This window comes from Mauremys mutica, chromosome 10 (genome assembly GCF_020497125.1).
Source record: "Mauremys mutica isolate MM-2020 ecotype Southern chromosome 10, ASM2049712v1, whole genome shotgun sequence".
NCBI classification, from domain to species: Eukaryota; Metazoa; Chordata; order Testudines; family Geoemydidae; genus Mauremys; species Mauremys mutica.
The window spans coordinates 41,679,715-41,823,893 of record NC_059081.1 but is presented as its reverse complement, the minus strand read 5'-3'; the positions used below and the strand labels follow the sequence as shown (position 1 = coordinate 41,823,893).

General features: G+C 41.7%; 1 protein-coding gene and 1 long non-coding RNA gene across 4 annotated transcripts; both read left to right on the top strand.

Annotated features, from left to right (window-relative positions):
* Positions 1-8,326: 8,326 nt before the first annotated feature.
* LOC123343361 lies at positions 8,327-11,633 on the top strand. Of its 2 annotated transcripts, XR_006572216.1 has the most exons (4): positions 8,327-9,105; positions 9,186-9,297; positions 9,513-9,560; positions 11,110-11,633. It is a non-coding gene; the product is annotated as an uncharacterized LOC123343361 (long non-coding RNA). The 2 variants fall into 2 exon arrangements; XR_006572215.1 differs by lacking the exon at positions 9,186-9,297.
* A 34,986-nt stretch (positions 11,634-46,619) lies between these two features.
* On the top strand, positions 46,620-129,815 carry LNPK (lunapark, ER junction formation factor). 2 transcript variants are annotated; one of them, XM_044978279.1, is made up of 13 exons: positions 46,620-46,771; positions 53,680-53,770; positions 57,572-57,613; positions 59,266-59,453; positions 64,588-64,646; positions 75,151-75,191; positions 87,634-87,717; positions 87,799-87,850; positions 96,188-96,412; positions 111,556-111,661; positions 112,436-112,506; positions 114,509-114,679; positions 128,829-129,815. In XM_044978279.1, the coding sequence occupies exons 1-13, from the start codon at positions 46,680-46,682 to the stop codon at positions 129,026-129,028; spliced, it is 1,422 nt and encodes a 473-aa protein (XP_044834214.1). In that variant the 5' UTR covers positions 46,620-46,679; the 3' UTR covers positions 129,029-129,815. The 2 variants fall into 2 exon arrangements, with proteins under 2 accessions (XP_044834214.1, XP_044834213.1); XM_044978278.1 differs by having other exon boundaries at positions 57,569-57,613.
* Positions 129,816-144,179: the final 14,364 nt, after the last annotated feature.

Below are 144,179 nucleotides of genomic sequence, written 5' to 3'. Positions count from 1 at the left end.
GCACGCTGCCCATTCCATTGTATGAGCCTGCATCTCCTTTGCAAAAAAAAGATGTTCTGCCAGACGTTCTGAGGGTACGTCTACACTACGGGATTATTCCGATTTTACATAAACCGGTTTAGTAAAACAGATTGTATAAAATCGAGTGCATGAGGCCACACTAAGCACATTAATTCGGTGGTGTGCGTCCACGGTCCGAGGCTAGCATCGATTTCTGGAGCGTTGCACTGTGGGTAGCTATTCCGTAGCTATCCCATAGTTCCCGCAATCTCTCCCGCCCCTTGGAATTCTGGGTTGAGGTCCCAGTGCTTGATGGGGCAAAAATCATTGTCGCGGGTGGTTCTGGGTAAATGTCGTCAGTCACTCCTTCCTCTGGGAAAGCAACGGCAGACAATCATTTTGCGCCCTTTTTCCCTGGATTGCCCTGGCAGACGCCATAGCATGGCAACCATGGAGCCTGTTTTGCCGTTTGTCACTGTCACCGTATGTGCGCTGGATGCCGCTGAGAGAGGCGATTCAGCAGCGCTACATAGCAGCATTCATTTGCCTTTGCAAGATAGCAGAGATGGTTACCAGTCATATTGCACCATCTGCCATTGTAAATTGGTGATGAGATGATGGTTATCAGTCACTCTGTACTGTCTGCTGCTATCATGGGTGCCCCTGGCTGAGATCAGCCGGGGGCGCAAAAGACAAAAATGGGAATGATTCTCTGAGTCAATCCCTCCTTTATGGTATCTAAAAATAGAATCAGTCCTGCCTAGAATATGGGGCAAGTGTACTAGAGAACCAGTGTATCAGAGAACCAGACAGCACAGCTGCTCTGTGTCAGATCCTGCAGAAATGATGAGCTGCATGCCATTCATTCATGCCTGCAACAACTCCACCTGTTGATTCCCTCCTCCCCCAGCCTTCCTGGGCTACCGTTGCAGTGTCCCCCCATTTGTGTGATGAAGTAATAAAGAATGCAGGAATAAGAAAAAGTGACTTGTTAGTGAGATAAAATGAAGGGAAGGCAGCCTCCAGCTGCTATGATAGTCCAGACAGGACATTAAGCAGTGGCGGGGAGAGGATCCCAACATCCCACTGCTATGATAGTCTAGGCAGTACAGAAACAGGATACTGCAATTGAATGCCGCAGCATCGTGTCTACCAGCAGCATTCAGTAGACATAGGGTGACATTTAAAAGAGTCAAGAGACAATTTTTGTCCCTTTTACTTCTGGGGGTGGGTTGGGGGGGGGGATAAATTGACGACCTATGCCCTGAACCACCGCGGACAATGTGTTTGTCCCTACAGGCATTTGGAGCTCAGCCAAGAATGCAAATGCTTTTCGGAGACTGCAGGAACTGTGGGATAGCTTGAGTCATCAGTCCCCCCTCCCTCCCTCCATGAGCGTCCATTTGATTCTTTGGCTTTCTGTTACGCTTGTCACGCAGCAGCGTGCTGAGTCCCTGCTATGGCGTCTGTCTGGAGATTTTTTTAAAATGTTTTGGAATTTCGTCTTCTGTAACTGAGCTCTGATAGAACAGATTTGTCTGTCCATATAGCGATCACATCCGTACGGTCCATGCTGGAGCTCTTTTTGGATTTCGGACTGTATCGTCACCCGTGCTGATCGGAGCTCCACGCTGGGCAAACAGGAAATGATATTCAAAAGTTCGCGGGGCTTTTCTTGTCTACCTGGCCACTGCATCCAAGTTCAGATTGCTGTCCAGAGCGGTCAGTGGTGCACTGTGGGATACCGCCCGGAGGCCAATACCGTCGATTTGCGGCCACACTAACCCTAATCCGATATGGTAATACCGGTATCAGTGCTACTCCTCTCGTTGGGGAGGAGTACAGAAACCGGTTTAAAGAGCCCTTTATATCGATATAAAGGGCCTCTTAGTGTGGACGGGTGTGGCGTTAAATCGGTTTAACGCTCCTAAAACCGGTTTAAACGCGTAGTGTAGACCAGGCCTCAACTTATCCAATTAATCATTCAAAATAAGTTAGAAATCTTCTCAAAATCAACACAACTGAATCAATATTTGGACAATTCATGGAAAAATAAATATTTTCTCAGTGGGATGTACCATTTTCAAGTGTTGTGGGATCTTATCACACATTTTTCAATGTAGTGGGTATTTTTCAGCTGAGTATTGATAGTTGCCGTCTTGCTGAAAAGTGAAATCATCTGTGACACTGGCAGGCCTATACAAGAGAATGTAAAACAGTCCTTAGCCACCTTTAATACAGACTTAATAGTCACAAGAAAATACATTATTTAAACCAAATTTAATATAAATGTGATATTATATTTGGTTTAAATAATAAGTCTTTTCTTTGGACATTTAAACCAAAATTAAAGCAGGTTGGAAAGTAATTTACAGTTTCTTCCACTGGGTTCTCACACTGCTGCTGTATATTTATAACTGCTCCCCTGCCTGTCTCTTTTGTGTATTATAAACTTCTCTCATTTACTATTTGGGTGATACTGAGTACCTCAGGTGAGAGGTTCTTGGAATTACCCACACAGTAAATGAAAGAACTTTATAATACCCCAAAGAGTCTTGGCAGGGGAGCCATTATAATTATATAAAGCACCGGTGTGTTTCTTGATGATGCTGTAAAATATGGTTAGCTTTGCAAAGACTGTATGCTTTGGGCCCCCAACTGGCATATAGTGGAAGCCATATTCTGGTTCTGTAAACCAGAATGTGCCAGGGAGGAATGCTTATCCAGAGATTTAAAAAATATATGTATACTAGAATATTGCATAAATTTGCAACAGAGCAGTGTATACACTACAGTGCATGAGATGATATGGCTTTTAGCAAAATAAAGTGTTGAGATGTTCTATCAATAAGGCAATCTGGTTGGTGGTAAATTCATAGTTGCTTTGTGATGTCATAAATGACATTACTTTTCAACAAGATGGCTGCTGTTACTGCTGATGCTGTTTGCAGCATTAAATTAGACATTAACTGTAATTAAAAATGTAAAAATAATACTTGTTCATTGGTGAAAAGGGTTTTGTGAACTGAAGGGGCAAATGTTGCACTCATTGAATGTCCAGCTCCCATTCGGACTGCAGGCTTTTGGATGTAGCAAAATGGTTCAGTTTATATAACCTGTAGCAGTCCTGACTCATAACTTCCTTGCCTTTATGAGATGATGGCTCAGTATTATTATTTTAATTAATATATTTTTAGATGTTTCTTGGTGTACCTAGCTATATAGAATCCCTTTTAGTAATGAAATTCTTTTGTATTACTCTTGATATTTTAAGCAAACAGCCATATACAGTGGTATTTTGCCCTCAATTTGACAGTGTCATTGGTGATCTACCTAAACTTTTATTGGTTTGTCATTCACCAGAGAGGGCCTTCTTAAGCTATCACTGTACAAACCACCGTATCCAACCATTTTTCATGAAGATGTGCTGATAACGCTTAGTCATTATTTGACATTGTAACAGGACAATTCTACAGACTTGCACTGGCATCATTATGCCATTGTCCTGACAATAGATAACTTTGTATCCATAGACTTTTGTCATTAAAAGTGTAAAATTGGGTCCGAATAACCTTCTTTTTCTGACTAAGAAAATTTCAGCAGAGTTTGCATTTAGCAGACAATTCTTTGCCATGTTTCAGCTTTGCACAGAAGGTAGATACATGGGGAAACACTGGAGTTTCAATTATTAGAATATATTCACTTTGCTGCACTTGTACAGCAGTTCTCAACCTTTAGCATATCAGGAAACCCTGGGGATAGGGTGAACAGATAGCAAGGGTGAAAAATTTGGAGGGGGGGGGGGATTGTGGGGTAATAGGCACCTATATAAGAAAAAGCTATGTAGACTTGCAGACTCACCCCTGTGGGGCCTCCTGCTGGTCCCTTCTGGGAATTAGCTCTTTTTCCAGCCAGGAGTGCCCTCTGCAGGCCAGTGATCCACCTGTCCTCTTGGCCTCCATGTCCCTCCCTGGACCCCAGTGCCCTTTTAACTGGGGTGCTGCCCACCAATCTGGGTATCCCCTCCCTGGGGAATCCCCAACCTACTATCCCCACTTTGCCTTAGTTTTGGCTACTGCCCAGTCTCCATCTAGCTCCCGTTCACTGGAGCAGACTGCAGTATCAGCCACTCATCATAGGCAAAGGGGTTTGGACCTGCTGCCTTTGCCTACCCGTTGGGCTGCCCCCTGCAGCCCCCAGTACCTCTTGGCCTTATGGTAGGCTGCAGCCTGGGGTTTTCCAATGCCCCCTGCAGCCCCCAGCTCCTCTGCCTTTCCCCAGCCCTGCTCCACTCAGGTACCCTGTGTCTAGTTCCCTACAGCCAGGCCCTTCTCCCTCTACAGGAAAAGGGAGAATCCTTGGGCTTCTGGCTAACAGCCTCTTATAGGGACCAGCTGGGCCTGATTGGGGCTTGGCTACAGCTGAGCCTACTTTCTCCCAATCAGCCCAGGCTTTCCTTCCCAGCCTTAGCCCTCTCTGAGGGCTGTTCCAAGCCCCAAAGGGCAGGAGCAGGGGACCACCCTGCTATAGGCTGCAAATATTGGGCTGTCCCCATAAAATCAGGACATCTGGTCACCCTACCTGGGGACCCTCTACCATTTAGCAATGGCAGTGTTGTTGAGACCTCTTGATGTCAGTTCATGACCCCCAAATTGGGACCTTATTCACCAGCACTGATGATAAAAGTCTACAGGGCCCAATCATATGGGCTTCTGAGCATCTCAGCTTTCATTGACCTCACTCCTTTCCTCAATGGGAGTGGAAGGTGCTTATCACTTTGCAATAGACTAGCTCACAAGTTTGGGCCTATAGGATGGTGGAATGGTTGAGCAGAACAAAAAAAACCCACAATTGCAGTCAGCAAGGTCTTCTCCTTGCTGCCCCCAGTGTTCAGATTACTGAAGGTTGTCAGATTCATCATGGGGGCAGGAGAGGATCCTTGTGGGCAGGAGCACTGCCAGCCCTCACAGGGCCCTGCAGCAACCCATGGTCAACCTCAAGGTGATCAGGGAATCATGGAAGCAGTGGGTCTGCTGACAGGCTACAGCATCCTGCTTCCTGGTTCCCTTACCCTCCCTCAAAATGATCCTCACAGCCCAGAGGGTGAGGTGGAAGTCCTTCCAGGGCTGGCGAGTGAGCTGCACCTTGCCCTTGGAGCTACAAGCCTCTACCAGGAAATGGTGCAGCTCATCCTGCAGCACATGCTGGGCCAGGTTCATAGATTCTCGGTTGTCCCCCAGCTGCGCCCTTGGAACGGCCTTGTGACCTAAAGAGACTGGCAAACTTGGGGCAGACCCCCGGCATGGCACCAGTTCTTCAAGTGCTGCACAGCCTACCTCAGTCCCCAGTATGAGGAGCAGCAGAGGAGCGGGGGCTGGGAGCGGGAAATACAAACGCTGCCTCCTGGGGGCTGTCAGGAGAGAAGGGAAACAAGACAATCCCGGAGGTGGCAGTGACATGGGAAGCAGGGGGAGAAGCGAAGAGGTGGGGGTGGGAGTAGTGGCAGGGGGGACAGGATCAGGACAGGGGGCAGGATGGGGACCAGGGATGGGAGCAGGACCGGGATCAGGGGCCCCCAACAACTAGGCCAGTGGTATAACACCACTTGACCGGGCATGGGGGCAAAGGGGGCGCATGTGGGAAGGAGGCCATCTACAATGCCAGGCCTGGGTGCGACGCTGGGCGTGACACCCACAACCATGGCAGCAGGCAGGGGATTGCTTAGGTCCAGGCCCCCAGATTGTAAAGAGGGCAGCTGCACCACCTCAGAGAGGGACACACCCAAAGGCTTGGGGCCTAGCTGTTTGGCACTGGCCATTGTCATAATGGATCTGGCAGCCTCTAACAGAGTGCCTTCTATGGCCAGGCAGGTGGGTGAGGCTGGGGTGCCCCAAAAGTGAAAGTGCAGATCGCAGCCTGGGGAAAGGGGGAGAGAGGAAGAGAGGGTGGTGCGACAAAGCCATCACCCAGACTGTTGTCCCCCAGAAAGACAGGGGTCAGACCCAGGGCCTCGATCTCCTAGAAGATGGAGTGCAGGTCTCCACCCACACCACAGGTCCTCCCAGTCAGCAACTGGGGCAATTTCTAGCGTGGTGCCAATGGAGGGCATGAAAGACAGAAGGGGGGTGGTGGAGGGAGCTCCCTCCAAGGCCTCCTTAGGAAAGGACTCTGGGAGGAGGTGACACCTTCCTCCATCTGCTGCCAAATGTCTCCTTGGTTGGTTCCCCCACTGGCCTTTTTGGGAGGGGAGGGACGGCAGCGGAGGGCTTGGCAGCAGCAGCCCCCTCATGGTGTTACAGGGGCCTCCTCCCGCTCCACACCAAGGTGGAGGTGCTGAGTTCACACTTTCCACTTGCTGTGCTTCCCCTGAAAAAGCACTCAGCCCTCCAAGGTGGTAGTGACAGTGGAGGGCTAGCCTATGTGGGTAGGTCCAAGGGGCGAGGGTGATGGCATCGGGGAGGCAGGGGTGGAGTGACAGAGGGAAGGCTGCCCCCACCTCATGGAGCACATGCAGGGTGGGTCAGAAGGGTGGAGAGCCCCATGCGCCGACCGAGTGCTCGGAGATCCATCCAGTGCCTGTTGTCATAGTCCAGGAGGTCTCAGATTCTGTTGGTTTCTGCCAGGACCAGCCTCTGGCGCACCGAGGGGGACTCCACCACCTGCACACCCGTGTAGCAGGAGGCTCCGCAAGGAGGTCTGCCCTCTTGGTGGACATAATGGACCTGGTTGCCGAGAACAGCTTCCAGGTCTGGAGGAGGTTGTGGTAGAAGACCGGCAGCTCAGGGAGGTCTCGCGGAAGACCCCTTGGGTGGAGAAAAAAGAGCTGCCAGTCATATCAGAGCCCTCAGAGGTGGCAGAGAAAGGCGTGCACCAACGTGCTCCACACTGGACTATCTGCACCATAAAGGAGTCTCTGTAGGGCCTGGAGGCAGAAGACATGGACCTGGCTGCAGAGGCAGACCAGGCCCTGTCCCCTCCAGGGAAAGACTCAGGACCCCTGCAGAGACCCAGTGCAGTCCTGGTCAGAAGAACTCCAGAGCTATCCTCTAGAGCCAGGTCAGGATCCCCTGGGCCGGGCTCAAGGTATTGAGCCAGTGCCAGAGCATGGACAGGACCAGTTGGTTCAGTACCAGTGCCCTAGTGCCCAGGAGGAGTCCTGTCCATCTCCGCAGCCTCTCACCCACCCTGGCCTCCAAATCCTGCCAGTTCTGCGGCAGAGAAGGATGCGTGATGGAAAGGTAAACACCAAGATAGAGCAGTGGACCCATGCTCCACCGAATGGCTTGAAGCACGGGTGAGAGGGAGCTTGTCTGCCACCCTGCCTCAACCATCAGGCCAGAGCTCTTGACCCAGTTGACCCGAGTGGAGGAGGCCGCTGACTAGATCACCTGGCAGGCCTCCACCCGCACCAGGTCGCCCAGGTCCTGGACCATGAGGAGCACGTCGTCGGCGTAAGCTGACAGGACCAGCTGCATCTCTGGCTCATGGAACACCAACCCCTTCAACCTCCGATGGAGGAGACAGAGGAAGGGCTCGATCGCCAGAGTATATAGCTGGCCTGACAGCAGACACTCCTGATGAATCCCCTGCCCGAAGCTGACCGCCTCTGTCAGGGTCCAGTTGAGCCTGACCAAACACTCCGCGGAGGTGTACAGCACCTAGAGAAAACCCATAAATTGGGGCCTGAAGCCAAATGCCCACAGAGTGCCAGGAGATACCCTTGGTCCTTCCTGTTGAATGCCTTCTCCTGATCCAGGGACAGGAGAGCGAACAACAGACTATCCCTATACCTGAGCTCCAGGAGGTCCCGGACCAAAAACAAGTTATCAAAGATGGTGTGGCCCGGGATGGTGTAGGTCTGGTCAGGCTGGACCATGTCTCAGGGGTCTCTGGTGTCCCTCCATGCCAGGCCAGGGGGTTCTGATAAAACACCCTGAGCAACAGAAGCTGGGCCAGTACTCTGCTCACTGCAACTCCAATTAGTTGCCCCGCTGCACACATGACTGTGGGAACTGCTTTCAACTGATAGATTGGGGTGGGCGGGAGAGAGTTAAAAGGCTAATTAATTCACTAGCCCAGATGGTACAAAAGACACAGGAAGGAAGAATGAAGTAGAGGAACAAAGTGAGTGAGTGTGGGTGGGTAGTGGAGTGAGAGCCAAAACCATGAGGGACCATGTGATGGGTGTATTCCCCACACTGGCTCCTGAGATGGTAAATTAGGCCAGGTGAGCCTAATTGACCAATTAAGCAGCCAGTAGGAGAGAGATATAGGCTACAAGAAGGCCACTAATTAGAGTCAGGCACAGCTGGGCAGGAATAGGAAGGACCTGTAAAAAGCCCAGGAGCTGCAGCAGCAAGGAGGGCTGTAGTTATTCTCTGAAAGGAGGGAGTTGAGAGGCTGGGATCTAGTGATCTAGGTAGAAGCCCAGGGAAACAGCAGCAAGGACTAAGACCGTACAGGCCTGGGCTGCACATTATAGGGTCCCTAGGCTGGAACACAGTGTAGAGGATGGGGTGGGTTCCACTATGGCTAGTGGCACAGGGTATTGGAGATATCAGCTAGACAGTTGATCAGGAAGGACTGTGATTTCCCTGGAAGGGAATGAACTTAGTGACCTGGCTGGAAGGCCAAGCCAGAAACTGCAAGGTGCCACTCTGAGAAGGGGAGAGAAAGAGGGTGTAGACAGAAGATGGGTAGAGAAACCACTGAGGAGGCTGAAGCACTTGGCAGAGCTGACTGTCAGGATAGCTAGGAGGAGGTGCTGTGGGTGGTGAGGGAACCCATCACAAATCTCTCCTTCCTTGCCTCAGGAGCTGAGGGCTTTGTATTACTGTTGGAATGAGGCTATGTAGTCTATAAGAGTAATGGAAAAGAACACCTATACCCCATTCAAGGACTTGAGTGGTGCTTGTGCAAGCCTTCTAGACTCATATTGACTTAACTGGGCTTTGGATGAGGCCCTATAGAGAGAAGTGAAAAGTGCATCACTATTCACTTCTGCTAATACAGCACTGGTTGTGCTCTCAGAGGGTGCCGTGCATTTCATTCACTTGCTCAAGAGAATGTTCCCTATTCAAGGAGGTGGTGGGAGGTGAACAAAAGGTGAGAGTTAAATAAAATTAACCATATGCACACTCTCAACAATAGACTTGATTGTCCTGAATAAAGTTCTTGTTTTCTAGGCACTTAAGGAAAACAATTTGTTTTAGGAAAAATTCAAATTCTTAAAACCTCTTGGAAATGTGTCTTGAGAAACTTTGAACAATATTTTCTTTTTCTCCAGGGATGATTCAGGTGAATAACATATTTTTGTCTCCTGATTTTTTTTTTGTTACTAGGAATCTTTTTCTGAAAATAGGATTTTGGGGGCTAGATCCACAGTGGGATTTAGGCAGCTGTTGTAGGGTGGACTTGCTCCTACCTACTTTATATCCTCATGCAGGGCTTGGAAATGGTCTGGTAAAACACCTCATGCACTTTATAGTATTCTTGTTCCACTACCTTTACAGACTATAGCACCTCATCCCAACAGTAGCATGGAGCCCTTCTGAAAAGGGGTAAGTTTTACCTCAAGAGAGAAGCATTCTGACTCTACAGCACCTGCTTTTCACATGTTAAGGAATAAAGACCACATTTGTGGTCACATAATGGGGAAAGATATGGTATACATGGGATGTGTCCAATTAGATGGACTGAAATAATTTTCCAGTACAATTGGCTTTTTGTCTCCGGGGGGGGGGAACACAGGCATTTTATTGAAGGAAGCAGGCACTGGTCTTTTATCCTTTACAGTCTGGTATTTACAAGTGAAGCTGTTGGCTGTCTAATTGCAATTTACAAAAACAACATACAATCTCATTTAATCTCTCTGAGTAGTTGCCATATTTAGTTTCCTAAGGGATAGTCTGTTTACCTGAACTGAATTCTAACTCAGGGTGGAAAAAACAAACAAACCCGTGACCTGTATTCAAAAATATTCCAAACACAGTGTAAACTAACTACTGTTCACTTGTGTGAATATTTAGCCCATGGTAAATGTGTATAAAAGGTGAACCAAGTCAGGGCCAGCGTCAGTGACATTTGAAATCAGCAATTATTTTATATCTAGAATGGCCTCGCTGTTACTTTAAGCTTTAGGGACAAATTCTAACCTCCCTTCCATCCTTTACAGTCCCACTGAAGTGGTGGCATGTAAGTGAAAGGGCTGTGAGTTGGGATAGAGATTTTGGTCCTTTGTTTTTAACCACATAGAGGTAAAATGTTCAATGTGACACGTTGCACTGTCAAGGCAGCAAAATTTACAGTGCAATTTGCATTGTAAGTTATTGTTGCCCTAAGCAGCAGTAACTCTCTCTCTGTAGCTTTAACAGACCTGGGAGATGGTAGGGCAGCGAACCAATAGCAAAGCAGGACCAGGCATTATAATGATCGTGCTGCCTGGTAGCATATATGATTGTGGATGGGCTGAGAGTCACAGGACGGGGTTATTATATTTAGTAGTATTTCATGCTTTTGCAAGGTGGCTATTTTTGGATGCATATCCTTAATCTTCAAAACCACTGGTTCTTGGCTACTTCTCAATACTCTGCTATTTCTAAGCCCACCATCTTAAAAAAACTCTTTAAAATATCTAAATTAATCTTGTACCTCCTAATGACAGCAAGATGCTGCTTGGCCAAATTCAGGGAAAGGGAGATTTCCCCATGCCATATGATGGGTTACATGAATTCAAGATTCACTTGCTATTTTGGAAAAGCTTATGGATGACTAAAAATAGGCTCTAGTGAGTATACATGTTTTGGCTCCCCTGTTTACAATATAAACAAGGCAACCCTACAAAAACAACTGGCACCAGACAAAGATAGCCGCTTTTTAAAATTATATTTCAGGTTCATTCTTCTACTGAAAGAGCATGGTGTGGGCTCTGTGTATTTGGCAACTGCAGCCACAGAATCCACCCAGTACCCTTTCCTCCCACAGAACTGTGCTCAAGAATCTATAGTCTTGATGTTTAAAATATTGTGTTTCTGGTCCTCAGGACTGTAAAGATGACTTTGAAAACAAGAAGTGAATACCAGTTACAAACAGTGCATTGTTGTTTTCCAGAATCTGCAGACAGACTGGACAACAGCTGTAAGAGAAGTGAAACAGAATGAGAGGATCTATCTCAATGTGGTGTTGGCTACCTAATGACAATTTAAATATCAACACTATTGACTATTTCACTGCTGCTCATTTTAACAGTTTTATCCCACAACCCCAATCTGCCTCTGAAGATGCCAAAAGCAGCCAAAACTTCCAGCTGCCCCAAAGACAATTTCCACGGTGCAGTTGTGTAATTAATCAATCTTTTACATATTGAAAACTAAAATATGGGGTCCCTGTAAAATAAATCACATTGTAGATAAACATGACTAACATTGTAGCTACTGTACAAAGTATACTATTCATTCAGTTAATTAAAAGTCTGTTTTTAATTTAAATGAAGCTGCTACAGAGTCCAGGGATGGTGTGACTTTTTTCCCTGGTGGGACAGCTCTATATCTCACTGGAACGATGTGAGGATCTCATTCTCTAAATTGCCTTGAGCCATCCTAAGGTGCACATGTGAGGGAAACAGGTACATTAAACCAAGGGCCCAGTTCTCAAATCTGTTACATAAGTTTTTACAATGGAAATAAATAGATTTCTATTGGTGTCATGGTGCATCAGAATGGAGAATCAAGCCTTGAATATTTCTAGCTTTACCAGAGTTAAGTTATTATTAGTACTGATAACACTTTGAAGCAGTTCATTTGATCAATTTTGGGAAATATTTTCTTCAAAGCGTGTGTGTATAATATATAAAAATAAATTTACACCAGATGATCTTCTCTTAGCTCAGCTTGTACAACCAATGGTTGCCTCACTGGTGAGTGTGGAAAGCAGATGTGCATTTTTTAAAGTATTTTGCCCAGTAGGATTCATTAAGTTCTTGGTGTGCTTCCTGTCTGTCTTTCTATATAACTTTTTCACGCTTCTTAAGTGACTTCACTGCCAATTGAAAACTCCTGGATCATAATAGGGCTGTGGTTTTTTTTGTTTGTTTTTTGCCTTTCTGGATGTTTCCTCATTTTCCTGTAATCCTCATTTGATAATTTACTCATTGTTAGCCACTTAACAATAGCCAATGCACATTTGTTGCAGGCTATGGAAGCTCTTTCACTGACTGAGATCTGGTGATGGAGGGCTATGTATGCTTCAGTACATAGACACAATGGGATGGGAGAGATGCTAGAATTCTCTCTCCATTTCCTGTGGGTTTATTTGATCATTAACATCACTTTAATTCAATTTTATACGAGTCTCCTTTTATTTACTCTTTACGTAAGTCAGCATTACAACAAAGCTCCCTGTATTATTGTTTTTTAACACAGTAGCATCCTTTCAGAGTTATGTCAGCATTTTGTCAGCATTCCCTTTCATAATACTCGTACATCAGCCTAGATTCATGTGCTGTTGATCTTCTAATTTTCAGTCAACATTAATCCCCGTAGGTCCTTTTCAGCAGAAGTTTTTGGCCCAATAGCTGTGTTTAACTCACTTTCTGTTATAAAAAAAAAATTGGAACATTGAACAATTCCCTTTCAGGGTTTCTTTTAACAATGCAAAGTACTACTGAAGGCTTGGTTGGTATTTGGAGGTGAGGGAGGAAGGACAATTTAAATCTCACTTCCATCTCCCAGCTGTCTCTTTTCATGCTCCCCATTATCTCTTCTCCCCCTATCTATTTCATTTTCCCCATTTAACATAAAGGATGTACTGAACCTTAGTTTTGTTTTTCAGTTATGACATCCCACATATGTGTTTTTTAGAAGTTGGTTCACAAGTGTGAAGTCATCAAGGAAGCTCATGCCATGTATCAGCTCCTGGCTTTGGGCCCCTGCGTATCTACATGCCAAAAGCAATCAGTGGATGAAATTTGGGATTCAAATGACTACAGCTATTATCTAATTAAACTAAAATGTACGTTGGTTTCAAATACAATACATAGTACGCATCTATGTAGTCAGCAACATAGATTTTTACTATTTGATAATGCTTGGGAGGAAAATACTTTTTCCTCCTTCCATTCCCCTATTGTTAGTGTTTAAGGCAATGTTCTATACTGAAGGGCAGTAGAAAAGCACAGTGAGGGGAATCTTCACACAATATTTCCCTTGGTTTTTTTTCTCTTACAGAATATTTGGTTGAATAAAAGCATAAACAATTGTATTTGGAAATTATTCTGTATCACTTTTCCAGGAAGTGCAGAAGATCCAGTGCAACTTCATGCATTAGGCATTCACTCTGTTGACCATACTATGAATTCTACTTTATTGGCAAAGGATTCTTAATGACACAATGATTTTGACATACCCATTTCCTTTTGATTAATCCCCATAACACAGTGGTACATCCATACAGAACTGACAGTTGTTTTTATGAATAACACATAAAATAACACTTTGAGTCTCACAAGGAATGTACAAGAAGAACATGACAAAACAATGTCCTTTTTGCAAACAGGGGCCATGTTGTAAACTTTGTTTTACCAGAAATACATTATTAAATATGTCTACGAAGCCTGGCTTTGATCCTGTTCCTCTCATCCTTGGAATTGTTAGATCCTGTTCCTGTATCCATTGTACAGGACAGTTTAGTACATACTATTTATGTCAACCCACAAATTTTAAAATTAGGGTTCTTGTGATTTGATCATACTATAAGCCCTTTCCAATGTAAACCCAAGAAACTTGACAGTTTAAAGCTAAAATAAAATTAACGTAAGTTGTTGTTAAAGCTAAAACTGTTGATATTAAATCCTGAAAAGGACTTTATATCAAAATGTGTAAAAAGAGATCAAGAGTAGAACATAGCTCTTGGGAAGACAACAACAGATGGGAGATCTCTCAAAGAACGTGAAAAGATTAGAGAAGGCAGAATGTGGTCAGGTTCCAGAACAGCAAAGATTTATGGAACGATCTATTCAGAACTAGTTCCAGCCCTCTCTAAAGGCACCAGGATGAAATTGGCCTGCTGCAACTCCATTGCACTGGGTATGAATATCATCCTGGAGACATTCTTGGAAGGAACCTGTTGGTGGTTCACTCTTCCCAGCACAAAGGCAATGTTTGAAAAGAGAGAAGGCAGTTCATAGTTGTAGAAATGGGTGAAGAATTAATAATGTGTATCTTATTCCAGTAATACTACTTTTTCTGTTTATGAAATGTCTACCAACAGATTATATTTTTTTTCATTTTCTGTTTACATTCAAGTATTTTTGGCTAATAATAGCTAAGAATAATTTTGTCGTTTGCTTGTTTGCGACTATTTAATTGTCAGATTCTACATTCCAAATCTCTGATTCTATTTGAACACTTAAATAAAAGTGACCTGACTTTCAGAGGCGCTCAGCATCTGAAGCTCCATATCAGTGGTCATGATAATGAAAATAAGGCCATGTATATGCTTAAATTTAGTTCCCATGCTTTAATTTTTATTTTTTTTATTTTATTTTTTTTTGCCATAGGCCACATAGTATGTTTCTGTTCCCTGACTGAGTGTACCTGTTAGAATCATGCTTCTTGTACTATTACTGAAATTTATAAATTTTTTGAAATTCATAATCTTAAGTATTTGCACATGGAACTTGATTCTGAAATGTAGAGTAGGTCTACACTTTGAGCTGTGGGTGTAATTGTCAGCATAAAGAGACATACCAGCACTAGCTGTGGTTGAGCTAATGCTCTAAAAATAAAGCATAGTCAGAGTGCTGGGAGGGGCTAGCTGCCCAAGTAGGTACCTAGCATCTCAGATGGTATGTATTGTTATATTAACTTAGATATAATAAATGGGCCAAAGATGTTAACCCAGTCACTGTCCAACATTAAACAGTGTTAGACAAGGTCTGGGATAAGCACTGGAATAAACTGCCTAGGAAGGTTGTGGAATCTTCGTCATTGGAGATTTTTAAGAGCAGGTTAGACAAACACCTGTCAGGGATGAGAGTCCTGCCATGAGTGTGGGAGACTTCTGTAGATGACATCTCAAGATCTTTTCCAGTCCTATGATTAGGCATATGGAGACTTCAGCTTGCTTAGTACTAAGGCAAACATGCTCTTAAAAATCTTTTAAACTTTTTATTACAGAAAAAAATTAAAAATAGTGAAAGCATCTGAAACATAAGTATTAAGTAAGGCATTTTTAAAACATTTTTGTTTCCCTTTCTTTTTACCTGGACTTTTTTTTTAGAAAGAACTTCCTCCCCGCTTATTTGATAGTCCTTTCAATGGTCTCAAATGTAATAACTATCCTTTTGGGTAAAAGAGAAGAATTTAGTTGGGACGAGCTGAAGCTGCTGCCAACATCTGATCCTGTTTCATCCCACATAGCATATGGAATTCAGCTGGAGCTGGTAGAGGTGACGATGTCCTCAGGATCCCTCTCTCTGGCCTGGTCTGGTCAGAATCAGGATGACAAAGGCTCGGGATCCCAAAAGATGGTGAGAGAGCAGCCATGATGGTGAAGCTCAATTCAGTAGCCTCTCTGTCTTTTCTTCTCTTCATCTGTTCTTTCTGTATTTCCCCCACTCCCCTCCAAAGTCTCTTTCTTTAAGGACCCAAAAGGGGAGTGATGGGTAGAATAGCCCATCCCCTCATTACTTTGTCCACCAGTTAGGCCTAATATCCTACACACCTATTTTGGTTCATTAGTTTGGGGACCTACATAATCTGTTTTTTAAAAAGCATAATCTCAGCCGTCCTTAATTATATCAGTAGGCCATTTTTGTTTGGACTAATCCAGCCCCTCTGTCTTACACCTGTTTATAACATTCTTTATTGAAAAATAAATTGACCTATTTTTCATGGTAATTTCCTAAGAAGGCAAAAGTTAGACTAATTGCCACAACAGTACTGGGGGTGGGTAGCCCCTCCTGTTAGTTAGCATGGTAATGTTACCATGGCTACACTGTATTTTTAGTGCACTAGCTAGATCAGAGCTAGCCTTGATATGTCTCCTTGAACTGGGAATTATATCTCCAGCTGGAAGTGTAGCCATAGCCTTAGGCTTTCTGCAGATATTCTGCAATGTTTACTTAAAAATTCCCATTTTTATACTAGGATAGTCAAGAATGCAAACAGAAGAGGACCTGTGAATGCCATCAAAGAGAATTCATTTAAACATTAGATTACTTGAAGAATTCCCACAACATACACACCAGATACTTGCCCACCTGTAATATTTTGCTTCTCCCTTTGGAGACAGAGGGCTTGGTGTGTGTGTAAGGGATCGAGCCTTGAGCTGAGAGAGACAGCCGGATCATGTCTGTGGAAACTGGAAGCACCATAGAGCTGGATCTTCCAGATTGGGGTTTGGGAGATGGGAGCAGGAAGCAGTGTACCTTTACATGCAGAAATCAAGGCTAAGAAGGAAGGGGGAGGAAAGCAGATGCTGCCCGTGGTCTGCTATTGTCTTTTGGAATGAGATGGATCTCTTCTAACAAATTTCCCAATCCCATCAAATCATCATTGCTTTCCACTGTTGTATAGGAAGACTCTTTTTCAATGTGAGCCTGATTTTGTATTGAATTAAATTCAGAACAAGAGTATTTGATGCAACTAATAAGAAAATCATCATTCTGTTTTTGGTTTCTAAGTTTAGGATCTATAATGTGATAAAATACTGCTGCTTTTAATTTACTTGGGGGGTACTTTCTAAAAAACAATGTGAAAGGACAACTCAGAAAGCAGTTCTTTGACAAGTCATTACAATGTATTAACAGCTCTGGTGAGCATATGAAAAGGCTGTATTGTACTGTCACACAAACCAGAACCACTAATGGACCTAGTGGCTGATCTTGCTGGAGTCATGACACTAGTGAAGACAATAACACTGAAAATGATTAATGAACGATGAAAATTCATTCACTTCTCCTGCAGGGAAAATCTTGATTTGTACAAGATTACTACTACTATTCTGTTTCAAATGAATTATAAATTCATTATAGGTGTAGATTGCCCGATAGTTAATGTTGCCCAACACTTCCCATTATAAGACTCTGTTTTCAGGGGGTTGTGATATTGCCAAACTGAAACCATTAAGGGTGAAATGTCCTATGTCAGGGATCTGTCTCAAGCTGATTTTTTGAAAGTTTCAGCTTTAAAGAAAGTCATTTCCAATAATGAGGTTAGTGAAATATATTTTGCCTGTGTTAAAAATAATCTTACAACAGTTTTGCTGAGCAGCTCTTGTGCCTACATGTTCTGGAGCAACAGCTTGAAATTTGGAAGGGCAGTCACCCTAGGGTCAGACATATGATTCTTGCCATTCCTGTGAAAATCCATCCATACTTGACCAAGTTATAAATTTCTGAACAATCTCAGTTCCCACTTGTTAGAGTTTGGCAGCTAAATTCATGGAAGAATCCATCTGCACTGAGCATGCTCCATCACCTCACAACTCCTGTGTGCTCAGTGGACTCTGCATATGCCATCCCCATATAGTGACAGCATGCTTCAGACCATTCCAGGGCTGTCAGGATTTTCCATGCAGTATATTGTTTCTCCCAGCAGCTGGGGACCACTGTAGCTCCAGCCACTGGAACTGAGAACAGGGATACTGTCTTTCCTGTGCTTTCAATGTTTCTCCTGTTGGTGACCAGCAGGCTGTGAGGAGGAGAAAGAGGGAACAGACTTCTTGTTCTTGTGTCTTTCCATCACAATCATAGTTTTTCCAGTGTTGGTGTATGGTTCCTCCAGGAGTCGGCAGACCGACAGATATTCTATGATTTGTGTTTCACTGCAGTCACATCTATTTGGGTCATTGGAATAGCCCCATATCCACATATTGACTTTTGACCTGCCAACTCTTGTTTGGAGGTGATGTAAATATCTTCAACTCTACCAATCTTTCTCTGCACCTGCGGAAAGGCATTTGGCAGTATCAATGTGCATTTTGGTGTCCTCATTGCGTATTTTGAGCCATGTGCACCACATTTCCAGTCGTGCAGACATCAGAGATTTTTTTTAAGTGGTTCTGTTGCAGTTAGGAAGCTTTTTTGCGATTTCAGGCAGCTAACTGCTGCAGTGTGGCCTTGTAACTGACATCTTGTATCTTTAACCTTTCGTAAACATTCCATTTAGCTTGTGACTGCTCTCCTAATATCCAGAGGAGTTAGTCTGGCAAACACATAAAAGCTGCTCACATTTGTTGGTTTTAGAGATCCTGTGATGTAGTGGCAGCTGTCATTCAGCACAGGGTCCAGCTTCTTTGCATGAGCTAATCTTTCCCAAACCAGACATGCATATTTGGCCTCCGAAAAGCAAAGTGCAAGTGTGGTGGTCTTTTAGTATAGCTGAGTTGGTTCCCTGTTTTGAATTTGCAAGCTTCCTGAGTATATTGTTCTGTATGCAAATTTTGCGTTTTGTCTTCTCCACGTGTGCCTTGAAGGAGAGAGTGTGGTCTAGCATCCTGTTACCTCAAGGGGAATAAGGCAACACTTCAAAGGAAAACTTTAGAAATGGTAGGGGAGAAATAGGAAAGGAAAGCCCCTTTTCTCAGAAGATACAAACTCGACTCCCTCCTGTATCTATCACTAGTGGATTTAGCCTCCCTCCTTGTGTGGTGTAAATAAAATAAAGAGGAGACAAGGTGATTTGGCACAAACAAAGGTAAGTGTATTCAGGGTAAACGTACAGAAAACTGGGAGGAATAGAGGAAAATGCAAATTTAATTAATACAATGAAACAGGGACTGGCTTTGGGAGCTTAAAGCTCAGGCCCATAAACCCTTCCTTGGAAACTGGAAAACAATAAATGATGCCCCAACACAGAAACCTTTTCCTACTGTTCAGGTGCACTGGATACCACGTTCAGGTGTGATGCCCAGGACCTTCCACTCTCCAGCTGATTTAGAGCCTTTGAGGAGGAGCACTGGGGAGTCCAGACGACTGTTGGATTTCGTCGCTGGCAAGGAGGCCCTCTGGGATGATGGACACCAGGAATGCAGGATGGCAGGAATGATGGTGACAGGCCTCCTTTTCCTCAATCTCACTGCGGGACCCATAGTATTCTTCACTCTTCAGCTCTGGAGCAATGTGAAGACCCGACCGTGTACTGTCGCTGGGGTGGACAGCTCTGCGCAGGCACTGAACAAGTCCTTATATCACTTTTGTGGCGGGAAAAGGTCTGAGGAGATGGAATGTTGAGGGCTGGTTTTGGCAGGAAAAACTGGTTTTGACTGGTTTGAGCCTGTGTCTTAATGGTAAACAAGTCCATTCTCAGAGATGGAGTCCAAGGGTCAATAGTTCATATACTCCATATTGGATCTTATTTTAAAGCCAGTGATTTACTTAACATTACTTCATAAACACCTTATTAAACAACTAATTGAACATATTAAACAGTTTATACTTCTTACACCTAACAATCCAAAGTAGACAGGATTTCAGTACTGGACAAGTGATATCCCATTCCAGGTGATGCTGAGTTGTCTATTGGCCTCACAATTCCAAAGATGGAAGAAACTCAGTTGCGTTTTGGCTGGGTAGGCGCAAAATTGATTCTTGGTGTAAAAGACTGAGAGACCAGGGACCACTGATGTTAATGTAGTTTTCATCTAGAAGAGATCCTTGGCTTGGGCAGCAAAGCATATATTATTAGCATAGATAAAAATTCTTGTGCTGAGATGGGTCTAAGTAATCATTAGCGTAGATGTTGAAGATTATTGGCAACAGTACGTTCCCTTATGGTAGGCTTTTTTTCCATTGCTGTCATTGGCTCTGCTTCCTGCATAGTTCACTTTAAAAATATAAGTTCTCTAGTAGAGATTGCATCAGTCATGTAAGGTGATGATCTTTCATCATGTTGTATATTTTAGTAAGGAGCCTTCAGTGATTCGCTCTGTCATATGCTGCTAATAGGTCAACTAACATGGTGCCTGTTCTCCCACACTTTTCAGAGCCATTTTTGATGTATTGAGTGATGTTCAGCACTTGACCAGTGTATGATTTGCCTTGGCAGAATCCAGTTTGCTCTGGGATTAGGTGCTTTTCATCAAGTGGTGATAGGTGGCTTAGAATGAATTGCTCGTAAGGTTTGTAGAGGTGACATAGTAATGATTATAGGTCTAAAGTTCTTCGGCTCCATTGTGACCTTCTGTGGCGTCAGGAGTGTCGCAACATGTGCTCAGTGCCAGATCTTGGGTACTTTGTAAGTGGTTGAGCATGTGTTAAACAACTTGAGTACTTTGGTTCCAAATGTTTGATTTGTTCAGTATGAATCTAGACTGATAGCTTTGCCATTCTTGAGGGTGTTAATTCCAGAAGTTAATTTAGTCATTGGTATTGTGCCCCCAAATTATATGTCTTAGTTTTCTTGCTGCTTAAGCCTTGTCTTGGGTTGTTTGTTCAGTACCCTGCCATTTTCTAGAAGTTGGTGTGTGGCCTGGTCTGCAGTAATGTAGTGTTGCTCTGCCTTCCTTGGGTCATTGTTAAGCTTCCAGACAGTTATTCATGCTGTCATGCTGCTGTGGGTTATGTCCATTTTCTGAACGAGAATCTGCCTTGACTTCTGTTTTTTCCACCTTTACTGCAGAGACCAATTCTTTGCCAGCTGCAATGGTATACTCAGTGAATAGGTCTGCTTCAAATTTCTGTTTGTATCTTGTGTACTGATCTGATAACTTGGATATTTGCCCTGGCACATAGTTTGTTCTGCAGCCTCATGGAATATGCTTCTTCAAGACAGTGCATGCTACATTGACAAACTCGTCATAATTTTCTGTTGTTGGTTTGTTCTTTCTTAAAATGGCATTAAGGTCATTGGTGAAGTCCTTCCATTCTGCTTTCTTAAAATTAAAACGGTGCTGGAATGGTACTGAGTTCGGTGCTATGGCTGCATTGATCTGGATGGCAATGGGCCAGGGTTGTGAATGTGGAATTGGACCCAAAGTTTGTGACATGAGTCAGCTATGTTGTTGTTGACAAATGCCAGATCAGGATTGTAACCCAGTTTCTATCAGCTTCTGCTAAAAAAAACTGGGAAGGGAGGTCATGAGTTAAACTCAAGTGATGTGCATCTGACCATGAATCAGATCAGTATCTTAAGTGTCATACTAATGCCAGAAGTATGGAAGGGAATTCATTGATTCTTTCTCTCCCTATATAATTATGCACAATCGGATTTAAACAGGCCTTGTATTGTTGCAACCTTCTACTTTAAGAGGCACCCTCTTAATTCCAGCAATGCATCTCCTAATGGTCACCAATTGTTTCACTCATGTCTAAAGTTCACCATCATCTGAGAACTGTATTTGCAGTTTCAAGCTGACTAATTTTTCTGACCAATTCCAAAACCTTCAGCTGTAGATTTTCATTATAAGTTTCCATTTGGTCTGTACACGCTTCTCTTCTGACTGCTACCTTTGTCGTCTTCGTCCACTCCATGCCTTCCTGATATGGCTGAAGCAACTTATCACTTAATGTACATCAAGATCCCTCCTTACTTCAGTACATTTCTGAAGACCCACCTATTCTACAATCGCATGTTTCTGTGTTTGTTTTGTGCTGTACTTTATTGTACCCACAATGCCTTTATATTTGTAAAGTCCCCAGAGTAGGGACTTGGTATTTAGCTCACTTTACTGTACAATGTCACTTACATCAATGGCACAATATAAATAATAATAATTACCTATGATCTTTTTGAATCATCAGGGAGATGGAACAAGCTATGTAATTCTGTTTAATTAATTCCTTTTACATACAATTTTAATGCCTTGGGGAAGCTTCTGTTGGGGTTATTTAATTTAATCCCCTGGGCAATCTGACTATTTGTATAACATGAAGCTTACCCTAGCAGCCCTGGTTTTCAGAATGTTCAACTCTCTTTTTCATTGTCTCCATATCCTTCCTCTGAGCATGCCAACCTGGCCTTGTTGCAGGGCATTTTGTCTTCCACTTCTGAGATTCTCCTCTCAGTTTCTTTTGTTTTCCTGTACTACACTGGCAAATCTGCCAACTGTTGTGGAAATTGTACCACTTTTTGGATCTAGGACCTCTACAGCTGCTGCCAATGCAGGGAGAACTGTGCTTTTGAGGCCTAATCCTGAGAGATGCTGAGCTGCACCTGCAAGTTTCCATGACTTCAGTGGGAATTCCTGGGGTAAAATCATGGCCCTATTTAACTCAGTGGCAAAATTCCCATTGACTTCTGTGGGGCCAGGATTTCTCTCTTGATGTTTAGCACCAGGTTCCACTGCCACAACTAGTTTTTCACACTCTTCTCCTGTAGCGAGTCTCTTTCAGGGCATGTTTGTTTTAGAACCTTGTTTCTTTGGAGTTCATATTCCTTTACCCATATTGCTGCACTAAAACATCTCATGGGTAGGGATTTCAGTCTAACACAGTAAAAGTGGTTTCAGGCAGATGTTCAATTTGTTATAAGAAAAAAACAGGTAATGTCCAAGACCTTGACACTGCAATCCTATCTTATGAATGTCATCTTTGCATTTGTTTCAGCTTCTGTTTCAAGGGAGCAAAAGGTGGACTTGTGTATTCTAATGGGGACATGTCTCATTTGGTACAAAGAAAATAACAGAGAGCTCAGACTCTTTAGAACCAAATAAAAGAGAAGCCAGATTTTAGTTCAGAGGAAATAACCTATCAAGTTATATTTTAACATATAAAGTTCAGAGTTAAGGGGAATGGTAACATGGAATGTAGAATTGTTACTCACAACACTATTATAGCTAGTTTGATGTGTGAAAAAAGGAAGGTATATGGAAAACTATAAAGGTAACTATTTTAAAATCAAATGATTTTCAGTTATTTCTGGAGAATTAAAATACAAATATATATACTTTTTCCTGTTACCCAGATGGACATTTATAAATAGTAGGCTGGATTTAGGCTCACTCATTCATGTTAATATTCATTACAATTTTCTGGTTCCTCTTAATTTCTTAGCATATTGCATATATGTGAAGGTTAGTAAAAACAAAATGCTAAAGGTAACTTAGGAATGGAAAGAGGAACATACTGTTTAACTAAGGACATGTATAATGTAGGTAAAACATAAGATTTAATGTTAGCAGCATACAGAATCTGCACATAAACTTGTCTTCTTCCTTATAGAATTATGAGCACCTTATGTGATCATGAGCATTAACTAGTGAAATACATGTACAAAGCATGAAGCTAAATACTTATACTTCTGGAAGGGCCATAGTTTTCTCATATTAGATGAGAAAGTAAATCTCATACATTTTTATTGTACTCATAGCTGGCTTCCAAAATTAAGGTGAGTTTATTAACTGTAGAGCAAAACTGAACTAGGCATCACTATGGGAGCCTTCAATGAATGAAAAGTTATAAAGAGAAAGATTTTCTTATTATTTACTAAAAAAAAAAAAAAGCATATATGTCTGTGATTTATCCTAGATAATTCACCCTGGAACTCATAGTAAAGCCTTGAACTTGTAAAAGTATTTTTTTCCTTTTCAGGGAAGGAGGGGTTGGGAATAAAGAACCCTTTGGCTTAATTTGAGTTTGGGCATTTCAAAGCAGGTATTTGCAAACTCAGAAAAAAAGATCTTTTCATTAATCCATGATTTTGGAAACAGTCACACTAACCCACAACCACATACAAATACTAAAATCCTAATGGGACTTTTTTTTTTTTTTTTTTTTTTTAAATAAGCCTGTAACAGTTTACATTTGTCTAATGGCCTTAGGTTATGAGCAAACTACTCAATTAGAGAATTTAGGCTGGTTGCCCACATATTTTAGAGCAAATTATCCTTTCACAAACGCAGAACCCTCTATATAAAATGCCTAAACAGTATTTCCTGTCAAAAAAGGGGAAGAAAAAAAGGGCCCTAAATTCCCTAAATTCTCACCTTAAGCCTACTATTTATTTTTATGCTAGTATAGTGATTTCACGGAGCAATATTTGTTTTTGTCTGTCATACCTCATGCTAGAGACTTTTGCTGGCATGTGCTTTAACCTTTAAAACAGCTAAAAATGCTAATGAAATATTCTTTTTAAATAACTTTTTTTTTGAAGTAACTCCCCCCTCCCCTTGCTACTGATTCTTGAAGAGCCGAGTTCTCTTGAAGGCGTGGTATCCTGACAGCTCTTTGATAACAGATCTTCTGCTTGTGAGGGCTCTCTGAATTCAGAGTTATCATTTAACACTTACTATTTCTTTCTCTGCTTCTTTCATTTAAAAGAGGGATTGATGCTTCCAATCTATAAACACCCATTAAAAGTTCCCCACCCTATTATACTAGGCTGCTAGTCTTAATTGTCTGCAGCTGGGTGGATCATTTCATTCGGATTTCAAAGGCAGAGATTTTCAAAATGCAAGCCAGCCTGTTATGAACTCCTCATAACATACTGTCTTCTACAAAATAAGGCATGTAACTATGTCTGTTGTGATGGAGCAAGGTCGGATGGCTACAGGAAAGTACTGAGGAGCAGGTATGTTAGCTCCAGGCTAAGCAAATCCCTAGGACCATGGGAACCAAAATGGCAGTTGCTCCAGGATAATCAAGGCACCTGGGGCCAATTAAGAACTTTCTAGAAGGCACCAGAGAGAGCTACAGTGATTGGAGCACCTGCAGCCAATCAGGACAGGCTAATCAAGGCACCTGGTATAAAAAGGGGAGCTCACTCCAGTCTGGGGAGGAGGAGCCAGAGGAGAGAAGTGTGCATGAGGAGCAAGAGACACAAGGAACTAAGAACTGAGAGGGAGGTACTACTGGAGGATTGAGGAAAACACCATACAATCAAGCAGCATCAGACACCAGGAGGATCCTGTGGTGAGGATAAAGAAGGTGTTTGAAGGAGGCTATGGGGAAGTAGCCCAGGGAGCTGTAGCGGTCAAGCAGCGGTTACAAGTAGCACTATAGAGACTGCTGCAATTCACAGGGCTCTGGGCTGGAACCCGGAGTAGAGGGCGGGCCCGGGTTCCCCCCAAGCCTCGCTACTCCTAATTAGACATAGGAGTAGTTGATCCAAACTATGGGTTTCATCCAAGGGGAAAACCACTGAGGGGAAGAAATCCGCCAATAAGCGCAGGACCTACTAGAGGAGAGGAGGAACTTTGCCACACTGTGTATACTGAAAGAATCCCTATCATGCATCTTGAATAACTAAGGGGGAAATCCAGCTCTGGCCCACTATGGGTGAAACATTCTCTGGGTACAATGGAATCAGTATTGTTTTCCTATGATGGATGGTGGAACATTGTGGAGCCCACTTCTGTGGTGGCATAAACCTCCACCAAAGATTTGGTGGCAGAATGAGGGCATGGCTTGTAGCTGTGAATCTAGATGGATTCACTGGCCATTCCCTTTACTAAGAGGACTGTGATGGGGTGTCCACCCCACTTAGGACTGACAGGTGTTAAGATGGCCAGGTAGGCCAATTAACTCCACAGGCTGCTGCTGGGAAGAGGAAGGAGTGTTTGTAGGCTGCAAAGGCATGCTGGCTTCAGTCACTCCCTGGGAGGAGGGTTTGGAGCTGGTACACTCAGAGAGAGAGAAGGGAAAACAGATTGGTAGGAAGCAGTCCAGGGAAGGAAGAGTGAGGGTTGGGAGAGGAAAGCCCAGAACTGCTGAGCTGAGGGTCCCTGGACTGAAACCTGGAGAGGAGGGTGGGCTCAGGTTCCCCTATCAGCCACCAAAGGTGTGGCATAGACCTGAGGCAGTGAATGGGAAGACTGCCTAGGACTGCTGTCAGAAAGACTTTGATATATTCTGGAAGGGGGAATGCTGAGTGACCTAGCTGGAGGGCTAAGTCACAAAGAAGAGGCTGCAGTTCCTGGAGCGAGAGGGGGCTGCAGACCAGACTCAGAGTGACGGCATACGAACTGCAGAAGGGGGTATCTGCCTCTAGAGCTAATCCCCAGAGTGACCAGGAGGAGGCATGACAGGGACACATCCTGTGTATACTGCTGCAGCAGTGACAGCTGTGTAGTGGCTCTTCTACAACTGTGTGGCTTGGAGGCAGGGATGAGAATCCCGCACCCCCCCGTGAGGCTTTACCACCCCACTCACCAAAGTGTTTTACTCGGTATTGATACAGGATTGAGGCTTTGCCCTTTAGCACAGCTTTTATTATAGAACTCTTGGAACACTCAGAACTCCCGCTGAAATCATAGAGCTGAGTGCTCTTATCTGAAGACAATATTTAGCTCTAAAGGTGAAAGTTTACAAATTTTTTGTCTTTGCCTTGTCTCTTGGCTCCTGTTCTTCATCTCCAAACATTCTTGTCAAGTGCACCTTCTAAGCTGACACCAGCCTTCTTCATGTCTGCCTCCACATCTCGAACTGCTTTTTCTAGGCCTTTCTCATTGTCTTTGTCATGTGACTACTAGTTCTTGTACTCTTTAGCCAACATATCCCACATGTTGCTGTCTCACATGACCCAACCATCTCCACTGATACTCCCTCAGCTATTCCATGATAGAGGGTTACCTGTATCATGGCTTCTATAATTTCATTGTCTTGCCTATCAGCTCTTGTCTTACCCAGTGTCAACTTGAGTATTCTCATTTTGGTAGCTGTTCTTATCTCTCTTCCTCACTAACCAGCATTCTGACTCATACAACACAGCTGCCTAATGATAATCTTATGCACTTTGCTTTTTAGTTCACATGGCATATACTTATTGCAGAGAATTCCTGTCAACTCCCTCTGTTTACACCAAGCACTCTTCATGTTGATCATAATATGCTCATACACATTACCATCATGGCTCAACACTGAAACAAGTTACTGTATTTAAACTGTTGCACAGACTTTATACCATTTCATTTTACTGGCTTTTTTTTGTCCCTCTCACTGAAGCATTGTATGTTTTCCATCTTTTGTTAAGTGATTTGTAAGCCGTTTTCTTTTAATGCAGGTCTCCATTCTTCTAGGTTACTTTCCAGGTTCTGTTTCTCTTCATGGCATAAAATAATGTCATCAGTGAAAAACATGCTTCATGGACCCTCTTCCCTAATCTCCTGAGTCAAGGTATCCATTACAGCTACAAATAGGAAAGAACTTAAGACTGATCGTTGATGTAGACATACTCTGACAGTGAGTGACTCACTGTAGCCACTAGCTGGTTCTCACTACTACTACGGTCCCTCCATGATAGCTTGACCACATATCTCTGGCATGTTGCATGACTGCAGGCACCACCATTATGTTTATCTAGGAACGCTGTCCTAAATCTTCTCCAAATCCACAAACACTAACTGCAATTCCTTGTGGCTTTTCCCTGTACTTCTCCTGCAATGTTCAGGCTGCAAACATTGCATTACTGACCTTCCTGGAATAAACCCAAATTGGTTGTGGCATACTTGATTTTCAGCTCCTCTCAAAGTCTTTTCTCAATAATTCTTTCCAGTTATTTCAACATGTTACTCATTAACTTGATGGGTCAGTAAATACTACATTCTGGCACATCTCCTTTAAGCTTGAAGACAGGGACCAATGTGCTCTTTTGCCACTCATCAGGTATTTTTCCAGTATGAAGAATTAGTCTCATGACCTGTGATGAAGCAAAAAATATTAAAATAAATATAAGATGAGATTATTTTCTATTTAATCTTGTAGGTTTTGATTGAAGTAATGTGTCCTCAGGGGACACTTAAAATAAGAGTGTGGTTGTTTTATGGATCAGTTCAAGAAGGGTGTTCCATGTGCGGGGGATAAAGGGCTTGCTTTTGTTCTAGTTGAAATTAATGGAAGGTCTCACATGATTTCATTTGGTAGAAGGAGCAGGTTGATGAATTCATACCATTACTGGAAAGAGAAGGGCAGACAATCATGATTTTCCCAGATGTGGACCACCAAATACAAGCAATGGAGTATGTTTTTCTTCTATTAATGTGGACTTCTCTAATTAAAAACTGAGGTGATATCTATCAAGTACTCTGCAAAACTAAGCAAAATACCAAAGGAAAATGTATCTATTTTAGGACCCAGGAGCTGTTAAGAAACTCTTGGACACAAACTGAATTAAAAACAAATGCCTGATCTCTGTGTGATAGAATTTGATTAAGGATATTGGCCTTATACTACAGTTTTCAATTTGACAGGCCCTACTAAAGCTAAAATTGAATTTCATATGCAAAGCTTATATGGTTATGCTATAGCATTGTCTTCCCTAGAGACACATGAATTTTGTTTAACTGAAAGATAAACAAGTTAAATGCTGATCTGCCTGTCTAAGACAGTTATATGATAAAGTTACATTGTAAAGATAGTGAATTTTGGGATATATGTTTAGGAGTTTGCAGTTAACTTTAAATCTCATACTCTGGATTTATGCTGGTTTTTGTTCAATGTTCTGTCCTTTTCATATGAAGTTCTGTGTTTCTGGCCAATTTATGTCCAGACTTATCTAATAAACAAGTTTGTAGGAATGCATTTATAGATTGTTAGGAATATATGTGGTGCCTGTAGTTTTCCTAGCGATAACATATTTTTATTGTTTTTGAATGTATAATACAAACATTATTAATAATAGCAAAGAAATAGACATAAATCAAGACAAATTCTGCTAATTCATATAACTGACAAGGAGACACAAGCCAAGATTTTAAAAAATGATTGGTGATTATGGCTGCCTTAATTTTGGGATGCCCAACTTTGGACACTTTAAAGAGGCTTGCTTTTCAAAGGTTCTGTGTTCAGTAATTTCTGAGATTCACAATATTTTAAGGTGTCTCAAGTTGGGCATTCAAAATCATGAGTCACTTTTACAAATCTTGGCCACGGAGAATTTCTGGATTTGGTAAATGAGTAAGCAAACAAGCACAATAAGTAGAAATTCCTATTACAAAATCAGCGTTGTTAGTTTATTTATATAAGTGCTTAGTATTAATTTGTATATCTTCATAATGTATTTATTATTTTATTTATTTTATTATAGAAGTGTCTAGGAGTCCTAGACATAGATCAGGGACCCCATTGTGCTAGATTCTGTACATGCACAGAACAAAAAGACAGTCCTTGCCCCAAAAACTTACAATCTAAGTATAAGCAGGGGTGAAAGTAATGTAAAATTCTTACTGGTATGGGGGCCTGGAGTGGGCCCCTAGAAGGAGCAGGGTCTCAGGAAGAAAGGGCAGGGCTGAGGAGGTTAGCTTCCCACAGCAAGCCCATTTGCGCTGCCTGGCCTGTGCTGCCCAGGGCTCCGGTGGCGATTTAAAAGGGCCTGGGGCAGCAGCCTGGAGCCCTGGGCCCTTTTAAATCATCAGCACCGGGGCAGCAGTCCCTTTTGCTCCTCTCCCTCGGCATCGGCGGCTCTACCGGTAGGGAACCTGCCAGTAGGGAACCTACTGGCAGGCCTGCTGACGGGGAGAGGGGGGGAAGGGGCAGTAATGTTGACATGCTGCTGTGGCAGCGCTTTAAGGAGGGTCCTTAAAGAGCTGCCATGGCAAAGGACCCTTCTCAAAGAGCTGCCATGGCAGCGCTTCAATGTCGCTGAGCACAGGCCGGTACCGTACTGGCCCACTTTCCCTGAGTATAAGACAAGAGTTTACAGACAGATGGGGGAGCACGTGGAAACAATGTTAATATTGTGTATAATATTGATTTATTCTTGAGACCTCACTAGTGCACTCTGGTATTAGATCTTTGCTAAGAAATCAGAGAGACTACCACCTTTTGTGTTGAAACCATTGTGTATGTTGATTAGCACAGTGAGAATTAGTGAGGTTCTGTTGTATGCTAGCTTTTAATTTTCAGAATTAATACACATCTAAAACATATCTACACATGGGATTAACAAAAATGTGTATATTAGAACAAGATTATTCTTCACAAAGATCTGAAGTCGCTGAGAGCTGTGCACATGTATCACAAGACAATTAACAAAAATACATATTTGGTCCTAATGCAAAATACATATTTTGTTCTTAAATGTTGCCACTACCTTCTGTTTATCTACCTATGTTATTACCTTTCCTGGTAATTTACCTTATTCTCAGTGGGACTCAATCTCTCATAAAAATGAGCCAGAGTTGTTCATTTCAATTGCAGTATTCTGGCTTATCTTGCCTAAGGAACTGACAGTTCATCTAAGACTACTCTTTCCCATCCGCCTTATACTCCATCTTTCATTCATTAGCACCTTCTCTTTGGTTTTATCTTTCACTAGCCCACCCTGTTGGTTGACTAATGGTAATTTATAAATCAGGCAGCAAGGGAGCACAAGGGTGCTATATTTATACCATGGAAAAAGAATTAATTGCATATAAAATGTATCCTAACTTCTGGTAATCTAAACCTAACCATCCTAGATTGCAGCATCATATACTGCTAGATCATGTAGGCCCCCCACATATTTTAAAGCATTCAAGGATTAGAAGTCTTAAATCAGGTTAAGTTTCTAAGAGTAACCAAAGTAGTCTTGAACTGACCCTCAGTTCTAATATTTGAACTCTCTTTAGTAGTCAGACCAGGGTTCAGGTGAAAAACTTTGACATGGGAAATTCCTCTTTTGATCTATCCTCTACCCATATTTAATAAAAAAGTTTTGTTTTAAAAAAGGGGAGGAGTGTTGGCTTCAGCAGTCGTCAAATCAGGCTCTGATTCACAGGCACATATTAAATATTTATATATTAAGAGCTCAGTCCTGGAAGCCGCCCACATGTGGAACTCCTGTTGACATCATTGAAAGTACCACATGTGAAGGAACTGCAAGACTGGGCCTTAAATTATCTGCAACTTTAAATAGTAACAGTTGTGATACAGAACAGTCAACAGTTGAAACCAGTTCTAACCATCAGCGTGCCTTTGAGTTTCATAATCCCTAAGAAAGCTTATTTTATGTCAATGTATGTGAGAAGACAAACAGAAGCTATTCATCTAAATATAAATACAAAGCAATCAGTTACTGTTCTTCAGCTTTCAAAATGTAAATTTGCTTTTAAGGGCAGTTCTAATATTTATAATCTTTTACTGAGTGAAGTACATTGATACAATTACATGTGGCTCTTATTACCCAAATTGCTTTATAAGCCTGCAATTTAACATGATCATATGAATTACGAACTGTGATTTTATTTCTTTTATAATCTTTGTAGTTCTTGCCATTACTTTTACATGTCTATGTCTGGTATTATGCAGCTTTGAAACTGTGCCAAAAACATTTATTGTCCTATTTCTGGCATTCTGGTACTGCATGGCTCCATCTGATTTCCAACCAGGACAAAGCTTATTAGCAGATCCAGTTCTCAGTATTTTGCTGAAAACAGTTTTATATGTAAGTTTAGAACGGTGTTTAAAAGTAACCTTTTGTACTCTATGAAACAAGTATGAAATGCCCAGAATGTTAATGTTTCTCTACCTACCTTTCTAGTCTTGAACAGTTTATCAAAAGCTAACAGTAAAATATATTCATCTAATTAGGACTTTTCTTCTCATTGCCTATCTCCTCCAGCTTGACTAGTAAGGCATTAAAATATAGTCAGGGTGAAAAAATTGATATCTGGTGTGACAAAGTTCCTCCTCTACCTTGGTGGGTCCTGCGCTTATTGGCAGATTTGCTCACCTCAGTGATCTTCCCCACAGTCTGGGTCAACTTCTCCTGTGTCTGATCAGGAGTTGGGAGGTTTGGGGGGAACCCGGGCCCACCCTCTACTCCGGGTTCCAGCCTAGGGCTCTGTGGATTGCAGCTGTCTATAGTGCCTCCTGTAACAGCTGCATGACAGCTACACCTCCCTGGGCTACTTCCCCATGGCCTCCTCCAAACACCTTCTTTATCCTCACCACAGGATCTTCCTCCTGGTGTCTGATAATGCTTGTACTCCTTAGTCCTCCAGCAGAACACACTCTCACTCTCAGCTCCTCGTGCCTCTTGCTCCCAACTCCTCACACGCACTTCCTCTCCTCTGGCTCCCCCCTCCCTGACTGGAGTGAGCTCCTTTTTAAACCCAGGTGCCCTGATTAGCCTGCCTTGATTGGCTGCAGGTGTTCTAATCAGCTTGTCTGCCTGAATTGGTTCTAGCAGGTTCCTGATTACTCTAGTGCAGCCCCTGCTCTGGTCGCTCAGGGAACAGAAAACTACTCAGCCAGTGACCAGTATATTTGCCCTCTACCAGACTCCTGTACCCCACTGACCTGGATCTGTCACACTGGTTTCTATACTTGTCTGTGCTCTATACACACACACGTAGCAATCCTGAATGGGAGTTACATGCTCAGTAGCAGGGAGAAATGGCTCTCAAGCATCATATTTACTTGGGTCCAAATCCTGTTGTCTTTAATCAAGTACAAATCCTATGGAAGCCAGCAGGAGTTTTCTCATTTAAGGACAATTTGGCTCTTAGTTTACCAATGAACCCAGTGTACACAGGCCAGGATTGGCTAATAAGGCTAAAGCCTATTTTTAGGCCCTACTGTAGGCCCTCCATTCCATATTGAAGTAACAGCTGAGCGATGGTAGTGGGGCCATTGGAAATGTTTTGTCTCATTAGATATTGCTTGTACAAATTAATCCATCAAGATTGTGAATTCAATTTATGGTGGTTGTGATTGTCTTTGTGGGCTAAGTAAGTGTGGGCCCAAGCAATATTGACCTTTGTACACAGTAGGCCTACACTGGACAATAGAAACCATGTCAAAGAAAGGAGGATGGCGGAAATTGAAGTAGGCCGAAGAAAGACGGCAAAGACAAGATGTAGTGCTGAAAGGTACTTCTTCTCTCCTAATGTTTTTTCCTCCTAAGTCTGGTGGTGAGGAAATCCAGGCAAATGCCAGCCCAAGTGAACCTGCTGCACCTGTGCCTGATAAAAAAGGAGCAGCCTCCTGTGAATTCTCTAGCTGCAGTCTCACCCCACTCCTTTGAAGACTTTCCCAGTGATAGTAATACAAAAATATCCTTCTCCAACAATCCAGGCAAGTGGGACATGACTTCTCAAGATCTCATTGCCTATTGGACTGAGAAGGGCCCACAGAAATGTCAGAAGCTAGATGCTGACTTTTCTTTGTCAAACCGAGAGTATACCAATCCAAATCATTATCTGACCAAATCAATGTTTGAACATGTGAAGCCTAACAAACAGATTGGCAAGCGAGAATGGCTCATCTATTCACCTTCTGAGAAGAAAGTGTACTGTTTTTATTGCCATCTGTTTTCTGATACCAAAAAGTGGGGAATGTTCTGCAAAGGCTGCAATGATTCAATGGAAGAATGCTGCATACATTAACAATCATGCAATGAGTGAGTAGCATACATTGTCAGTTAGCAGCTACCATGCCCAAAAGAAAGTTAGTGGCAGAATTGATACCCAAATGGAAAACCAGGAAGCTTGTGCTTATTGGAAGAACTTTCTCTGAAGCACAGTTGAAACTATATTTTTTCTTGCTGAGTGTGGTCTGCCATTCCGTGGCTTAAATGAGACTGTTGGATCGAAACACAATGGCAATTAGCTTGGCATTCTAGAGCTAATAGCTAAGTTTGACCCAAATGAACATGGAAATTGTGGAAAAGGCCATACATCATATCTATCAAAAACTATTTGTGATGAATTCACTGCACTGCTGGTAAAGAAGATGCTATTAGCCATTGTAGATGAGACAAAATATGTGGGATATTTTTCAGTGTCCATCGACTCTACACTGGATGTATCACGTGTAGATCAGCTGACTGTCGTCTTGCCTTATGTGCTACCCAATGTCCAAGTTGAGCATTTCATGACCTTCATAAACATCACCAGCCACACAGGGGAGAAACTTGCCTCATACCTATTCGATTTCCTCACCAAAAATGGGATTGACATCAGCCTTTGTCATGGTCAAAGCTGTGATAATGCAAGTAATATGAGTGGCAAATATTCAAGGATGCAGACAAAAATAAGAGTGCAATGCTTTGTTGATTACATATCATGTGCTACACACTCACTCAACCTTGTTGGCCAGTCTGCCATTGATTGTTGTGTTGAAGCAGTTTCTTTTTTTGGATTTGTCCAAGAATAGTACAATTTTTTTTCTGCATCAACCAGTCATTGGATGATTCTTATAGCTTCACTACCAAAGGGATGCCCAGTGCCCAAGTCACTCTCAGGGACACGGTGGAGTGCCAATGCTGAAGCTGTGAATGCAGTTGTTCTGGGATACCCCAACATCCTTGAAGTGCTAGAGAGCATCAAGGATTGGTGGGATGAGTCTCATGCTTTTGCAGCAGAGTCGTATGCACTGGTTTAGGGAGAGAGGCAGAGACAGGTGCCTTTCCCAAGTCTGTCAAAACAGCATTAAGTGCCAGACACAGAGGAGGATGTCACCAGTCAAGAGGCCACTAAGTGCCAGACCCAGAGGGGGGCTGTGGCTTGAGGAGAATGGGTTCTGTCACATAGAGTCCAAATGCATCCTGGGAGAGTGCCACACTAGCAGCCTCACGGCACCACATCCAGGTTCAGGAAGAAGTCACCGGACTTATAGATGTGTTGTAACTGTAAAGTCTATTGCACTTTAGAAACTGCTGCATTGAACTTTACCCAAGTCATTTCCTCACAGTGCTTACATCATGAAATGTCCTTAATATCCAAAGAAAAGGTCTTTGTTGTAAATAAATTGTATATATGTTTAAGTGAATTGCAGTGATTATGAATTAAAAGGGTAATGAGTAAGAATAGGAGTATTCTGGAGTTAGGGGCACCCTTGTTCCTTTCCAAGCTGCCCAGGGAGAGATTAAGGTAAACATCCAGGATCCCCTGGGCTCATTCCTACCTATATGATGTGAGTCCTGTTCACACAATACCAGGAGGGAGAGTCAAGATGGGCAGGTACTGGGGTGATGTGAATCCTTTTCTCACTCAGTTCACCTGGGGCAGCTGTATACATAGAGAAATTTCCCTACTATGGTGGGACAAATCCTCTGCTTACACCAGCACAGCAAAATTAAAAGAACTAATGGGAATCAACTTCATTTTATTTTGCCTCAGGCAAATAGACTTTAATGAGACCTAAGCACCTGCTTAAGTGTGGTGGAATAGGGGTACTTTGCTGAATCAGGGTCAAAGTTCTGATGGAAGAATAAACATTATTAGTGATGGAGCTTGTCTAAACATAGAAGTTACTCTGGAATAAGATAGGGTGTGGATTTAAAGTGGAATAGTTATTCTGGAATAATTCCACTTGTAAACAAGCCCATACGGTAGGAAGCAAAAAGAATATAGCTGATTTTTAGATATCATGTGGAACTCCAGCACAAACAGTAAGAAAAATCATGAAAAATTCATTTGAAAACTGGGCAAATTTGATTTGGTATTTGACAGTTCAATGTTCCATTTACATTTTTTTCTATCATTTTTCAGCCTGTGTGTGTGTGTGTCACCGCGCACTGCCTCCACCCCGAGCTCTGGCTCTGATTGGCCATGAACTGAGGCCAATGGAAGCTGCAGGGGTGGTGCCTGCAGGCAGCAGCACATGGAGACCCCCTGAGCCCGCTCCCCTGCCTAGGAGACGCTGCCGGAGGGGTGTGTGTGCCGGTCGCTTTGGGAGACGCACTGCCTGAGGTAAGCGCTGCCACATTGCCCCCCTCCAATTCCCCTGCCCCAGCCCAGAGCCTGCATCCGAACTTCCTCCCAGAGCCCTCACCCACTCCTGCACCCCAATCTCCTGCCCCAGCCCAGAGCTGGCAACCGAACTTCCTCCCAGAGCCCTCACCCACTCCTGCACCCCAATCTCCTGCCCCAGCCCAGAGCTGGCAACTGAACTTCCTGCCAGAGCCCACACCTGATCTCCCTCCCAGAGCCTGCACCCCTCACCCCTCCTCGCACACCTCTGCCCCAGCCCAGAGCCCGCACCCAGCATCCAAACTTCCTCCCAGAGCCCGCTCCCCATCCTCCTCCTGCACCCCAATTCCCTGCCCCAATCAACGTACTCACTTTCTTTTCATTTACTTCCCATTACCTATAATATAGGAGGAGGATGAAGAATAAAAGAAAAGAGAGAATGTTCTTTTTTTTTTTTTGGCTGGGTCCCGGGGGTGTGTGTGTCCAAAGATGAAGCTGCGCACAGGGTCGCGCTAACTCTAAATCTGCCACTGAGTTTGCCTTGTTTCAGAGTGTGAGGTCTTAGCTCCCCAGTTCCCCCTGAGCAAGGGAGCTCTGCCGGTAGAGCCCTGCACCAGGCTATTTTTTTTAATCCCACCCCACAATACCCATTCCCACTCACTCCCACATTGTTTCTTGCATTTTTATCCCGCTCCCAACTGCAAAAACCTTAAATTCTGCAAATACCACAAGAGAGACAGATTTCCCCATATTAAAAACAAACCCCAAACCAAAAAAGGTCAGTTAAATTATACAGAAACAGAATTCAGATGTTGTTTTATCACTAAAAGCATAAAACAAATCTTGCTTAAACTATGTAAAAATACTTAACTCCTATTATAATTAAAATCAAATCTCTTTCTATCCCTTGCTTAAATTTAAGTATTAAAAGTTTTAAAGTGTTTTCCCACAAATTACCGCAGTCCATTTATTTTGCCCACCCAATCCCACTTGCAATAAAATACATTTTACCAGGTACTGCTATATGAGAGTGGGTCCTCTGGGACCCACAGGATCCCAGTCCCACTGCATGGCTCTGTCTGCTGGTCCCACTCCAGCCTCCCAGCCTTTCTGAAAAGACCTCCCTCTAGATTGCTTCTTAGCCCCAGCCCCAGTCCCTAAGCTCAAGCTCCTTCTTTCCTTGGGGCAGGGACTCAATTGTTGCTGTGGCATGACTGTTGCCAAACATCCTAAACCGATAAATGTGTTTATTTTATGATTGATTTTCCTTTTAAACAGCTATATTTTTATTATGGTTTTGCAGCTTGTTCACTATAATGAAGTCAAACAATTTTATACTGTAAGTGGTTATATTTCATCTTTCAATAGATTGGAAGTCTTGTTTTGGATTCTACTACATAAGATACCCTTTCTAAAAATAACATAATGCTGCTTTCCTTTGGAAGAGGGATAAATAAACTTTATAGATGGGTAAGGTTGAAAGGAACCCTTGGATCATCTAGACCAAGCCCCTGTTTTAGGTCCAGTAAAAACAGTGAGAAGCTTTCAAAGTAGGGAATATGTGGGGAGAAAATGAATGTGTGGTGGAGTTGCCATCTTTTGCTGCTTGTGGAGAACCTTGGATCTGGGTTAGATTTAACTACTCACCTAGAGGTGTCAGATTATACAACAATTATAGATTCCAGCTGAAATCTCTGTTAAAACTCCAAGTGGCTGCAGTGGGAGCAGGACTGGGTCTCCTGGAGATGTCCAGTCCCACAGCTAATGTCCTTCTATGACAAGACCAGAATTACTAGTTATCATTTAAGTGGCAACAGTGTGCTCATGCTGTATAAGACCCTGAAGGAAACATGGTCCCTCCCAGATGAGCATATAATTTAAATTTAACATAATTGGCTTGACTCAGATTTGATTTAAGCTGGCTTCTGTTGACAGTGGAATGTCTGCCCAGATGAGGCTGTAGCAGCACAAGGTACACACAACACCAGGTCCTTTGCTTTGCAGACACGGTTCCAATGTCATTCCAAAAGTAAAATACTAATTGAGGTAGAGGGGTATGAACAGTGCCCCTGAAAATTTTGGGGAGCTTTCACCACTGGGCTCCTATGCATTATCAGCAAGTGAAAACTGCCCTCCCCCTTGTGGAAGCCCTGGTGATGAGTGGCAGCATGACACCTGTTGGCACAATGGAGAATAAAATCCAGTACTCCAGTTGTGGTCCAAGAAATGCAGTATACAGTAGCATGTAAGTATCAAATTGCTCTTTCATTGATTAATGTTTCATCAGATTGCCCATGTTCTGTTCTACATCAAAACTTATTCTGCTTCTGAATGAGTTAAACCTACATGGCCTTCCCTACCTGGAAAAAGAAAAGCCTAAAAGGCTCTACTTTTAAGAGATTGCTCAATTTTTTTTGGCAGCCTAATTAAACCATTAAGTAAACATCCCAGTTAGCAATGCTAAACTTCTCTTAACCAAATGGCATTTTTTCTAAGGACGTACAGGACCATATATTTATTTAGACAACAAATTATGCTGTTTAATACATACATTGCTGATGCATATATGCTTTAGGAATGTAGGGAAATGCTCCTTGTTGTAGCAGGGGAAGAACACAGTTCAACTCTTAAGTTACTGGGGAAAAATTCTTCCAAAGAAGTTGTCCTAAAGGTTACAGATAATTTTAAGTTTATTTCAAAACGTTTCTTTGTTGTAAAAAGCTTCTTTTACAACATAAATTGTTGTTTGTACAGTACTCTGAACATGGAGAGAGTTATAAGTGTGAAGTGTTATTTATAGGGCCCTACCAAATTCAGGGTCCATTTTGGTCAATTTCACAGTCATAGAATTTTAAAAATCTTAAATTTCATGATTTTAACTATTTAAATCTGAAATTTCATGGTGTTGTAATTGTAGGGGTCCTGAACGAAAAAGGAGTTGGGGGGTGTCAAGGCTAATTTCCCACTCTGGCATGTTGAGTGCAGAAAGTGGGGGTCCACAAGGATTCTAAAAATTAATACTGGCCACTCCAGGCTTGTATTAAACTCCCAAGGTTACAGCTCTTCTCTGATCTTGGATTGGTAGATGCTGCCACCACCCAAGTGCAGAATCCCTTTGAGAGCCCAGGAAGGCGCACTTGGAAATTCCTTCCTGTGGGGTACCCTCAAGCCTTATCACCCCCCTCCGGGGAAGAGCTGAGACAGAAAACAAAAGGAAATCAGCTGTTGCCACCAGCTAATTAAACTACATGTGCACAACCTCTTAAGATACAAAAATCCAATTCTGTTATTAAAAAACGTACATTTTATTAATAAAAAAAGAAAGAAAATACATCAACTACAAGGATTAAACACCAAGAATAGCTTTCCTGAGGTCCAGTTTAAAGATTATAAGCAAAACAAAAGCACCCCAGAGGATGCACAGAGGAATCCACAAGCCATAAAGGAAAAAAAAAGAGATAAACCTAATTGTGTCTTCCTCGACATTTCCTGATCTACTTATATATCTGGGGTTTCAAATGGGTAGTTTTTAGGTATGATACTGAGGATTTTTCATACCTGGCCCAAAGCTTCTTACAGCATAGCTCTGCCCTGTCTGCCTCTCCCCGGGGGGAACAACCATAGACAGACAAAAGGGGAGTCTTTGTTCAAATTTAAAAAGTTCTAGCCTTCCCATTGACTCTTTTGGCCAGGTGCCCACTCACTTCCTTTTACCTATGCAGTGAGACTTTTTAACCCTTTACAGGTAGAACAATTAGAGAACAGCTACTAAGAGGGATTTTATAGCTGCTGGCTGGGTGTCCATAAAAGGGAACTACCCCTTCCCTTCATTTATCACGGTGGTGGTCGTAAGGTTATTGTGTGTGTGGCGGGTTTGCGGTACTGCTACCTTTACTTCTGTGCTGCTGGTGGCTCTGCTTTCAGAGCTGGGCAGCTGGAGAGCAGCTGCTGGCCGGCAGCCCAGCTCTGAAGACAGAGCTACCATAAGTAGCAGTGCAGAAGTAAGGATGGCATGGTATGGTATTGCCACCCTTACTTCTATGTTGCTGCTGGTGGGACGCTACATTCAGAGCCGCTCATGGACTACCAGCCACCACTCTCTGGCCATCCAGCTCTGAAGGCAGTGCAGAAATAAGGGTGGCAATACCGCAGCCATAGGCACCGACTCCGTGGGTGCTCTGGGGCTGGAGCACCCATTAGAAAAAATAGTGGATGCTGAGCACTCACTGGCAGCCCCCCTACCAGAACCTTCTCCTGCCCACCAGTGGGCCCCACAGATCAGTGCCTCCCCCTCCCTCCCAGCACCTACCACCTGCTGTGGATCAGCTGTTTTGTGGCATGGGGGGGGGTGAGGGTGCAGCATGCTCAGGGGAAGGAACTGGGCTGGGAAGGGAAGAAACATGATGGGAATGGGGCCATGGGAGAAGAGGGGAGTGGGGGGGGGGGCCTGGCCAGAGCCAGGGGGAGTGCCCTCCTGGCAGATTAAAAACTCTGTGTTTATGACCGTGGCCCTCCTAAAATAACCTTGTAACCCCCCCGCAACTCCTTTTTGGGCCAGAACCCCCAAATTTGAGAAACACCGGTCTCCCTCATGAAATCTGTATAGGATAGGGTAAAAGCACACAAAAGACCAGATCTCACGGTCCATAACATGTTTTCATGACTGTGAATTTGATAGGGCCCTAATTATTTATGATGCAAATTGAATAACCATGCAAATACACGCTAGCATTAGGCTGGTTACACAGCATTAAGGAAGTACAGATCCAAACAATTCCTCACTGGTAAGAAGCTATATTCAGTGAGGTATTTATTTAGATATACAAAATTTAAATATTCTGTAGGGGGCAGTTTTAAATCAGATTAATTAATATTTTACTCTGGTTGGATTCAGATTATAATTCTGTATTCAGTTGTATTAGCTTCACTAGCAGTATAACACTGTTTTTTCTATTTAAAATGTAATTTCACAGAAAGACAAATCAAGACTGATAGTACACAGCATCCTCTTTGCTCTAGTGTAGAATCAACTAGCAGACATGCACTTAAAAAGTATTGCTTAATTTTGCATGTGACTCAGCTGTCCAGCTACAAGTTAATTAGATGTATAATTGTATGCCTCTGATTAGAACTTCATTGGAGAGAACTGCTTAAAAGTCAATGCCACAATATGGCCCTAGGTCCATAGTTCCCAAACATTTTAGTACTGTGGCTCCCTTCTAGATATTTTAAAACTTGGTGGCTCCCCACAAACAAATACAGTTGTTTTTTTTTTTACTTCCTCAGGACACTAGAGTCAAGAGGGACACTAGAGTTTGGAAGACTGAACAACTTTATTCAATTACATGCACTTTGTTTAATTATCTCATCTGATCTAATCCAGGGTTTTAAAACTATAGTTTGAACATATGGATTGTTTTGGTGTGTTTGGACATAGCCTAAGAGTTTGAGAAGAATGGGCCTGTTTCAAACTGCATAATTGCATTTTTGGTGGAATCGCTGATAGCACCAAATGTAAGCCATTTTCCAAGTTTAAATGATTTCTAAGTTTCCTTTTCAGAAAAATTATTGCTGAAAACCCAGACCCACAGAAATAATGGAAAGCAGCACTTTCATACTTTCCTGAGTTCTTCGTAGTCTCCTTTAACAGAAATTTAGAATTCCTGGATTGTTAGATTTGAAAACTTGGTCTTCAGCAATTCTAAGAGATTTTCTTGAGCTGAGATACTTAGAATTGGAATGGAGCTAATTGTTACCAAGAATGGCTTTAGAAACCAGTCAGTATCTACAGATTCGTATTCAACTCCAGGAAAGTATTAATTAAAATAGGAATACAATCCAGACAAATGAGTTAATATTTGGTCTCTAATAATATTATTACTTTCACTCTTGCCTTTTAAAAAAGTTTGAAAACATCTTGGTAACCCTCTTTCAATGTGGCATCTCCAAAGATAAATCTTCTTGAATCTCTTGATTTTCTCTATCATATCTAGTATATTTTTATTCCAACCTTGAAGCATTACATTCAGTGCATTCAATTTTCCAGATATGTCCACCAGGTAAGCTATCATCATCAAAAAGTTTAATTATATATGTAATCTGCAAGGTCTATTATCAGATGGTGGAAAATTCTGATTTTGTCTCAATTCAAAAACAATTAAAATTTCCCATGTGACACCCACCTGACTTTACTCTGAAACAGAAGCTATGTGGTCAGAGCCCATCTCTTTGCATAGCATACTAAAACAATGTGTGTTCAGTACCTGGAATTTTATAAAATTAACAATTTTAATAACTTTGAGGGCCTTTTGTACTTCAGGTTACAACTTTAATGCTGAAGCTTGGCACTGAATCATGCAGTGTGTCCAAATTGCTGCTTGTGCCACTTTCTTTACTCATACTGCAACCTCCTTAGTCGTCATTGCTGCAGCCCCACAGTGTACAGCCCTGCCACAATCACAGCCCAGTTAAGTTTCATCCAATATGAATTTATTGAGGATCTTGAACATTTCCTCGTTGTTTGGGTTGGGATTTCTTTACAAAATAAAAGTTCTTCAACTGTTGTATCTGTTTGTACAAACCTTATGTAACACAAACACTGAGTCATATTGGCTATGACTGTGGATTTATCAAGCTGCAGTGCAAAATATTGACTCTTCTTCATGTGTTCTATTAACTGGTCCTGAACATTTTACACAAGGTCATCAACACATCGATGGATGGTATTATTTGACATATGAATGGTTTTCAGTGCCATGGCTGCTTGTTTACCCATCATAATTCTACATGTGTATTGCTGTTAGAAGTGGAAGGGTCTCATAAAAAACATTTTGGCTGCAGAATTCCAAAGAACCTGTAAACATACTACCTTCACTTTGTGTGTACATTTATATCGGGGATGTGATATACAAACCCATACTAGGCTAGGCAAAAAGAGGTTAATGGCCTGTTCTGGAGATAAACTTAAATCAGCTCCACCATCACAATCCTTTGCCAGAAATGTCAAGCCAGGAGGGAGTGCACGGCAGCTGCAGGTAGTATCAGGAAGGAATGGGCTGGAGGGCAGAACATACTGCTCTAGAAGAAGCTTAGTCAGCAGATCTGGAGCCTACAGCAAGCTGGTGAGATGAGAGGCCTCCCTGGGGAAGGGAAGGCTTAGTCAATGGAATGTTAGACTACTCTCAAGGAACTGACCAGAGCTCACTGAGGAAAAAGGAAAGCCTAGATACAGCCTAGGCTGTTTTTACTTCTGGGCTTGATCCCATCCCATATCCATCTTGGTCAACAGTTCTTTGTGGACTGTTTCACTAGTTTTGAGTTGAGGCATGTCCTATTCATGGGCCCCAACTGTAGTCAGTTGGTACTCTACTGATGTGACACCCATGTATGAGCAATAAGATTAGCTCTGAACACCCTTTGAGGCTGAAAGAAAGAGTTCCCTAGTGTCAGCAGCGAAGGAAAATGACTGGCAGAAGATCAGACCCAGCATCCCTATTTTAATCTCCAGAGTGAGCTCTTATATTGTGTTGACTAAATAAACATCAGCAAGACAAACAACCAGCTCCTTGCCTAAAAGGCTTGAACTCCTCCAGTTCATTAATGCTATTGCATTTTTGAGCCATCCCCAAACTGAAATGTATACATATATCAAACTGCACCACTGTATAGTTACCATTAACTTAACTGTACAGGTTTCAGATGGAGATCTAAAAACGCTCTACAAATGACCTAGAGTAGTTTTTCTATATATGAAAGCATGACAACTTTAAAGTCCAATATTTCAGCTGATTCCTGGGTTAGAGCTTCAGGAATCCTTAGGAAAGCACTGTCCACTGGTGCCATGAAAGCATCCTCTTATGGCACCTGTTTGGAGCCAAGGTTATTAAATGATTGTATAGCTTCAACTCCTCAATTCTTTCTGCTAAATCATACAGCAGTCTATTTCGGAGACATCTTGTGTTGTCCCTGCGGTCTGTGACTGATATCTGCTAGAGAATTCTTTTTTGACAACTAGATGTAGGGCAATGGGATATACTCAGTGAACCACATATCTGAGAATAGCTGAGAACAAGCACCTCCTTATCCATTGATGTAAGAAATAAGCATTTGAATCACACAACTCTTGATCAGTGGTGGAAGAGATTTCTTAGATTATCTTGTATGTATATCACATCACCACATCAGATAGGAATACAGAAAAAAAGAGATTAATATCAGTACACCAAGTTTCCAAAAACAGAAGGCTGTGGGGATTTTTGGAGGAATGCTTGAAAGTGTTCCCATATCCTTTACATCTACAGAATTGCCACTTACCAGTGTTGTAGCGGCATTAATTTTAAATAAGACCGAGGCGTCAAGTTTATGAAGTATGGATTAAAGTATTAGAAAACCCAGTTTGATAGTGATAGATTCAAGGAGCTCAATGTATTTAGCTTAACAAGAAGGTTAAGGGGTGAATTGATCACAGTTTATAAGTACCTTAACTAGGGAACAAATATTTGATAGTGGGCTCTTCAGTCTAGCAGACAAAGGTATAACAAGATCCAATGGCTGGAAGCTGAAGCTAGACAAATTCAGACTAGAACTAGGGCATGAATATTTAACAGTGAAGGTAACTAACCATTGGAACAATTTAAAAACTGTCATGGAGGATTCTCCATCACTGGAATTTTAAAATCAAGACAGGATGATTTTGTAAAGAGACACAGTCTAATTCAAAGGGAATTATTCTGGGAATTTTTTATGGCCTGTGTTATGCAGGAGGCCAGATCAGGTGATCGCAATAATCCTGCATCCGGCCTTGGAATCCATGGCCCCATCAACCTCAGGTAGAATCGTAGAGTCCTCTAGTCATTTTCTCAGAAAAAAGATAGATTGATTGGAAGGCAGCATAGAGTGGAATAGGATTGCATAGCCAAACTGACTGGCAGATCCATAGTGATTCTACTCCATGCCCCAAGGAAACATCCACCATACTCCAGGATCAAACAGTTCACAAAGAAAGAAGAAGAAGGGTGGAAAGTAGATGTTAAAACATGCTCTGGATTGTTGGGCATAAAATCAAAGCAGACCTATTTTGATGTGCTTCCCACTACCCTGTTAACAAGGTTGCTGTTTTAGATGATGCAGATGGAAACCAGTACAAGTAGGATAATACCCTGGTACTGGAAGGACTTCTTCCTCTGACAAAGTTGGAGGAGTTTCAGAGACTATCATTCTTCCCGAGCATCTTGGCTCTGAAGAGATGCTACCCCTCTGAATTGGAGATTCTTTTCATGAGCCTGAACTAACAACTGAAATAACTGACCCCATTGCCCAATATTTTGGAAGCATTGTAAGTGGCTTGTAAGACAACTAGGTACTACACATCCTATAGCCACCTGCTCCTTTGATGCCATTTTCTGTTCCTCTGGAAAGTGATAAAATTAGAATATCACCAGCTCCCAAAGCTGCAATTGGTATCTAACCATAACTGATTTGTAGTTGGCAGAATGCTTGAGAAATAGTACTCCCTCTCCAAAAGGTCACCCTATTTGTGATCCTCATCTGCCGAGTAAGCACAGCTCATATTACTTTTTCATCCTTTCATTAGCTGCTGCCATTTCCAGTGAACCAGGAGTGGGAAGAGACTGGAATCCCTGCCATAGCAACTGATATAGCAGTGAAAAAGCAAATCCCAGAGTCCAGGTCCCAACCCCAAGAATACTCTGCCTCTAGCCCTGGGACAATTAGGGGCTATTACCAAAATTATCTTAAATGTTTCAGCAGCTGTGAGGGAGAGAGGTGGTTTCTTGGGTAAGTCGGTACTAAAGGACATAGGGATTTCTGGCTCAAAATCAATTACTAGAATTACAACCACAAGAAAATGCCACCTCTGAAAAGCATCTATTATACTTGCCAACAATTAGTGCACATACATATTGCACTAGTCAAAGCTTCTGCATTTTTCATGAATAGCTCCCAATTAGAGACAGAGTAACAATTCACTCCAGAGATATATTAGCAACTCCTTAACAATACTTGCACTAATACAATTTACATCTTCAAAGTTTTGTGCAAGCATTAGATGTTAGTTGACTTCCTCTCTCCATGTGCTGGTCATTTTTCACATTGATTGCTGTGAGCTTCTCCTCTCTGGCCTCACTGCATCTCCGTCCACGCTGGTCAAGTCTGTTAAAAATGCTGCTTCTGAAGTCATCTCCCTCTCCTCCCATGTCACTCCCCCCTCCATCACCAGATCAAATTCAAGCTTCAGTCTCACCTAAAAGGCTTTACCTAAAAAGTTCCTATTTACATCTCTGCTGTGCACTTCTCCTTTTCTTCCCCTTGTTCTTCTCATTCATCTCTTTCCTGACCTTTTCTCTCTCTCTCTCTCTCTCTCTATATATATGTTCCTATCTCTCTCATTGGCCCCATACCTACAACGTTCCCCATGTCCTTGCACTCTACAAACCTTTGCTCCCCCTGCATGACCTCAGCTAGCTATTCCTCCTTCTTAATTTTGCTCTGTCACAACCCCCTCAATATGCCTCTCCTGAATTATCCTGTCTCTTTTCTTCTTCTTCAGACGTGCTCTCTGGCCTCAAACGTATCTGTCCGGGAAGTGCAGGTGCAGAGCGCTTTACAGCTGTTTCATTAGGTGGGTGGGGCAGGGCGGGGAAGTCTGCGCTGCTGCTGTCAAGATGTGAGCGCCGACAGAGCCACCCACCAAGGTGCACTGCATTTACTCCCAGGCAAAGGCCTGGAAACACGTGCATCCCGCGGCGCCCAGACGCGACGCGTGGACCCTGCCTCCCTTAGCTAACAAGCAGCGCCCCGAACTCCTTAGACACTCGCGCACGCTCAGAAAAGCGGGAGCGAACGAGAAACACCTCAACGCCCCCTGGCCGGCCCCTTTCCGAGGCCAGGGGAGTGCGGGAGCCCCGGGCTTGCAGCGACAGAGCCGCCGCCTCCCCGCGCCGGGTGACCCCCCCGCTCTCCCATCCTCCGCCCGGCCCCTGCCGGGGGCTCGAGGCTCCCGCGCCGCCACGACGGCCGTTGGCGCAACAGCAGCGGCGCTCCCCTCTCACGTGATCCGGGCTCGAGGGGGAGGGGGGGAGCGGCGATTGGCTGCGCGCGGCGCGCGGTGTTTGATGGGAGAGCAGCTGGGCGGTCTGCGGCCCCGTCAGCGGTGGCGGGAGGCTGCGGAGGCGACAGCAGGATGCGCGGCGCAGGCCCGCGGCAGGTACGGGGGTGCCCAGCGTGTCCCGGGGCTCTGCGCCGCCCGGCTGGGGGCGGTTCCGCTGGCGGCCCGGGTGCCCGGTGCTGGGGGGCTGGGTGCCCTCCCTGGCCCGGCCCTCGTTCCTGGCCGCTCTGCCCCGCGGAGGGGGCGGCGCTCAGCTCAGCAGCTGGAGCTTCCCCCGCAACCGGCTTGACAGGCGGCCCCTCTCCCTGGCGCGCAGCCTTGCGCCCTGCAAGAGCTGGGCAAGGGGGGCGGGTCTCGCCGCGTTCAGGGGAACTAGTGCAGCGCCCAGCGCACCGGGTGTGGGGGGAGACTGGGGGAGGAGGACAGGAGAGTTACAGCTTGTCACAGCAGCTTGTTCTCCATGCGCCCGCACACGAGAATTGTGCCGTTGGGGGTGGCCCCGGGAAAGCCTCCATGGTTTTATTCCTGCTTCTGTAAAGTACGGAGCAGGCGGCACAGTGTTATGGGACCATGTTTCATAAGTGATTTGCAGACAAAAGGTAGTTGCGAGTAGCTTACATTAGTTTCCAGTACAGCTATCTCAGTACAGGTAGCCTCCCTGCAGCGTTGGTGTCTCTTGGCTAGTCTGTTTTCATGGGCAGCTGTAGAAAAATAGACTGAAAAAAGGTGCTTAACCAAACCACTCATTAATTCATCATCATAGAATCATAGACTAAGGTCAGAAGGGACCATTATAATAATCTAGTCTGACCTCCTGCACAATGCAGGCCACAGAATCTCACCCATCCACTCCTGTATAAAACCTGTGTCTGAGCCATTGAAGTCCTCAAATGGTTTAAAGACTTAAAAGTGCAGAGAACCTTCTAGCAAGTGACCCGTGCCTCACGCTGCAGAGGAAGGCAAAAAACTCCCAGGGCTTCTGCCAATCTGCCGTGGAGGAAAATTCCTTCTTGACCCCAAATATAGTGATCAGCTAAATCCTGAGCATGTGGGCAAGACTCACCAGCCAGACACCCAGGAAAGAATTCTCTGTAGTAACTCAGATCCCACCGCATCTAACATCCCATCACAAGCCATTGGGCATATTTACAGCTAGTAGTCAAATATGAATTAATTGCCAAAATTAGGCTATCCTGTTATACCATCCCCTCCATAAACTTATCAAGCTTAGTCTTGAAGCCAGATATATCTTTTGCCCCCACTACTTCCCTTGGAAGGCTGTTCCAGAACTTCACTCCTCTGATGGTTAGAAACCTTCATCTAATTTAAGTCTAAACTTCCTGATAACCAGTTTATATCCATTTGTTCTTGTGTCCACATTGGTACTGAGCTTAAATAATTCCTCTCCCTCCCTGATATTTATTCCTCTGATATATTTATGGAGAGCAATCATCTCTCTCCTTAGCCTTCTTTTGGTTAGGCTAAATAAGCCAAGCTCGTTGAGTCTCCTTTCATATGACAGGTTTTCCATTCCTTGTATCATCCTAGTAGCCCTTCTCTGAACCTGTTCCAGTTTGAATTCATGCTTCTTAAATATGGGAGACCAGAACTGCACCCAGTATTCCAGATGAGGTCTCACCAGTGCCTTGTATAACAATACTAACACCTCCTTATCTCTACTGGAAATACCTCACCTGATGCAACCCAAGACCGCATTAGCTTTTTTTCACAGCCATATCACATTGCGGCTCATAGTCATCCTGTGATCAACCAATACTCCGAGGTCCTTCTCCTGTTACTTCCAACTGATGCCTTCCCAGCTTATAACAGTAGTTCTTGTTATTAATCCCTAAATGCATGACCTTGCACTTTTCACTATTAAATTTCATCCTATTACTATTACTCCAGTTTACAAGGTCATCCAGATCTTCCTGTATGATATCCCGGTCCTTCTCTGTATTGGCAATACCTCCCAGCTTTGTGTCATCCACAGACTTTATTAGCACATTCCCACTTTTTGTGCCAAGGTCAGTAATAAAAAGATTAAATAAGATTGGTCCCAAAACTGATCCCTGAGGAACTCCACTAGTAACCTCCCTCCAGCCTGACAATTCACCTTATATCAAATGCCTAGTCTACTAAGGACCATTTTGCTAACCAGAGTGACCATGGTTGATGGTGTTGCACCAGACAGCAGATCTGTCTCAATATTGTGAATCCAGTAAACTCCTTAATTAATCTCTTTGAAGTCCAGTTTGATCCTAAATCTGTTTTTAAAATAAGGTTTTACAAAACTTAACACCATCAGATATTTCCAATGACATTTAAAAAACTAATCAATAGAAAGATTTTTAGCAGATGTTCCTTGCAACCCAAACACTGGAACATATTCTAATCTATAAGAACCTGAAATTTGAGGGGGAAAAAACAACTAAAATTAACTTCAGGAGTCTGTTTTCATTGCTCAAACTGAGATGCAAAACCAGGCAGCCGTAATGGTGGAAAAACAGATTTGATTTTAAGAATTTGTTTAGTAATCTAAGGTTTTTTGCAACATAGGTAAAGAAACTTTAAAAAATGTTAACATTATATTCTCAAAGGTCTATACATTCTCAAGCTTGGATTGTTTCAGGTTGTTTCACACCTAATTGTCTTTTCTGCAGGGTTGGCTTTCTTGAATTAAAAACTTATGATGATACTGGCCAAAAATGCGTGTCTAAAACTTAGATTCCTAAATCGACATAATATGATTTAAGAACACAATTTAGGCACCACATTTGAACACGTTGTCAACTGTTTTTATGCAATCTTGACTGTTTTTATAGTACCTGAAGATTATTTTTTAAAAAAGCTGGAATAAATACCAAATCATATTCTGTGATTCTAATTACAAAGCATATTGGGACTTTTTAGTCAAGGCTATGAGGGTTATATTTTGTTAGTTAATGGTGACTTTACAAGATTTTATTTGGATTTAGAGAATGGAATCAACTCAGAATGGGCTTCCACTTTTTTCATTTGTGGTTGTTGCATTGGCAATGAATTGTCAAGAGAAAGCATCAATGAATTATGGGCAAAAATGGTTTTCTGGTGAAAATTGCAAACAAAACTGTATATGTCTACTATTGAAGGGGGAAAGAAAATCCTTGCAATCATCTAATAGAATCTCTTGCATACAGTTTTTTATAAACTCTCAATAGTCATCCCTTTGTATATTATCTGAATTGAGGTGACTTTAAATCTTGAGAATATTTTGCATAAGTGTTTCAGGTTGCAAAATTAAAGGATCTGAACTTGATTTTTGAGATCACCTGCATTTTACAAAACACGTATTTATTATAGCAGAGTGGAGAAACCTGAACTGAAAATAGAGGTCTTTCTATATCACTTTTTTATACCATTTTTTCTCGGAGGGCTGTTGGAGGGTCTGACGCTTTTGTCATCTTTGCTTTAAGGTTAGCGTTCTATTAGAGTTATAAAGTAAGACAAGCAGCAAAGAATCCTGTGGCACCTTATAGACTAACAGACGTTTTGCAGCATGAGCTTTCGTGGGTGAATACCCACTTCTTCAGATGCAAGTGGTGGAAATTTCCTGGGGCAGGTATATATAAGCAAGCAAGAAGCTCTAGCTTGCTTCTTGCTTGCTTATATATACCTGCCCCAGGAAATTTCCACCACTTGCATCTGAAGAAGTGGGTATTCACCCACGAAAGCTCATGCTGCAAAACGTCTGTTAGTCTATAAGGTGCCACAGGATTCTTTGCTGCTTCTACAGAACCAGACTAACACGGCTACCCCTCTGAAAGTAAGACAAAATGCTCATATTTCAGTCTTTCCTGAAGAAAGCACTCTGTGTAAGTGCACAATTCTCAAAACAAATTTAGCAGAACACCAGATTAAGCATGCGGATATTCTTCTGATTTTTGCTATTAGTTTTTCCTACAGTTGTTTTATATGGGTGGGACTTCCTGCTCAGTAATTGACTGGTCAGCTTCCCTTTTAAAAAAAAAAAAAAAAAAAAAAAAAAGGAAGCTTAACCGGAAACTTTCCCTTCTGCCTCATTCAGCCTTTTAATTTTCCCAACCATTCAGTTTTCACATAGATTTTCTTGATTACTATAAAGAAACTAGCTTCCGTACATTAATCTGGTTGAAGGGATACTGTCAACATATTTTATCTCTCAATTTCAGAATTTACTGTAAAATGTTTCCACATAACTTTTATCTTAAATGATAAGGTTATTGCGTTGCAGCATTGGGGTAGCAAATACTGCACATGATAACACGGTTGCATTTTCAGTAATATGTGATGATGATTATGGAAGTAGGTTCTTTCACAGCACTGACCATCACTTGGAGTGAAAAGAGGAAGTCTACTCATGCTGGTGGAGACAGAGGAGGAAATAAGCTGTAACTTGCTATTGGCCAGGGCATGAGAAGGAAGCAGGTCTAGGGAAGGGGAAGTTTTGTCATGGTGGATATTAGAATGTTAATGGTGTATGTGTGAAGTAGAGTGAGCAAGACCCTTGGATATTGTATTTATGGAGGAGCTGGAGGAAATCTGTCCTATGGTTGTTTGTGAAAGAGCTGCAGAAGAAAGACATGAGGGAAGAAGAGTGGTACTGGAAGGGCTGGCAGATAATGTACTTCATGTGCAAACCAAAACAATGGGGAATGCTTAATCTTTCAAATATAATATATGGCATATAAATAAAGAGTGGTAAATTTACTTGCTTCCCTAATTTAGCTGTTCATATCAGATATAATTCCTTTAAAAGTGTCTGATTTTTCAGAACAGTACATGTAAAGCAAGTCACAGTTCTAGTCCATATGAACATGTGTCCATACCCGCATTTTGGCAAGCCTGCTTTCTTTCTTGGATATTTGCCAAATAAGTTTCAAAATACACAAATGATACTAATAATGCTAAGTTAAATATATACTAAGATTGTCTGTGTCTTTTTAAAGAATGCAAACTTTCTGGTGAGTAATTAGACACATTGTAGCTTAGCCCTTCTTATATGATTTTGCAACAAAAACAGCATCTCTTTTTAGAAGTGTTCAAGAGCAAAGTGTCTACCCAGAATGGTCAAATATATAATACATATTTGGCATACACAGCCATGTATGTGACTGCCAAGTAGATGTTATATAAACTTCAATGCTAAAAAAAGTTTTTTGTTAAAAACAAATATATTATTCTTTCATTGTGGACTCTGTAGTAGTAGTGGCTATCCACAGGGTAAATCTAAGGGACCCAGAAAGTAATTGTGCTTTTCCTTGTCTGCAGCTCACCCCTCTTGATTAGTCATTTGGCAGCAGCAAAGTTGATCTGTCCATCTGTTCTTTGCATTAATTTGGCAGTAGTTCAAATACTGATTTTCTTAGCATCTTCAGGGATTGTTTTCAGAAACATAAGACTTAACTGCATTCTCATAGTTCTGGCTTCGATGGAAATTTTTGGTTTTCTTAAATGGTGAAGAGGTACTTAGCCACAGCAGTATTAGCTGTAGTGAGTGCTATGTGTACTGTGTTGTTACCTTGTTCTGACAACCTCTTAAACTTTTTGAGAAGAAATCTGGATCTGCATGAAGTTTCTGTATCTTGGCCAAAGATAATTAGTAATAGTAATTTAATACCTCTGCTAAAATGAAGGAATATTTCTCTTAGAGATAGTGTCATTTCAATTTCCTGACTTCAAAACACTTGGTACAAACCCTTGTTTTGGGGTTTGGATTATTACCAGGGATGCTAGTTTTCTGTGATTAACCCCCCCCCCCAATTCTCTGATTAAAAAAACCCCATACAAATCTGTATTTTTCCACAATTAAAATGAAATGCTGAACTTTAGTTTCCCTAGCCATAATATATATAGGTCCATCTGTTGGACACAATGTTTTATTAGACTGTAGAACCCCATTTATCTGAGCCTCCATTATCTGACTTTCTGTATTAACTGAACCATAGATGCCCAAGCCCCCTTCACTGTCAGCCCTAGGTGGCTGGTGGTTCCGTTAACACAGAGAGCTGGATAATGGAGGCTCAGATAAATGGGGTTTTACTATATGTAATGTTTGTTTTTTACAAAATGTAAAAACTAAAGATTCTCTGTAAAAATGCATATTCCATGGCAAAGGGATTTCTAGAATCCCTGGTTATTACAAATAGGAATTTGTAACTTATTTATAGATAAAAATTCTAAATTGAGGGACTAAAATGGTAGCAAAATATATAATCTTTATCTGTAAATTCTGTCTGAACCCATCTCAGCAAGATCATGGCTGAAGGTTGTTGGTTTATGATTGCTGTTCATTGGTCTCTGAAGTAATTTGGTGGTTATTCCATTTTTCAATGAAGCATCCATATAGTAAAAACTACATTACGATTTTTGTTGATTGGAATCCTTGTCAGTCTTGGCAGACAGCTGGACCTGGAGACTGACCATTAGAAGTATTAAAGGGCCATTGCACTGCTGCTGGCTGGATTGTATATCTTCTGGGCACAAAGAGAGGCCAATCTGACACTTCACAAGAGTATTCAATTCACATTCAATTTGAATTTGACAAATTAGATTTTTTTTCAATGTGGTCTGAATTTTAAATCTGCAATTGGAATTAATTTATGGCTAATTAAATTATAATTAAATTATATAGCACTTAAATAATTCTCATTTGCTAAATTATAACTTTTGTGGCACTTAAATGAAGACAAGGGTTTGGGTCTCTGACTACTAATTATTTTGTATTTCACTTGTAGATAGATATCTCCAAAGCAAAACATAAACTTGCCCACAATCTTGGTAGGCTAATTAGTAGAATGACTTAACTATACAAAGAGGTTCTAAAACTGGTGGCTGGAGTGCAGGATAGTGTGAAGAATTTGGAGATGATAGACACCTGTATGCAGTGTTGTTTAATTTATATTCTAGAATGCAATTTTGAAATATCACCTTAAACATCTTAAAATATACTTTTGGCGTATTCTTAAACAGTAATGCTTTACTTCTAGCTGTGAATTCCATCAGAAGATTGTTCTAAGCAACCAAAACAACCTATTTCCACAAATAAAAAAAATGGGTGGATTAGTGTCCCGATGGCGGGTAAGTAAATCTTATTACAATATAAAAATCTTTAAAGATAGTTCAGAAGACTAAAATACTTTGATATGGTTTAGAACAGAATTCTGTATTTGTTCATGATACTTTAGTCAAAAAATTGTTCTGAATCTGAAATTTCTAGTAATTAATCTATGTGCTGATTGAAAACCAATAACCAAATAAACATTGGTCATGCTACCCAAATGGAAAACTGCATAGCTGAATAGGCCTGGGTTCAGAATCCAATTAGGCATGTCCTTACTAATAGGCTGTTTTTGTGCCTTTCTTAACTTTTACTGCTTTCTTTGTCCTACCTTTCGACCTTGCTTTGAATTTGTAACTATTGGAAATGTGGTGAAGATGGTTGTCACCTCAGGGATACCTTCAGACATCCTTTTCTAGATCTAAACAATCACTTAACACTGGATCAGGACAGATGTAGCAGTACATACAGGTTGTAATTTGGTTGCTGTTCCTGAGCCTTTTAACCTAGGTACTAATGGATAAATCAGGGAGAGTATCAACCTTTATCTGTCTAGAGACTTACATGTATGTACTAGTATAAGAGTGCTATTTAAAAATAGAAGTGAGTCTCCCTTCCTTCCCAGTCTGCAGGAAAACTAGCGTCTTAGTTTACATGTTTGTTGTTGGGATGTGTGAGGAAATTATGGCAAAGTTAGGTCAAAGACATGAATGGTGAAGTCTGGTCATTCTTGCCTCTTGCAGGAGTAAGTTCCATAGTATAGGTCCTTCTTGTTTTTTCGGCATATCTAAGTGTGAAAGCTTCCTTTACAAAGCACTTGTAAACTGCAAACTATTTAAAGCTAACCTAAATTCACTGTATATTTCTCAAATGTGTTGCATGCCCAAAGAATGTTTTGAGTTTTTAACCAAATACCACATAAATCTAGTCCTCTAAAGATTTAACCCGTCAAATTTGTATAATAGATGTTTTACCAGGTCCTTAAAGGTAAAATATAACTTTCCTGCTCATGTTGTGCCATTTGGCTGACACCTCTACTTGAGTTTGAGGAGGACCCAAACAAGATAATGAGCTGGTTGAGATGTTTCTTCATTTCTTAAAACTCAGTGTTTTGGAAGATGGAATCTATTCCTGAAAGGAATCCTCCTGGGAGGGAAAAATAGTCTGTTTGCATTTGCTAGTAATTTTTATTTAAAACAAATACACACAGGCAGCAATGTTCACATGACTTTTTTGTTGGAATGTGAGGTTGGTCTCTGCTATTCACATCTTCTCCCTTATTTCATTCATCTCTTCACTAATATATTTCCTTTCCTTCCTTCCTCTCATTTATTCCATATTCTACATTCATAATTGCCTCCAATCCTACACAGGTGCTCTGCCTTTCACATGTTCTCTCTCTCTCTCTCTCAAAATCTTCCTCCAAGTCTTGTCTACCTTCCTCCTTATTGCCACTGTGTGTTTACACCAGATCACTAGCATTGGAGTGGGTAGAGGAAAGGTGAGTTCCAGAGAACAATGAAGGGCAGCTCTCCTGCACAGCAGTTGTTAATTTGTAATGAAAAAGTTGCCGGGGCTCAAGCAATTGGGTGCTGGAGCTTAACCAATTTTTGTTACTTTCATAACTGATGCAGCAAGCTAAGTTTCCTCTAAGCTGCGCAGCAGCACAGCTGCCTATTTAGTGCCGTGCAGGCACTCAAAGCTGTGGCGTGGAGAGGTGCCTCTCCCCAAGCCCCGGACCTGCCAAGGTGTCCCTCCCCAGCCCAGCCCCAGACCTGCTGCAGGTGGGGGACAGGCGCTCCTCCCCCAGCCCAGCCCTGGACCTGCTGCGGCCGGGGGACAGGCACCCGTCTGCCGGGACAGGTGCCCCTCCCCTGACCAAACTCAGTTGGAACCTGCTGTGGCTGGGGGACAGGCACCCCCATCACCCAGCCTGGCCCCGATCTTGCTGCAGCCAGAGGACAGGCGCCCAGACCCAGTCTGGCCCCGAACCTGCTGTGGCCAGGGGACAGGTGCCCCCTCCCTCAGCTCTGACCCAGCCTGGCCCCGAACCTGGTGCAGCTGGGGGACAGGTGCCCTTCTCCATCCCACCCTGGACCTGTCGCGGCAAAAGGAGAGGCACCTCTCTCCCCTACCCCAGGTGGTGCTGTGGGGAGAGAGCTGGGGCGGAGTCCTCCTCTCCTCACTAGCCCAGGGGAGGCCCACTGCACTCCAAACCCCTCATCCTAGCCCCACCCCAGAGCCCGCACCCCCAGCCGGAGCCCCCAACCCTCTGCTCCTGCCCTGAGCCACTCAACCCTGGCCCCACCCCAGAGCCCACACCCCGATTCATCTCCCCCCCCCCTCCAACCCTTTGCCCTAGTCCTGAGCCCCCTCCCACAGTCCGAGCCCCTTGGCCCCACCTTGCCACATGAATTTTATTATGTGCACCAATTTGGAGGTGATATATCACACACCGCCTCCATATTGGTGCACATAACAAAATTCATTTCGCACATGGGTGGGAAAAATTAGAGGGAACACTGGCAGCAAGGCCAGAGGTGTCGGGGCTATAAACTGCTAAGCCTGGAAGTGCCAGAGATCAGCCCTGGAAAGTCCTGGCACAAATTCAACACTGAAGCAGGTTTTTCTAAGGCAGTGTTTCTCAAATTGTGGGTTGGGACCCCAAAGTGGGTTTCAAACCCATTTTAATGGGGTCGCCAAGGCTGGTGTTAGACTTGCTGGGGCCCAGGGCTGAAACCCAAGCCCCACCACCCGGGGCAAAAGCTGAAGCCCGAGAGCTTCAGCCTTTGGTGGCAGGGCCCAGGATTACAGGCCTTTGTCCCCGCCCATCCCCCCGAGCGGTGGGGCTTGGGCTTTGGCCCCCCAGCTGGGGCAGCTGGTCTCGGGCAGGCTCAGGCTTCGATTCTCTCTCCTGGGGTCCTGTAGTAATTTTTGTAGTTAGAAGTGGGCTGCGGTGCAATGAAGTTTGAGACCCCCTGTTCTAAGGGCATGTCTACACTACAGACTTAAGTCAACCTATGTTAGGTCGACTTCCAGCCCCACAGTAATTAGTGTGGACACCAACCACCACAGTACTCTCCTTCTGTTGGTGGTGTGTGTCCTCACCAGGAGTGCTTCCACTGACTGTGGGGCGGGGTTGAGAGCCAGCTCTGCACAGCTCCCCACCAGGAGCAGAGGCTAGCTGCTCGGGCTTCTCAGATCTCTGGGGAGCTGGGCAGGTGCAGCCTGGCAGAGAACTAGGGGCAGCTGGGCTCTAGCTGTCTGGCTTTCTTGTCAATTTCAGGGCTCCAGCACCTAGTCCTGAAATTGACAAGACAGCCAATGTAAGTAAAGCAGTGTCTACCCAGACACTGTGTCGCCCTGACTACACCAACATAAGCTCTATCTCTAGTGTAGGTAGAGTTATTATGTCGGTGTAGTAGGGCATTTACATCGGCGGGACAAGGCTGTATTGTGTACACTGAGATAATTAGATCGACATAAATTGCCTTACATCGATCTACCCTGTGTAGATCAGGTCTTTGAATGTTAGGTCTGCTGGCAGTGTGCACATCCTTGTTAGTGTGTGGCTTAGGAGAGGAGCCTTTATGAGCAGCTAATGTCAGCAAGAAATGTGCATGGAAAATGGATAACTAGTTAATTAAAATGAGTAGGTTTTAGATACTACAACGTAAAAGTACACTTCATTTTTTGGTTTTGAATGAAAACATCTTAATTTTTTATCACACACGAGTACTGCTGGCAGTATGTTGTAAATAGAATAACTTGGGTATCACTGTAGAGTTCAATGACACCTCTTTTCCCTCCCTTTTAAGCAGGCAAAGCCTTCGACAGTAGAAGTGTTGGAGAAAATTGATAAGGTATGTATTTTGCCTCTGCACTATCCTTGTTTTGTTTACTTTAAAAATAGACATCTAACATCTGGGCAGTTTTTTAAAATCATCAAGCTTTTAACAAATATCGGGGAGAGGAGGTTATTCACATTTTAATTAACGTTGGCAGAACTCAATTTTAACTTTTTTTTAAAGAATTTTGTCATGTCAATGTTTTAAAATTTGTATTTATTTAAATCTTTATAGTTGCAGGAAGTTATGGGCGGGGGATCAGGTAATTATTTAATCTCAGTAGACAGATTCAGAAAGTTAAAGCTTTATAACCATTAAAACACACATTGTCAACATCACATGTCAATATATACAAAGTAAATATCATTAAATCAAAATCTAAGTTCTTAAGCAGTGTTTTTTTACTTTGCCTGTCTGTCTATTTTGATAATTATCAATGGAAATAATTTTTTGTTGGTTTGTGTGCTTATGGTGAAATCGATATTTACCGACATTTACGGATAAAGAAAATCAGAGCCTTCCAAACCTAATTGTAATGGAATTAAAATTATAATGGTGCTGATTCCAGACTTGAGCAATGATGTACTAGAGACTTGGAGTTTCAGGAGAAGGAAAGCAGAGAGCAGAACCCCAACATTAAATGATTTTGAACATTAGTACTTCCTCGAGAAATAGCTACATAAGTTATAGTCTAAGTCTACATTTCAACAACTTGTAAAGTGAATGAATGTTAAATTGGCCTTATTGGAGAATCTAATTAAGGCTAATGGTTAGGCCTTCATTTTTATATTCTCCAGAAAATGTCACTAGAACAAAGTCCTATTCATTTGGCTCATTCAAAAAGCTTCAATATAGGTTGTTACAACTCTTATTATGGTGGTAAAATAAGACCATGGACAGAATAACTAAAGAGACAGTTCAGTGATCTAGTATGATTCTGGTCAGCATTTGTGAAAGATGTCTGTTTATGGAGCAATGACCTGTTTTGAAATATCCAGTTGGTATTTTCATTGGCCAAATGAATGAAGGTGTGGGTAATCCTATTGTCACTAAAAGTACAAAGCACTGCTAGATCATTCATCCATCTGCCAAAAACCCCAAAACAAAACAGTGTTAAAATATTCAGGACTGTATTATTAATGGGAGGGAGTACTAAAACAAAAATATAGTTCAAGTGGCTGCAATAGCTCAGCCTTGTCACAGGAGGAGATGGTACTATTAAAATATAAAAACATATTTTGAAGTTTCACAGATGCCTGTTAAAGCAACAGCACTCAAACTGGACTGCGGAACACTTTGCTGTGAACACAAAAAGCTGCCTGGTCCCATGATGCTGGTTCTCCCCCTGGTTTCCAAGTTACTAAATTCCATTAAGACAACTAAAAATACATATATTCTTAATATCATTCTTGAGTTGCTGTAGTTGCCCAAGGAATGTTATCTGCTCATGAATGAAGTGCAGATGGTCCATGCCACAACCAGTGTATTAAGGTGTAGTTCATGCTATGAAAACTGTTAGATCTGTTGGACAAACAGTGTCATGTACAGAAAGCCTGATTGCTTTTGTAATGTTTTCAAATGTCACACTGAAATGCTCAACTTCAACAAACCTAATAAAGCATCAATTAACTTCAGCCACTAGTCACTTAAAAATCCTTTATTTACAGGAAATCCAGGCATTAGAAGAATTCAGAGAAAAAAATCAGAGGCTACAGAAGCTATGGGTTGGAAGACTACTTCTCTACTCATCAATTCTTTATCTTATTACTTGTTTAATTGTATATTTGTGGTATCTTCCTGATGAATGGACAGCAAGGCTGATTATGATGCTTCCATTTTTTGCATTTCCATTGATGTAAGTAAAATATGCCTTTTTCCTAATTGCTGTCTCTTTGTTGAAAGGAAGTGGAAAGTGAATGTCAGCAGGGGCCTGAATTTGTTTTTGACAACCTTTGAGTTATCACAACTTGCTGGATTTTCCCATTAAAATAGATCTCCGTAGTTAGGCACATCTTTTTTTTTTTTTTTTTTAAGGGAAATGTCTCTGCTGGGCCTGGGTTTGGAGTGGAAAGATTTTTCTGTTCAAAAAGTGTCAACATCTGAAGATGCTTGGCTTATCAGAATGATACTCAGTAGAGTTATGTAAATCTAAACAGCTTTAAAATCAGTTTACGTTTGGGTTGAAGATAAGTTATACTCCTGTTCTGAGGTTTTTAAAGGGATATCATCAACTCAAAATCTAGTCCTTTTAAGAAAAAAATATTTAAATTATTAGAGTACTACAGCTACACCTAAAATTCCTGGACCATTTTTATGGCTTTATTATCATTTAGGTTTTTACAAAATTTTCTCACCCCATTGTCTGAAACAGTTGCACAAACAAAATACTTTGTAGGTAGTCGGAATGCTGGAAACTAAAACTGGAAAAGAAAAATGTTCTAATTTTTCAGTTTAAGTACATTTTAGGTGCAACTAACAAAACTATGTGAATGTTCATGTTGAATGGATTTTTTTTTTAAGTTGATGGTGTCCTTTTAACATGGATGAGTCTCACACGAAGAGCTGTTCTACTGGAGTATTCTTGACAGGGTTTTTTCTTATCGTAGAATGCTGTTAACTCTTTGAATATACACTAGGTTTGTTTGAGCTGATTACTTTGCTTGTTAAGTGTCTTGTTTTCAATTTTTTGAGTTTAGTTTCAAATTATACCCCTGCTGGAATTTAGGCTTGACAGGATTTTCACCGTGGATCACCTTTTGTGTGGGAGCAGAGAGGCATGAAGTCTGTTTAGCCTTTTGGGGCTTTAATACAGATATTATAGCACGACTGATTTGTGTAGACTATGGACAGCAAAACTACATGCAGAAGTCTTTTAAAATGCTTTTTGCACATATAGTAATCTTGCTATTCATAATATATATTAAGTTACTATACAATATTGATGTTCACTTGAAAATGGACATGTATATTGGTCTACACTTTTTATTTCATGAAATGCATGTACAGCAATACACTGACTGAACTGACCTGTAAATGAAGGCTCAAGTAGGTTTTGACAAAAGAGAATGAATAGGTTTTGTTTTTTTCCTCCCTGATAGTATTGTGAAACAGGCTTTTTAGCTAGCCTTCTATTTATGCCAGCCTCTCTCTTATACTCAAATATGGCAAATGTGTAGAAATGAGTACAGTAACTCCTCACTTAATGTTGTAGTTATTTTCCTGAAAAATGCAACTTTAAGTGAAACGATGTTAAACGAATCCAATTTTCCCATAAGATCGAATGTAAATGTGGCGGGTTAGGTTCCAAAGAAATTTTTGGGGGCGGACAAAAGGCATTATATACTGTACAGTACTGTACTGTGGTGGGGGGGTGCCCCTGGCTTATCCCTGGGGCTCTGGGTGGGGTTGTGGGGTCTGGGAGGGAGTTAGGGTGCGGGAGGGTGCTCAGGATGGGGGAGGAGGCTCAGGGCTGTGGCAGGCAGGAGGTGCAGAGCACTTACCTGGGGCAGCTCCTGTTTGGTGCAGGGGGTGTGCAGGTGGCTCTGCGCTGCGCGGCACCGCCCCCATGCCCGCGAATTCTGGGGGCCGCAATTCTGGGAGCTGCCCGCCCCGGCAGGCAGGGCCACCCGGAATGCAGGGGCTTTTGGAGCTGCAGGGCCCTGGGCTAAGGGGGCCCCAGGGCCCTGGCCTGCAGCTCTTAGGCCCCTTTTGGAATGCGGCCCTGTGAGCACAGGCTGGAGGACTCAGGAGGAGCAGGGGCAGCCCCCTCCCTCCCAGAAAGTCCTAAGCGCCGCCAAACAGGGGAAGCGCTGGGAGGAAGGGAGGGGGAGAAGAGGAACTTGTGCAGTGCTCCCTTGTAAAGTCAGCCAAACGACGTTATAAAGGAGCATTGCACAACTTTAAACGAGTAAGTTCCCTAATGGAGCAGCGACGTAACTTCGAAAACAGCGTTAAGTTGGAGGACATTAAGTGAGGAGTTACTGTATTGCCATTGTTCAAGGGCCTGTCGTCTTCTATTAGTCTGATCTTCTAATGGATCTTTTGTTCTCCTGTTTTTCTAAGTTCAGTACACATTTCATTTTTGAATGATAGGCTTCCATGAAATCCTGGGTCAGGCAACCACCAAGCATATGAATGTTTAAAATTAAATTTAGGCTCTTAAAACTTGGAAGCGTGTGTCTGATTTTTTTTTTTCCGCCCCCTGAATCCAGTCCTCTTCAGTTTCCTCTGGCAGGTATGAATGGCAAGCAGCTGCCAGCATGTCTTCTCTCTGTCAAGAGGTGAACCTATGTTGAATGCCTGGTGCCATCCAGAACTAACTCTAGAGATTTTTCTGCCTTAAGCAAACTGGAAAATGTCTACCTCCCCCAGCCTGCAGTCACTCACTAACACTACTATGTTACATCGCTCCCACAAGGTCTGAGTATGTTACTGATGCTGGTACAGTGAGCTAGGTTCTAGGAATATGTAGCATTTTTAACTTTGAAATACCTACATTTAAATAGCTGAAGACTTGAGGAAAAACAGTGGCACATAAGAAGGCCTCGCTTCTTGAAACTGCAATTACTTCCATTCAGAATTATTTTGTCTCATTCCTTCAGCTGAAACTTTAAATAGTTTAAGTCTCTGATAATTAAATTGACAAGATTCTTCATTTAACCTTTTAAATTTGAGAGCTGGAGTGGACATCTTATAGTCCTAAAAAAGAGAATTTAGAATGGAAACTTCAATATTAATAGCATTATCTGGTTACTCAACATATAGTACTAGGTGGTGGGTTGGGGGAAAAGAAACTTGACTTGGGAAAAAATACATAATTGTTAAAGGAAATAATGCTTTTGGGTTTATAGCATACTCTCAAAAACAATTTAAGACCCTATAAACATACGATGCATCATTGTATCATCCCTTTATAGAGAATAGGTGCCACTCACATGACATATAAGGAATATGTCAGCAATCAGACTACTTTATAACTATTTAAAAAATAGTTATTAAACCATGAATTTGAAAGTGGAATGTCAGTATAGTATGCCTTTGTTAATCCTGTCTCTGTCAGTGATTTGTTGTCCGTGACCTTCAGCAGTCACTTCACCTACGTGCCTTGACATCTCCATCTGGAAAATTGGGATAGTAGTTAACTAACTTATCTCTCAGGGATTTTGTGACAATTCATTGTTGTAAGCATTTTAATAATGCAATATATAAATGCTAAGTATGCGCTTATTAAACTGTGACATTAATGTGTTGTGTTAAAACATTGTGGAATTGTGCTTATTCTTTGTGATGCTGAACATGATTTTTGGTAACTCTGGGCTTTAACCTCGTGCAGACCTCTAATATTTATTATTGGCTTCATTTAATTCCGTGTCTGCCTTTAGATTTTTATATAGTGCCAATGACAAACAGGGTTTTATATAAAATTCTCAGTGAGGCTTGAAAATCTACTTGCCACTAGGGAGTTAGTAGATTTTCCTGATGACAAGCAAGAGGGGCCCTTAAATTATTTTTTTAAAATAATAGTTTCTAATCCTTATGCCTGAAAGGAGAACCTGACTAATGTAAAATGAATGTAAATCAGTGCAGTTTTTTCTTCCTACGAGTGCAGATAAACTGCTCCATTGTCTCTGCTAATATTCATAGTCTTATGAAGCAGCAGGATAAAACTGACAAGAGATGGGTCAGCATCACTGCTGCTATTCAATTTTACAGGACTCTGACAAGAATAATGTCAGTTTACTCTTCTACTTGGAAAAAGATTTAACGTAGCAAGTGCACAATAGCTGTTTTCTGTGGACCTTCCTGGTACGACCCCTCCCCATTAACCTCCCAAATCTTCAGTTTTTTGAGTATAGCTGGGAAGTCTAGTCCTCAGGTTAGTATATTTCTGATAAATATTTCAAGGAGTAACCTGCAAATGAAATTGTTTTTAGCAGATTACTTGAGCAGCATAGTCCTTGAATTTATAATGTTTCTACATGAAAAGCAATCGTTGCTTGAATCCTTACATATTATATGTGACTAAATATGTGTCAGTAGTTTATTTTTAAAATTCTTACTATTATACGTTTTATTGCTTTACTTTTGGAGGGTATATATTAAAACTTCCCTATGAAATATGACATTGCCATTGTGGCTGTTCTTCATTAGCTCTTCACATAGTAATAATTTGTTTCATTATATTTTAATAGAAACATTACTGATTTTATGTAAATCAGTGCTGTGATGGGAGGAAACGCTGGAGCATCATTCATAACTTCCTACTTTGTAATATATTTGGGAAGATTTTCACTATTTTCTGCATAGTTGCTAAGGATAATAATATAATATAATAATAATAATAGGTATATCTCCAATCTCCTAGAACTGGAAGGGACCTTGAAAGGTCATCGAGTCCAGCCCCCTGCCTTCAGGACCAAGTACTGATTTTTGCCCCAGATCCCTAAGTGGCCCCCTCAAGGATTGAGCTCACAACCCTGGGGTTTAGCAGGCCAATGCTCAAACCACTGAGCTGTCCTTGAAGGAAATGATTATAGATAATCTACTTTGAAAACTAGGTGTTGGAAGTAAGGTGACCAGATGTCCCGATTTTATAGGGACAGTCCTGATTTTTGGGTTTTTTTCTTATATAGGCTCCTATTACCTCCCCCCAATCTCCTGTCCTGATTTTTCACACTTGCTGTCTGGTCACCCTAGTTACAAGGGAAATGTGACCTAGGAGTAATGTTATTTTTTCTGTTGGCGTCCTTTGCAACATTTGCAAGAGATGTTGGAGGGGAACAATGCCACCTTTTGTGAAAGTGTTTGACATTAGTTGTTCTGTGAAACTTGAGTTTCTATTAAACCTTCAGAATAGGCTACTTGTAAACCATTTTGGAGGAGTGCTAGTCACTCCATAATTGAGGGTGAAGTTAGCTTCCCATTACAGATTCAACTATTTTCAGTTGTTTTATTAGTCTTAATGTAAAATAACTTTTTCCCCCCCACAGAATCTGGTTTATAAGAACAGTGCTCATTTTCTTCTTTTCCAAAAGAACAGAAAGAAACAGTAAGTATCTTTTCAGTCTTTTTCAAATCCTGTGGAACTAATTAGTAGGAGTGAGACTCAATATAATGGTATACAGGTACTTATATTAGCTTCCAGGAGAGGAATGATGACCTCTTGGTTGAGGCACAGAACTGGGACTTGGTAGACTTTTAAATTTTGTTTCTGCCACTTACGTCCTTGGAAAGTCACTTAATCTCTTTTCTTCCCATATATAAAATGGCAACGCCCTGCCATAGAGGGGTGTTCTGAGGTGTAATAGATCAATGCAGGGGCCTTCAGCACTGGTGCACCTTGATCCTTCCTATTCTCTGCCTGTGGCATACAATAGTCCAATCTCCTTTGGGTTTCATTTACCTTTGAGATAAGAATACATGATCTAGTGGTCCCTTCTGGCCTTAACTTCTATGATTTTATGTGAGAGACTCATATGGCTCCCTGACTAGAATATAAGCTCGATTTGAATATAGGCTTCAAAAAGTTACTACAAGTACTCTGGCAGTATTTTGACTGTCTTAACTTTCACATGCTATGAGTAAGGGCAGAGACTGTTTATATGAAATAAATTCCAATGTCCTTCTTTTGAAGAGACTACTGCAGTCGTCTTTGTTGTTTGTAGCATGGCTGTAATAGTATGCTATTAAAAAGCAGCAGCATCTTCTAAATGGAAAAGTGTGACAGGCAAGCATCATTTTCTTGATGCAATATTAATATGTTGTCCTTTTGAGAGCTGCCTATCCACTGTAATGGGAATTCCTGACTTTTTTTTAAAGTAGTACAGCTAGGTGGCATGAGAATAATACAGAATGTTCAAAAGGGATGGCCAGAGTTCTAATAAAAGGATAATTTCTAAGGCAAAATTTAAAAACAGGCATTTGTGGTGGCGGGTCTGTCCATAGCATTTAGAATTCATGAAGAGACCGCTTCATTAAAGGCGAGATTGCCTTCAACACTCCTTACTGACGTATGCAAAACATGTAAAGAGAATTCAGATTTGGCCCTGTCTTATGACTCAAAGGAAATTCAAGAATTGTACTTGAGTTATTTGAAACTCCTTGTAATTTCCCAAATTAAGCAACATAACTTTTTGAGCATCTTTCCTCTGACTCAATACTGCTTAAATATTTTAGATATAAATATACCTATAGCTTTATTTTTCACTGTGCTCCAGGATTATTTTCTTTGGAGATGAAAGTGTATCGGTGTCTCGTGCTAATATGTTGCACTTTTTTCACTTTCTGCAGTATCTGTGTAGTTTGCCTGGATATTTTAAGTTTACAGACGTTTTAAACTCAACAAACTAACTTAATATTTTTTGTTAAACCCATGTGTTGAGGGAATTTTTATGCAGCTTGGAACATGCCAATATGAACTAAGTCTAACCATTCCAGAAAATGGGAAGGACAAAGTTCTCTGCCTTAATTAAAAAGCTAGTGTCAAATTTTATTTGTCAATAGAGCTTGGATTACCTGAAAGCAATGGGAATTTGAATGGGCAAAGGACACTAGGATGTAATCTTAAACTGAATTATTTTGGCCAAAAACTAAACAGACTAGCTCAGACTTCTCTTCCTCCATATTCTTTTCCTTCTGAGTACAGCTGTTAACTCCCACCCCACTGTCATTAGGATTAAGTTAATTATTTTTGTTCTAGACAGGGGCTACTCTGGGAGGCCATTCTTTTATCTTATCTCTTTCTCTTTCACCACAAGCTGTAGTGGGGGAGATTTATATTTTGCAGGGGAAGGTGAATGGTTTATATACTGCTTGATGTTCTGCGTGTGGCTGTTGGGGAAGGACGGATAGTGAGACTGTTGAATTGAGCCACCATCATATGCTTGATGAAGTGGTTTCTTTGCTTTCTCAGTGTTTGACTGAAAACAGAACATGGAGGAGAGTAGGATGGCTGAAGATTACCTTGACTAAGGCAGAGGTGATGGTAATAGGTTGAGAGATTGGATCTTCAGGTGATGTTGGATCTTCAGGGGGGATTTCAGTGCCCATTAATAAAATGTGTGCCAGGAGAATGCAGATAATTCTTCCTTCAAGAGTCCTGTATTTGGGAATACTTTAAGACCTCTGTTTCTAGGGTGTCTGGGATCCATGTCACTAGTATCTTTTAATCTGTTTGGTTAGACATTTGATGTGCTTTCTCTGCTCTGGACCCACTCTAGCCCTTAGGACTTTTTTTTATTTAAATAACACTAGTTCCAAAATACTGGTTATATGGTACTGAGTCCTTGTTTTCATCTGCTAAATTTAGCTGAGCGCTAAAATATATGAAACTTTCCTAATAGTGACTTCCAGGAATTGCCACAGGGAGGTCATTTTAACCACCACTGGGAGGTGCTCCATGAGATCACTTTCCTTTCCACTTGTAATCTGTTAGTGATCTATGCAATAAAAATGAATTGCCCATGTAGGTAAAATCCCATGGGAAGCAAGTCTAAGGGGAAAAACAATTGAAGACAGTTGGTAGTTTTTCAAAGACACATTATTAAGGGCATAAGAGCAAACTATCCCACTGTGTAGGAAAGATAGGAAGTTTGGCAAGAGACGACCCTGGCTTAACCAGGAGATCTTCAATGATCTAAAACTCAAAAAAGAGTCTTACAAAAAGTATAATTTGACTCAGTTTCCAAAGGATGAATATAAACATGTAACACAAGTATGTAGGGACAAAATTAGAAAAGCCAAGGCACAAAACGAGATCAAACTAGCCAGAGACATAAAAGGAAACAAGAAAACATTGTACAAATACATTAGAAGCAAGAGGAAGACCGAGGACAGAGTAGGCCCTTTACTCAATGAGGGGGGGAAAGACAATAACAGAAAATGTGGTAATGGCAAAAGTTCTTAATGACTTCTTTGTTTTGGTTTTCACCAAGAAGGTTGGTGGCGATTGGAGTCTAACATAGTGAATGCCAGTGAAAACGAGGTAGGATCAGAGTCTAAAATAGGGAAAGAACAAGGTAAAAATTACTTAGACAAGTTAGATGTCTTCAAATCACCAGGGCCTGATGACATGCACCCTAGAATACTCAAGGAGCTGACTGAGGAGATATCTGAGCCATTAGCAATTATCTTTGAAAAGTCATGGAAGATGGGAGAGATTCCAGAAGACTGGAAAAGGGCAAATATGTGCCCATCTATAAAAAGGGAAATAAGGACAACCTGGGAAATTACAGACCAGTCAGCTTAACTTTCATACCTGGAAAGATAATGGAGAAAATAATTAAGCAATCAATTTGCAAACACCTAGAAGAAAATAAGGTGATAAATAACTGCATGGATTTGTCAAGAACAAATCATGTCAAACCAACCTGATAGCTTTCTTTGACAGGTTAACAAGCCTTGTAGATAGGGGGGAAGCGGTAGATGTGGTATATCTTGACTTTAGTACGGTTTTTGATACTGTCTCACATGACCTTCTCATAAACAAACTAGGGAAATGCAACCTAGATGGAGCTACTATAAGGTGGGTGCATAATTGGGTAGAAAATCGTTCCCAGGGAGTAGTTATCAGTAGTTCACAATCATGCTGGAATGGCATAACAAGTGGGGTCCCACAGGGATTGGTTTTGGGTCTGGTTCTGTTCAATATCTTCATCAATGATTTAGATCAGGCCTGCACAACATACGGCCCGCGGAGCCTCACTGTGCGGCCTGCGGGGGGATTCTGAATCCCCCGCACACAGCGCTCTGCGGGCAGCCCAGAGCCCTTTAAATCCCAGCCGCGGCGGGGAATCAAAGGGCTCTGCGCTGCCTGCAGTGGCAGCGGAGCCCACAGCGGCGGGGAGCCCAGAGCCCTTTAAATCTCAGCCGCGGCTGGGAGTCAGAGAGCTCTGGGCTGCCCGCAGCTGCGGGGAGCGCAGAGCCCTTTAAATCTCAGCCGCGGCTGGGAGTCAGAGAGCTCTGGGCTGCCCGCAGCTGCGGGGAGCGCAGAGCCCTTTAAATCTCAGCCGCGGCTGGGAGTCAGAGAGCTCTGGGCTGCCCGCAGCTGCGGGGAGCGCAGAGCCCTTTAAATCTCAGCCGCGGCGGGGAATCAAAGGGCTCTGCACTGCCCGCAGCGGAGGGCAGCCCAGCGCCCTTTGAATCCCGGCCCGTGGCCGCTGATTGCCCCCTCCACGGACCCCTGCCCTAACTGCCCCCCAGGACCCCCACCCCCTATCTAACACCGCTGGTCCTTGTCCCCTGATACCCCTCTCCCAGGACCCCACCCCATATCTAAATGCTGCTGCTCCTTGTCCCCCGATTCCCCCCTCCTGAGACCCCTGCCCCTAACCGACCCCAGCCCCTATCTAAGCCTCCCTTCTCCTTGTCCCCAACTGCCCCCTCCTGAGATCCCCCCCCAACTTCCCCTCAGGACCTCACCTCCACCTGTCCCCTGATGAACCCCTGAGACTCCCATGCCTATCCAACTGCTGCCTGTCCCCTGAGTGCCCCCCGAACCTCCACCCCATCCAACCCCCCCTGCTCCCTGTCCCTTGACTGCCCCCCCAGAATGCCTTACCCCTTCTCCAACCCCCAGCCCCCTTACCGTGCCACTCAGACCAGCGTATCTGGCTCCATGCAGCTCCAGACACGTTGCTGCCATGCTCCCCCGCGGAGCCCACAGCCCCCTCCCCTCCCCCAGCACCTGCCTTCCAGATTTGAACACCTCAAAATTCAGGAGTGCTCAAGCTCAGTTTGGGCAGCTGTTACTTCATTTCTCCCAAATCAAATATACTGATCCACTGTAACTTGCTGTAGAAAAAGTAGGATAAAATTGAGCAAGAAATGCTTATTAAGACTGGAATTGCTATTTTCAACAGCCATTGCCTTTTTGTTTGTTTAAAAGGAAGACAGTGATATTGCACTGGCAAATTCCCCATAGAGAGAAAGAGTGGAACAAAGGAATAATAAAGGCACCTCAACTTTTCCTCATTTATGGAGGACAGTCTTATAATATGCATCCTGATATCCTCCAATCACACAAGCTGAAAATTGTTCCACTTTACTGCAGCTCTGTAACCGTATGGGAACCAATCCTATCTGTGTTTTGTGCACATCCAAAATTCCTGCTGAATGACCCACCCTGGGAGCGAGTTACCAGTGACCCAGGGCTAGGGCGGTAGGAGGTGTGTGTGGGGGGCATTGGTGGGGGGAGCCCAGGGCTGGGGCAGCAGTGGGGTGGGGGGAGGGCACTGGTGGGGAGGAAAGGGGGAAGCCCAGCGCTGGGGCAGCTGTGGGTGGGGGGAGAGCCCAGGACTGGGGCAGGGGGGGCAGCCACATTTTTTTTTGCTTGGGGCAGCAAAAAACCTAGAGCCGGCCCTGCCGGGTTCCCCCAGCCACCGGAGCACCGGGCCCTTTAGTTTGCCCCTGAGGGCTCCCAGCCACCTCTTCAGCTGGGAGCCCCTGGTTGATTTAAAATAAAGTATCACCTCCCCACGCCCAACCTTCCTTTTTGGCCCACAGCTGTTTTGGTGGGGCGGCGCTGGGGAAGGAGGGTTTGTTTCCGCAGGGCTGGGCGGCCCTGGGGCGGGGTTTTTCTGTGGGGCCAGGAGATTTTGGCCCTCACCTGTTTTCTTTGGAGGAATGTGGCCCTCGCCGCTTTACGAGTTGTGCAGGCCTGATTTAGATAATGGCAAAGGGATACACGTATAAAGTTTGCGGACGATACCAAGCTGGGAGGGGTTGCAAGTGCTTTGGAGGATAGGATTAAAATTCAAAATGATCTGGATAAACTGGAGAAATGGTCTGAAGTCAATAGGATGAAATTCGATAAGGACAAATACGAAGTACTCCACTTAGGAAGGAACAATCAGTTGCACACATACAAAATGGGAAATGACTGCCTAGAAAGGAGTACTGCGGAAAGGGATCTGGGGGTCATAGTGGATCACAAGCTAAATATGAGTCAACAGCGTAACACTGTTGCAAAAAAAAGCAAACATCATTCTGGGATGTATTAGCAGGAGTATTGTAAACAAGACACAAGAAGTAATTCTTCCGGTCTACTGTGTGCTGATTAGGCCTCAACTGGAGTATTGTCCAGTTCTGGGTGCCAAATTTCAGGAAAGATGTGGACAAACTGGAGAAAGTCCAGAGAAGAGCAGCAAAAATGATTACAGGTTTAGAAAACATGACCTATGAGGAAAGATTGAAAAAATTGGGTTAGTCTGGAGAAGAGAAGACTGAGAGGAGACATAACAGTTTTCAAGTACATAAAAGGTTGTTACAAGAGGAGGGACAAAACTGTTGTTCTTAACCTCTGAGGATAGGACAAGAAACAAAGGGCGGTTTAGGTTGGACATTAGGAAAAACGTTGTAACTTTCAGAGTGGTTAAGTACTGGAATAAATTGCCTACGGAGGTTGTGAAATCTCCATCATTGAGGATTTTTAAGAGCAGGTTGGACAAACACCTGTCAGGGATGGTATAGATAATGTTTAGTCCTGCCTTGAGTGCAGGGGACTGGACTAGATGACCTCTCGAGGTCCCTTCCAGTTCTATGACTCTATACTAAATAAAAATACTGCAGTGCTCATTGGGGCTGCAGTTGAAGACCACCGGGAAGTTGCACTTGGTGAAGAATGTAGCTGCTTGTCTGTTATATAGTATTAACTACTGGAACATTTTCCAATTGTTCAACTGTACTGGCATCATATTGCTTCTGGGTTCAGTTTGAGGAGTTGTCATTGATCTGTAGTCTTAAATGGTGTAGGCTATCTGGGAGGCTGCCTCTCTTTAGTAATTTGCTGTGGCGGTCAAATTCATTAATGGTGTGTGTGACCATGGTGCCGGGAGGGGTCATATTGAGAGTGCTTTCTCAGTGCAAACAGCAAGGAATAGGGCAGACAATCTCCAAAACTGGTGGTTTATTCTATAATTAGATTCACTAAGCCAGTAGCCAAGTAGCTTTTGTAATATCACACTGGTTACCAAGAAGCCAAAATACAACCCCCCTTTAAGCAATCCACCCTTTGGCTCCTATCCAGACAGCCAAGTCTAATATAGTGAGAGATTATTGAAAACTGTATTTACCATACTTAGTCCTACCAATTCCAGATGACTGGACATGTTGCCCGCCAGGTCAATGAATATTTCAGATCTCACCTAAATACAATCCTACAGCCACTCCTTATTAACTAGATCTAAGACTTATTACTAAAAGAAAAGAGAGTTCAATATACATACAAATGTGTATAAAGACCTTACGTTTGTTACGGGTCACACACCAGTTCACTAGTCTGTCAGTGTCAGTGTGTGAGTAAACAGCCTTAATATTTAATCATTTGGGGACTCTGACTCTGGAAACTACTCCTCCCAGCTGGCCTAACAACAGTGGGTTTCTAGGCCTTGCAGCATACCTGTCAAGGTTACTGGATTGGTGATAGCTGTCTCTTTGTATAAATTGTTTTAAATTATGTATGTATGCCCAATTAAATACATTTGTGGTGCATGTTATAAATTAACAAATAAAATATCTTTGCCTTGATGAAAAGCCTACTAAATCAGCAAGAATTGAAATGTTGTCTGAGAACACAAACACTAATGTAAACTTTTAAATTTTGAGTAACAATTTATAGATAATGCAAACTTACTCCAGCCTTCTTTTATGAATTTGCGATGTCCTAAATCAGGGTAGACAACCTATGGCACGTGTGCCAAAGGCGGCACGTGAGCTGATTTTCAGTGGCACTCACACTGCCCGGATCCTGGCCACCAGTCTGGGGGGCTCTGCATTTTAATTTAATTTTAAATGAAGCTTCTTAAACATTTTAAAAACCTTATTTACTTTACAACAGTAGTAGTTTAGTTATATATATTATAGACTCATAGAAAGAGACCTTCTAAAAACGTTCAAATGTATTACTGGCACATAAAACCTTAAATTAGAGTGAATAAATGAAAACTTGGCACACCGCTTCTGAAAAGTTGCCGACCACTGGCCTAAATAATGGTTATGTAATTCCATAATTTTAGTTTCTTCTTCACTATAGCCTTTTCTCACTTATGGATTATCTTTGTGAAAAACTGATGCTGACAAAATAAATTTTGAGCCCACAAAATGAGCTTTACCGAGGAAGCTGTTAAATAACACTAAGGGTGGAAAAATAACTGTAAATACCTTTATAGTTTTTTGCTTGTTAGAATGCATTGTTCACCTATAAAGGAGGTAGCAGAGAACTGGTAGTATCCAGGGAATTCGTTCAGGCCTATTACAGTGAGTTTTCCATAAGTACTGAACTACTAGTATTGACTTTCAGGAAAAATCCCACATGCATTTGACTTAATTTTTTTTTCTCTTAGAGGTAAAGGTTAGATATTGTGCTTACTGGCTGTAACACTGTCCCTTCTATTCTGTAGTAATGAGATGATCTTCTAGTAGTCATATCTTCTCTTATAAAACTGGGGTTTTGTTGTGTTTTGGAAATGCTGTCAGGATGAAATATATAGCTCCCATTGATAAGTTTGGAAATGATCTAGTATTTGCAACTAGCATGCATGAGACTTGCATAAAATATATTAGATCAGGGGTCTCAAACTCAAATGACCACAAGGGCCACATGAGGACTAGTACGTTGGCCCGAGGGCCGCATTACTGACACCTCCCCCACCACCTCCCTCGGCCCCACCCCCACTCTACCCGTTCCATGATGCCCCGCCCTGTCCCGCCTCATCTCACTCCTTCCCTGCCCCCATTCCAACCCCTGCCCCAAAATCTGCACCCTAACTCTGCCCCCTCTCTGCCCCCAGGGGGTGCAGGAGGGGTGTGGAGTGTGGCAGGGGCTCAGGGCCGGGAGTTGGGGGTGTGGGGTGCAGAAGGGGTGTGGCAGAGGGTCAAGTCAGGGGGATCGGGTGCGGCAGGGGGCTCAGGGCAGGGAGTTGGGGTGTGGGGTGCAGGAGGGGTGTGGGGTGCAGGAGGGGGGCAGGGCAGGAGGTCGGGTGCAGGAGGGTGGCGGCAGGGGGCTCAGGACAGGGGATCAGGTGCAGGGTGCACCAGGTGGCTCAGGGAAGGGGGTTGGGATGCAGGAGGGGTGCAGGGTGCAGCAGGGGGCTCGGTACAGGGTACGGCAGGGGGTTGGGGTGTGGCAGGGGGCTCAGGGCTGTGGGTTGGAGTGCAGGAGGGGTGTGGCAGGGGGTCAGGGTACAGCAGGGGGCTCAGGGCAGAGGGTTCAACTGCAGGAGGGGTTCGGAGGGTGGGCTCTGGCCCGACATTTACTGGGGGCAGGGCAGGCTCCTTGCCTGCCTTGCCACCGTGCCGCTCCGGGAAGCAGCTGGAACGTGGGGGAGCAGGGGCACAGGGGTGTGTGTTGCTGTTGCTTCAGGCACCGCCCCCAGCAGCTCCCATTGGCCGGGAATGGGGAACTGCAGCCAGTGGGAGCTGCTGGGGCGGTGCCTGAAGCAACATCAACCCACACCCCTGCATCTCTCCTCCCCCAGGTTCTGTCTGCTTCCCGGAGTGGCGCGTCTGCCCTGCCCCCGGTGCGCGTCGGGCTGGAGCCACTCTAGGCAAACGCTAGGGGAGGGCAGGGGGGCCGCGTGGAGCTCGCGGGCCACATGTTTGAGACACCTGTATTAGATGGTGAAAGAGACAAACTTTGCTAAACACTAAAAATCATGGACTGAATAGAGACGCTGGATTTATGGCTTATTACAACAATCTGTAATCCACTAACCCAGTGGTCCCCAACCTTTTCCGGGTGGCAGGCACCGGACGACGAGCCACCGAGGACAGTGGCTGGCGGACAAGCATCCGCCGAGAAGTAGCAACGTCAAGAGGCATTGCCGCCAAAGCAACGTCATCAAGAGGTGTCACCGCCGAAATGCCGCCAAAAATCAGCGGCATTTCGGCGGCGGTGCCTCTTGATGATGCCGCTTTTCGGCGGCATTTCGGCAGCGGCGCCTCTGGATGATGCCGCGTTTCGGCGGATGCTTGTCCATTGGCCAGTACACAGGCGCACATAGATGCCCTGGTGGCCGCCACTGCACCTGCGGGCACTGCGTTGGGGACCACTGCCCTAACCCTCATGACTGGAGAGTTGTTAACGGGCCACTTCACCTTGAATGGTCCCTTGAAATATGTGTTAATTCCTTTATTCTAAACAACCTTTTCCATCTCTTATCTAGCTGTGACACTCTGAGTACATTTCCCAGACCTGAAGAAGAGCTCTAGGCAAGCTTGAAAGTTTGTCCCTCTTACAACAGAAGTTGGTCCAGTAAAAGATATGACACCAGCCTTGTCTCTTTAATATAATAGGACCAATACAGCTACAACAGCACTGTAGAAAATGTATTAAACACGTGAATCTGGGAATCAAACAGATGTATTAAAATTCAAACTAAAAGATTTTCTGTAAAGTCAATTGAATCAACATATTTAAGCAAACATTGCTATTGTTGCACCAATTTTAATATAGGTCAAAACAGGTGAGAAATATTCAATTAATCTATGCTGTAATATATATTTTCACATTTTTAATATAAAAACTAACATCAATCTTTTTTTTTTTTTTTTTTTAGGTGAAGCATTAGAAGAGCTAAAATCCCAAAAGAAGAAAATAGTGAGTAATTTTTTTTTCAAACAAATCTATCCATTGTATCCTGTTAAACATTCCCTCTACAGCTTTTCTAACTGGGATTGACTATAGAACATAAGATGGGAAAGAAAGGAAATTATCTTTTTGTGATGTGTTTACAATTCGTAATTTGAGGTCTTGTCCCTCACCAAAAATAACTGAAATTGATTCTTGCATTTGAAAATCAATCTCATTTTAGTTTATTTGGACGTCCCATCAAGCCAATGGTTTTGGGACTGTTGGATCATTTTGAAGATCCATTTAATCAGGGAATGAAAAACTTCCTGAAGCCCACTGGCATGAGGATTAAGCTGACTAGTCAAGGTGAAAAATATCTGTGCTGCTGTGTCACTGAAACCACACCCCAATAATTTAAAAATAGAGTACATAATTGTATTTAATTGTAATATTAATTAACTTTGTTTATTTGAGATTTTAAAAATGTTACTTTTTTTTAATCTTATTTCTCTTTCTGGCTTTGTTCTATTTTTTCTTTTCTGTAATAGATTATAGTGCATCTTTTCCAGCATTGCCTTGACAGTTTCTTCTTTTCCTTTTTTCTCCCTTCAGTGTTCTCTATCTCCTTCCTTTCATTCCTTCTTCTCCAAATCTCTCTTCCATACTTCATGTTTTTTTTGTCTATCCCATCTCTGAGCTCATCCACTTTTTTATGTAGCTCTTCAAACAACACTTCCAAATAAGTCTGAAACTGGCACTCTTAAGTACTTTGCTTCACCTGGATCAACACTTAATCTTAGTAGCCTGGATTTTGAGTTGAAAGAATTCTTAAAGCTCAGGAACTCTTTCTTTCATTACAATGGTGCAGTGTTGGGAACCATTCTTCTCTGATTTATAATATGATACGGAAGATCTTTGTTCACTATGCAAAGATTACACTTTGTTCTCCTACCTTGTGCTATCAAGCATACATGTAAGTACTAATCATTTGGCTTTGGAAAGAGTCTGTCACCCAAAGTCACTAGACTCCCATAATTTGGTCCTCATGCATTTTACTCTCCAAGTTACTTAGAATCTTTTTGCTCCTGTGGACTTTATGTCCAAGGTATGAAGATGCTGTCTCACAGTACTTCTCTAATCTTAAACATGTGAGGTGACCCTCTTTTCAATTGCTCTCTACTGTTTGAATTCTTCTAATGTGGTCCGATTTGATATGACAGCAGCCAAGCAGGTGGCAGAACTAGAAGCCCCAAATCTTTTCTCCATATGTGTGTCATGGATAACTACAATAGTGTCCTTACAAAAATGCTTCCTTACCTTTTGGTAGCTTAATTCAACCAAATATGGAAATGAAACTGCCAAAGCTGTGAATATTTGTTTGAAACAGATTATCCTAAAACTTGCTGCATTATATCACTTTATGCTGGACAGAGGGAGGGCCAAATAATCCATATTTTTTCTTTCCAACTTCGAAATCAGTCATCAAAGAAGCCTAAATGTTTCAGGACATGTTACTAGCATGCTGTATTAAGGCAAGATCTCCAAAAGAGTGTGTTTTGGACTCATTACTCCTGCAATGAGATCTGTAAGACAGTCAGTTGTTTGGAGGGAAACAGCATAAAGCAGATAGCAGTACCTGTTTATTACAGGGAAAGGTGACTTTACTAATCTGCCACTCTGTTTACCCTTTTACTGATATGGGGGTTAAATTGAAATTGAACAAAAACAAGTTAGAGGTAATGGTCACAATTTCGCAGTGACATCACATCTAATCCTCCTCCTCTGCATATTTGGAGATCTGCATTTGTAAACTGACCCTGGTAGGGGATCCATTAAATTAGAGTGGAATTTACTTCTTCCTTCAGAATGGCTTAAATAGATGTGACTGACCATTCCATTTTTAAAATCTCACCTCAGGAAGATTACATTACATGTGGGCTATCCAAACAAGTGCTAGTAGATACAAATAAATAACAGGACAGTTTCTGAACACTTACGTTCACTCTAAAAATGTCTAAAAGTCAGTAAAACTGCTTGACTTCCTGGAAGCAAGGAGTAGTCTTAAATTCTAGGATGGTAAAAGGACGAGTGAGGCTGAATTTTGATTAGTGTGTAGTTTTATTAACTTTATTCTGATGAAGGTACAACAACAAATTAAAATAGGAGTAGTCTGTTTAGTACAAGAAGTTTAGAATCAGGTCTGTAGTGAAGTCTGGCTTTTGTTGAAGGAGACATTCAATAAGGAATGTATGCTATTGAGATGCAAGAATGAGGTGGGAATGGTGGGTACATGGAATACAATTGAAATCTAGGCATTTCAGCAAACAAGGCAACATTTCTTTAAGGTTGATGTCTGTGACAAGACAAATGTTCTGCAGCCAGTATAGAAATTGAGACTTAACAATGGTAGAAGGGATAGATTTCTAAAGTATCATGCATGTACTTAGTCAAGAAAATTGGCCTAGTGTGAATAAATATAATTTAAAACTAGAATTGGAAAAACCTAGTGTAACTGGGAAAGTATTGTTGATTGATATTTTATGCTTCTATAGCCTCTTTCCTCCAAGGGCATTAGTGTTATACAGTCATTAAGCCTCAATCCCTTAGCTTTACAGACAGGAAAATGAAATACAAGTTGTGATGACACAGGCACATGGAACTCTGGGAATAAGAACTAACTCTGAGTGATCAGTCTGCTCTAACTACTAGACTGCTGCCTCCCTGTGCACCCAAGAAATTCAAGGAGGGGTTTCTGTTAAGTAAGCTATCACCCCTTATTCACTAAATATGTACCCTTTTATGTCCTCACAGCATGTAAATAGCTTCTAACTTGGTTTTCACCTCTGAATTCAAATAGCCCTTTAAGGTTTAGCAAATCATGGTTCAAATTATACTTTGTTTATATTTAACTAATTATACTTTGTTAATATTTTAAGTGTGAAAAATAGTATTTTTTGCCATACTTTACTTCTGGAATGATTGCTCCTCTAAAGAGTAACCTTTATTCCATAGAGAATATTTGAAGCGTAAAATCATGCTTAATTTTTAATATTGATGAGATGTGGGACACCACAATTGTCAGCTGACTCAAGCCTATAAGAGCCTTGTGGAAAACACCATCCTCTCTCTGCCTCTGACAGCCAAGAGATCTGAGAGAAGGACTAGGAGCGGTGGAAGCTCCCTAAAAGTGAAGAGGCCACTGCCACTTGCTCCCCCAAGACCGCACCCTCGCGCTGCCCCTCTCCCCAAGGCCCTGCCCCCCGGCTCATGGAAAAAAAATGGGAGGGCATAGTCGTCCCACTTTTAAAATGATGGGGCCATGGCTCCCTGGACCCACCTTTTCTGGCACTCCTCGAAGGTACTGTGTGTCTTCTCAAGGCTGAGAGCATTTTTATACCTATCCCTTGGTTGTCTCAAAAGTATATGAAAAAGTGCATTAGGGATGGCCTTCTCCTACCCCAAAGGAGAAGGGTGTAAAGAGACTAGATCTTTTTGATAGAAAGATTTCCCAGCTAGCCTACAATTTTGTTTTTTTTAACCAGCAAGCCTTGTTCTCAGACAAATTGCCCGAGGATGCCAGGCAAAACTTCCTTATAAGAGAGCAAACTGGTGGCTAGGACCTCTATGCAGGCTGCTTCAGATTCGGCAGCCAGAGCTATGGCATCCTCAGTAACTTTGTGCAGATGTTCATGGCTTCAAACATTTGGGTATACCTCAATAGGTCTAGCAGAGGATCTAGGATGGGTGGGCAGACTTTTTGGCCTGAGGGCCACATTGGGGTATGGAAATTGTATGGCGGGCCATGAATGCCTTATTGAGGTAAGAGTACCAGATCATATCATTGCAGTATCACGTCTATCACGTCAGGGGTCAGAATCTTTGCCCTGGTCTACACGGGGGGTGGGGGAGGTGTCGATCTAAGTTATGCAACTTCAGCTACATGAATAATGTAGCTGAAGTCGATGTACTTAGTCGACACCACGGTAAGTTGATCTGCTGCTGCTCCTCCGTTGACTCTGCTTGAGCCTCTCACAGCGCTGGAGTACAGGAGTAGATGGGAGAGGGCTCGGGGGTCGATTTATCGCGTCTAGACTAGACACGATAAATCGATTCCCACTGGATTGATTGCTGCCTGCCAATCCGGCGGGTAGTGTAGACATACCCTTCATGTTCTCATGGACAACACAGCAGCAATGTTTTGCATGAATAGGCAGCGTGAGTGAGACAGTCCTAAACAATACATCTCATAGAGTACTAAATTTATAGTGAACTATGTTCACATTTAATATGTAGAGTAAAATTAACAAAAAAATTCATTTTAATTTCAGTTGAATAAATTGGAGGCATTTTTGTCTGCTTGTTGATGGAAAGTCCACAAAAAAGGCTAGATTTGTTCACTGTACTATTAGCTCAGATGATGATCTACTCAGAGTACAGACTGTTGTGACCTAATGTATGCATTTTAGTTCCTATTTTAAATAAAGGATTGCTATATTAACTCATACATTTTATATAAAAGATGTGAATTAATCTTACAGCTCAGTGAACATATGATTCTTTTAGTTCTCCAACTGAACTACTTGGACCATTTGTGGTGGAATGGAATGTTAGCTGTTGGCATGGTATGCTGCTGGATCTCAAAATTTTCAGCTGCTAAATCAAATTTAAAAGAAGATTAAAATACATTGATAATAATCCTTTTCCATATATGCAGTTGATGTAGTTGCTACAAGAATTCTGTTGATTGCCAGTTGGAGAGCAGGCCATCCATGCAATTATGAATAGGAGAAATTGTGGTCCTTGAGACCATCTCTTTAAGATATGCTTATCATGATGAAATAGTTTGAAAACCTCTGTTTGTAGGGTGGTATCAAGGTACATAGAAATTTCACTTATTTTGTGACTCTGTTTTTTGTGACTGAGAAGTTGGGCTGCTGCATTTTGTATAAATTGGATTTTCCATGTAGTCTCCACCTTTAGTCCTAAATGCACTTACATGAAGTATATCTTTGTCTTAATTCTTATAAGAAAGGAAAAGCTGGCGGTGAATGGGATTTCTCACCAATGAGTTGCCATGTGGATGATGAGGAGGAACCTGATTCTACTACCTTGATGAATGGAAGGTGAAATGCCCTAGGGGAGAGAGCTCAATGTCTTGGTTAGCTCTATGAAGTGCTTCACTTCACCCATTGCTTCATTCTTGCATGGGTCAGTTTGAGTTAGTTGCAGTCTGTCCATGTGCTAATCTTTGGCGGACACTGACACCTTGGTGACACCATTGATCGCGCCTAACAGAAAAGGAGATGAAGTGGATGTCATAGCCATATTGTTGAAAATAGAACCTGTGACCTATTGCAGGTTCTCCAAGATGTCTTGTTGCATTAAAAGGGAGGTGTGGAGAACATAGAATTACATGTGCGTGCTCTTGAAGATGAAGAGCAGCTGCCTTTCATGATGCTGGGTCCTGCTAGGATCTGGGGCAATTACTAATGGAATGTGTATAGAGAAATCAAGAAATAAAAGCTATTAGGTTTGACCTCTAACAAAATTTTCCTTATCCTTATATGTAAATGTACTTCTCATTGACTTCTTGCAAGATCCTCTGCAATATTTCATTTATTTTAGCACTATTTAGCACTACACTTCATATCTAGAGGGCTTGCAATGCAGTTTTGCAGACAATACATTTCAGAGACAGTACCCAGGATAACTAGGTGAAGCCTGGTCTACACTAGGCGTTTCAACCGGTTTTAGGAGCGTAAAACCGATTTAATGCCACAACCGTCCACACTAGGAGGCACCATATATCGATTTTAATGGCTCTTTAAACCGGTTTCTGTACTCCTCCCTAACGAGAGGAGTAACGCTAGTATCGGTATTAAAATATCGGATTAGGGTTAGTGTGGACGCTGATCAACGGCATTGGCCTCTGGGAGCTATCCCACAGTGCACCAGTGACCGCTCTGGACAGCATTCTGAACTCGGATGCACTGGCCAGGTAGACAGGAAAAGCCCCGCGAACTTTTGAAATTCATTTCCTGCTTCCCCAGTGTGTAGATCTCATCAGCACAGGTGACCACGCACAGCTCATCAGCACAGTTAACAATGCAGTCTCCTGAGAATCGTAAAAGAGCCCCAGCATGGACTGCACGGGAGGTACTGGATCTGATCGCTATCTGGGGAGAGGATTCAGTGCTAACAGAACTGCGTTCCAAAAGACGAAATGAAAAAGTATTTGAAAGAATTTCTAAGGCTATGACGGATAAAGGCCACAGCCGGGACTCAGTGCAGTGCAGAGTGAAAGTTAAGGAGCTCAGACAAGGCTACCAGAAAACCAAAGAAGCAAACGGAAGGTCCGGGGCAGGTCGAAAAACATGCCGCTTCTATGCTGAGCTGCATGCAATTTTAGGGGGCTGCGCCACAAGTACCCCACCCCTGATGGTGGATTCCGAGGTGGGGGTTGTAATCTCTGCCATGTCTGAGGATTATGCAGACGGGGAAGATGAAGATGAAGAAGAGGAGGAAGACCTAGCAGAGAGCACACAGCACTCCGTGAGCCCCAGCAGCCAGGAGCTTTTTATCACCCTGACGGAATTACCGTCCTCCCAGCCCTCACAAGCCACTATCCCAGACAATGACGCCATGGAAGGGACCTCTGGTGAGTGTACCTTTGCAAATAGCAAACATTGTTTTTTAAGCAAGCCTTTTTTAATGATTGATTTGCCCTGAGGACTTGGGATGCATTCGCAGACAGTATAGTTACTTAGAAAAGTTTGTTAACATATCCGGGGATTGAGAGGAAATCCTCCAGGGACATCTCGATGAAGCGCTCCTGTAGGTACTCCAGAAGCCTTTGCAGAAGGTTTCTGGGCAAGGCAGCCTTGTTCCGCCCACTGTGGTAGGACACTTTACCACGCCATGCATGTAGCAAGTAATCAGGTATCATTGCGTGGCAAAGCATAGCCGCGTATGGTCCCGGTGACTGCTGGCATTCAAGAAGCAGCCGTTCTTTATCTTGTTCTGTTATCCTCAGCAAAGTGATATCGTTCAGGATAACCTGGTTAAAAATCAGGAATTTAAGTAAGGGGGGTGGCCATTTTTCTACTGGGTTCGTGGACTGCATCAGCTTAAAAAAAAAACTTTCCTGCACGTAGCGAAGCGGGGGGAGGGGAGGAGTGAAATGCCGATGATCTTTTCTGTGTTTGGTCACCGGCGATCTTCCCCAAGGTACCAGACACGCAGTGGGGGGGGGGGGAGGTTGTTGATTAGCAGGGAGCTAGCGTGGTATTAGCCATGCGTTGGGGGGGAGGGGTACATCACTACAGAAGCCGAAAGACAGCGGCTTACCATGGCCGCATGCAAGCTGAATTCTGATGCCTGGACCTGTGTCTGTGAGATCTGTAACTCCAGAGCTGCAGGCACTCACTATTAAGATGAAAAATGCGACCTTGCAGGGAAATCACATGTGCTAGGTGAATACTGCTTTTCACTGTGAAAGAGTATAACCATTGTTCTGTAAAATGTATCTTTCTAAATATTTATCTCCCTCATGCAGCTGCAAATTTTTCAACCATCCCTCCTCCATCCCAAAGGCTAGCACAGATAAGGCGGAGGAAAAAGAAGACGCGAGATGAGATGTTCTCGGATATTATGGAAGTTACACGCAATGAAAGAGCTCATCTGAATGAGTGGAAGGACGTGGTTTCAAATTACAGGAAAGAGGCAAGTGAACGTGAGGACAGGAGGGATGAACGTGAGGACAGGAGGGACAACCGAGATGAGAGGTGGCGGCAGGAAGACCGGCAGGAAAATCAGCGGTGGCGGCAGGAAGATCAGCGGTGGCGGGATGCAACTCTGGGGCTGCTGCGTGATCAAACTGACATGCTCTAGCGTCTTGTGGAGCTTCAGGAACGGCAGCAGGATCACAGAGTGCCGCTGCAGCCCCTGTATAACCACCCTCAACCCTCACCTTGTTCCACATCCTCCTCACCCAGACGTGTAAGAACGCGTGGGGGGAGGCTCCGTGCACCCGCCCACTCCACCCCCGTGGACAGCCCAACCAGAAGGATGTCGTTACTGTGAATTTTTTTTTAATGGCCTTCTCCATCCCTCCTATCCTCCTCCCAAACCACACCCTTATTTCTCTCCCTCTTTTTATAATGAATCAATAAAGAATTCATGCTTTTTAAATGAGAGTGACTTTATTTGCATAAGTAAGCTGTACTCGAAGGGGGTGGGGGAGTTGCTTACAGGGACTGAGTCAATCAAGGGGGTTGGTTGTTCATCAACAAACACAGCAGTCACACTGTACCCTGGCCATTGATGAAGCTCGTTTTCAAAGCTTCTCTGATGCGCACCGCTTCCTGGTGTGCTCTTCTAATCTCCCTGGTGTCTGGCTGCGCGTAATCAGCAGCCAGGTGATTTGCCTCAGCCTCCCACCCCGCCATAAAGGTCTCCCCCTTACTCTCACAGAGATTGTGGAGAATACAGCAAGCAGTAATAACATAGGGGACATTGGTTTGGCTGAGGTCTGAGCGAGTCAGTAATGTCCGCCAGCGCGCCTTTAAACGGCCAAATGCACATTCCACCACCATTCTGCACTTGCTCAGCCTGTAATTGAACAGATCCTGACCACTGTCCAGGCTGCCTGTGTATGGCTTTATGAGCCATGGCATCAAGGGGTAGGCTGGGTCCCCCAGGATAACGACAGGCATTTCAACATCCCCAACTGTTATTTTCTGGTCTGGGAAGTAATTCCCTTGCTGCAGCCGTTTAAACAGAGTAGTGCTTCTGAAGACGCGAGCGTCATGAACCCTCCCTGGCCATCCCACGTGGATGTTTGTGAAACGTCCCTTGTGATCTACCAGTGCTTGCAGCACCATTGAAAAGTACCCCTTGCGGTTTACGTACTGGGTGCCCTGGCGCTGCGGTGCCAAGATAGGGATATGGGTTCCATCTATCGCCCCCCCACAGTTAGGGAATCCCATTGCAGCAAAGCCATCCACTATGGCCTGCACGTTTCCCAGAGTCACAACCTTTCGTAGCAGCAGCTTAGTGATTGCTTTGGCTACTTGCATCACAGCAGCCCCCACAGTAGATTTTCCAACTCCAAATTGATTCCCGACTGACCGGTAGCTGTCTGGCGTTGCAAGCTTCCACAGGGCTATCGCCACTTGCTTCTCTACTGTGAGGGCTGCTCTCATCTTGGTATTATGGCGTTTCAGGGCAGGGGCAAGCAAGTCACAAAGTTCCATGAAAGTGCCCTTACGCATGCGAAAGTTTCGCAGCCACTGGGAATCGTCCCACACCTGCAACACAATGCGGTCCCACCAGTCAGTGCTTGTTTCCCGGGCCCAAAATCGGCGTTCAATGGATAGAATCTGCCCCATTACCATCAGGATCTCCAAAGCGCAGGGGCCCGCGGTTTGAGAGAATTCTGTGTCTACGTCCTCATCACTGTCATCGCCGCGCTGCCGTATCCGCCTCCTCCTCGCCTCGGATTGAAGGTCCTGGTTCACCATAGACTGCACTAGAGTGCGCGAGGTGTTTAAAACATTCACGATTGCGGTATGGAGCTGAGCAGGGTCCATGCTTGCTGTGCTATGGCGTCTGCACAGTTCACCAAGCAAAAAAAGGCGCGAAACGGTTGTCTGCTGCTCAGGGAGGGAGGGGTGAGGCTGTACCCAGAACCACCCGCGACAATGATTTTTGCCCCATCAGGCACTGGGATCTCAACCCGGAAATGCCAAGGGGCGGGGGAGGCTGCGGGAACTATGGGATAGCTACGGGATAGCTACCCACAGTGCAACGCTCCAGAAATCGACGCTAGCCTCGGACCATGGACGCACACCACCGATTTAATGTGTTTAGTGTGGCCGCGCGCACTCGATTTTATAAAATCTGTTTTACAAAACCGGTTTATGCAAATTCGGAATAGTCCCGTAGTGTAGACGTACCGTGAGAGTCTAATCTTAAAATGGTATAGAATTTATTTTATTTGGCAGATTGTCATTAACCGGCTGTAAGGAAAAAGCATCAGATCATTTGAATGGAGAATCCATCTTGGTCCATAAAAAGATTGCAATAGAGCCTTGTTAATCCAGACTTCTGTTAACTGCAGACTTGCACTGAAAGTGGACTTCCAGGTTTGTAGTCTACTGGAACCATGTAAAAACTTTACGAGGCAGATATTTCATGCTACCTATAAGCCACTGCGATGCTTTGGAGCAAGGCTGCTTACCTGTCAGTGCCCTGCTGATGTTGAGTGGGGGTCAGGGATAGGCTTTCATTGCTCACATACTATTTTTGTGGCTGTAGAGATCAAGAGACAGAAGGCAGGGAGGGCCTTGGAAAGATATCCACCTTTCCCAGTGTCTTTTCAGCAATCTAGAGCTGCAGTGGCTCCCAGCAAGAGGTCTGAGTGAAGAAGGCTACTACAACCCTTTGACTGCATGGAGAGTCTGTGCTGTTTCTTCACCACCCCTCAGATTGACCCCTATTATTCCCCAAAGGAAAGCAGAGGGGCATAATGAGAGAATATTACTTCCCCTTGGTGATGGGATAGTGTTAGTGTGTACTAGCTCTCATGGCTGGGTCAGTTTTACAAGAGATCTGAAATAGTTGTGGAGTTTCTCCTAAGGTCATCTGCTGGAGGAAAATGGAGGTGCACAGAGACCTTTCTAAAGGCCTTCTTGTGGTGCTGGCTACTTGCCTTCAGTTTCCTCTTCCCTTGTGTGGCTACCAAAGAGCAATGAAAACATGGCACCCATCTTTTAACGGCTCTCCAGTAGCTTGAACAGGAACAAGTAATTAGCCCAGTTTCAGGGCTTCTGAGTTGGGGGAGGAGCCAGAGGTTGACAAAGGTGCTCCTTCATTTGGCCTTCCTAAAGTGATATGTCACCATAACTGGCTCCTTCCCAAGCTTCCTTTCCCAGATCTTTTAGCCATTTTGAGATTTCCCTTCTGGCCTCCCCTTCTCCTTAGAAATATTATTGAGGGATATATATTCTAGATCCTTATTTCTGATCTCATACTAAAGCTCCATTGCACTTTTGCAAGGATGGTAGGCTAACCCCAATATCCTGCTCAAATTTCAGTTTAGGGAATTGCTTTTTACTTCCCTAATCATGTAGTGGTTTCAATTGTGCTTAATGTACAATCTGGATAATATTTCATTTCCTGTCTTAAACCATTGTGAGTGTTGCTGTGAGCTGTTAAACAGATGCTGCATTTCCATTGTGAATGAAGTGAATTTTATTTACACATGTTCTGGGATCTATCTGGATAAGAAAGCACTATTATAGTTGTAAGCCATTATCACTAATCTGCAGGTGAGAAATGAAAATTGCAGCCATCCCACCCTCTACAAACTAGTGGTCCTGAAGTCTCAGTAAATTTATTTCTTAGCAGCGATAAATGACTGTTTGACAGAACTTAATTTTGTGGCCACTGACCTTTTAAGTTACCAACTGTTCACACCAGCAACCAAACATAATATAATACTATAGTACTCTAAACAAAATATTATTTGATACCAGAATATCTAAGGAATAAGGTCCATCTAAGACTCTGTAAAATACTTTATATTCACTGTACATATTAGCCATTTGTTATAACTATGCGTATCTGTGTTCTAAAGTTCAACTTCTTCTGATGTTGTCTATTAACCGCTAAAAAGATACTTTACTAGTGATTACTTTTTTAATTAAGCCCATGTATTAGCTATAAAGCCACTTGAGTGCATTGTAAATAAAATGCTGTAATAATGAAGTGTTTTAATTATGCTCCCTAAAGTATGCATAGTACTCAGTAAATTTTTATTTAAATTCTTAACATGTTCAGTTGTTTCTGAAAAGCAGTTTGAATGTAACCGTAAAGATGGAGTTTAGCCTTTAAAGTCACTTGAGCAAATTCCATGGCTGTTCTCCCAGTTAGTGAGTGTTCACAGCATTTGCAGCAAGCTAATTGCTTCTGCTAATAAATAATCTAAAATCGATGCTGACAGCAGTTAATTGGCACAGAGACTTTATTCTGTAAAGCACTTGGCTAACGACCTTCTTTAAATTAATAGCATTAAGTGCTATGAGGAAATAAATCTGAGGAATTGCCTGTCATTTGCTTGTCATGTCTAATAACTTCCAATAATGATAGCTGATAGATTTTTGCACATTCCATTATTGAAGTTGGTGCATGTAATTATTCTCCTCATTATATGTAAACAATTAACAATATTTGGTGTTTCCTTGCAATAAAGCAGTTGAATACAAGTTAGAAGTTAGAAACAATTTTTTAAAACTAGATTTTGTTTCCTTTGCAGTTAATCAAAGTGGCTGAGCACAGTAATGCTTGGTTGGACTAGGCTTTGCACTTTTGCAAATTTTAATGTGATGCTTGTAAATAGAAAAATAAACATTTGAAATATTTTTTTTTTAAAGAAGTCTGTCTTGACCTGTGAAACCTTTGTTTCTAGCTTGAAGAAGTAATGGAAAAGGAAACTTATAAGACCGCTAAATTAATTCTTGAAAGGTTTGATCCAGAATCTAAGAAGGCAAAGGTAGGAATCTGGTATCAATACTAATTTATTATAAAATGTTTTCTCGATGCTACACTTTTATAATATTACTATAATTGACAGGAGGTTGAACTGCCATCTGCTGGAGCATCTGCAACTCCAAGACCTGGACAAGGTACTAGCTCTGTGAAATTGCTGCTGTTTATGAAAGATCAGTATTTATAGCAACAAATTCCACTAGAGGAGTCTGTCTTCTTTTTAATGGGAATTGTGTGGTAAACTGGGATTAAATTTTGGGGGGTATGGAGGGAATTGGCTTTAGGTTCTGCCTATTAGTTGCTCTTTATTTAGTAGTGGGTCTGTTATTGGATGAATGAATTTAATGCTATTTCAGCCAGTTAATGTTTAATGCTGCTTGATGTTGATATAGTGTGAATCTGGCTCCAGCATGCATCTTCTGTATCTTCAGATGTGAGATTTTTCTGCATGATAATCCCTCAGAATACTAGTTTGCAGTCAAGAGTTTGATCAGAGTTTTTTATGTAATGACTGATTTGGATTTCCTACCGACTCATTTGTATTTTTCTTTACTTAGTCAAAACACTCCCAGGGTAATGTTTTAGAGATAAAAGTTAATGCAGAGATCACCTGAATATTTTATGGAATACTAAAACCTGACGGTTCTTAACTGTCTTAGACCTTTCCATTTAAAGGTTGTACTACTATGCATGCTAGTGAAATAGAAAACGATTATGTATTAAAAATCATTAAGGAAAAGGTTTATGCTGAGAAACATGCACTCTCCCACCCCAAAAGAGAGGGTAAAATTTATCACATCAAGTGGAATGGCTCTAATTCAGAAATATGGGCTGTGTAAACACTAGTCTTTTTGGAACACTTAAGTTATTCTCCTGGTTAAAATTGATAACATTAAGTAAATATGAAATGCTACAATGATAATGCAATAATGCTACTATTTCAAATCTAAGTGTGTCGTTGAATGAATATAACTGAAGATAGATTGCCCAGAAATTTTTTTTTTACAGACTAATTTGCTTTTAAAGCAAGTCAACTCAATGGGGATGCACAGGGTCTAGTGATCACTAAAAGTAATTATAGAATCAGAGGGATATGATTTTCAATAATAGATTCATGTTTCCAGCTGAGCACATATATAAGACTTGCCAAGCTCCCACATCTTTGGTGGTTGCATGGTAGCCCTGATTGCTTTTGTGGGAGTCTGGTTGGAAGACTCCTACATAGTCAAACCATTATTTAGTTTTCATCCTTTTCCCACACTTGCTTGTGATCTGTTGAGTTTGGGAAGAAGGAAAGAGCTTGAGGAAGCCTGATTTTAAACCAGCATGGCTATTTCAAGTCACTTTCTCACATGTCACAGCTTCTGGAATGCTGGTTATAATATTTATACAACATGAAATAGATAATTTGCCACTAAAGCTGTTTGTATAATTCTCCATCCAGTTGAATAAAATCCACTTTTTCTTTTGTTTTTGCTCAGTCTTCCAAAATTATCGTGATTTTTTTTTTTACTTGCCCATCCTTGCTTGCCATTGTCGTGACAATGAGCAAGTTTTGCAGCGTGCTGTTTTCACAAACAGCTTTCTCCTTTGGTTTCCTGATGTCTTGGCAACAGTCTTTGTCTTCTCTTCTGCACTATGTTTATCTGTCCTAATCATAGAGTCCTAGATTCTAACGCCAGAAGGGACCATTATGATCATGTAGTCTGATCTCCTGAATAACACCAGTCATAGAATTTCAGTGTGATTCCTGTCACAAGTCCTATCTTCTGTTTGAGCTACCTCATATCTTTTATCCTTTTAGTCCTCATTCTTTTTCTTGAGTTAGATCAGCAGATGCACAAGAGCTAGATCATCACTGCTCTCCTGAGCATTTGAGTAGTGCTGGATAAAGAGTGAAGCTGCCTGGAAACTTATTCCTAGCCTCTTTATAAGCATTGCTGCTCAAAGTGCTGTGTGAAAATTGGACTAGTTTGCTACCAGCCCAGTATTAAATTTGTTAATCTCTGATTTTCTTGAATAGATGTGTTTCACCTTATAGGTCAGGCCATCAAGAAGAATATTGTTAGTTTCTCAGGTTTGGCTTGGGTAGTACAATTCAAAGTAGGTAGTAACTCTGAACCAAAACCAGGTCTGCTACTGGTTTGTGCAGTATATAATTCACTATTGGTGCAACTAAATATCAATTTCAAATTGATCCATATGATAAATGTAAGTCTGCATGAATGTAATTTAATGCAACGTATTTAAATTATGTGTAAACCTTAATTAAGTTTTCTCTTCTCTTAAACTGGTCAGAAGTGCAGTAGATATTAGAAACTCAATTATCATTTAAATGTCAATACTTGTGAATTCTGTCCCCTTAAAAAGAGGATAAGTAATGATGAAAGTGTGTGGCCAGATTGGTCTCAACTTTAATGTTGCACTCATGACAGATTTAAAAAAAGAAAATATTTGAATAGATGAAAATGGAAACTATCTATAAAGCTGAAGAGCTGTTTACTTAAAAGATCTAGTGAATCCACAATTACATAGCAGTCATTTCTCTGGAGAAAATAATTAGTCTAAATGTGTGGCAATAATGCAATGCCGGTTGCTTTTTAAATAAATAGTTCTAGTCTTAAACAGTAGGATTAAAAACAATGAGGAGTCCGGTGACACCTTAAAGACTAACAGATTTATTTGGGCATAAGTTTTTGTGGATAAAAACCTCCACTTCTTCAGATACATGGAGTGAATATTACAGATGCAGGCATAAATATACTCACACATGAAGAGAAGGGAGTTGAGAATCCGTGTTAACAAGGCCAGTTCAGTCAGGGTAGATGTGGTCCACTCCCAATAATAGAGGAGGAGGTTTCAATACCAAGAGAGTGGGAATGGACCACATCCACCCTGAACTGGCCTGCCTACTTGTCTGAGTACCACTCAACATGAGTGACTGCAGAATTTGGACCTAAGTGGTCTAGACCAAAAAATTAAACCAAGGCTGTCTTTTTGTGACCTAAAACAAATAATTCCCAATGCGGAATTTAGTTTTCATACAGTTGGTTTGCACATATACCCAGAAGAAACTCAATTGATTAATTGCAAGATATTCAAATAAAGGAAAAAGTTTTGTAACTCTCTTCCATATTAAAAATGGGGTCCAGGTGACACAATCCTTCTATCAAATTGTGGAACTTGTCCGGACATATAGAAATTTGACATTTGAATAAGTGTTCATGTAGTTCAGCCCTGATAAATTCCATTTTCAAAATAAGACTAGTTGAGTATATAGAATCCAGTCTGTCTTATAGTTCTGCTTCCTTCTGGCAGTTACCCTATATTTGGGTGTAGGTCTCACTACAGGCAAGAATATATGCCAACATGTGCTGTTTCCAGCTTAATTGCCCACATCCAGTTATTTGCTGGAATTGTTTATTAGGACTCTAGTTTCCTTTTTGTCCCTACTACTTCAGCAGAAAACACTTCTGCTTGACCAGATATATCACTGGCTCTTGAGCAGAAATATTCTGGTCCTTCTGGCACACAGGCTTAACATGTTACCATACTTATTCCTGGGGTAGAGGCAGTTCTCCTGTCAGAGTTCATCAATCTCATTCCTGTGTATCTGTATGATTGCCAGTGGAGTTATAGACCATCCGCTAAGGGGTGACCACTCCCAACCATTACTAGGTCTTCTGTTGAGACCAGTCTATTGCATGAGCCCCTTGAAGGGCGAATAAACCTAAAACCCAACATTAGGGAATTAGTAATATACCACTGAAAGGTTTGACGTAATTCCAGATTGCTAGAATTTAGGCCTACCCATTTGATAGCTATTGAGCTTGTGAGCCTAGGAGTATTCATAATGGAAGTGTGTCCTTTTCTTAGTTTTAAATCTCAGAGCACCCAGAATTGAATGGCTAGTGAAACATTTGTATTTCTAGAGAGTTGAAGCAGAGTAGACATGTGAGAAAGTTTGTACTGGCACTGTCGGAGGTATATCTGTTTGCTGGACAAAGGGGACTCCTGCTTTTTTCCCAAGTGTTAAATTACTTCATGATCTTTTAAGGTGAATGTGACTTAAATACTATAGCTACTAAAATATTCTCTTCTCCCAGTGGGAATAGTTTTCACTGAAATCAACAAACATTTGTGAAACCTTGCAGCAAAAATTGCCTATGGCATGTACTTTAGGAATAGATTCAGAGGTTTAGCAGAGAAGTGGTGATTGGTCTAGGATAGGCATATAAGTATTGTCTACCCTGTTCTTGCTGACTGAGGTGCAGCTGATGAAAGCAGTCCTCCTATACACACACCAATGAAAATAGTATTTTTTTATTCTGTCTTTGTCTTTTTCATCCCCCTTCTGATGGCTTTGTCTGCAGGCTAAACAGCTCCTTTGTCCTCCCTAAGCCTGCAGACCAGCACAAGAGCAGCAAAACTGCTTTAGCAAAAGAATTCTCCGCCTGCGCACCTTATGCATTGTTTGACAGTCTCTCTATCCCAGATGCTTTTACTGCCTTCTGTATCCCCAGCTATCAGTACTTCTCCCTCTTTTCCCTTCTTGCTTCTATTCTGCAAAACCTTTGGAGGTTGATAGACTGAGCCCTAAACCCTGGGACAGCACAAAGCAGAATGCTGTCCTGACAATAAGGGCCCCACTGACCTTGCTCTGCATATGTGGTGAAAGAAATACTAACTGTGGCGAGGGATGAAGGACTGTATAGTGGAGGATGGTGAAAAAGATAATTACAAAAAAAAAAGATTTGGACTAAGGAGGAATGTAGAAGCAAGACAAAAGGACACTAGTGGGGAAAGACTGAAACAGGGGTCCCCAATGCAATGCCCGCGGGTGCCATCTGAATGCACCCGCGTCCTGGCCGGCGGTAGAGCATCCGCTGAAATGCTGCTGAATTTCTGTGGCATTTTGGCATGGCCGCCGAATTTCAGCGGCAATGCCTCTCGATGACGCCGCTTGCCACCGACAAGTGACGTCATTGAGAGGTGTCGCCGCCGAAATGCCGCGGAAATTCGGCGGCATTTCGGCGGATGCTTGACCACCGCCACGGTCCTTTGTCTGGTGCCTGCCAGACAAAAAGTTTGGGGACTACTGGACTAAAAGAATGGGATAGAGATGGGAGAAGGCTGAAATATGATACTTGTGTACTTCATTTAGGATTTTACAAAGGAGATGTAGGAGGGATGGGAAGGTGGAGAGCTTAGTGGGAGAAGCATGTTTGACACAGTTGATCCCTGGTAAATGTTTTATCACAGCTGTCTTTTCTAATGTCTGTTCTACATCTGATCTCTTTGACTTTTTTTGTCTCCACTCTTTAGAGGAGAATGAGATCCTGCCATACAGTATGTGCAGCAGGGTTACTGTTACCTCTTGATCTAGACCTGCCCTTTTCTGTAAAAAATTGTGTAACAAGGTGAAGAGGCACTTGAATGTAAAACATGGTTAAAATTAATTTAATTGCACCAACTTATAATAAAAATGATCAATACTTTCTAGAGCAGTAGGCCCCTATACCACCAATGAGGATGAACAGAGTTCAGTTAACCTTTGGCCAGCACTTGAGGCTGACAACTGTTGTCTAAGCCTATGTGTACACTTAAAATTCTTTAGCAGCACAGTTGCAATGCTGCAACTACACCACTGTAATGCTTAAATGTAGCCACTCACGCAGCGATGGGAGGGGTTCTCCCATCTGCATAGGTAATCCATCTCCCCAAGAGTCAGTAGCCGGGTCAATGGAAGAATTCTTCTGTGAATTTAGCGCTGTCTGCACCGAGGGTTAGATCAGCATAGCTACTTTCCTCAGAGGTATGGATTTGTCATGACCCAGCTACATTGCTTAGCGGTAACTTAACTTTTTAATGTAGACCTGGCCTATGTTTAATTATTTGAATATACAGTAATCTGTCGAGTCTGAGGTTTTGCGGGACAGTTCACTCCCTAAATGTAACATGTGGCCAGTTTCCCTTTGATCTCAGTTAACCCCTGACACAAATCTTCAAATAAGCTGTTGTCACCAAATTCACTAACATTTATCAGTGTAGGTAACAAGGAAAACCATCCAAAAGAAAAAGTGCCTACAATGCACTTCATCAGTCATGTATCAGAGGGGTAGCCATGTTATGGGTAACCATGTCATGGGTAACCATGAGCTTTCATGCTCCAATACGACTGTTAGTCTGTAAGGTGCCACAGGACTCTTTGCTGCTTTCATCAGTCATGCGCACTACGGCTTTAATTTTCATCTGGTGGACACTGGTGTTCTGTGAGTTTCCCCACTTTGGAAGGGGGCTTAGTAAACTATTATCTGCTGATTTCATGTAAATGTCCACCCTACTGCAGTGAGTTTATAGCAATAAATACAGCTGGAATTTTTTTTTAATGTGTGTTTCTAAAGACAGACAAGATATGTGAGGTGAAGTCTTTTATTGTACAAACTTCTGTTGGTGGAAAGGACCAGTCTTCACAGAGTTGTTCTTCGGGTGTGAGGAAGGGGACCAGAATGTCCAAGTTAAATACAAGGTGGGACATACTGTTAAGCACGAGAGGTTCACATGTAGTACTTAAAATAAAGTGGGAAATTAAGAGTTAGCAGGCAGTAGGGTGTGTTACAATTGTAATGAGCCTTAAAACCAGTGTATTTTTAGTCTGTTTTTTAGTCTGTTTTCTAGCAGAGTTATGAATTTAAGTTCTCAAGATCATCTTTGAAGGTGTTGTGCAGGTTTCCTTTGAGGATGAGGACTGAGAGGTCAGACATGGAGTGATGGCTTTGTGAAAAGTGTTCACCCACAAGTGATGGGGTATTTTTGTCATTTATCATTTTTTTTGTGAGAGTTCATTTGAAAGCGTAGTGAATGTCTGGTTTCACCCACATTGTTTTTGTTGGGGGCATTTGATGCACTGGGTAAGATGCGTCACATGTTGTGAAAGGCATGTGGAGATGTCATCAATGTATGTCAGGTATATCGTTGGTTTCATGGCACATTTTTCCAGTAATTCTTCCTTGAGGTGGCCCAGGAAGAAGTTGACGTACCGGTTAGCCGTCCTACTGCCCATGGATAATGTGAAATTGTGGGGAAGGATGGAGTGAAGGAGTTTGTCATTGTGTTTAGGGTGGATTTCCAAGTGTTGTACATTATTTCATAGGTATTTGAGACAGGCACTGATGCCTGAAGATGGTTGTGCCAGTGGTTATTAGGAACCAGTGGGGAGAGAATTGTGTGAGAGAAAAATGCTATTTCATTATTAAAGCTGTTTGGTTAACAAATTTCTGGATGGCTAAATTAGCGGCTGTTCAGTTCTGCCATAAATAGTTGTAACTGCCCAAGGCCCAATGCATTACTCAAACAAAATTCCTATTGGTGTAAATGGGAGTTCTGTCTGAGTGAGGAGGACTGAAGAGGTCCCCTTAAATTGTTTGCCGTATTGATGACCAGCCTATAATTCAGTCTGAGCATGCTTTTCTCTTTCTTAAAAAGGCAGGAGGGTGAACTTCCCAAGTGGATCATTCCCCCTCAGTGCATTGTTGCTGCAATAACAAATCAAGCACACGCTAAAAAAAAAATAGGGTGGTAGAGTAGGGTGGACGAAACTGGGCAGACTGAAATTATAGATTAAGGCAAGAAGGGACCATTAGATTTTCTAATTTGGAAAATTAAGGGTGTGTACTACCAATACTGCTGGGGAATTCAGACTGAATACTTTACCAGTTGCCAGCAAAATGACTTAGTCTTCCATAGAATTTGAAACAGTATTTGGAAACATTTAAACTATAGCGTAAGTTAGTGATTAGCCAGTGTGTTCAGATTTTCTGTTTAAGTATAGCAAGTTAATTCTAGCAACTAATGTCTCATTTTGTACACTAAGATATGTATACTAAGCAATTACCTCTCTATTAGTGCACCTTTGGAGACACTTTGTTCTGAGTATGTACCAGTTGTTAATCAAATGCTGGTATTAAAATATAGTATTGTGTATTTGATCAAACTGCTTATACTGAAGTGCATGCTTAATCAGGGTACGTCTTCACTACCCGCCGTATCGGCGGGTAGCAATCAATTTCTCGGGGATCGATATATCGCGTCTCATCTAGACGCGATATATCGATCCCCGAATGCGCTCATGTCGACTCCGTAACTCCACCAACGCAAACGGCAGTAGCGGAGTCGACATGGGGAGCCGCGGACGTCGATCCCGCGCCGTGAGGACGGTAAGTAATTCAATATCAGATACTTCGACTTCAGCTACGTTATTCACGTAGCTGAAGTTGCGTATCTTATATCGATTTTCCCCCATAGTGTAGACCTGCCCTCAGAGTATGACTGGTCTTTGTAGTGTAGTCTTGTATACAGGTATTTGACTTCCTGCTTATTACTTCTCTTACTGATTAGAATAGTAATACTTTGTGTTTTTGTTACTTGCAATATGGTATCGAATATTAAATTCAGTATGTACATGTTCCTGTCAGAAATTCGTCAGCGGACCCCAGGTCAAAGAAATATCTCTGCAGCCACCCCAGTAAGCCCTAAACAGGGATCTCCCAAAGCTCCAAGTCCACTAGCAGCATCTCCTGGTCTGCAAAGGGACGCTTCAGCTCCTGGTGGACCTCCAGAAAGAACCGTTGCACCAGCCTTGCAGTCAAATGTGTTACCAAGACGTCCTGGATCCCCTGCTACTTCAGTGCCTGGAATGGGTAAACAGAGCACTTAATGTTATTTACAGTTTATATTGTTTTCTCTGGTTACCAATAAAACAGGCCATTTTCAGACAGTATGGAAATGGCATTTCATTTGGAAATAGCAGAGCAGTTATCTGATTAAGCAGGAGTTCCATATTCAATTAGCCATAACTCTTTACAGCTGGCACCTTGTGATACTGAAACCTATTGCCTGAGCTCATTTAACTGTTATGGCTTCTTTGTTTAAATGGCAATAAAACTTTGCAGTATTCTGTAGTCAACAGTATAACATACCTTTTTATGTTCATGGTTTAGGAAAGCTCTAGATTTTATATAAATCAGGTAAAAAGGAAAACGCTTTCAGTATACATTCGTTTCTCACTAAACTCTGCACATATTTTATTATGCATCTTGACATTTATTTAAATTTTTATTCTAGCAGGGATGTTGATGCAGCATGAGTTATAGTGCAAAATACTGCGTACCCTAAAATCTTTTCTGCTAGATAGATGGATTTTTCTAAAAATGGCATGTTAATTTTGTACTGTAGTCCAATAAAAGGGGGTTTAGCAACAGTTGTGATGTTTAAAAAATAGTGAGTTACCCAAGACACTTCAAACTGTTCACTTCTGAATGGGCCTCCTGCTTTGCAGATGCTTTTTTCAGCTTAGTTCTGGGTCAAAACTGAGAATGGAAATTCTCCATGAAAAATACTTGATATCATTCTTTGCAATTTAATCCATATTCTGTGGAGTAGTTTTTGTTCTCTTTATACTATTGCCAAGGAGTTTTTTTTAGCTGTGACTTATGTCCCCTTAGTTTTAAGGTTTATAGTGATTATTTTAAGTTTTTGGCTTACATTAGGTAATAAAATATATCAGTACATTGATGATCTTTCTCTCTCTCATTAGGAGAAACTTGGGCAATTTAATTTTGAAATGGATTTTTACTATACTTTAAAACAACTTAGTGGGATAAGATTTTAAATGGAGCAGGATTTAAACTTCTCACCATATTAAGTTAATTCATGCTGACCTATGATGGTAGCAAATTCAGTAGAATGATTAGAGAAGACACTTTAATTGTAATGCCCTGTTCTCAAACAATTAACTACTTGAAAATGACCTTTATGGTGAAACTTCCAATGTTGGTTCTGAGTCCAAAACTGAGGTGTTGGGGAAAGTTTTTAGTAAATCCTGATAAGCTTCTTAAGTTACCAAAGTGAAGTTTTCCCACCAGTAAATGTATTGCAGTGAGACAGCTCTACTTAATGGCAGTGTTTAACAAGTTCAAACTTGGCATGTACCTAAAGCATATGCTCCTTGTTGGATTGCTGAAATAATTGGTTAAATGTTTGCTCATATTTAATTATTTAACCATGTGTAATTTTTCTTAGCAATATTAAGATGTAGGCACATTGAACTAAATTGTGTTTATTTGAATTTGAGCTTCTAAGTATAGAACAGTGAAATCGGTATTTAATGGGTGTATTGCAATGCACAGTTGCTAGGTCTTTTAAGTAAAAAGAAACTATTAATGCAAGTTTTGTGGCTAATATTTTACATGCACAAATCAAATTGTTTCCTTTAGTAACTGACATGTTTTCCTTTGCATATATGTAGTTTCTGTTGTATATGTATGTGTGTATATGTATATAATATGATGATTCACTTATTTCTCATATACAGAAATTACAAACACTATGTCATGGTTACTGTGGAAGACATATCTTTGGATTTCCTGACTTTTGTGCATGTACACTCTCAACCACAACATTTTAGTCTAAACTAAATTCAATATCAGAGTAAATATCTTTCCACCTAAGTTTATGCATCACTTGCAACAAATATGAATGGGCTTAATTATCTCTGAAGTAAGAATATTCATTCATTTTTATTACTGTATTTTGTAGAAAAGAATCAATTTAACATGAACCACAACAGAGCTCCCATATGTTTGAAAATTAATAACCAGCAGGTAGTTGAGAGTTTGCCAAGCTTTGCAAAAATGACCAGTCTTCGTACAATGATTGCTTTTGATGTTTATATTAATTACTGTTGTCCATAACAGCATGAAGACTAAGATGCATGGTTTCAGAGTTATTAGTATGCAAGTGATTGAAGATACTCTTGTGGAGCACGTTCTCATATTTAATATATCTAGATTTCTTTATGTACTTCTCTGCATTTACTATTAACATGTAGCAAGTAAATGTGCTTGCAATATAAAATGTTATGGAGAGTCTTATAATACTTAAAAATTCAGTCCTCCATCTAAAGTATTATTACTAGACTATTTTAGGTGTTCAGTTTCTTTTCTTCCAGAGTATAGTATGCTGTCAGAGTGTTCTAAAGCTTTATATTCAGCTATGCCCACTCCTTTTTAATGGGAGTGTTTTGTCTCAGTGACCTTAAAACAGTAGTTCTCAAACTTTTTGTACTGGTGACCCCTTTCACACAGCAAGCTTCTGAGTGCAACTCCTCCTTATAAATTAAAAACATATTTTTTATATTTAACACTATTTTAAAGTGCTGCCTTTAGAGCTGGGTGGTGGCATAAGGCCCCACCAACCCTGCCTTTCTTCAGTTCCTTCTTACTGCCTGTGATGGTTGCTGGAACCTCTTGTTGCTTAGGCAATCTCATCTAGGGTGACCAGATGGGACAGTCCCGATTTTTGGGTCTTTTTCTTATATAGGCTCCTATTACCCCCTCACCCATGTCCCGATTTTTCACACTTGCTGTCTGGTCACCCTAATCTCATCCCTTAGTGGTTTTACTCGAAATTTATGTAAATAGTTTTAGTTTCTTAGTTTAGATAATTTAAGTAGTTTTAGATAGATAGTTTAGATATTTGCCAAGTTTTACAAAAGGCTACATAAAAAGCAGTAGTGAAGTCAGTACAAACTAAAATTTCATACAGATAATGACTTGTTTATACTGCTCTGTATACTATACACTGAAATGTAAGTAAAATATTTATATGCCAATCGATGTATTATCTAATTATATGGTAAAATTATAAAGTAAGCAATTTTTCAGTAATAGTGTGCTGTGACACTTTTGTATTTTTATGTTTGATTTTGTAAGCAAGAAGTTTTTAAGTGAGGTAAACTTGGGGTACACAATCAATTAGACTCCTGAAAAGGGGTACAGTAGACTGGAAAGGTTGAGAACCACTGGTTTGGACAACCCCGCTTTTATACAGTGAAGCTGTCCTTGGTCCCAGTGCCGAGGCATGACCTGGTTGCTGGGGGTTAAATCTTGTGCTGATTGCAACAAGTCTATGCCTTTGAGCAACTCACACTGGAGATGTTTCAAGTGCTTAGGGGAAGCACATAGGAAAGACCCATGCCAAATTTGTAAGGACTTTATGCCCTGGACCCAAAAAGACCACGCTCACCTCACCCAAAAGGACCACACTCACCTCAGTCTCGGGGCAGCGCACTCCCTTCATCTACAAGAGCTCCCAGGTACCTATTGTCTTCACCAGTGCCTAAGAACACTGCAAGCACCCGGAGAAGAGCCAGTCCCTGGTACTTAAGGACATGGCAGCATGTACTTGTGTTGTCTGTCATGCGAGGCTTAGGCTGTGACCCCTTCAGCAGTGACTGACCATAGTCTATGCCCCGTCCAGAGACCATCTGGACAAGGTTGTCACTAGCCTCCCTGCAGTGGTGGAACGACCACAGGGTGGTGCTGGCAGGAGTTCTGTTTGACACCTCGACCCTTGGTATCTCTGATATTGGATGCTTCTGACCTTGGCTGGGGAGTGCATCTCGGCATATTGCGAACTCAAGGGACATGGTCCCCAGAGGAACTGATGTTGCACATAAACATCAGGGAACTCAGAACAGTCTGCCTAGCCTGTGGAGTCTTCCTGCCCCATCTTTCCAGTCGAGTGGTACGGATACTCACGGACAACACAGCTTCGATGATCTACATCAACAGGCAAGGGGGAGCCCGCTCATCAGCTCTCTGCCAGGAAGTGCTCTGATTGTGTATCCAGTACAGCGTCCACCTTGAGGTGTCGCACCTCCCCAGCATCCAGAATGTGCTGGCAGATCATCTCAGCTGGTGGTTCTTCTCTCCCTACAAGTGGTCCCTCCATCCAGAGATCATCCAAGTGCTCTTCCAATAGTGGGGAACTTCCCAAGTGGACCTGTTTGCCACCAGACAGAACAGGAAGTGCCAACAGAACTGCTCCTGGATGACCTTGTAAACTGGAGTAATAGTAATAGGATGAAATTGAATAGTGAAAAGTGCAAGGTCATGCATTTAGGGATTAATAACAAGAACTATTGTTATAAGCTGGGGAGGCATCAGTTGGAAGTAACAGAGGAGGAGAAGGACCTCGGAGTATTGCTTGATCACAGGATGACTATGAGCCGCCAATGTGATATGGCCGTTAAAAAAGCTAATGCGATTTTAGGATGCATCAGGCGAGGTGTTTCCAGTAAAGATAAGAAGGTGTTAGTACCGTTATACAAGACACTGGTGAGACCTTATCTGGAATACTGTGTGCAGTTCTGGTCTTCCATGTTTAAGAAGGATGAATTCAAACTGGAACAGGTACAGAGAAGGGCTACTAGGATGATCCGAGGAATGGAAAACCTATCTTATGAAAGGAGACTCGAAGAGCTTGGCTTGTTTAGCCTAACCAAAAGAAGGTTGAGGGGGGATATGATTGCTCTTTATAAATATATCAGAGGGATAAATATTAGGGAAGGAGAGGAATTATTTAAGCTTAGTACCAATGTGGACACAAGAACAAATGGATATAAACTGGGCACTAGGAAGTTTAGACTTGAAATTAGACGAAGGTTTCTAACCATTAGAGGAGTGAAGTTCTGGAACAGCCTTCCAAGGGGAGTAGTGGGGGCAAAAGACATATCTGGCTTTAAGACTAAGCTTGATAAGTTTATGGAGGGGATGGTATGATGGGATAGCCTAATTTTGGCAATTAATTTGGCAACTGATCTTTGATTATCAGCAGGTAAGTATGCCCAGTGGTCTGTGATGGGATGTTAGATGGGGTGGGATCTGAGTTACTACAGAGAATTCTTTCCTGGGTGCTGGCTGGTGAGTCTTGCCCACATGCTCAGGGTTTAACTGATCACCATATTTGGGGTCGGGAAGGAATTTTCCTCCAGGGCAGATTGGCAGAGGCCCTGGAGGTTTTTTGCCTTCCTCTGCAGCATAGGGCATGGGTCACTTGCTGGAGGATTCTCTGCAGCTTGAGGTCTTCAAACCACAATTTGAGGACTTCAGTAACTCAGACATAGGTTAGGGGTTTGTTACAGGAATGGGTGGATGAGATTCTGTGGCCTGTATTGTGCAGGAAGTCAGACTAGATGATCATAATGGTTCCTTCTGACCTTAAAGTCTCTACGAGTCCTTTCAGGGCCTAGGCAGGGACTCCGGGTACTGCTGGATCGGCGGGTAGTGTTCGATGTATCGAGGATCGATTTATCGCCTCTCATCTGGACGCGATAAATCGATCCGCTAATCGACGCCCGTCCTCCACCATGGCAGGAGGAGTAAGCGCAGTTGACGTGGGCGCCACGGCAGTCGACTCGCCGCCGTGAGGATGACCAGGTAAGTCGAACTAAGATACTTCGATTTCAGCTATGCAAATGGTGTAGCTGAAGTTGCATATCTTAGTTCGAACCCCCCCTCCTCCCACCAGTGTAGACCAGCCCTAAGTCTCCAATACCTTCCTTCTGTTGTGGGAGGGGGATTTGATGTACACATTTCTGCCGATTCCACTTATCAGTAGGATCCTAGCAAAAGTCAAAACAAACAAAGCACGGGTCATCATGATCTCTCCAGCGTGGCCTCGCCAGCTCTGGTTCAGCAAGCTCATGGATCTGGCAGTGGCCCCTCTATGGCCACTGCTCAGCTGCCCAGATCTCCTCTCACAAGACCACGGGCAGCTACTGCACCTGAACCTTCACTTCTTTCATCTCATGGCTTGGTTGCTGCATGGTTGAACACGGAGGAGAGGGCCTGCTCCAGCCACGTACAGCAAGTCCTCTTGGAAAGCAGAAAGTCCTCCACCAGAGCGACTTAACTAGCAAAGTGGAAGCGATTCTCCTATGTGGCATCTCCCCAACAAGGTCTTTTGCAGTCTATCCTGGATTACCTGCTGTACCTTAAGCATCAAGGCCCGGCTTTTTCCTTTATCAGGATGCAATTAGCAGCCATATCGGCCTTCCACACCAGGGAAAATTGGTGTTCTCACAGGACATGTCCATCCAGTCCCAAAAAGGCCTAGAGTAACTCTTCTCACTGGTCTGGGATCCGGTTCCACAGTGGGACCTCAACTGTGTCCTCTTGAGGCTCCAGGACCTCCCTTAGAGCCCCTGGCCTCTTGTTCCATGTCACACCTGTCATGGAAGGTTGCCTTCCTTGTAGCCATTAACTTGGCGAGACAAGTATCTGAAATTTAAAGCCTTTACTTCCTGACCTCCTTATACAGTTTTCTACAAAGACAAGGTCCAGCTGTGACCCCATCCTGCATTCCTGCCTAAGATGGTGCCACTTCTATGTTAACCAGGATATCTCCTGGTTCTCTATCCAAAGCCGCACTCCGCCGCAGAGGAGAGGCAGCTGCATACTTTGGATGTCTGGCACGCCCTAGTGTTCTACCTGGAGCGCACCAAGCCCTTCCAAATGTCAACCCAACTCTTCACTGAGACGGTGGACAGGATGAAAGGCCTTCCAGTGTCCTTGCAGAGGATCTCGCACTGGATCACCTCCTGTGTCTGGTTATGTTATGATTTAGCACAGGCTGAACTGCCACCTATATTGAAGGCCTACTCGACCAGAGCTCAAGCGTCCTCAGCAGTCTTCCTAGTGCATATCCCCATCCAGGACATCTGTGGACATATGGTCTTCAGTGCACACATTTACAACGCGTTATGCCATCACTCAGTAGGCCAGAGATGATGCTGGATTTGGCAGAGCTGTGTTGCAGTCGACACGTCCATGAACTCCTACCCGCCTCCGGTGGTACTGCTTGGGAGTCGCCTACAATGGAATGGACATAAGCAAGCACTTGAAGAAGAAAAGACAGTTACCTTTTCCATAACTGGTGTTCTTCGAGATGTTTCTCATGTCTATTCCATGACCCGTCCTCCTTCCCCACTGTTGGAGTTTCCGGCAAAATGGAACTGAGGGTGGGGGGAGCCGACAGTGCCCCTTATACCATGGCATATATGCACCACTCCAGAGGATGCCAGAGCTGATCCCCTGTGGATACCGCTGAGGGAAAAACTTCCAGCACTGGTGCATGTGGCGAGCACAACACCTACACTGGAATGGACGTGAGCAACGTATCTCGAAGAACACCAGTTACAAAAAAAGAGGTAACTGTCTTTTTTGGGTTGCCCTCCTTAGTGTGTATAATTATAGTGCTTGTCTGTCTTGACATAGCATGTAATTAATATGATTGTTCCATATATTGTGTTCTGTTTAGGTTCTTATACAGCCCTCATCACTGTAGTATCTGAGAGTTTTTTGCAGTAGTGCATTGAGCAATCTCATGAACATCTGTCATGTGTGGTTAACTTTTTCTCTCACCTTCTCCCCCCAGGGTGAAATCTTGTACAGTTTAGTATTATATACTTATAAATGAATACATGCTGCTTTATGTTTTGTTAAGTAAGGCAAAGGTACATTTCACTTAAAGTGGTAGATGCTCAGGTTTGTGGTGGTAGCTAGTTCCTGTGGGAGTTTATTCCACGGTCTGGGACTGTCCTCCAAAGAAGGCTTTATCTCCTGCACAGGCGAGCTTTACTCTTAAAGTAGTAATACTAAAGGTAGTAAGTTCTGTTGGGCCTGAGGAGCAAAGTAGTTGCGAGAGCACTTCCTTCTGTGCGTTAGGCAGTCTCTTCAATATTCTGGGCATAGGCCATTAAGCAACTTTGAAGATAAGGACCAAGACCTTGAACTTGATTGGATAGTCTGTGGGGAAACCAGTGTCAGAGCAGAGAGCAGGTTGGATGTGCGCATCATAACCCATGTTGCTTAGGTAACATGCTTCAACAGTCTATACTCTGAGTTTCCTAAGCATTGATTGCTTCTTGTCCAAGTATATTGCATTGCAGTAGTCCAGCGAGGAGGTGATAAAGACAGTATAACTGGTCATCATCCATAAGGATGGGATAGAGTCTTCAAGCCAACTGAAGATGGTAGAAAGCATAAATTTTCATTTTTATCGCTTTCATCAGATGAACTGATTTTTGTTGGGGCTTCAAGTGGGAAACTGAGCCACAAATCCACTTTATCTTAAACACATTATAAGCATTAATACAATTATCAACACTTGTATTCATAATACTATCTTAAAACTAAATGCCATATCTGGATGTTCCTCAATTGTATTCATTTGGTCCCAGTAACTGGCTGTAACAAACTGTCTAATTATCTATTGTATTTAATTGTTCTTGCATGTGAATTCTATGGTTTGTATGTTATTTTAATAAAGACTTTTAAGTACAGATTTAATTTTACAGTAGGTATTTTAAAGTTAGGAAATAATTGCATAGCTTAGTGCCAAAGCTTAGTTGACTTTTTACTATTACTGGCTCAACAAATTTGAGTATAGGTATAATTTTGGCTAATTCAATTAAGTTTTGAATTTTAAGAATAAAATACCAATTGAGCTGATTGAATGGGCACACTTTCCCTCCATGATTGTATTTTTACTGGCTTATAACCACACAGTAGTCTTTATTTCCCACATTTTATGTCCATTCTAGGTACTCAGCTGTACTGGCAGTTGAGATGATTTCTTTCTTGGGTTTCTGTTTCATTATTATGATCTATACCACAGCTTTGTGACATGGCCCCTAGGGCATCATATCAACAGATCCATTTGACTTGCACCTCTGTGCAGCAGTCCAGAAGAGGTGCTTGCCACCATCCATGTGTCTTCCAGTATGTGAGGTACATGGCTGGACATGTTCCTTAAAACTGGAGACTTTGAGGATGCTTTATTGGCAGTGAAAGTGGGGGGGAAAGACTTAAAAAAAAAAAAAGCCTTTTGTATAGTAATTATAATTAGGATGTGATGTTACCACAGGTAGATTCCAGAGGATATTAACCTCTGTGACTAGTTGTTTCATTCCTATACCAGTCTAGCAGATATTTTTTGGTAATGAGGCTATGCATTTTCCCTATGTGGATATCTTTTAAAGCTTGTCAAGCATCTATTAATATATATGTACCCGTTGCATTTCACATTTCCTATAGCTATAGTGTGATTTTCAGCTTCCTCATTATTGTGACTGATTAGCCCTCTTCGGGGTTTCCATTAATGCTTGGGCAAATAACAAGAATTGTACTGGCGTGTATATTGATAATTAAAGATGATGGTCCCACAATATAAGCAAAATGCTTATCAGCCCAAATGTAGCTAACATATGTCTTTCATACCAGGTATATTTCTGTTCTATAGGAGCTAGTATCTCAATGCATAAGCAGTTGGTCTGAGTTTTGAATTCCTATGCTGACCCAAGGCAACTGCCAATGCTATTTCTGTAGCAGCTAATTCCAACACAAAAGGTTGTGAATAGTCAGGCTGAACCAACACTGGAATTGAGGCTAATACCTGTTTCAATTTAGTGACTGCCTCAGTCACTTGTGGGTTCCATTCCCAACTACTACCTTTTAAAACTATATGAAGGGGCAACTATTTCTATCTATTCAGATATAAACTCCCAAGAGAAGCTTGTTGTTGGTTTTAATACAGTTTAACTTGGTAATTAAAAAACCATTTTAGAAAATATTCCAATAACCATTTTGCTAAATATTATGTTTTCCCTTTAAACATTTTTAACCAATTCATGTGGATTTTTGATGCTCCCCAATTGGCAAGTTATGCCACAAATATATAAACTCAGATTGTATTTGGTTTGAGGACTGAGCCATTCATAAGTTTTCCCCTGTATTTTGAGCACTTCAAAACACAGGTGCCTACAATATATAAACCAAAAAATTATAAAATAAACTTATAACTTATAAGCCCCTTCATTTTCAGTTTAAACAGATTTTTACTGAAAAATTCCCAAGTTTTAGAAAAAGTAGTATTTTGTTTTTTCTGATTTTCAACCTACTTTTGTATTCAAAATATACAAAAAAACCCCAAACCCTTGTTTTATTACATTGCATGAGATATATGTATTCTGATAATACATTAGTCTGTGTGTATATGCAAAGCTGCCTTTTGAAGTAAGACTATGTATTAGTCTAGAACAATGGTCACCAATCAGTCGATTGCAATTGACTGGTCAATCCTAGAGGATCTACCAGCTGATCATGATCTCTGGCGGCATAGTGTGGCTGCCGCTAAGGCAGATTCCCTGCCTACCCCGGCCCTACGCCACTCCCGGAAGTGGCCAGCAGCCCTGCAGCCCCGTGGGTGGGGCCGGGGTCTCCCTCCATGTGCTGCTCCTGCCTGCAAGCACCTCCCCCGCAGCTCCCATTGGCCAGGAGAGTTGTGTGGGGCGGGGCTCGCACAGAGGGACAGCGCACGTTGGCCCCTTCCGGAAGCGGTGTGGGACTGGGTAGGCAGGGAGCCTGCCTTAGCCTTGTTGCACCTGCCGCCGACTGGGAGCTGCCAGAGGTAAGTGCTGCCCAGCAGGAGGCAACCCTGAGCCCCCTCCTGGAGCCAGCACCCGAAACCCTCTCCTGCACCTGAACCCCCAGCCATGAGCCACCTCACAGTGCCAGTACCCCATACACCCTTCTGCACCCAAAGCCCCAACCCTGACCCCCTCCCAGAGCCAGCACCTTGTACCCTCTACTGCACCCCAACACTCTGCCCCAGACCAGAGCCCCCTCCTGCACCCAAACTCCCTGAACCGACACCCTGCACTCTACCATTCTGCACCATCTCAGAGCCCCCTTCTGCACCCAAACCCCTGCCCCAGGCTTAGTCCAGAGCACCCACTCCCCACATGCTGCCCCCTCCCAACCTTTTTCTCTGTTTTTAGCACAAACAAATATATTTTCATGGATCCTTGTGGTGGGTGGCATCCACCACTGAATTTGTCCTTCCGTGACTTAACACAAACTTTTAACAATTAGAGAGGTCTATAATCTTTAGTGTTACTGCTGGCCAGCATTTTAGCAAAAAGGTTTATAGGTTGAGGGGGAATACAAATCAGAGTAGCCATTATCTTCTTCCCAAAGGTACAGATGGGACAAGTCCTCACTAATACCAATGTCCTTACGTTTCCTTAAATTTTCTATAGTTTGATTGCACTTTATATTCTTGGACATATTACTGTGTGTTCTGTCTTTCCATAACTCCCCAATAACCAGTGTTGTGCTTAGTTTCTCACTGCCATAGCTCAGTGATTGATTTTTACCCAGAGCAAATACTGTAGTTTGTCATTTGATCATTGGTCACAACTTCTCTATTCTGTACTTTTAACTGTTTGCAGCATTCTTTAACTTGTCCCTCAGACACAAAATCATTAAATATACTACTTCCATATACAGTTAATGGGAATGTTTATATTTCTTATTCCCAACTTTACTCTTAAGTCTTTTTAACTATGTCCCAAGGTTCTTCCTTGGCTAAGACTTTTCTGTCAGATCCCTCAGTGGCAAATTATATTAACATAGCAACAAAGAGTCCTGTGGCACCTTAAAGACTAGCAGATGTATTGGAGCATAAGCTTTCGTGGGTCAATACCCACTTCGTCAGACGCATGTGTCTGACGAAGTGGGTATTCACCCACGAAAGCTTATGCTCCAATACATCTGCTAGTCTTTAAGGTGCCACAGGACTCTTTGTTGCTTTTTACAGATCCAGACTAACACGGCTACCCCTCTGATATATTAACATACTCTTCCATTATGATTATGAGAACTTACTTTCTTGTCTCGGTGTTGGACAACACCATGGCTGGAGGCCAGGGCACTGTTCTCTACAGCCTTCCAAGCCTTGATAGTATCTGGAGACTTCATAATCCTGAAGAGCCAGAAGTGGGAACACGACATCATGGACTCATGCCACCGAGGGATGCCAATGTTGGATATCAAAGTGGGAAACTGAATCACCCAATTTAGGCTTAATCAGTTTTTGCCTTTATACAATTTCAAACAGAAGTATTGTCACTTATAATGTCTGAACGTATGCTTATGCCAATAACAGACAAGATAGAATAGGTAAATGGCCCAAATGACTGCATTCCAGGGCACTGGAAAGTTCTTTTACCTTCCATGATGATCATCACCTTCTCTGATCTGTTGGTCTAGTCCTTCAGTCCTATTCCTGCAGTTTCTGGTGCAGTGTCTCTCTAATTTCGGCTTTGTTCACTTGAGTCTTTTATACATTTTTTACATTACAGATTACTTAATTCTATCCACTAGGCTTTTACCACATCACCCCTTCATTTTTGTGTGTGCATGTAACCCATACAATATGCACGCGCAAACTTCAGTTACCCAACTTCTGCATTTTTCCTGCTGGTTTTGCAGTTTTGGGGTCATGTCATTCTATGTCACCCTGTTCCTAGCTTTCCCAGAAAACTGGGATTTTATATTTATCATGACATATTTATGTATCTCTTATTTACATCTTCCAACATGACACATTATGTATCTTGCCAGCAATAATATCATTTTAAACAAAACAGCAATTTATATCAAAGAAGAATTGGCAAAACCACACTTATGCCAGGCAAGGCCTTGGCCTAAGTGTTACCTCATCTAAACCCATTCACTATCCATAATTACAAATTATTAAAATATAGCTTACAAAGCTCTTAATTTTACCATTTAGCAATTCTTCATTCTGTATTTCAGTAAACATATGTCACTTTTCTACCCCTTAATCTATTGCAGGAGTGGGGAGTTACAGAAAACACAATAACCCTTTTCTGTCAGCATTTTTTATTGTCTTTAAACATAGGTTTTCAAAAGCCTTTTTCATTCAAAGTGCTGTTTTCTTTGTGAATCATTACCAAAAAAACTTCATCAGAAATGTCTCAGGGGTTTCTCAATTTTAGGGTCATTGTACATTGTAGTTAAAGTTAGTTAACTTTGTTTACCTTAAAATTGGTTATTCATGAATCAACATTTTGGTTGTAGCGTTAATCTATTAATAAATGCTTTCAATTCAGATTTGTTAGACATAAAAGTTAAGTGTGGATGAAGTCTAAGCCAAAGCTGTTCATCCTTACCACCTGCATTGTTACCCTGTTTTCAAAAGCAGTTTGAGTTTTGCTGACTGATGAACTGCTTAAACTTTGGAACAAAAAAATCTTCAGTATAAAGTCTGGGCAGACTTTCAAACTCACTTATGGGAAACTAGAAGAATGATATGGCAATGTAAGGTTTATTTCTGAAGATTAGAGAATTGCAAATTTCAGGGCATAGAACTATTTTGGGTTGGAGGCAAATTTCCCTTTAAAACATATACTACTACTAAGTGTGTTTATGTAGGCATCCAGTAATGGGAGAGGAGGTGGCTGGAAATGACAATAGTAAAATCTGTTCAGTATTTGTTATCAGTGTATCACAGGGTACCCATGTATTATTATTCATTAAGCTCTTGGCCAAATTTTGACTCTTGACCGCTAATGTGAGAGCTTGGGGAGATGGAATAATAATTTTTAATACTTGACGGGTTTTGTATAATTGAGACTACTTAGATTTGAAAAATTAATTTGACAAGAATTTTTCCATAATGTGGCTGACAACTTCAGGAGTAAGGAAGAGAAGAGTTAAAGCTACAGGAAATTTGCAGGTTTTTAAAGGTTGCGTATGTCTTGTACAGCAGACCTGCTGTTCCCAAACTCTGGTCTATAGAGAGTTGGGTGGTCTTATTTCTGTATGTGAGGGGAGACAAAAAGAAGCAAAATCTGATTGTGAGATTAATTCATTTGAGAGGACAAAACACTTATGAAAGATGACTAAAAGTATGTAAATTCTTCCTCTTCGCTATTTTTTCATGTTGCATCATCTGCTATAGTTTCCAAAATGGAGATTTCATGATTTTAAATGAGGGAGATGATCCATAATATGGTATCTCTATTAGAGATGAAACTTCATTGAAGCAATGGTTGATAGGTTTTCTACCACAGGTGTTCATAAATTTCAAGTAATATTAATGGCAATGCAAAAAGTTAAGGCTTGCCCTCTAAAATAGTTTGGGGTCATAAATGTACTGTAATTTTTTTCTGTTTGAGCCTTTAAATTAACAGAGAAGAATGCAGCAATAGCCTTCCCTAACTACTGTACTGCTAAACAAGATCACTCTCTTTAGCATCACCATACAGTGGTTTATTAATTTATTTGTTTTATAACAGCATTTTTGTGTTCAATCTTGGGTTCCTCATCTGTTCTCTGCAGTACCATTTAGTACTAAGAGATAATCTATTGTCCATTGTTGGTATTAAGATGCTGGTATGCAAGATCATATTTTTAAGATTCTAATTTTGGGCTATCTAGACTGACTTTGTCTAACCTTTTGGATTTTTGGTAATCTACATTTGAGGGGCAGGTGAACGTTTTCCCCCTAGTTTCTGTCTAGTCTGGCTAATATAGGCAGTGAGAGCAAAAGTGTTTTGAGGTGAGATCCCTTGTTCCCGCAAATACAAAAGCACCAGTGTGTGCTCATATATTTACACCCACTGTAAGCACCCCTTTACGCTGACAGCATGGTGTTAAAGGGCCTTAAGATAAATGAGAATTGGGCATGTTGTGTGTTCATACTCATTCCTTCAAATGTTCTTCAGTTTACAAGGGTGGATTTTTTGCTTTTTAATAATCCTTTTCCTCAAAGATTTGATTTTTGAACAACAGTAACTTTAGTATTAAACTTACCAGTATTTTTAAATAAGTGATTTAGAAATCATAACTTTAAGTCCACATTTAGTAACTGATAAAACTGAAACATTCAAACAGCAAGAGCAATTGAATTTTAAGAATGACATATTGGAGAAAAGAAAACTAGCTGCAGTCCAACTATGTTGGGCTTGAACTAAAGTGGTACAACTTCCCTAGTGGATTTCACAAATGTGACAGTTTAGAAATACTGCACATATTAATACACTGTATTAGCATGTACAGTAGAACTAGTGCATTATGTAGTAGGACTTTGTAGTTAAAAGTCAATTCATTATGTTTACTTCATTTGTTAGGTCTCCATCCACCAGGCCCTCCTTTAGCAAGACCTATTCTTCCTCGAGAAAGGGGAGCTTTGGATAGAGTTGTTGAATACTTAGTTGGTGATGGTCCACAGAACAGGTACAATTTTGCTAATGATATTAAGTAACAAAGCACATACACAATGAGTTGAAAGTCTGGTGGTTGTTTGTGCAGGATTAGATATTCTAGAATTCTGCTGCTTATGTTTGTTGCTGGCTTTATATACAGTTTTCCTAATGAACTGGCTCTCTAATGCCTCACCGGAACTCTTTTGCCCCACTCTCAGAAGCGTAAACTCTAGCACGAGCAGTTTTAAAATGATAGTTTAATTCATTCTCCCACTCACACTTCAATAAGGCTTTTCTTTTTCACTAGAGCACTATCACCTAAAAACATCCGAGACTTTTAATTTCTTTTCATATGTCATCTTTTTAATTGCTTATAACTAATTGCCTGCTGAACTGTCCCAAACCCACTTGAGCTGGCCTGCGAACTCTGTTAGAGGAGCTATTAATCAGATCATTGTATTTCACCATAAAAATTGAATTACCAGTATTTTTGATGTGGCTTCTATTGAGTCTAGTATGAAACAGATGCTTAATTTGCAGCTGTATGACAGGTTACGCGCTAGCCATCTTGGTTTAATTCTTAAGATGATGATTAAAAACTTGTCTTTTTCTGATGTATAAGTGAAGAGACCCTGCTAACCAGTACATTTTTCATAAATGGATTGGGCATTATTTGTTAATAATATTTTAAATATATTAAAAGTTGCTCAGCTTAAATACTATACAGCAGTTCCATTGTCTCAATACTTAGCTTCAACTTAACACCTGTATTTTTACTCCTTTTTTTTTTTTTTTTTAATTTTAGGTACGCCCTTATATGTCAACAGTGTTTTTCTCATAATGGTATGGCTCTGAAGGAGGAATTTGAATACATTGGTAAGAACTAACTTGCATAGTCTGTTCTTTTTTAAAAAAAAAATTACTTCTCAAATATAAGTTTTGTACTTCATTAGAGACTGTTACAGCACTGTAACATTTTGATTCTAGTTAAGTTCTTAGTACAAGCTAAGAAATGCCACTTATGGTAATTTACAATTCAGTAGCTTAGGATACATTTTAAGTTTTAAAAAAGTACTTTATTACAACTTTCAGGCTGAGGATATTGTGTGTGTAAAACTATTCAGGAGAAATAAGCCTCTTCCAAAACATCCTTGAGAATCACTACGGGCTATGAATAGTTCTCAGAAGGGTTTTATAGCTAAAAACTATCGGACATTAAAGTGCTTCGCTTTACCAGAACTTAAAGAAAATCTTGTTTTGGCAAGAAGATCTCAGGGAGGCATCAAAACAGGAGTAGGAACAAGCCCTGGAGGTTATATGTCAATTTATGGCTGACAATAACTTAAGACAGACACAGTTCTTTATTGAACACAGATGATGTACAAAAGAGGCAAAATAAAACTACAGTAAGTCTAATGTGTAAGAAATAGTTTCAGACATCTCTTTTCTTTCCACTGTGCATGGGGGCCTGTCTCTCTGTTTGGGAGAAAATATACAGCACAATAGGCAACAATTACTTTATTTCTGATTGATATTACAGCATGCATGCTATGTATCAGTCTGAGCAACAAACAGTCAAAATGTGCAAGAAAGGGACTTTTGTTTGGTCTTTTGTAAAAGTGTATTTTAAATTATTGGACAGCATTTAATGTTTTTCCAACACAAACGTGGCTTTCCTTACTAAATACCACAAGAGCACGTTATTTTTCAAGTAATAATGTAGTCTCCCATCAAGTTTGATGGATGAGCTCCATTTAAGGACTGTAGACCTACACAAATAATTTTTCAAAGTGGTAGCAAGTTGGTTGTAATTCTCTCATCCTTTTTGGCCATTTTGTTTGCTGGTGCAAATGGTCGGTCAAACAAAGATGCAGCACTTTGTGAGGTGCAGGAGAAACAATTGAGACAATCATATGCAGATCCCATTGATGGCCAAAGTGACCAGGGCCTAGAGCCTGGGCTGTGCCAGTTTCACTTGCTAAGATCACTGCAGCCTGAAGAAGAGAGTGGCTGCTCCGCCAAAGTCTGGGCGCCATGACCGGCTAGCTCCGGTTTTAATACAGAGTATGTCGTCTCCTAGACGAGCTGCCTACTGGGGCTAGGCGTCTTGTCTACTCCAGCAATGGACTGCTTTTTGTCTGGTCCCTAGTCTTTGACCTGGCTGGCTGGAGTGGTCCTACCAGAAGTTAAACTCCTGCTAGCATAGCTCTCCAGTTCATGAGAACTCTCAAGTCTTCCCACCACATCAAGGTGTAGCCCTCAGGGAAGGAAATGACTACGTAATAATTGACAGAATAATTTAAAGGCAATGGATATCCATACTGGACTATTAAAAAAAAACCAACAACAACAAAACCCCCAAAAGAATGGTCTTGTATTATAAATCTTTAAGTATACTTTTCTTCCATACACAATCTGTCAACGACTCCAAATCACAGATGAAAGATTCAGTTTATGCATTTGGCAATACTTTGTGTATCATGAGGTGCATGTTTTGTTGATGTTTGTGACAGCCCTAATAATGCTTACCAGAAGTGTTCACAAGTAGCAGCAGCAGAGCTGAAAGGGAACATGCATTCAACTGTGCATAGAGGAAAATGGAAGAAGTATAGAGGGGCCCAAGTAGGTTCGGTGGTGATGCTCTTAGGCCTGAAGTTGGAAGACATGCTACATAGCTCTATTAACCAATTTTTTAAAACTATTTTTTAATTTAAAAACAAAAGTCCTTTAGTGTCTTTATATTGTCACGCTGCTTTATTTTTTTGGAAACTCAAAGTTTTATTTCTTGGGAAATATGTATCTGAATACTAGTATGTTGAGACTTGAAGTCAGCTTAGTGAGATTATTATTATGTATGCTTTTGTAAACCTGTGTGCAGCATTTAGGTGTGCATACTGCTTTTTCCTGAATCCTGCAAGAAAAACTAGACCGCAAGCTCCACGACTCCCAGACTTCAGTTGTGAAAAGAGGCAGCCAACAGAATTGCCGACTACGGTTGGACCTTTGCATTCTGGAGGGGTAAAACTACAAGAGAATCCACCAAGGGAAGGTGTGTACTAATCCTGTGAAGCTTGCCATTATTAATTTTTCACTGGAATCCTTTCGTCACTACTCTTCTTGGTTCAGCCTTTTTTCCTTAAAGTGCAGCAGTTTTTAAAGCATTCTAACTTTTTTGTTCTCCTGTAGTGTGTGTATTTTGCATTGTTTGTTCCTTAGTGTTTGTAGTTTACTCTTCATCTGCATTGCTGAAGGGTTTTTAGCCATACAACTCCTTAAAATTTAGTCTTACTTCATTCATGTCTGGCAAGTTTATTTTCCCTTTGAAAATACTGCCTAATGAAATCCCTGTTTTTTTAATCATTGATAAACAAATAGCAAACCTAAACTGTATATTATGTGCATAGTTAACAAGACAGTCTGTCTCTAAGTTGTTAAATTTCCCTGTTTTTTCAGCAGGTCATTTGGTTGAGGTGGGTTGAAATTCCTGCCTTTGTTCCTTAAGTTAGTTTTGCTATTTTCCCCAGGGCAGGAAAATCTAGTAAAACTGCCTTGCTTAAAATCAAGAGTTCAAAGACAAATTGTCAATTTTAATTTAACAAAGTTCCTTTTGAGAAGTTTTATAGTATGCAAATACAGTAGGTGTCTAGTATTCAGCCAACAAGAAGATGCAATGTTTTCAGGAGAGTTTAGAAAATAGTTGTAATTAAAACCAAAGAATCTTCAGTTAGTAAGTAATCAAAGTCAAGTCTAAAGAGGTATGGATTTCTCTGCGGTTCGGTTCAAACCAGACAAGATCTAAAGCATGTGGGGCTGGGTAGTACGGAGCAATTCATGTCACTATGTCCTTAGCTGAAAAGGTTTAAAAGGCAGCTGACTACAGGAAATAGTTCTAGTAGTTTAACAAATAAAACTCCCTTCCGTTGTAATCTTTTCATGTTGGGGACAGAGTGGCATTGTCTTTCACTTTGTATGTGGCATGAAGAGGCAGGGTGATCATCTTTGCCATTGCACAGAGGACAGATTAATAAATGTGGGGTTTTTTTGTAGTGGTGTATTAAGATCATTAATGGCTTAAACTGGTAAAAAATGCACACAATTAGTGTCTAATTACTTGCTAATAGTGCCCTGAGTTCTCTAAAAATACCACTTGTACAGAATTCTCATTACTGATGTCTCCTGCCTCAGCATGAGTCATGTGAGAAACTGCCTCTAGGTCTTGAGAAATTTGATCCAGTGAGGCACCTGCAGGCTGGCTTGAGAGCTCTAACTTACTGAGTATGCTCCAACTTCCACCGCAAAGGAAAACCTGAAGCATGGAGTCTCAGAGTTCAGGTCAATTGATTCGGGCTCCTCGGCTTTGGGGTGTGGAGCTAAAAATAGAGGTGTAGTCATCCCATTCGAGCTGGGACACACGGTCTACCACCATCCATCCTCTCTGGCTTCCAGAACCAGGGCTCCAGCCTGAGTGGGGATGTCTACACTGCTATTTTTAATCCCACAGCCTGAGCCAATTGACCTGGGCTCTGAGATTTGGCACTATGAGTTTTTCTTCACAGTGTAGACATAACCTTATTAGAGGCTCCAGAACATTCCAGACAGTTCCTTTCTGATTGGTCAGTGAAGGAGCTGCCCACTGGCTCTGATGTGGGAGTGCCTCTTGCTGCTTTAGCCCTTATTCAGGTCCTTGTTGTGTTCTCCAGTTTCTAGTCAATCCTACTTAATCATAAAGTCATAGAAATGCAGGGCTGGAAGAAACCTTATAGTTAGAAAGGGTTTTCTAACATCTAATTTAAATCTCCCTTACTACAGATTAAGCTGAAGGGGGAACAAAGAGTAGACATGGAGAACAATTGGATAGACTCATAGACTTTAAGGTCAGAAGGGACCATTATGATCATCTAGTCTGACCTCCTGCACAATGCAGGCCACAGAATCTCACCCACCCATTCCTGTAACAAACCCCTAACCTATGTCTGAGTTATTGAAGTCCTCAAATTGTGGTTTGAAGATCTCAAGTCCCATGCTGCAGAGGAAGGCAAAAAACCTCCAGGGCCTCTGGAGGAAAATTCCGTCCCGACCCCAAATATGGCGATCAGTTAAACCCTGAGCATGTGGGCAAGACTCACCAGCCAGCACCCAGGAAAGAATTCTCTGTAGTAACTCAGATCCCACCCCATCTAACATCCCATCACAGACCACTGGACATACTTACCTGCTGATAATCAAAGATCATTTGCCAAAATTAGGCTATCCCATCATACCATCCCCTCCATAAACTTACCAAGCTTAGTCTTAAAGCCAGATATGTCTTTTGCCCCCACTACTCCCCTTGGAAGGCTGTTCCAGAACTTCACTCCTCTAATGGTTAGAAACCTTCATCTTATTTATAATAGCCCTTATATTTGAAGACTGTTATTAGGACCTCCTTCAGTCTTCTTTTCTCGAGCCTAACATGCCCAATTTTTTAAAAATTTTTGCATTGGTCAGGTTAGGCTTCAGCCTGGGCTCAAGCATGGTCTTACATTGCAGTGTAGATGAACTCTAAGGAAAGTGTAGGTCTTCTACTTAACAAGGAAGGAGAGCTAATAACTGATGACATCAAAAAGGCTGAGGTGTTTAATGCCTATTTTGCTTCAGCATTCACTAATAAGGTTAACTGTGGCCAGATGCTTACCAATTAATATTAACAACAAGGAGGAAGAAACGCATGCAATTTGTCCATCTCTCCACTTTGTGTAGGATTCCTTTTTGATTTTTCATATAATTAAAGAGTGCCTGATGGAGCCATATTGGCTTTATTAGTCTTCCTAGCTTTCCTACCTTTTAATCTCTTTAGCCAAGAGGTTTCAGGCTCAATCCTTAGTTGCACCCAATAAACTCTGGATGCAGCAAAGTGAAGGAACTCCAAAGTAGCTGTTTACAGCCCCCTCTTGCTCTTGAAGCTGACTGTAACTGTCCCCAGCATAGATTAGAGCAGCTCAGGGTGTAGTTGCTTTTATCTGTGAACTCAGTCTTCATAGAGGGAAAATCTTGCTGGTGAAGCAAACTGTCTTTAAAGACAATACTTTGTAATTCTGCTTCTCTGAAAAGAAGTATTTTTTTTCTTTGCATTTTCTCAGGTATGTTACATTAATATTCCTTATATTATATTGAAGTGTATTAAATATGGATCATCTTTCAATTGATTTTTTTAATCATGAAAGTCATGATGGCCATCAGTTTGATTTTACCAGTGTGATCTTGAGTTATATTAGTTAAACATTGAGTTCTTTATTGAACACAGACCCAGATCTTCCTGCTGCTATTGCACATAAAATTGTAAAGTATCCCTCCCTTGTATTAACCATTTCTTATTTTCCAAAGTTCTCTATGTGTAGAATGCAGATCATCAGGGAAATCATTGATATAATTGAAAAAGGATTAAGGTGTTCTAAAACCAAACATGCAATCCAGATTGTCAATAAGTAAAGTATGAAAGTATAATATATGTGCACCAGACTAAATTTTTAAAACAGGCTGGGATTTACAGAAGAAAGGAGTTAGGTTCCCAACATCCACTATTACTGGGATGTGGGCATCTAATTTCCTTATCTTCTGAAAAATCTCAGTCATATAATATACTAGATAAATGCTGTACCTACTGTCTTTTAATGCATGATAATGTATAAAACAAAATCTTAATTCTCTAACTGTACTAGCCAAAAGAAAATGTTTTCTTGTACCCATATTAGATGGTTCACTATAGGTTGATGCTAATTTGTACTTTTGTCATTATGCACAAACTGACCATGACTTGATTCAAGGCATTTCATTTGAGCAGCCTTGTCTTATGAAAATAATGCTCTCAATCTGTCAAAAAGCATTTTCAATAAGCCATTTTTTGTCAGATCTAATTTATAGCATAAACTCTGCTTACAGGTAGTTTTAATCCATACTTGTTTTTTTTTATTGTTTAATTAATGTGACTCTGTAAACTTAAGCTACTAAGCTTTCCTTTTAATGAGGTATAAACTGTAAGCAAGGCTTTTGCAGATCAGCTATTAAGACGGTTCTGTCCTGGCAAAAAATGGCATATTTAATTATAATTACAACAGACATTGGCAACAGGAAAGTAACTTCTACCAAAATGTTGGCATATTCAGAAACATGACTTGGATCAGTAACCTTGTTAAACCATAGCCTTGGAGTAAGGCTAATGTCATTACCAACATAGCAAAACCACAGTCACATGGGCAAAATGACTAACCACCTTCAGTAAAGATGACCAGGTCCAATTCCCTCCCCTCCCTCTCCCTCCTCCCAGTTTTGTGTCCAAGTATTCACTAGCCTGCTGCATAATCTTTTATGGTCACAGACATAGGAGGATGGGGTTAAAGTACCTGTTGACACTAAAACACTAAGGTGATTGCTCTTCTTTTCTCCATGAAATTGCTTCTGCAGATCTCAACTCAATAGAGATTAGCCAGCAGAGATGTTCCTTAGGAAAACTAGTTGAGCAAATTGCTCTCACATGCCTACCATCTTATCTTGCAGTTGAATCAAAAGACTAGTGCTTAGTAAATGTTTGAATTGAGCTCCAAATGGCAGCCTCAATATATCTCAGTAATTGAGAAATTCATTAGGGAAACCCTGGTAGCTGCCTTCCCTCTAGTAGATTAAAACCTGAGTCATTTTAGTACTAAATCTCCAACAGAATTTTTAAGAAGCAACAAAGCACAGTTTTATCCATTTTGCTCATCTGGTTTCATTTGAAGACAGAGCACAGAGTGCTTTAAAGTAATCATGTGTAGTCTTCTCTTTTTCCTGTTAGTTGGGATCAGCAGCTGTTGTTCTGTGTCTCCAAATGTTCCTGTTGAGTGCATTATATTTAGTCCTTGTTGGAAAAAGCCAAATCCTGACACTGAAAATATTTGATAACCAAAAATAGAGCATTATATCCAATTAAAAATGTAGAAAGGCAGCAATGTGACAAATCTTGGAAGATCTGTGGCTCTGATTTACTTGACTTTGAGCAACTGGGATTTCAACCTGAGTATGGCAAGAATACTTTATTGCATTGACAACCACCTGATGCAAACAGATCAGGTGTTCATTTTAAGATAGGCCTCAATCAGAGATAGGCCTTTTCAGTACCTTAAATCATGAGGTGATGTTGAACATGCCCAGGATCTCTGGAGGGAATGGACAGGGCTGCATTTCATTGCTTTAGTTTCTTTCTTCTTGATAGATAGTATTGGATTTGCTCTTAACCTCCCCCCGCCCCAAGTGCTGTCATGGTATACCACAAGGATCTACTTTCTCATCTAGGGTGACCAGACAGCAAGTGTGAAAAATTGGGACAGGAGGTGGAGGGGTAATAGGCTTCTATATAAGAAAAAGCCTCAAATATCGGGACTGTCCCTATAAAATCGGGACATCTGGTCACCCTATTCTCATCCCTCTTATTCATTGCATATATGAGGCTGCTTGAGTTAGTGACACCCACTTTATATTTCACCAATCCAGGGAGTACGATTCAGTGTTTTTCCTAGTGTCTGGGTGCAGTGAGAGTGTGCTGATTGAGACTCAGTCCTGAGAAGACTCAGGTAATAATGGTAAGTTGCAGTAAGGAAGCAGACAAGCTGGCACACCCTGAATGAGTGTGAATCTACAAAACTTGTAACCAAAGTTTGTAGTTTGGTCTGATTAGATTACCAGCAGCTTTTGGATGATCAACTAGTGGCAGTGATAAGGGCTTTTTTTCCTCTCTGTATTTGATCAGGAGATAGAAGTCCTCTCTCTGATGCTGACCTTGTCCTTTGTTTCATGTTTTTGTCACCTGTACTACACCTCTACCTCGATATAACATGAATTTGAATATAACATGGTAAAGCAGCGCTCCATGGGGACGGGGCTGCGCGCTCCGGCGGATCAAAGCAAGTTCAATATAACGCGATTTCACCTATGACGCATTAAGATTTTTTTTGGCTCCCGAGGACAGCGTTATATCGGGGTAGAGGTGTACTGTAATGTGCTCTTCAAGGTGGTCATACTTAACATTTGTTTGGAAGCTGAAACTAGTGCATGGTTCATCAGCATGCTTCATAAGTGTGGTATCTTGTGGCCAACATGTGACACCTGTGCTCCAGTATCTGCACTGGATGCCTATTGGCTTCCAGGCAGAGTTTATGGTGTTGGTTTTGACCTATAAGGCCCTAAACCTAAATGGCCAAGGACCTTCCTGTCTCCTTATACCATACTGCCACAATTTGAGATCTGCATAGGTACTCAATTTGATCCTTTAGAGAACAGGCTGCTGGCAAGGCATTCTCTGTGAAGTCCTTTGGGAAAGCATCCTCCTCCCAACCCCCCCAGCACACAGCTTCATTCTAAAATAACTCAGATCTGACCCAAGCATCCTACAAAATTCCTCTGAGTTGATATTTGGGTAGAGCTGTGATCGTAGGATTTTTGTTTGGCAGATAATATGTAATGTGCTGACTAGTGACTGGTGCGTGGAAGAATTCTGCTATTTTGATTTTCTTTTTGTAATTGGCTTTTGTATTGTGCTTTTAGCTGATGGTAAAGGCACCCATAGCCCCAAGTGGACAGTCTTTTTTAAATTTGAGTTTTTAAATAAAACAAAATTGAGTCATTTTAACAACAGAGATCTAATCTCCTCTCCCCAAGGAGATCATGTCTTGGAAGAAACAGTGGAAGCAAAATACATTGATTTATGTAGAAGTTTCTGACCACCTTGGATGCAAAAATGTATCTTGAGGATTTAAAGCCATGTTGTCTTTAGGAAAAATAGTGTAAGGCTGAAGAAGAACCCAGTAATCTTAGTAGTATTGCTAATGTGTCTGAAAGGAACATGTAAAATTAATGAGAACCGTACAAGTGTTCCAAGAGTTGATAGGATTATAAATTGGGAGATAAAAATGAGTCAGTTTACTACGGGATGGGAGAAAGCAGATCAGCCATACTAGCTGCTGAGAAGCCATCCTAAACTTCCGTTTTTCACTGTTTTTTCCATTATCAGTGCTCAAAAATGGGACAAAAACCTTTTTCTCTGAGGACAGTTGGAGTGAAACTTCTGCCCCAATAAAGCTCTAGCTCTAGTTCCATGGCTTCTGTCTGACAGGGACATGAGTTATCCATTAGAAACTTGTTATAAGAAGGATCCCGGAAAGGAGATTAGGTTTTGATGTGCCATTAACTCAATATAAACTTTAACTTCCAAGACATATCAATCAAAGATGATTGCAGTGCTGAAAAATATTGGAACAAATAATCCAGAAAGGTAGAGAAAGTCAAGGAGTTTTATATGAGCTCTAGGTCCCCTATCCTATCTTAAGATTGAAATTTTTTTTCCCCATAGAGATTTTATTGCTTTTCTTACATATCAAAAGTGGAATAAAAACCATTCAATTCAAAAATCTGTATACACGCCCACACATGGGCACATCCCATACAATTCACTGCCAAAGTTCAGAAATGCTGCCTCACTGCGAAGGGGACCATGGTTTGGGTATCTGATGTTTTGAGATTGCAAAGACTATCGTCCATGAGGTGGCTGCTAGAAACAAAAAGATGCTCAAAGGTTTTTTTTTTTTTTTTTTTTTTTTTTTTAATAGCAGTTGGGGCAGGCCAGGAGATAGGCCAATGTGGCAGATGATCTGATATCTTTATTTTTCCAGGGTCATCTATTTTACCTGTTTAAAAAAAAAAAGTCCTACCCTTCAAAAGGGAGATTCAGAAATGTAGACTGAAGTTCAGCAGGCAACTATGCATGTCTCTAAGACTAAGTACTGACCCCATTGTTTGGCTACCTACCAGATGCTCCAGAAGAATAGACACTGGTTCAAAAGTCAGATATGTTTTTTGAGATACTTGCAGCAGAGACATAGTAACTACTATAGGGGAATAAATCTAGCTTGGTCTGAATGACAGCTCAGAATGACTGATCAAGAAACTGGATCTGAAAGCAAACTTTGTCGGCAAAGAATCGGCTTGTCTCTTAACCAGTAAGGCTTAACATCCTCTAGCTCTGTAAGAGAATAGCACTAGGGCACCATTTCTTAAACCCGTAAGTTATTTTCTTTGGAAGAATAGTATTTCTGCCCCCAGATGTCTTATGTGCTTTTTTTCTTCAGACCTCCTGACATTGGCACAGAGGACTGAGGAGATGAATCAGCTTTTCTTGGATTCAGTTACTTCTAATAGGACATTTTTACACTGAAAAAGAGTCATAAGTTGTTGACCCTTTTACTCAGTTCAGTCTGACTTGCTGAGGAGCTCTCATCTACCTCTTTGGCAGAACTGTAAAGGGCATATGGATGCAATTGCTGTGTAAATGTTAGGCTTTCTTCTTCAAGAAAAAACTAAAATGCATGTATTCCTTCCTTCCTCATGGTATAAAAGCCATGCACACGGAATACCTGTGAGACAAATATCCCTCAGGCAGGTATTTGAGACACTGGAAAGTGCATTCTTCACTAGTGCACATTTCTAAAAGTCAGATTATTTCACTGGGTCTGCTACAGTGGAGAAGAAAACCTAGCCTTTGAGAAAATTCATATAAAGGTCAAAAACTTGAAGTTACTTTAAGACCTTTGGTTGCTAAGCTATCCTGCATTGTACCAAGAATAATAAAAATAATAATGAGTTTGCCCAATGCAAAAGAGCAGATGAAGTTTCTGAGATCACTTCTGTCAGTGGAAGGAACAACTAAAGAAATGATTAGAGGGTTGGGGTATGTGTTAGTGTTATGCCTCTGTTTCAGAATGTTTCCAAACTAGGTGACGCATGCACTGCCCTTCATGCTTTTACTACTAGTAAAAGTTCTGTAGTTTGCAAGTCAGGGCATGACACTCTTTAAAGCTGGGAGTTGAAGAGTTGATTTAACCCAGTAATCCTTATTTAACCGGTGGCTGGTTCTTCAGAACATTTAAAATTCACTTAATAAAGAGACTCCATATATCTCCCCAAAATGTGCACTTTGGTAGTATGAGGTTTGCCAGTCAATCTAAATGTGACACCATGGAGCTGACTACATGATACAATGCTGATGTCACATGGTCTATAAAACTGAAACCTGGCATTCTGCGTTGAAAATAGACATTTTTGCTTTGTGTGTAACTAGCTGAAAACTTTCAAATATTACCTTCCTGTGTCACACTTCACTCTTAGTAAGACACATGCATCCCTGGACTCTAACTTGAAACTTTTTGGATGACCTTATTATCTAGCGTGAAATACTGTTAATACCAGATAAAGCACAGTACAATGCAGAAAAGCTTGTGTATACAGTAACTTGTTCACATATCTTTTATGTATATCTCTGAACTTTAGTTCTGCTGCTCCATTCTTGTCATACAGAATTGATATCCTGTGGAGTGCTAGGTTGAATTGAATTAAATAAACTTGTTTCACTTTTGATAACCCAGGTTTTCAGAGAATTTTTTAATTTGAAACCATTTAATCATATACAGATTTTTCTAGTTCAGAAAGGGTTAAATTCCCTTACTTCTAAGCCTTTGTGAACAGAGTTATGAAAAGCCAGAATTCTTGAAATTCTGCTGCTAGTGCTGCTAGGATTCCTTGAGTGTAGAATTACAGGTGGCTGGATGTCATCACTGCTGCAGAAGTGTTACAAAAGTCTCTTGCTTCAGAATTTGAGAGACTAGGCAATGGATTGTTTCTCTGTTCTCTCCTTTTTCCCTCTCCTTCCTCCTGCTGTTCCTCCCCACACTCAAGATCTAAGAATCTGGTTTCATGTGTTGCTACCACAGCTTCTTAAAAAATAAATAGTTGCATTTTAGGTTGTAGGGGGATTCCTTTCCATTTGATATTTTCTTATTACATGATTTTTGTGAACTCCCTAATAACAAATGCCTACCACCTTAGTCAAACTGTGAAATCATAATATAGTTAGCTCACTGGGTGTTGTGGGAAACATTCCCTACTGCAAAGGTAGGACAGTTGACTTCATTAGCTGATTGTGAAGAAGGCTCTGTTTACATGTTTTTGTTAAATACTAAATGCTAAGCAAGGATGTTAAGAAATGCATGGCTGTTGGAATCAGGTTTTTGTTAAGAGCGCTATAATATGTTAATGGCTTTGACATATTAAAATCCGTCTTAAGCAGTCTATAACAGTTGTGTGGAAGGCTGATATATGTAGGTGTATTTTCCTTCAATTAAATCAATCAAGGCTAATTGCTAATACCCAAAGACTTCAAGTAAATAAGATATTTGCATTGTAATATTTTGTCCTTTTGATTTCATTTTCAGAGTTTTTTCCCTCTATAATTACAGTTTTTACTAGCAGTTAAATTGTTACTGAGATCTAAATGATTTTAGACATTTACATTAATCATAACCAATTTTTTTATAATGTAAAATTAAAACCTTGTATTTGCACATGAAAGCTTTAAACATCAGAGTTTGTTATATAATAGGTGGAGCTATTATAAGACCCTGGTTTTAGTTGCATATAACTTTGCCAGTTTTTAAGCATTTATGCTGAATTTTTTTATGCATAGTGTCTCCTCAGGTTGAATATTTTTTGAAAGTTTCAGCTCAAACAGTTCAGCCCTTTGCCAGAATTATTTTTAAATGATAAAAACTTACTTTTTACTTACCTTTTCACATTCTTGGAATCTTCTTTTGAGACCTCTAGTGTGCCCCTATGCTTCAGTTCAGGGGCTTGAAATTTGGCAGGGGAATGGTCTCTGTATCAAGAATGTGCCTTTTGCTTTCCCTTTGAAAATCCACCCAAATTTGGCTGCTGTAAGCTTTTGAAAAATTGCAGTTCACACATGCTCAGACTTCTTGGTGGAGCTGCTAAAATCTCCAGGCTACGGTGTGGCTGGGCACTGGAACTGATAGCAGGGGAAGGGTGTCTCTCCTTTGCTTTCAGTGGCACTCCCACCCACTCTGGGGCCAGAGCCCATGCAAAAGAAAGGTACCTGACTTGAATGCAGAGAGGATAAGAACTGGGCAAAGAAAGGAGTAGATTGGAACAAGGAGTCTGAGACAGGGACTGAAGTAAGGTATGGAAGAAAATCTGACTGGGACAAGGAACCAGGGGGTGGGGTGGGGGTAAGAGAGACAGACTAGATGAGGAGTCTGGGGAGAATAATTGGGACTGGGAAACCAGGGCGGGTGAGAAGGGCTAGAGGCCAAGGAGGAGCGGAGAGGCAGATTGAATGAGGAGCCTGGAGATGAAACAGACTGGCTGGGCCACGAAACTGATGTTGGGATGAGAAGCCTGAGGAGTGGAGTCTTAGACTTGCTAGGGAATGAGGCTGGGATGGTGAAATGGGTGGAGAAGAGACTAGATAGGGACTGGGTAGAGGGACAGAGCAGGAGGAGTCAAATTGGAGGGAACGTGCAGAAGCCTGTGCCTGCTAGACCACACTCCCCTCTAGACCCTGGAATGGAATCCAGGATGCCTGAATCTCCCCATTCCTTTGCTGTCAGCAAATACCTGTGAACCCCCCATTAGTGTGTCTTACCACTCTGGTGCTGATCCATGTAGAGGATGACAGCCTTCTACTGCTACCATTTACAACATTAGCTCAAGTGGCAGAGATGAGCATAGTGGCTTTAAAAAGTCCAGCCCTGCTGGTGAACCTCATGAGTGTCAGTATGATGCCATATAATGGAATTTGTTTTTATAGTTGGCTTTCTTAAAGACTTAGTAAATTATATTTAAAAAAAAACTACATTAAAAGAATATTAAGGTTGCAAAGTTTAGCACTCAAAAGTTAGGAAATGCCAGAATTAAGGTTGTCTGTCCAACTTTAATCTGCCCCCTTGTTGTTATATGATCACATATAGTTTTGTCCAGAGGATCCCTGCCTCATTCAATGTGCAGGTTAAATGATGCCCAGCTAATGAGAAGTATTAAATATTTTGTTTCCTCCTCATTGTTCAGTTAGTGTCCCCATGCCTTTACTGCGCGGTATTGAAACTCTCCTCTGAAGACAAAATTATTAATTTGTTTGGGGGGGCCTTTCTGTCGTGCTCATCACTATAGTATCTGTGTACATCACAAACATTAATGTATCTTCATAACGCCTGTGAGCGATGAGATGGGAAGCTTGGAGATTAGTGGACACTTCTGACCTTAACTTTCAGTGCTCAACTTGAGCTGACTAGAATCTGATTTTTTCAGAGTACTTAACAGTTCATATGATCAGAGTACAGCTGTGGCTTCAGTTGCAATTGTGAGTGCTCAGTCTTGCAAATCAGACTCAAATCTGGATCTCAAGTTGTGCATACAGAAAATAAAGAACACACAATTAATAACCACATGTGAAAAGTTGGTTTAAGTGACTTGCCTAGCACTACACAGGAACTTTGTGTAGAGGCAGGGATAGAATGCAGTGTTTTCCCGGGCAGCATTCTTAACTGTGAGACCACCCTTTCTCTTCCTGCATCCCCTGCCTCATTCATAACACACCTGGACTCTGATCAGAGAGGCTAGGTGGACCCTGCAACTGTTGGCCAGTGCATGGGGCTTTCCATCCTGCGATCACCTGTTGTGCATTCCAGAAGCTGAGGGCAGCCTTGCTTCCTGCTTCTCTTGCTTTTCTCAAGTGAGTCCCTCACCTCTGCTGCTCCAAAACTCATCATTGGACCCATATTCTGCAAGCCTCTCCAGCCACTCCCAACATGTTACTTGAGCTAACTGCACAACATCCAGCTAGGCTGCCTCCGAACCCTGCCCAGAGAACATCTGTATGTGCTCGTGCTTCATACTATCCACATCCTCACCTTTGTGTCTTGCCCTGACACCAAGTGGCAGGACCTGCTGCAACCAGAGGAGGGTGAGGAACCCTGGTGGGCCAGCCTATATTCCAGTCTGGTCCCACAGGCTGCCAGGGATATCAGTTGGTGGCTCCTCTGCAGATCTGTGATCACAGGCATGTACCTGGTGCAGTTCACGAAATCCCATGATGCCTGCCCCTTCTGCAATGAGGAGGAGACCCTGGTGCACATCTCTGTGGAGTACATTGGGTTGCAGCCCCTCTTCCTCAGCAAGAGGCTCTGGAGGAGCTGGTTCTGGCCACATTTTTTCCAACACCACCTGATCTATGCACACCGCATCCATGGCCCAACAAAGTTGCAGGACCTCATCAACCTCTTCCTGGTGCTGGCCAAGATGGCCATCCATCATTCCAGGAGGAGGAAGCTACACAGAGGGGTGTTCTGTGACAGTGGGGCCTATTTTCAATCCCTTTTCCACTCACGTCTTTGGGCAGAGTTCCTCTGGGCGGTGTCCACTGACTCCCTAAACTCCTTAGAGAAGCAGTGGGTGCTGTCTGGGGTTCTCTGCTTTGTGTCCCCCTCTGGATCTCTTATTCTTTACCTCTGACCTCACTCCCATGCATGTTTTTTTTTTCATTTGTTATCCCCAGAAATCAACTGTAGTCTGGGCTCATTGGTTCCTCCCCCGTAGTTGAGGGGTTGGGCCTATAGTTATAGGCAGGCCTAATCCCCCCCCTGCCAAATATTACACACCTTCTAGCTTCTGCAAGAGATGAAGCAAGGGTCCTGTGGAAAAAATGGTATGGGAACACAGAAAAATCAGATCCTAGTCAGCTCAATTTGAGCTGCCCCAGCCCTTGCAGAAGCTGCAAGGGGTCCTACAAACAGCCTCCTTCATTGCCCGGCTCTGATTCAGTTCCAGAGTAGGGCTGTCCTGTCCATGGAATGAGGCAGGGGTCCTGTGGAAAAAATGGTATGTGAACATGTAATTAAAGACTATATCATAATGAATATGCACAAGGGTACTGAATTAAGGTTGCATAGGAAACCTTAATTCTGATACTTAACTTTTGAGTAATTAAATTTGCAATTATAATAACGTTCTTGTGTGTAATCTTGTATCAAATGTGCTAGAATATATAAATGCCTACCTTGATAGCTATGAATTTTCAATATCTCTTCCTCCCATTGTCTACTTTTCTCTCCCCCTACAAAACTCTGCAAATTCTTACTTTTGGCCTTACCATTAGAGAAATATCAACCCATTGCAAGTTGGTCCTGGTATTTATAAAGAATTTCTATACAATGACAGTACTCTAAACCTGTGATTAGAAAATGTTCAAGTCTAAGTCCCACACTTCCTTACAAACGTCAACTGTGTATTCAGTATTTCTGGAAGTGATCAAATGATTAATTTAATCATTTTATTTTTTTTCTCAGAACTCATAGAACAAGTTACACGTATTATTGAGGCAGACCAGATAGATGGTGAGGCATCGTGTACTGAGCAGCAAGGGGTTGAGTTATCTGAAGAGGTTGTGAAAGAAGAAACAATAAATGAAAGTGAACCTTCAGTTACGAAAATTGATTCTGCTGTTCCAGCTGAACAAAGTGATAAGTCTGTCCCAGAAGCAGAATAAGTACTTCAAGTGCCTTCTGTAGCTAGTTCTTTTAGCTTTGTTCATGCCAGTTGTTACTCTTCAGGTGGGCTTTTTGAAAACTGTACAAATTAAAATCTCTCTTGAGCTCAGACTGCCTCACTACCACAGTATGTCGAAGCTATGTGCACTACTGGATATTGACAATAAAGCATGTATTCTTTCAATGAGCTAATGCACTGCAGAATGTACAGTTGATTGAAGTCTAACACAATCACAGGTCGCTTTAGCTTAGTTTTGTATACTTGAAAACTAAAATTTACCTACCGGTTTATTTTCCATTTGCATACTAACCAAATGCATACTAAGTTTTAGGTTATTGAACATAAGCTACAGTAATTGGCAACAACTTGTCTAGTGGAGTTTTGGTTTTGTGAACTTTTAGGATTTTTTTTTAATGTTTACCCATTAAAATGGATTGAGTGACTTTTAAATATCTAGATGTTTACAGGCTAAAATGTCTTTAGGCATTCAGCTTAAGCAGTATGAAAGTGTCATTATAATTGTAACAGCTTAGTCATTGTCTTAACTTTTTTGACAGAATGCAGTTAAACAGCACTAAGCTGTATAGTAACTCCTTTGGCAGATGGGCCGAAGGCACATGATATACAAAATTAGTTTGTGTTTACATAAGGTATAGGAAGTCTCTGCACTTGATTGTACTTGAATACTGAGCGTTATTTATACCTGTATAATAATGACAATATATAAGTGAATTTTGTGCCTTTGTGTTTTTTGTTAAAGGAAAATAAAGACTATCTAGCAGCAATAATTGCTTTGTATCTTCCAGAAATCATGGGAAAACTTTGTGTGCTATATAGCAACTATAACAGTTTATGGAGACTCTTGAAGGAATATGTCAATTTGCTTTATACAGAGCATGTATTTTAGTACTTATGTGAATTTGTTGGTAGAATTGAACTGGGCTGGTAATTAACCTAGAAGCTTTTTGTAGAATTATGTTAGTACATTCCACTGTTTTCTAAATGTGCCTAATTTACAATTCCATTTTTTTTGGTTAACAGCACATTGAATTACTAAGGCCATGTCTACCCTTACCAGGGATCGACGCTGCTGCAATTGATTTAGAGGGTTGATTTAGAGGGTCTAGTGAAGACCTGCTAAATCGACCACAGAGCGCTCTCCAGTCGACTCCGGTACTCCAGCTCCCCGAGAAGAATAAGGTAAGTCGACAGGAGAGCGTCTCCTGTCAATGCAGCGTGGTGTAGACACCACAGTAAGTCGACCTAAGCTACAGCAACTCCAGCTACGTTATTCACGTAGCTGGAGTAGCGTAACTTAAGTCAACTTATCCTGTAGACAAGGCCTTAGTTGTTTCCACTTAGCAGATTACTGCAAAGCTGCCATTGTGTTTTAAAAACAAAAACCAAAAACCTTGTAGCACAGTTGAGTGGTTCTATTGCTGGAGCTGCCCTCCTAAGAGTGGCATGTAAAACAGAGATCCTGGTAGTTGGTGGTCTTTAAAAATTCTATGTACTACTTGCAGAAAGTACTTTGATCCACATCAGCCTAACCAATTTCCATATTGGCTAGTTATATTCTACCTGCCTAAAATTATCGTTGGAGTTTTAATTAGTTGCTTTACACTGTTAAGCTGATGTCACATTTTACCCCGGAGGTGGTGATATTTCATTGGTTTGTGTACGCAGAATATATGACTATTATGTATTCTCTTATATTAGAAGTCTTACTGACATGTTTGGGATGGTCTGAATAAACCATTTGTGTCTGACACAGAGTAATGCAGGCCATCCCAAATAATTGTCAGTCAAACCTCTTCTGCACCATCATGTACTCTGCATGTGCCTCGTTGCACAGAAAAAATATTTTCAAGTATTGTTAAAATTTTCATGAGGTAATATCTTTTATTGAGCCAACTTCTGTTTGTAGAAGGGGCAAGCTTTCGAGCTCTTCTTCAGGTCTGGGGAAGGTAACCAATGTGTCCAAATTAAGTAGAAGTTGGGACAGATTGTTAGGCATAAGGGGTTCGTGCTATAGGAGACAACTTAGAATGAAGTGGGCAATTAAGGGTTAGCAGGCAGTAGTGCGTGTTACAAATTGTTGTAATGAGCCATACAGCCAGTGTCTCTGTTAGGTCCATGTTTTTTAGAGTACAGCAGAGTTACTAATTTAAATTTCCAGGCTCTCTTTTGAAGATGTTGTGCAGGTTTCCTTTGAGGATGAGGACTGAGAGGTCAGACATGGAGTGATTGCTTTGTGAAAAGTGTTTGCTGACAGGTGATGCGGTGTTTTTGTCTTTTATGTCTTATATCATTTTTTCTGAGAGTTCATTTGAGAGCTTAGTGATGGTGTAGTTTCACCCACATAGTAGTTGTTGGGGCATTTGATACACTGAATGAGGTGCACCATATGTTGTGATAGGCATTTGTAGGACCCATGGATCCTGCAAGTTGTGTTTTGCGGGGGGAGTAATTAATCCTCGTAGCAGTTTTTGTGTCCAGGCTTGCAGGTTTTGTGTCTGTTGAGCTGGTAGGGTTTGGTTCCACTTTGAGTTGGTATGTCCTGGTCTGTGGGAAGCTTGCTTTTGATGATGAGCTTGGCAGGTTGGTGGGCAGTTGTTTGAAGGCTACAAGAGGAGGTTTGGGAAAAAATTATTTCAGGAAGTGGTCCCTATCAAGTACGGATTGTAATTATTTGATACCCTGTATGGGTTCTGGTTTGGGGTGGTAGGTGACAACTAGGGGTGTGCAGTCAGTGGGGTTTTTTCTGTATTGAAGCAGGTTCTCACAGGGTATTTGGGTGGCCATTCCATGATATGATCTACTTCTCTGGTGGGCGAGTCCTTGTTCGGTGGAGGTGATTTTTAGTGAGTTTAAGTGTGTACCCCAGACTTCCTCTTTTGAGCAAATTGAGTGTCTGTCTGTACATAAAATATCTTGGTGTATCTGGGGTGGTCACTGGATGTGTGGTGATCCATGGGTTTCTTGTATATAGTTGTGTGTAGTGTTCCATTGCTGAAGCTTATTGTGGTGTCCAGGAAGTTGATGCTAAAGTTGGAGTATTCCAGATAGTTCATTGGGTGGTGGTGGTGGTGGTGGTTGTCGTTGTGATGGAAGTCTGAGGGAGTTGAGGTCATCTGTCCAGAGGATTAAAATATCATTGATGTATATTGTTAGTTTCATGGTGCATTTTTCCACTCCATTTTAAGTGGTCTCCTACAGCATGTGAGAATCTCTTATGCTTAACAATCTGTCCCACCTTGAATTTAGTTTGGACACTCTGGTACCTTCTGCAGACCTGAGGAAGAGCTCTGTGAACCTTGAAAGCTTGTCCTGTCCACCAACAGAAGTTGGTCCAATAAAAGATATTCTCTCACCTATCTTGTCTCTCTCGTATCTTGGGGCAACATGGCTACAACAATGCTGCAAACAACATTTTTTATGTCTTTCTGTCTGCAAAACCAGTTTCTCTTGAATCAAATTGTACACCTCAGGAGGATAGATGAAATTATCCCCAAAAACAGTGTACTTTTCTGCTAAATATGATTTTAGGTTTCATATATTGACAAGTGAGAGAGACAGAAGTAGTTTCATTTGAAAGCTGGTAATATTCCATTTTCAGTTATATGCTATTTTTTGACCTTCATGGTAAAAAGATATCAAACTTGAACCTGTCATTGACCAGCGGTTGTGTTGAGGGGAAGCTCCATATTTCGGGGAAATATTTTTATGGAACATGTTAATTGCAGCTGCCTTAAGATGCTTGTGGATTGTTAGAAGTAGGCCCAGTGGGCAGAGTGCAGATGAGGTAGTCAACATACTACATGTTTGTCATATGACTGGCTTCACATCATTTCACTAGCACATGTACACAATATGCAGATATTGATTTAGTCTATGCTGGCATCCAAAATGTGCTTCCAAATAAGAGACACTGTCTCTGTCTTAAGAATGTACTGCCTCAGACCAGAGCGTGGAGAAAAGGGATACAGTATACAAGCAAAGTGCTAAGGGGGATACACATACATCTTACTAGTAATGTGTTCAACATGCTAAATTTCCCATCCTAAAATATCAATTAATTTTTTGTAAAGTGTTATGGGAACTATTTGGCTGAAAGTGATCTAAAAACGCAAGTGTGTTATCTTGGTACAAGCACATACCTATATCTGCTGCTTTACTTTGTATTTTAGTGGCTTGTGTATATATAAAGCTTACTTTTCAGAAAGGAAGCTCAAGGTATTATAACAAATTAACTAACCAAGTTGAGACATACATTTTCTCTAGCTTCCTTTAGCACTGTTACAGGTAAGGTTTTGTTTGCACTTGGGTTACAAGCCTCGTGAGTGGAGTGGCCAACAGGTGAATGTTGATAGTGTTTCAGAAGTTAAAATGACATAAGTTTAGGTCCCTGCATGCAAAGTATCTAATTCCTCTTGCAGGTGCCTGTTCTCATGGAGCACTTATCTGGTGTCCTAGAACTACTTAAAATAGTAATTGTTAGGGCTGCATGCACAGCCTATCCATGGAACTGAAGGTTGGAGGTATAGTTATAAAAAGTAGAGTTGGTTGAAATTTTGCATTTAAATTTTTTTTTTAAAGAAAAATGGCTTTTTCATTTAAACTGTTATTTGCAAGGGAAATGTCAATTTTTAATGAAAGCTTTTGGGTTTTCATTGAAAAAACAAGCTCAAACATCTTTGATATTTAGCTTGGAAAAAAATGGCTTTTGGCTGTTTGAAAACTTTAAGAAAAATTTCAATACCAAAAAGTAATTAGTCCACAGTCTTAATTGCTGTGTTGTTCCGGTGTAAGTTTCAGGTGTACAAAAACCACAACTACCTCTCCTTTAATGTGTTTTGACTCTGTACCTCCTTTATTTTGTAATTTAAATATTTTATTTCATAAAAAATATAATTTCAGTTGCTGCCATCATGCAGTTATTTCTGATCTCTATAAAATGGGAATCCTGAAAGAAAATCGGAAGTTAAAATAACTCCTCCTTACAAGTTACTTTGTGTCTTACAGGGATAAAAGAGGGGCCCTTTGGGTATATTTATGCTGCAATTAAACACCTGCAGCTGACCTGGGCTGCAAGGCTGTAAAGTTGTGGTGTAGACATTCAGGCTCAGGCTGGAGCTCAGGTTCCTGAGACCCTCTTCCCGCATGGGGTTACAGAACCTGGGCTCCAGGCTGAGCCCAAACGTCTACACTGCAGTTATGCAGCCTGAGTCTGCTGACGTGGGTCAGCTGCATGTGTTTAATTGCAGTGTAGATATATCCTGTGTCTTCTTAGTACTGTACTTTACCCCGTCCCAATGGCATCACTGACTAATTTGCCCATTAATTCCTTCATACTGTGAGCAAAAGTGCCTGGGAAGTGTTTGCAGAGGAAGGGGCCGCAGGGAGAGAGTCTGCAGCAACTCTGTGGGAGCAGAGAGAAGGGGAAGAGAAAACCCAAGAGGGAGAATAAGCACTGTGGTTCTAGCCCTGGAAGAAGGGTCACCCCCAGAAGAGTTGTGGTGAAAGAAAACCTGAGGGCAAGGTAGGAAGAAGCACATGGAAACAGAAGTAGGGGATAGGACTGCACGGATCTTGGTTGCTTGTTATAGGGTCCCTGGAATGGAACCTGGTGTGGCAGGCAGGGGGTTCCCCTAGCAGGCACAGGAGCATTGGAAATGCCACTGGACAGCTGGTCTAAAAAGACTTTTACCCTAGAAGGAGAGGACGATATCCAGAGGGCCAAGTCATGATGAGGGAAAACCGCAATTTAAGAAGGGAAAGGGAGAGGCCCCATGAGCAAACACATTTTAATTTACACTTTTGTGCACAGTCAGGTCAGATAGACCCCAGAATATTAGGACAGTTTTTAAAAAATGAAGTTTCTCAAGACTCATGATAAAATCCTGAGTTGGCAACACTGCAAAACCTAAATCACTTCATTGTACTTTAATCATCTCTGGGTTATATAATTACATTTTACAATCAGTCTCTTTATTTGTATCCAGAAAAAATAAAATACTATTTCTAATCCTAACATGCTTTTTACTCAGCATAAGGCCCGCCACCAGTATAAGACTAGCATGTTTCAGGATTACTCCAGAACATACCAAAACAGCAAAGAGATTCTGCAGGGCTGCAAAGAGAATTAATAGAAGCCGATACACTTCTTGGTCAATAGTAGTACATTATGTGAACTACAGTTCCCATCATATGCATTTCTCCCTCCTTTTCAAGGCCCAGTGAGCACTGTATTTGAAATAAGCAAACTTCTAATATCTGGCTAGATGGTTATAAGCTTCCATGCTATGTTTGGGAGCATGCTCAGTAAGAAGTCACTAATATTTTTCCAGCACAGCCTAACAAAGCCTTCCCCTTTTGTGATATCATTAGGCATTCTCCCTGCCTTGCTGGAACAGCTTTCACAAGGGTGATTGCAACTGACTGACTGAAATATACCCAGCAAAATTATCTCTAAATAGTCAGGATAAGAGAAAATTGAGGTTGTAAAAACTGGAGATCCTAAGAACTTGTGAGGTTTCTCCACAATTTTGTTGCATTCTGTAAATTTTAAAGTTAAACTTAAAAACGAAATTTGGTTGTGTCTCATTTCCAAAGAAAATGGATGTGCATCTCTTCCATTAACCTAGACTTGTAGAAGACTCTCAGGTAAAATGGGAAGAGTGAAGACTGGACTTCTGTGCTGCCCCACTCCATTCAGCTCAGTGAGGAAAGTTGTTCTTCCCATTCACATTAATGAGCTGTGAATTCATTTAAAGCCTAATTAGAGCCATTTAATTATTAATATTGTGCATATGAACTTTTTTAATAAAACAAGACAATCACATTTTAATTGATATTTTTCTATAATGTTGAAGTTGCCTGGTTTAGGATAAAAAGTCAAGAAATGCAAATGTTAAGGTTCCTAGTGCAATGTTAAGTCAACTATATTACACATTCTGGATATATGATGGTATGGACTTTAGTACATAAACACTTATTTATTGAGCTATATCTCTAACCAGAGAAACAGGAATAGAAAATACAACATATATATAGTTTGGCCCAGTCATGTTGCTGTAATAGCCTTTACATTGCATTAGTATGAGTTTTGTGCATTCAAAGAATGTTATATAAACAATAGCTTTAATCAGATGGGGTTTTTCAACAGGACAGAAATGTAATTCAGATTCGCTGTGGCCCTAAGTCCTTATATACAAGTGGATCATATACAAGTGAACCTCTGTGCTCAAATGGAGCCCCAATAAAGCCAATTGCAAAGGGATCTGCCAGCACATGCTCTGAATGTATCATCAAGGTAAATGTGCCTTACCATGAAATACCTGTGTCTCTCTTAGTTTCTGTGGATTGCAATCTGCAAAAATGTTAAGCTTTTGCTTACCTGTTGAGATCTGGTATATTTCAGTAAAGCTCAGTTGTTCTATGTAATAGGGTCAGCTGCCTCCTTATGGCCAGAGAAGCACCTTGCCTTTGTTTCCTCCTGGTCTAGGCTTCTTAAGAACTACACAGCCCACAGTATTCCTCCTGGGTGGGACCTACTTACTTAATCTTTCTCACAGTCTCCAGTGGCCCACTAGACCCAAACCCTTCCCTCTTGATTAATGGAACCCATAGCCCTCGTTCTGGGGCTTGAGCAGTTCTTCTCCCTGGTCCCTTTGATTTGCCTTTCACCCATTCCACTCAGGTTAGAAACAGTCAAAACAGAACTCAGTTGTCTCTCTCCCCAGGCAGGAGCTCAGCCTTCTGGCTCTGCCTTCCAAACTCTCCTGCTGTTTCTTCCGTCCAGGAGTCTTTCTCACTCTCTGCAGTTTCCCAAGCTTCCTCTCCCTGGCCCTTCTTGGGGGTGGTGCAGCAGACTCACTTCCTGAGTCTATGACCACCATTCACTGGATTTTGTAATTTCCCAGTATTCTTAAAGAATTGCAGACTAGCCATTTTCCTTGTATTTTGTATAGGTGTTACAAAGAAAAAATTGTTACTTTAAAGTTTCTAATTTTTTTTTCCCATATGAATATCTCCTTTCACTGATCCAGTCTTAACAATTCCATAAGAGATGATCTATTGTGCCCTGGACATTACATGTTTCTTATAGTCCATCCTTATGCTTGTTGATTAGAAATAGATTACTACTTTAATCCACAATGCCCTGTTAAAATTCTGAATTAAAACCACTTCACTCTTCCTCTCAGGGCTTTGGATAACATTAACATTTTCAACTATTGGGCATACTTCATGGAATTTTTTCCCCTTTATTTCATGTGCCCACAGTTCTTGCCACTCCTTCCTTGGCTCATTTTTGATGAAATGTTTAAATTCCAGTTTACTTAAGGAGATCTCTAGGTCAATTAATTCATGCTTAATAGGATTTTTTGCCTATTGTCCAATTCATTACCAGCTGTCCCTATATGCACCAGGAGCCATGCTTTTACTATGGTCTTATCCAGTTGTGCCAATTCAGTTGTTAGCAGTAATATTTCATTAAGTATACTGTTTCTGCTGTCAGACTTGCCATTGTATAGTGCCTGCAGCCCTGATAAGGAGTCAGCTGCCATGGCTGTCCTGTCTGACTCCACATCTAAGGCCCAGATTAGTGCCATGAATATCCCTGTTAGCTTATAGCTTTCTTGAGTCTGAATGCAGGCGCACACAAAGCTGTTCCCACTCTCCCTGTTCCTTCCTGTTTGGAACCATCATTACATACAGTACCATATGTACGCTTACAGTATTCATCTGGCACAGATGTATTGATTTGCTATATCATGTATCGTTATCATTTTTCTCCTTTTGTTTATTTTATTATATAATTCCATGTCTATCTGAGGAGCGGGGGATGGTTTCCCATAGCTATTGATTGTGGCCTCTTTCAAGCTTTTCTTTTCATTGAGCTCCTTTTATCCACTTATTTACCCTACTTACCTGGAGGATTTTTGAGTTTTTGTCCTACCCGCTCTCCACTTAATTCTCAGCGATCAGTATATATTAGCTCAGTGTGTTATCACTACTACCTAGTACTTTGGCATAAAAGGTAAGTCTAGGAGCTTCATTCTATGGTACATAGGCATTACATGCACAGGCACAGTAATGAAGGCACTATATGCTATACACAGTGCCTAAACTTGGATGGAGTCTAGATTTCTCAGATTGGTTTTTGATGCTGACCTATAGGCCTGGCAGCCATACTCACTAATAGTTGTGATTAGCACTCTGTATAGCCTTATCACTGGTTTTGTTTTTTATCTGCTCTCCAGGAGATTTCAGATGTACTTTTAAGTAAGTTGATTCTTCCTTTGCACTTATCTATAATATTTGCAATAAGCTCCATCCAAATGAGCTTGTTATCAAATATTATAGCTAGGAATTTGTACTTTTTCACTATCCTTATCTGCAGGGGCGGCTCCAGGCACCAGCATGCCAAGCGTGTGCCTGGGGCGCCAAGCCACAGGGAGCGCTATGCCGGTTGCCGCGAGGGCGGCAGGCAGGTTGCCTTCGGCGGCATGCCTGCGGAGGGTCCGCTGGTCCCGCGGCTTTGGCGGACCTCCCGCAGGCTTCCGCCGAATCCACGGGACCGGGGACCTCCCACAGGCAAGCCACCGAAGGCAGCCTGCTTGCTGAGCTTGGGGTGGCAAAATACCTAGAGCCGCCCCTGCTTATCTGCTAGTCATGTAGATATAATTGTATGTCTTTTTGAATCTTCCGAGTTGTGAAGCTCACTACCTTAGCTTTATCAATGGAGAACATGAAGCCGCACTTTTGCTTCCTCTTTCTGTATTCCCCTGAAGGACATCTTTGACTCGTTTGGTGGCATTTTCAAGGTTTCAGCTTTTGGTCCATATGGCACAGTCATCAGCAAATAATGTGATGCCTATTCCTGCACTCATCCCCTTTGGAAGATCATTATCTTGATGTTAAACAGAATGGGCTAATAACACTCCCATATGGAGTTCCATTTGTGATGGGATATACATTTGGAAAAAGGCTTTCCCTTCTTGGACTTGCATAGTTCTTTTGCTTAGGAAATCCCTGATCCATATGTATGTTCTTCCTACAATGCCCATGCTTTTCAGTTTATATAATAATCCCTCTCTCCATAACACGTAGGTTTTTTTCCTGTGTCTAGGAAGGTCACTATCATGTAATCTTTTTTCTTCTGTGTGTCTTTGCAATGTGGTCAGTTGCACTCCTACCTCTTCTGAACCCAATTCCATCTATGAGCCTTTTTCCTTCTAAGTAGGCTACTAATCTCTGTCACCAGTTTTTCCTCTATTTTACCAAAACACGCTGTGCGGGTAGTTGGCCTGTATGTCTAAAGACCTGCAGTGCATCTTGCCTGGTTTCCTCACTGAAACAATAATGACGTTTCAGGTATTTCCCCTTTTCTCCATATGCTTTTGTATAATTTTAGTATTACCCTCAGGCTTTCGTCACCTACGTGTTCGAGCATTTCAAAGCTTATTTCGTCCTTGCTTGGGGCAGTGCTTTTCCTCCTTATTTTCACTTTTTGAGGTTCCCTCACACTGAAATTTTCATTTAAAATAAGATCCAACATCCACCTCCCAGCTCTTCATCTCAGAATTATCATTAAGGAATGTTCTTTTCCTTTCCCTAATTTCTATCCTCCGATCCTTGTCATTACTGACTTTTTGAAGCACAGTGGTCAGAATTTCCACTTTTTCTTTGCTGGAGCTTATTTTCTCCATGGCCTTTCACCACAAGGCTTGGTATTGTGTTGCTTTCACGCTTTATTCCGTTCATTTTCCAGAGTTGCTTGTATACCTCTGATGTATTGGTATCTTTATTTATTTTTCCACAGTATTGCCTCCAGCTTTTCTTTTCGTCCTTTTTATAGCCAGCTGTGCAACTACCTTACTTTTTTATATGTAATTAACTACTCACCATTTAGTGTAATTTTTTGCTTTCTTATAAGCCTTGTTCCTTCCCTTAACTACCTTGTCACATTCCTTGTTCCACTATGGTACACTTTTCCTATCTTTAATTAAAGTTGGTATCCTAGGAATAGCCAGGCTGTCTCTTTATAATTCCCTTGGTAATATTACTACAGAATTCCTCAATATGCTCACTTACACACTGCTTGCCCACATATTCTTCATTTTTGTGTCTAAAGAGTTTCCAGTTTGCTTTTTTTAGGTTCCAGGTGTGAGGGTTTTATTCTTGTCTTCAGTATTTCCTTTTCCTGGATACGTAATTAACATTGGGAAGCGGTCACTACCCATTCCCTCCTCTTTGTAAATTTCCCAGCAGCATTTGCTTGCTATGTTACTAGAAGCTATTCTCAGGTCTAGGCAAGAGAGGCTGCATTGAACCTGGTAGGTGTTCCATCATTTAATATTACTACATTATCTTCAAAAAATTTCTAGACATTTTCCATTCTTATCATTTATCCTGCTTCCCCACAATCTTTTGTGTCTGTTCAGATCACTGCAGATAATGTATGGGAGTGTCACATCTGCAATTAATTCTTTCAGTTCTGTAGCCTCTAGTTTTCTGCATGGGTTAGAAGCATTATGTGGTCTGAGAGATGCAGAGTTGTTTTGTGTCAGTGTATCAACAGCATTTTACTTGAGATTTAGCTTTTTAACATCTACTTCAAGGTAGTTCTGGTTCTCCTTGACAAGGGTACAGACGCCCATGCACTGTCCTATTTCTCTATCATATCTATCTATCTATACCATATCCATAGTTTTTTGTATTAGCCAAGTCTCTGGTATGCACAGTCTACTAAGCTTTGTTGTCATATCAATAATATGGGTCTTTAATTCCTGCCCATGTGCTATAATGTTATGTGCATTCCAGCTAAAAAATAGTCACACCCATTCTCTTAATTTAGAATACTTCCTTCACTTAGGAAAGTATTCTGCTGATAGGTTGCTCCCCTGTAGGTTCTTTTCAGCAGCTTTACCTATAATTATCATTTTCTGTTTTCTTTCCTGTCTGAGAAGTACAATTTATGACTTCAGTCTCTCTCTTTCTGTAAGTAGCATGTCATCTGCTTTTACCCTGATGTCCTTCATTGCCTTCTTCCCAGTAATCTGTTGCTTTATAATCCCTGTCCTCATCTTGTTTTCTTTTTTCCTCATTTTTTTTCCTTTAAGGTGTTTCCTAGCAGCTTCTGCGTATGAGAAGTTATTAATGATTTTAGTTTTTTGTATTTTTCTATTTATTTTGCTTTGCTTCAGTACATCCTCCATATGCTGAGCTGTGTCTTACTCCACAGCTACAACATTTTTATTCTGTCCCTTCCTCACAATCCATCGTATGAATAGTTACCTCCACACTTGCTGCATTTTAATTTCCCATTGCAATTATTTCCTATTTGACCAAACCTTTGACACCTAGAGTATTCCAGTGGAGGAGGTATATACATCTTAGTAACTTTAGGGTATCAGATAATCTGGAGAATCTAGATCTGTCCTGATCTTAAATGTGACCAGCATAACTGTGGGGGGCTTGCTATCACCTCCACTTCTGCTTATTAGCCTCTTAGCGCATATCCCCTCATCTTCACCAACTCCTGGCATTATTTCCTTTTCTGACATTTCAAGTGGCATACCATATACTACTCCTCTCGTTTCAATTGGGAACATAGATAGCTGACAGCTTATTTTCAGCTTTCCTAGCACCTTTCTTTTAAGGAGCTTCCCTGCTTGTTCTTTGTTTTTGAACTCTGCTAACAAGTCTCCACCAGGTAGTTTCCTAGCTTTTATTATATCTCCAACACTTTTTACCCACTCTGCAATCCTCAGGGAGCGGACATCCCCTAGCTTTATGTCCTTAGCTAGGGATTTTACTGTGATATAACTTTCTGCATGTCCCATTCCTTCCTTCCCACTTGCTGTTCCTTCTGCTGGTTCTAAAGAATCTACCCTTTTCTTTTTCCTTGTTTGCATCGAGTTGTCCTCAATACTTTGTCCACATTTTCTAACCTGCTTTCAGTATAATTTATCACTTTCATCTCCCCTGACCAGCCAGTTCAGCCTAGCTAGCTGGCTCTCCATATTTCCTGTTCCTCTCTGGCTTTCTATAGGGAACACAATAGGGGGGAGGGATAGCTCAGTGGTTTGAGCATTGGCCTGCTAAACCCAGGGTTGTGAGTTCAATCCTTTAGGAGGCCACTTAGGGATCTGGGGCAAAAATTGGTCCTGCTAGTGAAGGCAGGGGACTGGACTAGATGACCTTTCAAGGTCCCTTCCAGTTCTAGGACATTGGTATATCTCCTATTAAAAAAAAACAAAAAAAAACCCACCTGTCCTCCATCAGGCCCCAACAAAGCTCTGAATGAGTCCCAGGTAGCCCAGAGCAGTCCCCCCTTAGGTTATATCTACATAGCAAAACAAAAAACTGTGGCTGGCCCATGCTCATAGGGTGACCAGATGTCCCGATTTTATAGGGACAGTCCCGATTTTTGGGTCTTTTTCTCACACAGGCACCTATTACCCCCCACCTCCTGTCCCGATTTTTGACACTTGCTAACTCGTCAGCCTACATGCTCATGCCAGCAGACATGGGCTGGTCGGGCTCGGGCTGTGGGGCTGTTCCATTGCTATGTAGACTTCTAGGGTCGGGCTGGAGCCCAAGCTCTGGGACCCCTGAGCTCAGAAGTCTACATAACGATGAAACAGCCCCTATGTCTGAGCCCCATGAGCCCGAGTCATCTGGCCTGGGCCAGCCACAGGGTTTTTTTTGCTGTGTAGACATACCCCTATACATAGCTTGGTAGAATTATTTAGTCCACTGTGTAAATGTGTGTTTTCCCTTTTCTGTCATCTTACTGTAGGAACAATGATTCTGGAAAGGCCATTGAAAGTTTTATTATCTGATCTGAATTATGGTTATAGTTGAAACAAAGCTGATGCACTGTACATGCTTAATAGTTATCTGTGCTACAAAATAAGGGATTTGCCCATATTTTTCATAGGCACATATATTTAGTTCTCCTTTCAGTGGTTTCACATTATCTGTGGTCTCTTTCTGGGGTGATGTGGTTCTTTATTAATAATCCATTCTCCTCTAATTGTGTGTGATCAAATACAATTAGATCTCATGTCTTCTTAAAATGACTATATGTGCTATTGACACAGTTATGGGGATTTCCCCTTGACTTCCCCATCCCCCACCACTGCCATTGCATTGGAGGTGTAGGTAGAATACAGAAATTGTTCAGGGTTGAGTAGATTCTAATAAGACCAATTTATCTGTACAGCAAACAATTGTGAAAATTGTTGGATCATGGCATGAACAGCCCCCTACCCTCTAAGGTAAAGGATGGGGGGAAAACTACTCAATTTTGTGTGTGCGATGGGGCAGGGGCATTCAAGAACCTCACCTGCCTTGATTATTTAGTGCAACTTCCCAAGAAAGTACAGCACTGTGAAGCTGCAGGCTTTTGTCCTGGGATATTCCTTTCAATAGACATGTAAACATTTCAGGGTAGGTATTATCAGTTTTATTGTCTCTAAATGGTGATTTATGTCCTTATTTCTGCATTATTGTCCACAAGGTTCTGCCCTGTGTCACAGGCCTGTAACACCTAATTTTTGTAGACGGTTTCATTTTCATTAGCGTAGCCGTTTTAGCTTGTGATCATTGCACTGCACCTCATTGATAATCTAAGAGAGTATTAGATTCATAGTACTGCCATCTAACCCTGTCAGTCTGGCTCATTGACCTCTCAGCTTCCGAAACATGGGTTTATTTTTTTTCTAAACCCAAGGCAGCCTTCCATCCATTTTCACACACATTGTGAGCAGTTTAAAGGTTGGTCAGAACCGAATATTGCTCTTTCAAATTTGATAATGTATGAGTACAGAACTGTGACCTTTGATACATAGTAATACATCAACATGACATGAGCAGTAAGTGCAGCAATTACCTTTACTACACTTGAGATTGTGTTTTAGCTTTCCTCTTGTAAGCAATTATGTCAGGGAAAAAAAGAGGATCCTTCTAAGTTAAATATATTTTGCAAATGCAGAAATGGATACAATCTTGGGGAAACTTTCTGATTTACAAAATGTGAGGGTGAATTTTTTTTTCCAGAGAATCCTGGCTTTTAAATTAACATAGTTCAGTAGCAGAAAGATGTGAGCTCTTGCTCCTGTGCAGTTGGCATTTTG

Coding starts and splice junctions, on each gene's coding strand:
- LNPK (XM_044978278.1), top strand. CDS start 46,680: ATGGGAGAGCAGCTGGGCGGTCTGCGGCCCCGTCAGCGGTGGCGGGAG. Junction 57,614..59,265: donor TGTTGGAGAAAATTGATAAG/GTATGTATTTTG, acceptor CTTTATTTACAG/GAAATCCAGGCATTAGAAGA. Junction 112,507..114,508: donor GGAGGAATTTGAATACATTG/GTAAGAACTAAC, acceptor ACCTGTGTGCAG/CATTTAGGTGTGCATACTGC.